This window comes from Chelmon rostratus, chromosome 3 (assembly GCF_017976325.1).
Source record: "Chelmon rostratus isolate fCheRos1 chromosome 3, fCheRos1.pri, whole genome shotgun sequence".
Lineage (NCBI taxonomy): Eukaryota > Metazoa > Chordata > Actinopteri > Chaetodontiformes > Chaetodontidae > Chelmon > Chelmon rostratus.
The window spans coordinates 15,081,611-15,225,325 of NC_055660.1; the positions used below are offsets into that span (position 1 = coordinate 15,081,611).

Sequence of the window (143,715 nt, forward strand, 5' to 3'; positions counted from 1 at the left end):
ACACACACAGACACACACATCCAAACACACTACGCTCTACGGGGGTACAAAATGACAGATGTACTTTCCCCTCACCCTTCTCTCTCTCGGCTCCCCCACAACACACACACACACACGCATCCGCCCTATTAAGGGGCTCCGCGGGTACACTGGCATCTGTACGCCCAACCTGACTCATGGATATTTCATGTTGTGTAGCAGCACCAGACCACCCCACACACTTGTAGGTAGGCAGACCAGAGCTGCACAGTTGGAGTCACACCCATGCTGTGCTGATCCACAGTTTACTGTATATATAGTACATATATTGGGCTTGCCTGTGCGGTAGCTGCTAGAACTGAGTCATGTGCTCTGCCCTGCCCTGCAGTGTACCACTGCACTGTACCACTACGCCACGACTATAGCCTTGGGGTAGAAGGCTGGCGTGAGGGGGAAGGAGTTGGGCTTAAAAACGGTTATGCAGCGGCAAGACAGAAATAAAAGCTGAGGGTGGTGGCGTGATGAGCATTCCACCTACCAAGGTGCTGAAAAAACTGCTGCATATCCAACAAAATTTAATACTAAAAAATGTAGCTGGGGATCAAGAGAAAAAAATTAAATAGAGTAATTTTTGGTATTTCGTGGAGAAACTGATCTTGCAGCACAGCATTTATTAATTTCCAATATATGGCATGTACATACAAACCCACTGAGAGGCACTCATGAAGATGAAGGAAGGGGGAAATGGGTGGACAGTCAGGGAGGGAGAGTAAGGAGACAGGATTTGCATAGACAGGTCAAAAGAGTTTGAAAACGGAACAAAACAGATCAAGAAAAAGCTATAACAACACATTCACCTCACACCTACCGTCGCCTTCCCCTCTTCCTCCTTCTTCCCTCGTTTCCTCCAGCCGTGGACAAGACCCCAGGAAAGAGAGGGGGAAAAGAGAGTGACACGTCTTCTGTCTGCCACTTCACATTAAATGGGAGCAGACATGGCCAGTCAAATCCAGATAGCCCCGGGGAGAGAGATTGGTGCAGTGTTCGGGAGACTTTTATTAAATATAGCCACACTGCCATATAGCTATCTGACTGCACTTAAAATAGACCCTCCACTAGCTACTGCAGTGCTCTCAATGGAAATGGGATATTATGAAAGCATGTAGACCACAGAGCACTAGTGATATTTAAATACCAGTGTTCTATCATAACCTCAGAGATAGTGTATGTAGGCAATTTGGAGCAATATAGGAAATATTACGGTGATTGGATGATGATGAATGGTGCATATAAAGTGGAGACTGAGGCCAGGAATTGTGGCAAACTGCTGCTCTGTGAGAAAGTTTATCATGAACGTTAGTGCCGGTAAAAAGCCCTCCTCCATAAAGATTTTGTACGTGAGTAGTCCTTCAAACCTGGGGCCTTTGCCTAAGGTCAGGACTGGAAGGTTGTGCGTGGCTGTGACTCAGATCATCAGTATCCTTTTTCTGTATTGATCAGATGCCTGAAGGTGTAGGCTTCCCCAACTGGTTGTGTGTGAGTGTGTGTATGATTGAGGTAAAGCATGTCTTTTTACTTGGGATGTATATAACATGATATAAGACAGGACATACACTAACTACTTCCCTGACTGAGGTATTTAATTTTTTGTGACTTTATACATCTCTAGTCCACTCAATTTCAGAGGCAGGTGTTATACTGTTATCAACTGCATTTGGCTCCTGATACAAGTTACTTTGATGATATAGATTTTACGTACACGACATCCCATCAGTTTTTATAGATTAGACGACTTAGCGGTATGTGAAATAGGGCTGACCCGCTGTGTCACTGCAGCATAACAGCGTGGCGGGCGGTAAACATGTACAAACGGAGTCTTGTCTCAGAGTGACCTTACTGTAATGGAAACACAGAGCAGCGTGACTCGTTTCTGTTTTCAGCTCCAACTCTGACACTCCCAGCGCCGGTGCCGAATGCAGTGAAGTCGGCTAAACTAATTCTGACACCGGTTCTGCCTCCTGTGCTGCCATGTAGACTCTTTGGCTGACTGACTGACTGACTAAGCAGGAGAGACGCTCCGTGGTGCGCTGGGATTTTATAAGCTAGCCACGACTAGGACAAACGCCTTCTATTTCTCTGACTGTGCGGATGTGTGTGTACACTTTCACACCAGGAACGATGATCAAAGGCGTTAAAATGTGGGTCTTGTTGGTAAAAACCCAAGACTTGATGTGTAGGTGTGTCATGAGTTAACTGTGGGTCGGCTGCTCTGTGGGTGTGCTGAACTGGACTGCAACAGGGCCCCAATGATTTATTTTGTCAAAAGTGAATTAAAGAAAAAACATGCGTACTGGTGGTGAATATATGGTTTAACCTCTCATCTTGCTGCAGTGTACCAGCGACATTTGTAGTATAAACGCCTCTTCAGACTTCAGCGTAGGTGAGGTTGTGCCAGAAATCCCTCCTCTGCTTCTACAGCGAGCTATTTTTACTTAAAGATACAATGTGTAAGATAGAGTCAGAATGTTAAAAAGTTTAAAAAGCGATCTAACATTGTGAGGAATGTGAAAAAAGTAATAGTTCTGAGGGTCAAAGACATGAGTGCAGTGTGTTGCTGTGATAGTTAGCATGCTAACCAGCTAGCCAGCTAGCTGAGTTTGTTACCTTTTAGTGCTCTCAGCTTCGCCAGTCTCATAAATGAACGAAATAAAGTGACAAAATTGTTAAGAAAAGAAATATTCTGACACCTTAGTAAACTGAATCCAGGTTTCCAGCCGAGTTATCTGACTGTAAAACACACTTGACACAAACGAAATAAAACTTGCTAACGCTGTCTTGTCTTTCCAATTTTGCCGCAATCACCAACTCCTGTTTAGTTAGATGCGAAAAAAAAATCCGGCTCGTGGATGCTGCCTTTCCACACCGGTGATGACGGGCCTTTCTCTCGCCGCTCTCCTGGTTAACGGCTTTTTACGGAGTTCTGGCCGGAGCCGCTGTAAATCACCTCGTCACTGTCTTCCCTCTTGTCAGTGGTTTCCTTCTGTCTCGGTGGCTGTGTTCTGTCCCGTTCTGGCCATTTTCACTCGTAGGCTGCTGTTCCGCTGCCCGCGGTGTTAACACCAACAATCCCCCGGTGCTCCGAGCTCTCGGTCGGGGCAGACTCCAGTCAGCTACAGGGCCACTTGCTGCACGGCTGACTCAGCCTACTGGCTAACAGCAGCTAGTAGCTGCAGTCTTGGTATATTTTATTGTTCTTGGTATATTTTATTGTTTTAATATATTTTTATTTCTGGTATATTTTTATTGCATTCACACATATTTTTACTGCAGTTTATTTTATTATATTATCTTTATTTTATTTTATTATCTTTCTTATTATCTTTCTTTCTAACACGGGGGTGGCAATGCAAATTTCGTTGACATGTCCATGCTCAATCTTGAAGCTTGAAACTTGAATTCTTACACATTATACCTTTAAGTCAAGAATGTGACTATTCCCTGTGCCACTTTTTATGCATGCTCGTTTTGTCTATCACTACAACAAATAGGCTTTTGGGTATGTATTCGTTGCATTTGAAATATGCAAAATGCCGTCGGTGTGAACTTACTGTCCATCAAAGAACTGAGCTTGTAGAGGAACCAACAAAAGAAAAGAAGGGCCAACATTTGTCAATGTGCTGTTCTCTTCTGTTTTATTGAAGGCAGTGCATGATGGGCCATGTCGGTTTGCTGAAGGTATGTAAGGCATGTAAAACATACATAGCATAAAAAATAGCCCTTGCAATACAATTTTCTTGTATTCCCAGAGAGCTGTCTGCCATATCTTTTCTCGTTATCCCAGATCTTGACATACTGTATGGAGTTCACAAGTTCATTAGTGTCCATATAGAGAGACAGCTCACACATGGGAACATATGAAAACTACTCTGGCCCCTGGAAAAAAATAAAGCAAGGACATAGAATAAGTCAAGCCACTTACCAACTCATGTGAAAGCGCAAGGGCACTCGTGCCTGTGTCAAAGAGGCACTGCTTTAACCAGATATAAGCTAATATTTGTGCTGAAAGCGGAAAGCTGATATATACATAAGAATATCCCATGCATATATATGCCATGCACATAAATCTGCCCTGTATGCACTGCATTTACAAGTACACTACTATATTGTGTGTGGGCTGGAAAATGAGTGTCTCATTTCCAAGCTAGCTGACAATGACACTCAGATGAGCTCACACTGAAGGCAGTGATATAGCTCTTCATTATATTTATAAATATATATATATATATATATATATATATATGTGTGTGTGTGTGTGTGTGTGTGTGTGTTGAGTACAGTATGTGATGCACAGCAGATCCATTTAGAGAGGCACTTTGATACAGATGGCCACAGTCAAGCGGCTGTATAGGTAGGCCATACATCAACTAGGAGATAGAGCTCCTTTGTCCATCTAAAGAAAAGCTGACAATACCAAGCTTGATAGAAGCTCGAGCTTCACTCGAGGGATGGATGACAAAAACATCAGTGTGTGTGTAGGTGGGAAATGTGTGTGCGTGTGTGCGTGTATGCGTGTAGGAGGGATGCCATTTGTCATAGCTGTGGGTTAATGGCAGAGTCACAGTAGCAACAAAAATCTGACACATGCATCACCTATGACCTTTATTAGAACGGCAGATGACACATGAAACATGCACAAAAATAAACACACAGGCACACACACAGGTTTAGATGTTGAACAATAACGTCTAGTTTTGGATTTATAATTAAACTTAAAATGGCACGACACAGCAATTTCTCAAAGTCAGAAAGTCACGTTGGTTTCAGTTTTTTTTTCTGCATGCATCCATGCCAGCGACAGCCGAGGTGGGAGGCATAATGTTTTTGGGATGTCCGTCCATCCGTCCGTCCAATTCTTGTGAATTTTTGTTAAATCTGACACAAATGTCCACTTGGACTCAAGGTTTCAAGGAGGAGTTGATCAGAGTTTGGTGATCAAAGGTCACTGTTACCTCCCAAAACACGTTTTTGGCCATAGCTCAAGAATTCATATGCTAATTATGAGAAAATTTCACACAAATGTCTCATAAGATAAAATGGTGAATGAATGAATTTATATCCAAAAGGTCAAAAGTCAACTTCACTCCTACATCATAACGTTCTGCAAAAAAACTTTTCTGGCCGCCATAACTCAGGAACAGATGGACAGATTGTGACCATATGTGACATTTGTTCAGATGCTGAATTGGTGACGCTAATCTTGGGCGTCCACCTTGAAACTAACGATTGTAGAGATCCTCTGTGCTTCTGAGTGGAAGATGTGTGTGAAGCATCAAAGTTTTACAACTTGTAGCTTCTTTGCCGCTCATTGGTTCTGCTGATAATGAGCTTCAGTTGATTTTTCCACCATGATTTGATGAAGCTCTCTATCAGCTGTTAAAGGAGTCTCTAAATGAAGACAGCATGTTTCTCAGTATTCATTGTAATTATACATGTTAATTAAATATAGTGATAACTTCCATTTTACCACAAAATACATATAATACCTCACTACATAAATTAATAGTCTGCACAGACATGGATGTAAACTGGAACTTGACTGGTTGGCGGAGGCAAACAGCTGCGAAATGGTAATTCTAGTTTTTATCAAATGAATAACTCTGGAGTTGAGTATTGATTGGAAATTAGTTATGATGGCATCCTTCCTCATTTTCTGGGCATATTTTCTGATTCAGAGCTATTAGTGGCATTATAAAACAGGGCTCAGCTGTGTTCAGAAAAAAAAAAAAAAAGCTCAAATAGACATTTTATGAAAAAGTTGGCTTTCCATCTGTTGTTGATGGAGTGGCTCCAGAATGCATCTCAAAATTGGCATTCCAAATTGTCACTGTGGCTCTGTTGATTCCAATGTTGGGAGCAGTAGGTTTTGCAAATATTTGGTGAACTGTTCAATGTCAAAGGAGAAACATATGTAAATTGCTGTTATAGTGGTGCAATTTGTAAAACCAACCTCCAGTACTTCAACACTATAAGTGAGGCATTAAAACACCTGAATTGCCGCAACTACAGCAGGCATGACATTGAAATGGTTTGTAATTTCAATAAATACTTTAGCTGAGGGTAATGCGAAAGAGGCAACAAGACATATACAGACACAAACGCAGCCTCACATCAGTTTGACTCTGATGGAGGGAGACATGTCTCATTGGTTAAATGAGCTTTCACAAGTGGTGCACGCCATGGTCTACACGCACAAACACACAGGCAAGGACGTGATAATATACTCTAACTAATACTCTGACGCAAATGCACACTCACTAATACACACACAGTGACACTGCAGAGCAATCAGTGATGTTTCAGTCATGGCTCATTCATGCACCCCTAGTTCCTCAGCCAGCCAGCCTGTGGTGATGGCTTTCAATTACTCTAACTCTTGCTCCAGCCTTTTTTTCCCCTCTCCTCCTCCTCCTCCAACATACCCATTCACTCTGTCCTTCCCTCTTTACTTCCTGACCTCTTGTCTCCTCCCCTCCTACCAAATCCCCCTTCATTGCCTCATCTCCCTTTCCCCATCTTTTAACTCCCTTCTCTCTAAATCCCTCATTCCCTCTCTGTCACCTCAACCTGCCTCTGCCCTTCCCTGCTCTGCCAATCCTCTATTCCCTGTCCCTGTCATCGCGGTGCTGTGAATTTGCATTTAAACACTGTGCCTATTCACTGGGTTACAATAACACCGCCGCTCCCCTGATCTAGTCTGAGCACAACAGCAAACAGCCGTCCAAAAAGGAAAAAGAAAAAGCCTCCAAAGAGACGGCACACGTGGAGCATGCGCGCGCACACATGCAAACACAAAGGCAGGGGAACACACACAGTTTGGCTTTGATTAAATGTGTAAACAGTGATGTAAAAGCGAAACGAGGGAAGCGTAATGATGACAGACCGGAAGCACCGAGGGCACGCTCTCACACACACACACACACACACAAAGACATGTTGAAACATGTGGCATTTTGCTCAGAGTAGTTGGTAAACAGTGATGTGCATCTAAAAGGGATAGAGTGTCAGAGAGGTGTCACCACAGCACGGCCGACGCGTCAGTCAAAGCAAACAGCGGCCCTGAGCAGTGTCAGCGCGCGTGTTGGGTGTGTGAGAGAGCACATAAGCATGTGTGTGCATGTCCCTGAGCTGTCCCCTTAGGAAGGGATGCCAGTCAGCATCTAAGCAAAGGAGAAGAGCAAATGAAATATTGATCTATGATAAGACATGAAGTACTGTGTCGACGACTCTTCTGTCTCTCTCTCTGTGTGTGTTTGCATGTGCGCTTATGATCTTCTGCAACACACAAATTACTAATGTTCATGAGTCCTAAATGTAGTCAGTGATAAACAAATGTGACAGGATGCCGAAGGTCTCATGTCTTGGTCATTGTAACACCTGCAGGGAGACTCAGGCAAAGTGCCTCATTAGACTATTGTTTGACAGGAAAGCAGATGTACATTTGCAAGTTAATACAACAGGCTTGTTCAGGACTCAAAAACAAGATCAGTTACCAGCTGATTGTGGATTTTTGAGCCTGATACTGATCTTGGTGTGTGAAAATATTAAAAAAAAAAAATCCAATGACATATCTGCCAGTATTTGAGTTTTAAACTTAAAGATATAAAGTAGACATACATGTAATCATCCCTTGAATTTGGGTATTAGATAATCAGCCGTGTAAATGCTAACAGCATGCTAACATGCTCACAATGACAATGCTAACATGCTGATGTTCAGCAAATATGATGTCCGTTGGATGTAATGTAGCATGCTAGCATTTGCTAATAAGCACTAAGTAGGAATGTCGATCCTTTTGCACGTATTGCAGCTGGATAAAGATGTTCAAGGATCACCAAAGATGTTACCATTTATCCTGAAGGGGACATGGGTGTTCATACTAAATTTCACGGCAGTCCGTCAAATAGCCGTTGAGATTTCACAATAAAGGTCAAAGCTACACATCTCCTGCGAACCTCCTGGTGGTGCTCGAGTAAAAGGCAGGGAATCGCCAAAGTCAACTGAATATGTACACATATCACATAGGAACCATAAATGTGTGTACAAAGTTTTGGTGCAATGCATCAAGTAGACGGAGAGATATTTCACTGGATAAGTGAAAACTTTCACCTTTTAGTAGCACTGGTGGTCTAGAAGTCAGGGGATTATGAGATACAACAGGTTTCATGGATGTCTTTGCTAAATTTCAGGGCAATCCGTCCAAGATTTGTTGAGCTATTTCAGTCTGAACCAAAGTGATTGACTGGGCTACCAAGCAATAGACTGACAGAATGACATTGCCACAGATAGAGGCACATTGCTAGCACAGCTCAAGATGGCCAGACATTGTATCACTCAGGCCATACAGTATTTGAAGACCTTGATGCTGTGCCTTACCCCTGGAATGAAATCAGCAATATATTCTTTGTCCTTAAACACATGCTCATAAAAACATATTACCACATAAACCATGAGGACGCCTGCCAGAGAAAATCTATTTTATAGTCTCAAAACTACTGCAAAGCAATCAAAGCCTTGACCTTTAAAGCTCTAAGCCCATCCAAGCTATGTCAACGGCCTCACATCGACCTGCTAATTATCAACGTACATATTAATCAATTAAATGTGGTCTTTGTATTGAAAGGTAAATAAGGTAAAACTGAAAAGAATCCGTACTGCTGCATTGACTGTCACAGGAAGGAAGTCTGAGAAAAGGTGAATACCATCCCGGTACCACACACACATTCATGGACTGCACACATGCACACATTGGGATGCACAAGTTTAAAGAATAAAGTTAAGTAGTCAGTTTAAATATAGTTTGCAGAAGCAGCACAGTGTTACAGAGCTCTCTGCACTCTGTCTTCTCATCATCACCTCCAGAGGTTAAAGATAGTGTGCGTCAGTCTGTGCGTGTGTGTCCATGTGCATGTGTGTGTGTGTGCGCGTGTTCAGCCCTCTCACTCAGCTAGCTCATCATCACTTTCAGAGGTTGAAGAGACATTTTGTGAGTGTTTGTGTATGTTTGTGTGCGTGTGTGTGTGTGAGAGAGAGACGCAGCTCTGCTCTGTATTCATGTCTCGTGCTGATTGTGCTCTGAATGAATGTTGCTCCAGCCTGCTGGGTAGGGGCGGAGAGAGAGAGGGATAGAGGGATAGAGAGAGAGAGGGAGAGAGAGAACAGGAGAGTTAAAGGGCTGGATGAAAGCAGAGAGGGAAGGGAGGATTAGAGGGGGTGCAGGAGGATTGGAAAAGTGCGTGTGCTGGGGATTTTTCTCCCCCCTCAATCAGGTGCAATGCGGAGAAGGTGTTAAGATCTGCTGAATTTGCTTACCCATAAGCCTTAGCTGGTCGCTGCGAATAGGTCACTGCTAGGAGCAGGAAGTGTAGTTATTGAGAATGAAAAAAAAAACTTAAACCTTTTCATCAGATAAAAGCCTATGGGGCGTTTGAAGCGATAGCAATTAGCAGCTTCTGAAGTTGGTAATTTAATGTTTATTAATTACACATATTAAATCACTGGCAGTCATTGTAAATGTTCCCCTGCAAGCATTTATCTAGAGTTCTGGTAACTTCTAAAAGCAGTTGCAGGTTTAAACACTATGGTTTGCTATAGTGCATACAACTGTCCTATATATGAGGCTGACCTGGAAAAAACGTTATTATATTTGCATATAATAAACAAATGTAATCATTTCTTTCAAGGCTGTTAGCTAAATGTTGGTCTCTTCGCAGCCCGGATCCAGTGCCCTCAAACTACGTACTGTATCACAATCAGGCATCTCTACGTCTATGATGTCAGGTGGGGGGCTGTTCAGCAGTGTTCACTGTTGTCAGTCGTGGCTTTATTACAGCAGTGACACAGAAAAAATGATCCCCTTTATGTATCTTCCAGGGAGCACTGCCGCAGAGCAGTTCTCCAGGCAGTGAGCGAAAAAGGCATCCTGTGCAGTCATTGATTTTACATGGTTTGTATTGGCTTTAGTGGTAGAGGCCTTTCTGGTCAGTTTCTGGAGTAACTCTTCAGGCCCACCCAACATTGTTTTTTCCCACCTACAATGATCACCTACCATCTGATCGGTTCTCACTGTAATCCTGTCAGAAATTGTTTGAGCCGCTCAGTGATTGAAAAGTCCAAGTTCCAGGAGATAGTGATACAGGAAATTTGTCAAGTTTTCCATCCAAATACAGCACAAATTGTACTGCTGTCCACTACTATTATGCAAATAGAATCACGAAGTCTGGTTCCAGTGCTCTCTGTCGCATTTTCAGTACACCACCATTTTCACCTCAGCCTGATGTAAAACATCCTTTTCCTTTTTTTCACCCCCCCCCCCAAATATCCAGTTTTCTTTATGTGCAATTTGAAACTGAAACCGGTGAACTGAAATGCACTTACTGACGTGTTGTATGACCCTTGTGGTTTAACGTTAGTGAAGTGAACGTCAGTGGAGTCACTCGAAATTTCTCAAACCACCATTCGTATGTCCAGGATTTAATTCTCTATGGGACTTCCAGTGGAGCTAATTTCATGCTGTTTATGCTACATTGCGGAGAAACTGCGTTTGTTTTAAAATATTTGGTATTTGAGACATTTCACTCGACTACCTGGGCGCAAAGATGCCCCCAAAACTTGCATGGAATATCTATGCAGGCATTTTCTTTCATTTTTAATTCTCTAATAAAAATAACATTGAAGGAGGTAAAACTGTCTTTTAAAAAGTGGATGTATTGCTACTCTTCAGCTAAACACAACTCACACAGATCAAACTCATGCCTGCCTATGTGAGCTTGACTTGGAGAAGAAAAAGAGAGAGACGGAGGAGCAAAACAGCTTTTAGAATAGAGTGACCTTGTCTCACTAGGTGAAGCAGAACAGCTGTGTACCACACATTGTTCTGTCTATTTTGAATAAACTCCTCTCTAGCAAGAATCACCGATGCCTTATATCAGTCAGCTAAAGAGCCAGATTCACACATACGGTGGACTCCATTTCTCAAGCAGCTGTATCTCATTGGTTCATTCATCAAAGACCGCTTCCTGTCCTCTGTCTCCCACCGGAACCAATTTGTTCATAACCCCTTGAATTCTGGCACCCTCGCCCCCAGTGTGGAGACAAGGACTGCTTCCTACATAATTAGTCTGTACCCAGCATTACCGTCACAGTGACAAAAACACGACCTTATCCAGGACGGTCTGTAATTCTGGTCCGCGCTGAAGGAGGCACTGAGGGAGATGGAAGGCACGCGAAGGAAGGTGAGCGGAGATGATAAGGTACGAGCAAAAAGTGAGTGAAAGATTAAAAATTTGTTATAATTAGGTTGAGCTGTTAAGGGACCAAGGAGAATGAGCGAGATGGAGGGGAAAAATGAAAAGAAAGATCAGAGCAGGGCAGAATTAAAAAGCAAAAGGACAAAAAACATAATGAAAATGTGTGTTGTCATGTGGAACAGAGAATGGAGCACCACGTCAAAGTTACGTATTAATAAACGGGGCAGACAGGACGGACAGAGAATAGGACACACAGATAATATGAGACAGACTGTTAATGAAACAGCAGTCATCTTGAGGTAGATGTGTCCCATCTCCTGAAAGTTTGAGAAACAGGCACATGGTCGGTGCAGAAATTGTAAGAAATGCGTCTTTCTATGTTACGTGATTTATGTGAAGGAGCTAAGACTAGAAAAAGGTGAAACGTAACAGGAGGACAGAAATACTTAAGTGGATTCTAGGGGCCTTTAAGTTGTTGGGGGGGAAATATTAGCTGTTTCATAGTAGCAATTCTCCACTCAAGATGACGACTTTAAGGAAAACCATAATTAGTACTTATATTTTGATGCAAAACACCACATGGGTCCAGAAGGCTACGCCTTGCTTTCACCAGGTACGGCTTTATGATGTTCGGTCTGCCACATGGTTTTGTTCCATCCTTCGCATGGCTTCATACCGCACTGGGACCCCGCTTGCCCCACTTGGAGGATTTTGCCTGCCTGCTTTTGTTGATTTGGTCATTTTACCTTTTACAGTTCCACAGTGGGTAAGTAGCTAAATGGCTTCTTATTTTGTCTGTTTTTACGATCGGGAGTCTGCACATGGTATTTTGTTTTGAAAATTGGATGCTCTATGCCAGGGTTGGGGAACGTCCAGCCACCAGGTCGTATGCGGCCTGCGAGACAGTTTGATCTGGCCCATGGGGCCATTCATAAATAAGCAGCTCAGAAATTAAAAAAACAAAAACAAAAATGTATGCCAGCAGCACATTGCTTCACTAACTTGAAATGGATGAACAATTATTTTTATGTTGAAGTAAAAGGCTAGCCAGTATTGTTATATCTCGTCAAGTCTGTTCATGTGTTTTGTTCACGAGCGTCATGTCTTGTCTTGCACTTCCTGTTTTATTGTGAAACCTAACTCTCCTCTCGTTTCAGGCCCTTGACTTCCCGGTGTGTTTCCCGCCTGTCTGATTGTCTACCCCGCCCTAATTGTCTCCACCTGTTCATTGTTTCCTCATGTATATATAGTCCGCGTCTCCCTTTGTCTTGTGCCAGATTGTCTCGTGCCATGTCTTGTACTGCCTAGCTGTCTAGCTTTCTTGATCCTTGTCTCCTGATAATCTAGTATGTCTTGTTAGTAGTATTGAGTTATATCTTTTGTTGTTACTTTTCCTCAGTAGTTTAGTTTTCCCTTGCGCCTTTGTTTGATACTTTTCTCATAGTTCATTGCCAGGTTTGTTTGTTACTTTTCACCATTTTGATCCTTAGCGCTTTTTGTTTGTACTTTGATTATCTTGCCTTACATTGTTGTATTATCCTGAGCGATTTAAGTTAATAAATTATTCTTATTTTGAAATTTTCTCGCTGCTGTGTGGGTCTGCATCATTGAGTCCAGAAACCTCGTGCCTCCGGGCTTGTCAAGTATTGCCTAAATTAGTTTTGGGGATACACTCACAACGATGAAAGAGGACAATCTTGAGTGTCATTACATCTCAAAACTGGATGAGTTACAAGGATAAATGCTCTTAGATTAGAGGTTGGCCAATGGGATGTTTCACCAACAGTCGTCATTAGCGGAACTTGGCTCCGATAGTGACCAATGGCTGTGCAGTGGTAGTATGGCATCGCCACCGCAGAGCTGCTAGCACTGGACAAAGTGAAACTGTTCCAAAGTGTCAGTTTGTCTGGAAGAATTCATAGAGATGAGGGAAAACCTGACGTGAAAACTAGGTGATAATCAAGCTTCTGTGTGCTCTGACCTTCATGGTGGACATCACCGAGAACCTCAGAGCTGAACCTCGAGCTCCAGCAGCTTCTCAGCTCTCCGCTTTCAAATGTGAAATCAGCTTTTGAAGCTGAATTAAAGCTGTGGCAAGTGCAACTGGAAAGAGGAAACACTGTTCATTTTCCTCCTCTGCAAGAACAAAAGCCTGCGATGACATCTAAATATGCTGCTGAGTATGGAAACTCCTTCAGGAGTTTGGCGAGAGGTTTCAGGACATGAAAAGTAAACAAAAGGAACTGAGCATATTTGCTACCCCTTTTAATGTGGAACCAGCTGATGTGCCTGACAACTTTCAATGTGAAATCATCGAGATCAATGACAGTCTCAGAGCTAGGCACAACAACCTCCCTCTGCTCGAGTTCTGTAAACTTTATGCACGTCCTGAGGAATTCCCCATTCTGAGGAGACATATGCTGAAGACATACGCTGCTTCTGTGAGCAGCTCTTGCAGAGACTCGACTCCACTCAAGGCTGACTGTAGCATCATCATCGCTACCATCTTACATCAGATGCCTCACCCACAAGGAGCAGTTCCAGCCATAGTCGAACGATGTCGAAGTTGAAATGGCCCTTGATAGGAAAAAGGTTCCCCTCTGCTGCCGTTCCTGTGTCCGACTTGATCTTCTCTGCGCAGCCTGACGCGACTTCTTTCAAAAATAGTCAAGGACATATTTTAAGCAAAAGAGAGACACATCGCAGCAGCCACACAATACACCCCCATTCCCGGTGGAATTAACACGTACCCTCCTCACTCATTGTATTGATTTTATTTAAAAATTGATATTTTATTGGTTCAACCAATAGTAGCCTATGTACCAGTATGTAGATTTAGACAAACTTTACTGAGATGAACTGAGCCAGGATCATTCAATCGCCTCCTCTCTGCCTTGTTTTTATTTAACAGTGACTAAAGCCTCTCCCAGTCTTAAAGAATGGAAATGTAACCTTAAAAATACATTCGCATTGGCATTGAATTTACATACAATTTGCAATGTTTTTTTTTTTTATAATGTTGTATTACTGTTGCCTCACAATGAGAAGGATAGATTTGTAGATAGAAATGGTTCATGCATCTTCATCTCAAGCAGGTTAGACTGCTGTAAAACTATTTGTAAGATTATCAAAACAATTAGTTGCAGTAGCCAGTCCTTCAGGGCCTTACGAGTCCTTACAGGTACATGAAAATGTGAACATTTTACTCCTGTGCAGAAATCACTTCACTGGCCTCTGGTACAGTAAAGAATCACCTTCAAACCATCCTGCTAATAGCCTCTGAGGCATTTAATGGTTTGGCTCCTCAGTACATTTCTGACTTGTTCACTGATATAACCCGATCAAGCCTCTCAGGTCATCAGGCGGAGGTCTTCTAACCCTTCTAGTTGTACCCACATTTAGATCCAGGTCTGGTGAGTGTGTACTCGTATGGTAGCACTTGTTTCTTGTACATGTACTTGTACTTGATGCTTTTGGGTTATTGTTGCTCAGTGTTTAATACACATTGGGTGTGTGCTTCATTGATTAAATCTCTGCATTTGACTCTTGTTCATTTTCTTTTATTTATGTTTCTTATGTTACCTAAGAATGTTTTAATGTTTATGCCTATATTTTCATATTTTGTTATTCAATGCAAAGCACATTAACTTGTCATGAATTGTGCTTTATAAATAAAACTGCCATTGCCTTGCTGTTGGACATCGGCAGCAAGAAGGAAATAACATGATGTTAAATTTGAGTCGTCGAGTCCACAGCGAGAGGAGGTGTATTTGGTCGAATGGTTAAACAAAAATTCTGACTCTGGTCCACAGTTGGTTCCTTTTAACCATGGCCATGATTGCTCTCTTACTTATTTTAACCCAAACTACAACGTTTCTCAAATCCCAGCAGGTCCTTTTTGCACCTAAACCTTACCAATCCTCAGTCATAGCAATTAATTCAGTGTGTTGCTCTGGCGGGCAATGACAAACAATCTGTTTTGTTGTTAAATTTTGAGGACTTGTTGGTCTTGTCATAACGTGCATGAGAATGTGGGTAATGCAGGAAATGGGAATACAAATCGAAAATTAGTGATAGTGATGCACCACGAAACAAAGCAATATAACGTGGAGAACAAAGACTGCTTGCCCATATAAACATGAAGCGAGGGAGAGATATACTACATACTCAAACAGAAGGAACTGACAGTATATGGACGTAGCCTGATGTTAAAATAGACAGTGTGCTGGAGCGTGGGGCTCTGAGGTGAGATCTCGCCCTCCATGATTGCCAGCTGCACACAAAGAAGTACAGCTTCAATGCACAGTGACAGTAATGACAGGATGGCGCTGAGCAACACCTAGCCTCTCATTAAAACCTGTGCATTCTCTTTGTCGTGGGCTTAAGGTGACGGACATGGCGGTGCGCACGCACGCACGGACGCACATATGAGCACGCATGCATTCTGTAAGTGTGGGCAAAATGCATCCTGTAGCCTAATTATGCTTCTCTAAACATCAGTGAAATAAAACTCTAATAAGGAACGAGGGTGGAAAAGGTTAATAACCACCCTTATTAATTTTGGATTAAATGCGCTCTAATGAAATCGCAGAGCTGTGCTCAATAAACTGTTAAATGTTGCACTTCAGAAGAAGTACGGCATCGCCTTCTGATCGCTCCCTGCAGCTGTTGTCTTATCTGCTTGGCGGAGGGCTTTTATTTGGTTTATTTATGTCTTTATTTCTTTTTGAAGAAAAGGAAGGGTAATTGGAAGAGCGGAAGTCATGTGACCTGAAAGCTGTTAAGCCATTGGTTGATGAAGTTGCCTAATTCCTGTTCGGTGAACTTGAGTGACTTTTTGCCGCGGTGACTCACGGCATGCAGGAGGGTAAAAAAAAAAAAAAGTTTTGTGGAAAGGTTTTCAGCGTGACGCTCGGGGACAGATTGCGTCTGTCTGCCAGTCTGTGCTTATCCGCGTGCCTCCTCTGTTTGTTTGTCACTTGGGATGACTGAGTTTGATTGCGAAAAGTCTATTATTGTGACTCACATTTTGTTGAAAATGCCAACGAGCCAGTTTGAAGATCAGTGTTGTCCAATAAATATTTACACAACACCATTAACAACTCATTTTGTCTACCAACAGCAGACTAAATCAGACCCAAATGTTAATGATCTGTCATTGGACCTTTTACCTTGACTTGTCCTTGACGATAACGTTCGAGAAAGACACAGACAAAATGACACGCTGTTATTACAGCACGACTGAGGCTATTTATGGCCAGAGTTTGTTTTCATCGCAGATACAAGTGAAGAAGGGCCCAGAACATCATAGAAATATATTCTGGATGCGCTGAAATAATTAACATTGGCATGTATAATCAATCCATATTAGTAGTAAATGGTTCACAGAGCTGTAGACTGATGAGTGAGAAGGAGGGAGAATATTAGATGGATGGAGGTACAGCCTGTGACATTAGATGAACTTCAGTGAGGGAGCAGCAGAATAAGGCGGTGCAGGAGGCCACTTATCTGTTCGTCAAACCTTTCCTTTCTGCACAGAGCGTTTCATTCCATTCACACGCTCACCTGTGTTTGCTCTCATGATCGTGTTTGCCCTGCTTGATGATCCTGCCCTCATAATGTCGCGGGATCTGCCCCCTCCATCCATTTGGACTTTGTCGTTGCCATCCTGTGAAAACCACGTATTTCCAAAACGAAAAAAAAATAACGCTTTTGATGGCGTATTTTTGCGCTAATCCAAGGAGTTTTTTTAAAATTACCTTAAAATGTAGCAGAATATTCTGAGCTGAGGAAGGAAAACCTCAGTTTCTGAGAAAATTACACAAAAATCGAATTTGGAGATACGTGGTTTTTCACTGGACAGCGATGTTGCATTATATCATCGAACAAGATTGAGGAGATGAAAACAGGCTCGACTCGGTTCTGACTGACAGGAAAATAATTTCTTGTCTTTGCTGATAAAGTATGACAAATTTGCATTACTTATTTATCTTACTGAGCCAATTGTTGGCATGGGCAGTACACTGTAAAACATTTCATACTGGTTTGATTCAAAAACTGAAGTTTCCCTGCTGCCTTGAAAAAACATGAGTTAACTTAATTAAAGTTGAATAATTCATGCAGACTTCTGACGAGTTTTTCTAATATAGGATCGGTAGAGTTACGTTCAGTGAACTTTAACAAAACAAGTCCAATTAACTTCAGATTTTAAGATGAACAGCTGTTCTTCGTTTGACGCAAAGGTCACTTTGCAGCTCTGTTGATGTAAAAGTCGGACCTCCCAGTGAGCTTGTTAAATTACATGTGTATGGGAGTCGGGACTGAATTGGACGATCATCGTGGTTGCTGTTATTATCAGAAAAGAACTTAATTTGACATGGATTCACTCTTTAGCACGTTTCTGTCATGTTTTCTTCAGACTATGAAAACGAGGGGTCTCTCTCAAACAAAGCATGCTGGGAAGCAAACATGCCGATTGTGTTTCTCTAGAAACTTAATTTGATGAGCTCTCTCAGCAGTAATTTCACTCAACTCATTTTAAGTCAAAAGACAACAAGTCGGAAGAACTCATTTGAAATTGCGTGAAAATGAAAACAAGAAATTCTAAGTTTAATTAACTTGAGATATAAGAAAACTTATATATTTACATGAGATTAATGAAAAAAGATGAATTGATTGCATTAAATGAATAGATTATGCTTTCCAGAGCACAGGGCACTGTACTGCACCGTGCATAATTTACACTCTGCTGGTACATTGTGGGCACATTTGTTAATTATTTTAATCCTCTGACGCATCACCGGTATCTGACAGTAATTGACCTTATGTGCTTTTCTGTGCACCTGAAAGATGTTCTACGCTGATTCCAGGTTTATACAGTGAGATGATCTTAAGTACAGCTGTCGCACTCAGGTTGGGCCCTGAGCTCCATCAAAACTTGTGCCGTGTTAGCAGGATTATAATTGGGTACTCTTAGTCTATGTGTCTTGTAAGCGTTGCTTTCCTCACACTTTTTACAACAGGGGCATAATTGTTTACATATGTAAATGCACCCAGACTTACAGAATGCCTAGTTTTCAGTAAATTAAGGAAGAAAAGAAAACTTAGATGGTAATAATGGACATAGCTTTTGTATAAAATTACTGTACTGTAGCCCTAACTGTACAGATACAATAAAATTGTCTTGCCTTGTCTTGGAGGCAGTGCTCAGAATTTCAGTGTTTCCTGAAATGCAAATTCAACATTGTGTACCCTTGAAATGTGGAATAAATGCGGAATAATTTTAGAGCAGTGAGCCAGCAGCAACAAAGGAGATGCACACCTGGGTGGCTCTGATCAACAGGGCCGTTACATGGGCCGATATATGGAGAATGCCCTAAGCAAGGCCGAGCTTCCTGATCTAGGCCATGGACGAGACCTTTCCTGGGTCCTTTAAGACCTGAGAGGAGACCTGCTGACACTGCAACTCCCAGAACCCAATCTTGCAGCGCATCCTTTCTGGTTTCGCAGGCATCACGGCGGCTGATCCAATTTGTCGGGCAAAAGTTTGAGGCTCAGAGCAGCAGAATAACCCCACAAGAAGAAGAATTGCCACAACCTCCCTACAGCCAGAAATCGTGCTCTGGTTAGGTTGTACTAGGACAGTCTTTATGGCTCAGTTGACTGTTTCATGTTCGCTCAAAGACCAGACAGAGGAGGCAGAAGAAGGGAGTTTCTGGCTCTGGTACTGAAGAAAGGATAAGGCATGGGGAAAGCAAGGATCCACCTGTGCTTGGTTTTAGGTGGTCTATGTTACATGGGTTACACTGATGCCCCTCTCCTTCTCTGCCTGTTGTGCTTTACATAAACTGGTAACTGGTCATACATTTCTCTTTAAAAACACATGGAATAAAAGAGCCAGAGCAATAACACACCTATCTCTCCTACTTGCAGTCGTCTCTGAAGGTGCCACATTTGCCTTTTCAGTCTTTAAGCTACTTATTTTTGCAAAGAGAAAAAGCTCTGCAGTGTTAACCTCAGTGTCTTGTTCACCTGAAATGAAGTCGCCTTAGTGACACGTACAACCAGGCACTGACAAAACAATTTTTTAAATGTCATTCAGATAATGTCAAATCATTTGTTCGGGCAGTGAGTTTGGTTCAACAGTGTTTTTAAGAAAACGTTCTGCTAGTGTCCTTCAAACATTCTCAGACTAATATTCACTGAAATTAAGCTTTTGCTTTTAAACTGATAATTTAGAATTGATTCTAGTGGTTGACTATAGTCATGATACTATACCGGCATATAGATACATCAGTCCGTCCTCACCAGAAAAACGGCTGTATAGGTCATCTGTGCGAGGTTGTTGCAACCCATATTTACGTTTATTGTCAGGCTGCGCCCTCTAGTGGCCACAGTAGTTATAACAGGGGCAAAGGAGGACGTTTGGTGACGTAGTATAAAGAGCAAGAAAGTTTGCACGAATATGAAAGGGGTGGAGTGGATGGATGGTTCAAACAAACACGAGTCCTGTGTGAAACCAAAAGTCCATGTTTATTTTAACACATGTAACGCGAGTAAAATGTGACAAACGTAACCAGCATTTTTAACCCAAACCATGATCCTTTCCTGAGTTTCCTAGACCAAACAAAGTAGTCTTGTTGCCGACACCTAAGGAAACTGTGACTATGTCATAACATTAACCATGTGACCGCGGAGGCCTGGTATGACGAATGTCCAGTTTGGCCTAAACTTAAGCAAACGGCAAACGTTCCGCAACATTAACCATGTGACCGTAGAGGTCTGGTACTCCCCAACAATCATAAATGTCGTTTTGGGAGTCATTGGTAATTGACCTCTTCAGTCCATAAGGTGTGAGGATGTGTTGAGATGTAGATGTAGTTTTGAGAGAGATAACACAATTTTTAATTGATAGCTTCATCACATAAAGTGCTGTGTTGTGTTGACAATGTCATGAGACCATGAACCTGGAAAGTTAGAAGCTCAAACTCAGCGTTTCTCTGTTAATCCTTCCCCCTCTTCCTCAATTCTGCTCTTTAGAGGATGATATTCTGCCTGTACAGGAGGCAGTCACTCGCCAGCAAAGTAAGTCGAAATAACTTCAGACAGCCCCAGTGCTCACACTACACATAACCTGTGGAGTTCAGGACCTGCACTATGGAGTAGTAAGTTTTATAAGTGGGTCCACGTCAAGCCATGCGCCGATCTGCCAACAAAGGCAGCGAAGAAGAAGCAAGTAAACATGGACCCAAACAATGCAGGATTCAGACTTTTAAGTAAAATCGGCTTTGCAGATGTTCTTTTGAAGAAAGAAATGCTTTCAACACATTTGCTAGAACTTAAGGATTCACATGCTGCGTTTCGGTGAGCACTGAATATAAACAGAACCTTTGTTTGTTTACAAGGAAACCTCACAGGGTACCTTTAAAGACAAAATCCACAAATACAAATCGAGTCAAGAGCTCGTATTTACCTGCGTGTACCTCGAAGAAACAGTCTTGTGTTCAGTCTTTTTTTTTTTTTTAGTTCGCACTTAGGAAGGAAGGAGCTTCTGAATTCTGCTTGATCAATTTGTGATCACTTCTATCTGATGCATGTTTCCTAAGATATGTCCCATTATGAGCAAGAAGACAATAATGGATCATAAATTTGAGCTGAGATCTTCGATTGAGATTCACTTTTCAGTACTTTCTGGGTGTTTGTCCTTCATTTGACAGCTTGAGGTGAGGAAGAGGATATGACAGATAAGAACCAAAGATATGGTTAGATTTGTATTTTTTAATGAAAGAATGAGCTGGAAAAATTGGCAATTTAGTGTATTTAGGTTTAATCTAAATGTACCATCTCGGCTGGCTTCTGTCTGCGCAGCATTATTTCCTGATACACTGAAGAAGGATTGAAAAGTCTGTTGACAGTGATTAAATACAGAGCAAACGAGTGATTGTCTTATATTGAATGCAGCGTCCTGTGCTTCTCCAGAATGCACAAGGGGCAATGAATCAAACGTTTAAATTTATCGAGGATGCCACCACCATACATCATGATAAGCTATATGGCTTATCATCATATATAACTACTGCCCCACAGCCCCTGTCTGTGGGTGTGATTCTCACTCTTTGGCGAGTTCAGTTAAAGCAGCAAATCCACCTGTTCTCATTTTAGTGTTAAAGCATGCACAGTGCGCAGCGTCTATGAATAACAACTGGTGAAGTGAGATTTGTTTCTTACAGGGTGTTAAAGCAAAGCTCACTGGACTTGTGAGGACCCTCGTTATTCCCAACCTCCCACCTAAGATTAGAAGTGTGTTTTTCTAAGTGTCTGCCAATTATCTTGGAGGTTCCTCTTCTTTCCACTTATTTCTGGTGGTGTTTGCAGTCAGTGTAGTTTAGATACTGGGGCCCTAGTTAAGATATCAGGTCCTGTTTTGTTTCAAAGGAAGGAGGAGGAGGGGAAAAAATGATAGCATTCATTTTTGTGCTGTTTGAAAAACAACTTCCACAGACTTGAAAATTGCTTCTGCTTGGTAATCCATCACAATAAACAGGAAACCTTAATTTGGTTTTGTTATAGTTGTTTTGTTGTGTTTTTTCTTTTTCCATTTTATTTCACACCTACGCTGTGCTTACTGTCAATCAAACGAACCCACAGAAAGAAATGGAATTTTCCCAGAGAAAATAATCCTTCAAAAGTGCCACCTTACAAACTCGGTGTAAAATCTGTGTCTTCTTTTTTGGGGCATTTGGGTCAGGTAGGACAGTTGGAATTTTTCATTAGGCTAAAATATGTTTTTGTTTTTTGTTTTTTTTTACATGTGTGCTGAAATAAAAGAAAACTGATTAGGAAGATGTGAGCTATAATTCAAAGTGATGGCAGTATTGTGCTTTTCTCCTAGATGCCAAAACATAACCCAAACTTCACCTTAACTCAGTGTTTTGTTTACTGAAAGTTCTTCCTGCTAGTTGCCAGGTGCTGTCACTCAGCATAAGCTGCTGAGGTGTAACTGATCTGCAGGCATCATCGTGTGCCCTCCCAAAAACATGCTAATTTATTTCCATCAGCTGGGAAAATGGTCTTTTTTGGAAATGCTAGCAAAGACATAAAATCTTGTGTACCATATGCTTTTGAACGGTATTGTAAAACAATATAAAGTATTTGTATGTAGTATTTGGGTGAATGATCTTGCCAAGCATACACTCATACACACGCATAGACATAGTTTCTACCTCCCGATGCAACTTCCCTAAACATACTGAATTTTTATCCCTGACAATACTTTGCCTCCACCAACACAAAAGGTTGATGACACCGCGGCTGACTCAGCCAGACGGTAGAAATCTTCATTGTGCTAATTAGATCCTTCGCTGTCTGTTAAAGACTTTTATCTCTCCCACATCTGCAGGCCCATCTAATCTGGTCTTATCTGCAGGCTCCATCTCAAGGTGATTGCTGAGATAGTCTCTGCCACGGAGTTAAAAGGAACACTATTGTCTGAGCGAGCAGAAATAGTATCTCATTTCCCCTCAGTCAAACTTGTCCAAAGTCAGGCTTCGCATTAGTGTTTGTGTGAGCGTTTGTGTGTGCGTCTTTTTGAATGCGTGTGTGTATAGTTGCCATCACCCTGGGGAAAATTCTCTGAATTGGTACAAAATGTCATTTCGTCACTGCGGGCCATCATGCAGCAAACAAAACCAGACACACACATGGAGGCACACACAATAAAGTTAAATAAAAACACAGCTGGCTTGTTCAAACCCCAGACAATTGGTTTTGTTGCAGGATAAACAGTTTTATTCAATGCCGGTACCAGCTGTGTTCAGGTCGTTTTCATAGTGTTTATATACTTTTCTGTTCACATTTGGTTTGTTACATTTGGAGCACCTCAGGGATGCAAACTCCTGCTTTCTGTTCAAGCAAACATTTCTGTGAAAAAGGCTCCAGATGACTTGGATGAGGCAGTTTGACTGTGTGTTGACACTGCAGTGAGCATCCATTTCAGACAGCTGAACACATGAGACAAGCTCAAAAGCGGTGGCCATGGATTGCCCGTTTGAAAGTGAGGGAAAGATGCCTGCAGCTTTACTTTTGGCCTGCAATTTGGCAGGAACAACACATGTAAAATCTGATCTATTGCCTGCTGCATCACCACCGCGGGCACTTTAGGTAGCATCTTCATAATCATTGCATTACCTCAGTCAGGTTCTGCAGAGTAGCTGGTGGTGATCTGAATTCTCAATGTGTTCAAGGCTCCGAAACTAAATATGGCTTTACTTCCTGGGAACAAGTGCATATAATATGGAACAAAAATTAGGCTGCATTTATACTCTGCTTGAATCTCTGCAAACCTCACACAGAATGATGAAGATTGATTGCCTCACTTGTACAAAGACTTGGGTTATTCTTTACGAATAAAAAAAAACCCCAACTAGATGGCAAAAGTTGCTCATACGGTGTTGAGTTATGGTCAGAACGGTTGCTGTATGATTTAGTGGTTTAGTGATTGGAGGTTGCAGCAGTCACAGTTTCTACATTGAACAATTGCTTTTGAATCAGCACTGTGTAAGGGTGATGTTTTCAGCAATGATGTACTAACATTTAATATCTAACTAAAATGGAATAAGTCTCTATGTCTGTCCTTTGCTATTCAGTCGACTCCATGCTTGTGTTGGTTTTTTGTCTAAGAAGTGCAGTGTTGAGTGTGAGCATGATATATTTATTAGTGATGCATTATTACCATTATTACCAGAAGTACACGTTGTTTTGTGTTGTGTATTGAGAGTGAACCCCTGTTAACTGATACACTGGCATGGCTTGCTCCAATACATGTGAGAGCAGATGAAGAAAGGGAGTCCTGAGAGACGTTGTAGCAACACTGCCTGCCAGTCAACTTTCCCGCCCAAATATTTCCAATTAAATGAGGACTGGGGAACAACTATTTTAGGGAGTGTGGGCCACTGTGATGCATGCAATTTCTTTGGTTTTAGTTGACTTAAAAACTAAAACTGAATAGTTTATATGTCATGAGGGAAGCATCAGCTCAAAGCCACTTGCTCCACTGATTGTCATAGCTGTCACCAAGCTTATAGTCTCTTTTATCCTGAGCAATTAGGTGAACACAGGTCTGTTTGCTTACTTCTTCTGGTTGTGTTCAAACTCGCCAAATTATATATGTACAATTTTATACTTACACGCTAAGATAAGAGTTACAAATAGATGACTGTCTATCAAAAGAACATCAAAAATATATCAGAGAAACACACTGAAAGAAACAGTTTAAGTCATCCCTTTAGTTAAAGGGGAACTTTTCAGCCCTTGAGCCACATTGCCAGCTTGACTAAAAATAACAAACTTTGTATGCCGTTATATGCCATGATGCATCTGCTGAATAACTTCCAACTTCTCTGTTACATTTAACACCTTGCTGAATGTGTTTTTTATGCCGTTATTGCTGCAGTTCACAGTGTTGTTGTTTTTGCATCTGTGGGCAAAGATACACAGACCGATCGAGCCAAATTTCTCACATTTGACTGTGAAGTTGCCATTACCCACATTCTCAGTCTGTGGTTATGATGCCCAAGCCCCATATGCTCTGAATGCAGGACACTGCATCAACACTGGTGGCGTCTGTCTGCATATGAATACACAAACACATTAGCTCAAGAGCAATTCAGGGTGGAAACTTCACCATTGGCTGCATCAATTAGATTGTGAGTAGCATAAATTTGCATGTTAGTCAGGTTAATTGATTTATTGGAACGACTGTGTCTCCGCAGGATTCATATTAAGGTTTCATGTGAAGACAAGCATCTTAACATATTAATATGTACTAATTAATGCTTTACCTTGCTTGATTAATGGATTCATCAGCAGAACTGGATTAGTGCAGGATATTAAACAGCTCAAGTGGCTCTTAAACTGTTATCTATGATTTTAAACCCCTGGTGGCCAAAGTAACAACAGATAAAGGTGGCCCATTTTTGTAGGTGTTTCATTTTTACCAGATTTTAAACACCTGCTGCTTAAATGTTTCTTCCAGTGTGTGTTGTGATGCAACAAAGCATTCCCCTAAGATTGATATGTATATTTTCTTGCTCCTGGCTCCATGACGTGGTTCTCAGTTACACAGAAGCAACAACATAAAGAAAACCTTGCCTCTCTTTCCACAACACTTTCTCTTTTTATCTCTCTGCAAGCCTTTTAATGGTTACTCTGCCGTCTGAGATTTAGTCAATGCTGCCGTCTGAGATTCCCCATTAGAAATCTGTCATAGATTTAAAGCATTTCAAACGCAAGGGGACAAAATGGGAGGTATCGTGTGCTGTCAAAGACCTGTCATTGCTCACAGTGGTTAATAATAGAGTGCATTGCGGTTTTATTTATTGACTTGTGGATTGGGTGAGGTATATAGTGGTTGGATGATATTGTAACATATCACGTCAATACTGTTAGTATATGTTTATACTTTGCAGTTATGTACTATAGGTAGACAATATATCTTATCCATAGTGGACAAGAATAATTGTGCAGCATAAGACAATAGCCAGCCTGAACTGTTTGGTGGATGGGACACATGCACACACACCTACACCTGCACATACACACTTATTGAACTGACACATTACCAAAACATTTGACTATTACAGTCGAGCCAAGAACACCCACAGGGAGCAGTGTCTGCTGGGAAAGAGATGGATCTAAAGTGAGTATATCACACAGATTTAAACATTAATATCAAAAGCACAGTTGTGCAGTCTAAGTACACAACTGACACAGACACACACACTTACACAAACATGCACGCACAATACAAAGCGCCCACAAGTCACTGCCTTTGAAACATTCAGGGTTTCATTCTTTTGAAAAAGCAACACATTTTATTATAGCTTTGTCTTCCTCTCTCTTACTTTACTTTGATATGACATTCTCCCATGACAATATCCTTGCAGAGTAAGCAGATGTTGGGATAAATTCAAAGGCCGTGGCTGTGTGGGAATGTGCACATGTACACCCGTGCTTTGCGATGAGTTTGAGGGTTTTTCGCAATTTTCATATTTTGATGGCAGATAACAAAGATGGTTAACTTCATAACCTCCAACCTCGTCTTTAGCAACACCATTTTACAAATAAGCTGACAGCATCTTATTAAAAGCTGTGAATAAAGACAACCATTTATGCTGTTGCTATAGTAACTGCTAACCGCTGTCATGATTACTCAGTTTACTTAAGTGTTGAGTTTAGAAAGTTAAATTAATCCTTGTTTGTTTGCTGTATCCACTTTTCTTTTTTTGTAATCTTTCAAAAAACCTTAAACACAAGAGCAAACGTGAGGAATGGATTAAATTTATCTGCTCCGACGTAAGCTGCAGATGTTAGCATGTCTGGCTAACTAGCTTACTACCTACAGTAATAAGCAAGTGTTACTTCCAAAGGCAATGGGCATGTTATTAGCTTTCTGATAATGTGCCCATTGCATTCAAACAATTCAAGGAGTTATGTTAGAACGAATAATATTTCAATTACCCAACATTTGATTATTTTTACACTGTATTTTTAACACTATGCCATGGGACGAACTAGCTCTACACTGAAATACACAAGCAATGCTACTCCTTGGTATACATTAAAGGATCAACAACTGGAGAGGATGCTGATGTTTTGCCAGGACATGCTGTTTTAGCCTTCAGTTTTTTAGTATTATATCATGTATGCAGCCATTGTTCTTTTACAGGCTTCTCAGTTTACAGTTTATCACATGGAAACGTCAGCTGGAGACAGACTTCTCAGCAGACTCACTGAGTTTAAGAATTAGCATTAGCTCACATTAGCTAACTACGCTTACAAAACCTGCAACTGTCATGATTTCAGCCAACTAAAGCCACGGCCATTGTTTGTTTACTTCTGTGAAGAATGGAAAACCTAGCGTTTTAAAGATTCCTGCGGATTTCAATGGTAAATCTGCCACAGTAAACTCCATATGTGCAGTGTGAGAATGGAGAGCTTGACAGGCATAGCAACAGTAACTGTGGAGGGCGGGGCTAGCGGCCAAAGTGCACTCCATCTTCATCATAGTTTGCATTGTTATCAGTTTGACTAGAAAGATCAGACATGTTTCTTCATGTTAGATCAGACATTTTAGCCTTTGTGCAAAGCAATCGTAGTAATTATATTCTAATAAGATAACAATGTTTCTAAATACCATCATTCGATAAATTAACTAAATGTGAAGTGGACATTTTATTATTTTGTTCCAAGACTGAACTCATAAGTTCTGAAAGTGATTGATTATTTTAACAGCCTAACTGCACTGAGTTAATACTAAAAAAAAGAGCTCATGTTAATATTGAACTGATTCAGAGGCTTTACAGTGAAAAGGAGTGTGGCATGAAGTAAACACACAGTGACCTTTTTGTTGTTACTAAAGAACACAAGTTAACAGAAGTTTCTCACTTCAAAATGAATCGCAGATCAAGATTTTCAAAAGTCTCTCACTTTTGTTGGATAACATACTAAACAGACGACCTTGATTTATTGGCGCAATTTTCAATTCTTGCTTTGTTATTCATGCCATTCCTGTTACAGTGTTGTATTACCACAACCACACCTGTTCTTGCTGTTTGTCCAAAATGAGCATTTATTTTAATAATTTTAGTCGTGCACCCTAGATAAATGATTACTCCTGGAACACATCATGCAGTATTCAAGTCTGAGAAGTGATGCTGACCTCCCCACTCCCCGTTGGGTAGTGGGTATCGTGGCTGAATACCAACACAAAGTTGGTATTCAGAGATGGTAGCAGCCGTGCTACATTTAGTTTCTTTGTTAAGGATTATGTTTCTGCACATGTAGCTTCACTTAGCAAAACAGTCGCTCGCCATGCGTATCACCACATCAGATGCTAGTGCCAGCAACCGTGTCTGCAGTTCTTAATAGCCCCAAGCAAACTACATGGCTCGGGACTGACTTGTGTGTCCTCTGCTGGGATGCATGGGGTTTACCGCCTCACTTCACAAGCTATGCTAATTTGCTGCTCGTGCTAACATGCATATTGCGAGTCGATGCCCTGGCTGCTCTCGGTCAGTGATTGTGTGCCAGGCTAAATCAGACAACCGTGATGACATCTTAGAGTCTGCCGCCTCTAGTTCTGCTCTTCTGCCGCTGCCATCTATTGATGTTATTCATGAATGAAGCTCTTTCATGGCTTTTTGTTGTTGTTGTTGTTGTTTTGGTTATTGAATAGCACATGCATTGTGATGCTTTAATACTGTTGCTTTATGTAGCAGTGAAATTAACTTTACATACGGTATATAAACATGCCTTGATCACATCCTCATCATGTAGTTGCTGTTTTTTTACCTGGAATACTGGCCTGAGCTCTGGTTTCACGCTTGATGCAGCTGCTGCTCCACACGGCCACACTTACTGCTGTTAAGCATACGTCCATGTGCTAATGGCCCTCATCATCTTGTCACACTACATAACATGTGATAGGAAGAGACTGCTTTCTCCAAGCAAATATGGGATTTTAATATGAATGTCAGTGAATAATTGTCTGCTGCGTTGAGCTTAATGTATTCTTGTAGCGAGTGATGATGTCAGAGCCCAGCCAAATATCAGCTGTATGCATATTGCCAATTCATATAATTACGTATTCAACGTGCCTCGGCTAAGTGATGTTGCTTCATTTCTTTGGGCTTTGATTTTCTCAGAAATTATTCTTCCCTGTTATTTTCCATCCCCCATTCTCCTCTGACTCAGACAAACACACACAGAGGCGCTCAGTGGGGGGCGAGACATTAAGTTGCAACAATTCAAATGTGGCTCAGCATCTTTTCCAACAACATGTCAGTCCAACAACAGAACTGTTCCAAGAGAGAGGGGCTTTTTCTCCCCTCAAAAGAACCCCAACCCTGTGGGAACACTTTGGATTTTGTAACAGGGACAGAGCAATCACAGAAACCTCTGTGTGTAATAAGTGCGTAGCTTCTGGAAGGAGGAACCTCTAAAATCTCATTGTCAGTACATAATTGCAATTAACTGAATGTTGACTATATGTGGAAATAATTGGGCAGTGTGTATTTATACTCTAATAACCAAATAAACAGAACCACTGCCTCTAAGCTAGATGCCAGATGTAGAGCATTCATTGTAATTCCAACATGTCGGCTAACATTTGAACAAAATCACGACAGAATTAATGAAAGTCACACAGAAATCACGCTTACTCCGGATGAATCATCAACCTGCCTACAGGCTTATGGAGTTCTTATCAGACTTGTCTACAAGGTGCAAACTGGGACGTGATCCAGGAATAGTCCTGCTTGCTGAAGTTCTTTTCCTCTGACATCACTCACTGTCAGAAGATGATTTGCTGTATGTGTCCACTCCTGCCCACCACAGTGACCAGTCAAACTGGGCACCTCACATCCCTGCATCACTCAGTTTTCACAGTAATACTGATTTCTTTACATGCATAATCTTACTGTACATTACCACCCAAATGACAATATTATATTGTCAGTGTTGTGGATTTGAGGCTTCTTGCTGGCAGTGTTTTAGTGCTAGCTGTTAGATTATGCTTCTGGAGTTGTTTGGTTATATGGACATTTAGGCCATATACTTTTCCCCTGTGAAAAGTTGAGGTACGCCTCAGAGAGATTGTTCAGACATTTGAGTCTCCTCCTCAATAAAATGGTGAGTGGCGTTTTGTTTGTAGTGCTCACCAGTGATGGGCTCAGGCTTCCTAAGGGCCAGGGATGGAAGAAATAAACAGGGCACAGGGTGCATGCGTTGCAGCACCAGCATGCATGGTGAAACCGTTTCAAACCCTTTTCTAGCTTATAGGCCAGTCTATATGGCGCTGCGCTGCCGGGGGGGGGGGGGGGGGGGGGGGGGGGGGGGGGCTACATTCTGAAGATTAAAAATTATAAGTAAAAAGTATGAATACTGCATGGAGTTGGGAATCTGCTACCCAGTCCTACTAGTCATTTCATAGATTGGAGCCCAGATTTCATTCTCTTCATGTACTGCACTGTACCTAAAAGAAAGACAGACTGTATAAAGCTAATCACAGGAAACCTGTCCAACAAACACTCTAAAACAAATTCACATGTCAGAGAGGACCGGGACAGGCCTTTGGAGCTGTATTCGCAGTCTCAGTTTGCTCTTCTAGGTCAGTGCATGATGGCCTCACCTACCAAGAGACCCTAGAAAGAAGCCCCCTCAGCCAGCTGGTTCTGGGAATGCCGGGATGCTATTTGGCCCTAAACGGAGGGTACTCAGTCGCCGATTATCTGACCACTGTGACCGATCTAAAACTAAGGAAATCCTTGACTACGCACAGACTCAGTAAGCGCAGCCTCACCGTGGAGAGAGGCCGCCACAGGCAGACCTGGCTCTCCAGAGGATAAAGACACACAGCAGCAGCAGGAGGTACAAATACTACCCACCACCCTAAGACTTTAAAAACATGGTGAATGGTAAAAAATTTCCACATCTGCTGGGCAAAATACAGCAATGTGCAAATACAATAGCGAGATTTGTGGGATGTTGTTACCGGAAAAGGGCATCCAATGGAATGCAAACACGGTGAAGGCTGTCGATCACCTGTGTGTTTCTGCACTGACCATTTCCACTGTGCTGATCTCTGTCCACAGATATAGTTACTGTACATACATAGTGTTTTTCTATAGTTCTTATTTACTTACTTACTACAAGTCTACATGTGTCTGTTTTATTTGTTTTACTTATCTGTATAGACACAATAACAAAATCACAATTCTTCTTCTATGTAAATTTTCATTGTTCATAAAGCTTTGGCACTGTAAACATCTGTTTCCGCATGCCAATATATACCATTTGAATTTAATTAAAAAAAAAAAAAAGCCATCTGCACATTATAATAAATCACTAATGGCACATGGTCAATGCTGCTCATCTGGAGACTGTGTTTTCTAGGTCCTTATTATGTTCTAGTTATGTGATCATAATGTTTACATTTTCACTTTGCTGAAATCAATTTTTTCCCCGTTTCACCTTACCACTTTATCTCATCTCTATTCTTCATTCATGGTTCAGATTATGTGGCCTGTCATGCAACATTTAACAACCGGCCTCTTCCGCTCATAGCTGAAAACCTAGAGACAGGTGATAACCAGTCTCATGAGACTGGTTATCGCAGGGCCAGAGACCTCAGGACAACAGCTAGCAATATGGAGGTTTGACATACTTTCTCTATATACTCTCTCAGTGAATTCGATACAGCACATGACATGCTGCCAACAATATTGTTATGTGACTGTTGTCAGAGTAATACAGTGTCTAGGTGCTCACCTGTTGTCTCTTTTTACTGGAGGGTGTGCACGCACATGTACAGTAACTTGTGCAGTTTTATTTGGTCTCTTTTGTGGTGCACCGCTGCGCTTAGTACAATGAACGCTGCCTCCACCCGACCCAGTGTAATTAAAGCATAAGCTTGAACCTGTATCCGTTTGAACCAAACCTTTCTACATTGGAGGGGACGTGTCCCCCCCGGTCCCATGTGACAATTGATGCACATGATTACGATCGGTGGAAATGTATGATGTATCAGATCTCTTCCAAGCTTTTAAACACGCACTTAAATGAAATCAGCCTCACAGATATGAACCAGATCCAGTTTTAAGATGTAAACCGTCATTGAAAGCTGTTTTGCAGGCTCTGTATTATGGCAGGGGGGATAGACTATAATGTATAACAAGATACCATTATTCAAACCGGATCTATTATCCACTGAGAAGCTTAAATTTTACATGTACTTATAAGGAAAAAGAACAGTAATTCATATAATTTATAGCCACAGAGGATGAGGCAATAAAGTCGCAGCCATTAAGGAGGGTTTTCAAAGATGAAATTAGTTTTCATGCAATTATGACTCTCCCCTAATTCTTGACACACAGGCACTGAGCATGAAGAGAGGGAGGTGCTGTGCATCACAGGCACACACACACACGCACACACACACACACACACATGCAGATACTCTTCCTCAGGCATGATGCTGTTGGTTGTTAGTACCTTGTCGTCACAGGAAAATGTTGTTAATTAAAAGTGGATGTGATGTTTATTAAGATTGCTAGCAAGACATCCGCCCACGCTTCCTCAAACCTCTTTCTTAACTTCATTAGCTCGCTCCAACACTCACAGCTTCACAAACACACGGTAGATGATTGCCTTTACACAACCTTGCAGGGGAGGGATTTTGAAATGGATGAGACTGAGCTTATTCTCATTGCCTTATTTGTAATTTCGCACCGTATGTGTGCATCTTTGTGTATGTTCAGACCGGCCCGTGTGTGGATGTGTATCTCTGTGATCAGTGTACAGACACATGAGCCGCGGCGTCTGCTCACGCAAGTGTGAAGGTCCTTTGATTGAGGATGTCAAAGGTGGCTGCCCACGCAGCAATTAGAGTTGCTGGGAGAGTGTGTGAGTGTGGATGTATGTAATGTGATTGTAGTCTCTCTAAAGGAGTTTTTAATAGAGATGCAGAGACAGATGGCACACATTCATTACGCAATGATAGGTTAACACATCTGAAAAGCTCCTCTTCCTATCTGTCTATCCCTCTCAATCAAGCTTTCTCCAGCCTTTCTTTTCTCACCCTGCGCCCCAACGCTCGCTGACACAAAGCCTCGACAATCGGCGCATTCAGTGAAGACACAAGACCTGCAACTGCTGAGCGGGCCTTGTATCATTTTCTCTTTTACTGGAAGTAAGCACTATAATCAGATACTGCTATAGCACATATTCAACACAAAATACTCAAACCCCTCTTCAACACAGAAACAGGTTTCAGTTCTAAATGTATTCACTGCTGTGGAGAGGGATATCACTTGCACAAGGGAAGCTGTGTAGAATCTCTAATGCAGTCCAGAACCATAATACCGCGATCGGGGAGTTGAAATATTAAAACTACCATTCTGCCACGGAAAAAACTTATGAAAACTCCAGAAATATATGAGATTTTGTCCATTCCCACCATCCCACCCGCCCCTGTGCTCCAATTTCCTTTCAGAAGAGATTGAAAAGTCTCTAAGAGTCTTCCGTCTCATTTCTACGCCTGTCAGAGATCTCTACGGTGGAAAAAAAAGGAGAAGAGTGCTAAGAAGGGTGCGTATAGATCAAACACTTTATAATGTAGTCCAATGAAGCTGGGAACTCCAAACGCCATTACCCGCAATGACACGCTGCCAAATCACCATCAGAACCTCCCTGTCAGCTTTTAAGGAAATAGACTTCATTTTTATGGAAAAAAAGAGCTCTTTTGACAGTTGAGGGGTGTGGTGGAAGAAAAGGAGGCCGCTGAGAAATAAAGTGATAGAGAAACGGCAAGAGAGAAGGAGAAAGAATGGGAGGAGGAGGCTAGTGATAAGATGAAAAGATGAGAGGTAATTGCCTCTATTATAGAAAAGAGGGGAAAGATGATGAGTGGAGAGTGTGTGTGTGTGTGTGTGTGTGTGTGTGTATGGGTGGGTGTGGACGAGGAGGCGAGATATTAAAGTCACACCATCCGGCTTTAAAAGGTCACCTGTGCAGCTGTGCTCCTCAGTTATAAACCCACAGCTGCACTGTGCACTGCAGGCAGGAAGTTTTTTGCTTGCTTCGGTGGTTTTGTCAGTCAGTATCTGTTCTATAATATCAGATTTGCTATATATATATACTGTTCACATAGTTTTACCCACGCGCAGCCGTTTGTATGTCAAATGTGAATTTGGTGTTATTGCCCTTGTACACTGGGAAAAAAATGCAATTTTCTCTCTTTATGTAGAGAAAAGAGTGAAATGAGCAGCCTTGGTGGTAGCAGATGCCTCTGACCTATCTGTTTCTCTCCACTCTATCGGTCTTGTATCTCTGATGCCTGAATGCATAAGTGGCTAACCTGTCTTCACATCTCTCTCTCCCCTTCCACCCCTTCTTTCGCTCACAAGACCCAAAGGAGGTTTATCAGCACTATTCACTGTTTTCTTATCAGCCTTCACTCAGCGCTTCCTGTTAAGATCTCCCACGTTACGCTGCTTTTTCCTCTTCATCCGGAGTCATCAACATTTCTCCGTCACCTTCGTGTTCCCCCGTTTAGCTCGAAGCTTTGGCATCGCTCGCCCTCATTCATCAACCTTTTGCCTCCCTCGCTGGCCTCATTCCTCCCACGCTATCCTGCTCCTTTCCTCTCCTCTTCCCCATCATATTAAACCGCATGTCATTCTCTATCACATCTTCCCTTCTCTGCGTCCACCTCACCTCATCCCATCCTCTTAAATTCCCCATTTCCTTCTTAAATCTGCCCTTTCATCGCCCATTTAGTCCCGCTCAAATCCTCCCTTTTCTCCCTCTGCTTCATCTCTCCCTCAGCTCTCCACTATCCCCTCTAAACTTTGCCCTCCTTTTCCTCTCTCCTGCATTTAGTTGCCCCCCCTTTAACTTCAGTCGCTCGCCGCTTTCCTCGCTGCCCGCTCCCATGCCCTCCTTGCGACTCTCCCTTCCTCCCCCTTTCTCCCTCTCTTTCACCTGCCGCAGCGCTGCCTGTGAGGCTGTCCATGAGATAAGCAGCCCCAGTGTAGAGCCATCAGGTTCCTGACAAGATACAGCCCCACGTGTTCAGGCATGACCCACAGCCAGGCAGCCATTGAACTTGTCAGAGAGAAACTGGCGGCTCAGGGCACAAGATGGCTGCTGGCGGACAACGCGGAACTCGCAGAGGGGGCCGTTTAAGTATGAATTGTTGTTTAGACACACTGGAGAGGTTTGACCTTGTCCACCTCGAGCATGCTGTCAAGAGTTGTAGACTGGATAAGGTTGAGCAGGGTGCAGACAGAGGAAGTCTTGGGCAGTGACAAAAGCACAAGCACTGGATTCAGTTGTATTTCCATGCTCGCTGATATACGCACAGAGAGAAGAAAGAAAAATCACAAATTATACTTCGTTAAAGGATATGACAGATAATAGCCCACAACCAGAGACATGACAAGGCTCACACGTACGTACAAAATAATCATGCATACGCTTCATATTAGAAGAAGTGATCATCATTCTTACAGCGAACACATCCGCCCATACACATCCACTCCTGAATACCTAATCAGCCGCCCACTTGCAATCACACACACATACTCGCGCACACACCAGCGTCCCTGTGGGCCTGATGGCGCTGCGTTTGTCTTGTAGTAGGGCCTGTGGCTCTCACCAATTAGCGGAGCAGAAGAGAGAGATTTAAAACACGATGACACCGTGGTGTTTTTTGTCCCACGGGCCACTGAGGCCCCAAAAGCACAGATCACAAGTGATCAGATCACATCAAAGTGATAACGCAGGCCAGATGACACACGCGCACACTGTACTTACCTTTACAAACGCACACACATGCAGACAGAGCAGACACACTCTGGAGGACAGCGATGCACACGGCCATTGTGAACAAGCATGTGTGCCTGCAGTACACTGTAAATAAAGGGTGTCTGAAAACAAAACAGATGAATGGATAAAGAAATATTATATTGTATAGTACAGTACGGCCATACAATAAATCCGCAACAATAAATATCACCCAGATGCCATCACAGAGAGTATTTTCTAGGAATTTGATTGTGTTCAAAAGAAGAAAAAACCTTCCTTTCCCATTCCTTTGCTGTATTAACAAGAAGTAAAGTGTTTCTTTTTTAATCACACTCAATTAACAAAGCTGCTCTTTGGAGTCAAGGGCCACAACAGTCGCAAACAAGAGGGAAAAAAATCGAAAGCACTCCGAGTCCCGAGTATAATGAAAAGCCTTTATTATTACATGGCTCACACCAACGCATTTCGGCGGAAAGCCTTGTGGTAAAATACAAACACAGATGCTTAGCAGCACAAGGCACGGCACAAATAAGTGACAGACATGTGGTCACAGGCTGAGAGGAAGGCTACAGAACCCACAGCGAGTGAGGAGGTACTGCTAAAACCGCTCAGGACAGCTGTGCAACAAATTCAAATTCAAAATGAGTTTGAATTAGATGTGTGTGTTTGTCCTACACTCAAAACCAAAGAATAAACACATAAAATCAGGAATATGATACCACTGCAAGCAAGTTGCTTGAAATTTATTGAAATGAACGTGCCGTTCTCTGTTTAGTGTTTTGCTTCGTGCATTTTCACTTTGAATTTTGTCTCAAGGTTTTGTAGTATTTTTATGCTGATGATGCAGTTATATATATGTATATAGAAATGTATCTAGTTTTGCAAAACTGAGTTAGAGAAGAGCAGTGGGTTTTCAGTTATATGTGCGTTCCTTCTGTGCGTCCACAGTCAAACAGGCTTTTGGAAAACCAACATATTTGCTTCCCTTCTAAATTGCAAGCTTGGCTCTACAGATAACTTGCTACTTTAAAAATCCCTTAGAAGATTCAAGAATTTTGTTAGAAAGGAAATTTTAGTGGTAATTAAAAAGTAAACGTTAAAAAGCCACATGGGTGATTCAGATTATCATCCCTTATTAAAGTTGAGGTTAAAGGCTGGCAGGATTCATTTTGATGAAAGCTGTTTTTGTGTTTGGAAGGAGGCCGTGAGCAGGGACTATATGCCTGTCTCTGCGGCAAATGTGTCCCTGCATATTAGGCACTATTTATAATAGTGTTTTGAGATTTGTTGGGAGAGAATATACAGAACTGAACACACATTTTTCTTGTCCATGTGAATGCTCAGTCACTGTGGTGTCTTATATTTATTCATGAATTCATTCTGTCTGTACGCCCCTTATTTATGTATTTAGATTACAGAAGACTGTAGAGGTGGCTGCAGCAGGAGTTCCCAAGATTCCCTTCTGCTGACTGTCCCAAAAGCTTTGTCAACAAATACGGGCTCGAAATCTATCTCGATGTCTGCCCTCACAGTGAGGAACAGCCTGCAGCAAGAATCCAGATTTAAAGAAAGTGTCTTCTCACTGAGTTCAAAGCAGTAGATACAACTATGAGAGATGATTCTATTGGGAGTTGTTAAGGCTTTGAATTAGTTTCTGTCTGAATGGCATTTAGATTGTGCTGCCGCCCCATCTCTCTTCCTCACTTTCATCATTAGTTCGTTCCTGTGTTGCCTTTCATGACGCATTAAATGGCTTTGCATGATCTGTGTGTCCTGCAATGTTCTCAGCTTTCCCTTCCATCTCAGTGGGAATACCCTGCAAAAGTAAAGGCGAGAGGTTTACACTCTGCGTGCCTGACCTTGTAAAGAGCACCATATGTGATCGCTTCACATGTTAAAGGGGTCCTGTTGAACTTGTGAACCGTTATGTGTGTGTGTGTGTTTGTGTGTGTGTTTGTGTGTGTGTGTGTGTGTGTGTGTGTGTGTGTGTGTGTGTGTGTGTGTGTGTGTGTGCGTGGCTTCAGTTGTGCTTGAAGGCAAAGCGCCCTGAGGGGGCTCACAGTGGAGGCACTCAGAGGAAGGATAAATAACCACTATCTTCAGTCATTACCCCTCTGTTGTCTTTCTCTACCTCGATCTCTTCATGATTCAGGAAGGAAGGCCGTCCATTCATCTATTTTTCATGCCACTTGTGTAGTTTTCATCTGTAAAAAGGGCACAGCTCTCTGCCTCCCTTCTCCCCCTAAAAATAAGACACCCTTAATATCATCCACTACCTGCAACCCTCCATCAACTCATCCCCCGCTCTCTGCCTCAGGAAGAGGGGTATGTTTGTGCGTGTGCGTGTGTGTGTTCAGAGTGTGTTTGAATGTGTGTGTGTCTATGTAGGAAAAACAACTCATCTCCTTACTCATCTCCTCCCGGAACAAATGCTTCCTGAGTGAATTTTGCTTTCAGTGGCGCAGTCTCCCCTCCAACAATAGTGCTCCCTTTCAAAGATACTAAGAAGAACACGGTGGCACACACGGATCCACGCACACGTGAACTCCTCAGAACACACACATCCGAGCTGGCCTTCTGCTTGCCCTAGTTAAGAGGACACGACGTTCACTGCTCCTCCACGTGTAGCCTGCTACGAGGAGGAAAAAACGTTGGTGTCATGTCAAGAATGACATTAGTGGAGCAGTGGAGTAGAAGGAGGGCAGGAAAGGCAAGGCATTGTGTGTGTGTGTGTGTGTGGCAGTGTTGGGGTGGGGGATGAGATTTCTATGGGTGAGTGAGTTTCCTGTGTTTCTCTCTTTCAGTGGCGATGACCATATGTGATCAGCTTGTATGTTTTTATTGTGCGTGAGCTGCGAGCTCTCCCTCGCGCGTGTGGATGATATACATGCTGAATTTCATGGCCTTCATTATGACTTTGTTTTGCTGATTTTGCAACTTTAAGCATATACACATAGAAGTGAATGATCATTGCATGCTTGGTTTTTGTTGAGAATTAATATTCGTTGGAAACAGCGGTGAAATGGCAGCGTAGCGGTGCAGACTACACCACGCATCCGGCTCAATCGGCTCAAACTTCTGTTGCGCGTCATCCACATCTCTCTCTCTTGATAGGGGTTGGGGACAACAAGCGGTTGAAAGGGAGGATAGTGTGCTCATGTTTAGCAGATGGAGAGAGCAGAGGATGAGATGAAGAGGTGTAGGTGGGTGAGGTTGAGGCCGGCGAGGGGGGTGGTGGGATGTTTGATTGGCCAGTAACAAGATGCAGAGATGACTCTTTTAGAGGTGGCTTTATGAATCATCTTCATTTAGCTTTTCCATTTGATCTCTGATGTACGTTACATTGCCTTGTTGTTGAAAATGGCTTTACAGATAAACTTGCTTTGCCTTATTTGGTTCATGCAGTTGTCATATCATGTACATTCGTTTTAATATCTTGTGAAATTTTATATATGTATGATATAGATGGACATCAAATTAAAGGAAATGTATAATAAATAATATATAATACACTCAATTGTTGGGCCACCATGAGCAGCCAAAGCAGCTTCAGCTCTGCTCGGCATAGATTCTACAAGTCTGTGACACTCTACTGGAGGGATGAACACCATTCTTCCAAAAGATATTCCCTCATTTGATTCTTATCGTGGTGGAGAGCGCCGTCGGTTAAAAATCCTCCACAGCTGTTTAATCGGGTTGAGATCTGGGGACTGCAGGGCCGCAGCATGTGATTCACATCTGCATTTGTTGTGTTTCTCCGCTCGTATATCCAGGTTTTGCCGAACATTTGTTGCATGCCCGGAGATGTAGCTATAGATACAGGCTCATTTGAATGCAGAGCGTGCACTGTAAATACTGTACATATACAAGCTGCTTTCAACCGTCACATCCATATTTTTTGGCATGTAAAGTGTGCCCTGTGTATGAGTGTGCATGTCCATGTGTTAGTGGATCTAAGCAAGCTTCCTGCACAGTCGGTCTGGTCATATTGCCATTGAGCCGGCTAAGATGCCCCATAGGTCACGCCTTGTCTCTTCTTGTCAGTGCATGCAGGTAACATCATGTAATGTATCCCTTCTCTCACTATTACCCCATGGCCTGGGGTTTTGGCACAACTTCTGACCAGTGTGTGCAGCAGTGCACGGGCCATCCTCCCTCCTAATTGAATTATCGGAGTGCAAAAACAGGCATCAGACGGGATTCATGTCAGACTTGCCCCTGAGCATCCAGCCAGCCAGTCAGCCAGCCAGCCAGTCAGCCAGCCAGCCAGGCATTTTCTGGTTATTCAAAGACAAGCACAGTGTGTGTGGATGCATGTGAGTCCATGTGCTAAGGGCAGGAATGTGTGTGTGTGTGTGTGTGTGTGTGTGTGTGTGTGTGTGTGTGTGTGTGTGTGTGTGTGTGTGTGTGCTCAAGTCCGAGGCCTTGCGCATGCGTGTGAATGTGTGCGCCGTGAGGCTCCAAAGAGAGCACTCTAATTTCCGTCTCAGAGGAAAGTGTGATTGAACACAAAACCTTTCGCCAGCGGGTCGAAACAGTCACATGCTGCAACAACACGAGAGGAGATAAAAAAGCAGAAGTCTTATTTTGTCCTTTATTTTCCCTCTACCCTGTCTTTATACTGCCTTTTCTCTGTTTTCTTCGTCTCTTTCATCTTTCATTTTCTTTTTTCTAATTGAATATCTTTTAGCCTTTTTCTACTTTTTTCTTTCTTTTCTATTTTCATCAATTTGCTGTTGGTGGAAAAGTAATATGGTGCGTTGAGCGGTTTTAGCAAATTTACTGTATTTTGCTTTCCTGTGAGAATTTAGGCTTCTGGGCATCCTCGTGCATGAATGTGTGTGTGTGTGTGTGTACGTGTGTGTATGTGTGTATGTGTGTGTGTGTGTGTGTGTGCACGTTGTGGACCATCTGGCCATGGACAGACCTGACTATAGATACAATCACAACCGATTAGAATGAGGTGGAGGGGAAAGCTCCTCTTCTCTCCTTCATTTAACTCATCCCTCCTTGTCTCCCTCGCTTCATTTAACCTGCTCCACTTCTTCACTTTGTCTGCGTGCGTGGGTGTTTGTGTGTGTGTGTGTGTGCGAGCATTTGCGCATCCGTGTGTGCACGCCCGATGCCGAGCTTCTTTCTGAAATGTCACCAAGCGTGATTGTCTTGTATTGGTCAGTAATTGAGAACAAGTCACCTATTGGCTGCTAATGAGACGTGCTTAGCTTCTGAGGCTGTGGTTGACATCATGGCTAACCTGCTGAATGTTAATCCCCTCTAGGTCGCCATGCGGCTAACCCTGATGCTAACAAGTGTGAACACTCCGCTGATTAAAAAGATTAATAAGGCTAATGGGTGAAAAACAGCGTCAGTTTAGGCTGAAGCACTGAGACAAACAGACATGAAGGGGCACACACAAAGGGAAGCACTGAGAGTGTGTGTGTGTGTATGTGTGTGTGTGTGTTTGGGCTCCCCTCATCTCTTCATCTGCTCAAGTCTGTTTGGCACACATTCGCCACGAGTGGCTATGACCCCAGTTCTGGCATGTCATGAGAGTTATCTGTATGAGTGAGTGAGTGATTATATGTGTGTGTGTGTGCGTGTGTGTGGGCGGATGCTTGCATGCATTATAACACCATGGGTGTATGGCTCTTTGTGTGTGTCATGGTATGTGTGCTTGTTCAAATTTGGCTCTGTGTGAAAGGAGCTAAGTGGGAGTCACCCGGAGAATGATTTTGGGCAATTTGTCTCATGTGTCTGCTGCTCCACGGTGACGTAGCTGCTGCAGAGCACTTCTGTGCTCTTCTCCGGACCTCCGAGCGGGTGGGCCAGGAGGACCAAATGTGTCTTACTGACAGACGGATTCCCCGTTGTTAAAATGTGTATTCACGAGATGAGGCGTGCAGTGCACTTGAGGCAAGATGTGAAAGCTCCACAAATTGACCTTGATGGGATGTCCTGGTGAGAGGAGTGGCTTTTGGCCCTTTTCTTTATCTTTCCCTCTGGAGGAGTACTTAGTGCAGTTATGGTTATTCTATGGCTTTTAGCAGTTCTTACAGTGTGTGTTTCATCTAGTCATTTCTGCAGCAGTGATAGTTCTCAACCCTGTCTGCTATATGTTTACACACAACTAATCTGCAACAGCAAAAACATTTTGAAGGAAACGCAGTGCCGACTGGAGTATGTTCTTTTTGTTCATGCTGAGTGAATCAGTGATATGTTCAATAATTAATGTACAACCTCGATTCCAAAAAAGTTGGGACTCTGTGTAAAATCTAAATAAAAACAGAATGCAGTCATTTGCAAATGAACTGAATTTACCTACAACAGTTTTACAAAGTGTTCCTGAGCCCATGTAGTAACATCCTTTATCCAATCACGCGTTCACAAAGTGTTGAACCTCGCTCCATCCTCGCTTGTGAATGAGTCTTTCCAGGATGCTCCTTTCATACCCAATCATGATACTATCACCTGTTACCAATCAACCTGTTTACCTGTGGAATGACCCAAACAGGTGTTTTTGGAGCGTTCCACATCTTTCCCAGCCTTTTTGTTGCTCCTGTCCCAACTTGTTTGAAACATGTTGCTGCCATCAAATTCAGAAAAAGCGGATATTTACAAAAATCAATGAAGCTGATGAGTTAAAACATTAAATATATTGTCTTATGTCACAGTTCTTTATGGTTATGTTCAGGCTCTTGGATGAGCTTAGGCAAAAATCAAGGTCTTGGTTTTGTAAAGAAAACGCTTTTGCCTCCTTTAACATACTGTATATGAAACAAATTAAAACATTGCTGTCGTTTAACCCCTTAACGCTGATTGTCGCAAATCGCATCACACCGCTTTAATCCACATTGCAGCCGAAGCGCATGCATTCCTCTAATGCCGGTTTGTGCATATTCAACACACACCTAGGAACCTTTTGCAAGCACTGGTTTCTCATCGGACCGGTCAAAGTGAATACTACATCCATTGTGTTGTTGTTACAATGTGATGGTTATAAGTCAATTTTGTGGCTGTTTTGATGAAATAATTTTGAATGGCTTTTATGATGCACATTTATCAATTTTGAAAAAAAAGTATTTTTATTGCATTTAAGCATTAACGCCTGTTGTTGCTAATTTGCATCATACCTAAATTCATATCTATTGTATGTGTTACAGAAAAATTAACAAACTCCTCTTAATTTGGGATCAATTTGAAAGCAAAAACACAAAAAATAAATTTTTCAGACGTCAACGGGTTAAACTTCAGCACTTAAGTATCATCATTACCAGAGACAAGGCAGAGTCTGTTATGTCATTCAGCTGTCTGAGATATTTTAATGTCCAAGACTTGTTCTCTAACATTTAACACGTAACGCACGCCCACGCCCTGGGAACGCTCCCTACTGGTGCTCCCAATACCACCCTGGTGCTGAGCACAAAAACTACTGTTTTCTGTTCTGCATATTGATTCCCATGCAGCTACGATCAGAATGTCATGCAAGATGAACAGTAAACATTGGGCTTAAGCTCCATAAACCCAGCCCTGGATCCACCGACAGCCTAAACTTAACCAACTTAACTTCTAAGTCTGGATTCGAACCCACACGCTGACCACCTTGCAAATACTGTTTGACATGTAAATGTAGCATCATTAACTCAAAAAGACGTTGCAGCCAGCACTTAAGTTTGGCATAATGTAAACATATAATGTAAACTTATATATGCTTTTTGTTTTGCTAGTTTTGTTTTGTTCGTTGAACGGGACGGAAAACAGGGAGCAAAGGGGCCAGTGACAATTTCATGGTGTTTACTTTTTGCATCTTTTATGAGATGATGATGATGAGACGGAAACAGAGCGTAGACAGTTGAAAATTCCGTCTGATATCAGGCAAATAATTAGGTGCCAACATCCGGAACGTTTGCGCATCACCAATCATAAAAGGGCCGACAATTTGTTGGTCCACATGTTTCCTTCACTGACGATCAGAGCTGGAGGTGATAAATACCTATGACTAGTGCAGAGTGATGAATGCCAATTGTACGCTTTGTTACTGGGTTTTTGTCCAGTGTGAAAGATACTTATTAGTGTATCTTTTTAGCTTGTCAGAGACAAACTTAAATTTGCTAGAATAGTGCAGCTTGTGCCCACGGTGAAGCAAATATCTTAAAGCTGCATCTTTGTCATCAATTAGGTGGCACCTAAAAATGCCCTGCTTGAGGCCACTCAGGACACACAGGGTGTTGCCTGATGTGGTTGCCTAGTCCCTAATTGATGCTGATGTAAAAACAAATGTAGATAATATAGACATCTTATTAGGGGCTAATCTTATGCCATAGATATTTGCACAGAGACACACAAAGAGTGATTGATTTTAAACTGCAAACTAGGCAGCATAAAGTCATATGAGGGAAAACCAGAAAGGTACAGACCATAGAAGAATACTGAGAATTTCAACAGAAACGATGCCCTGATAATTTTTTTCTAGCCATTGATGGTTTCAAATGGAGTAACTCTGAATGCCATTGCCAAACCACGCACACCGAATTCACTGATACGTATCCACTTGGGAGTAACCTCAGGTGCATGAAAATCAAGCAGCATTCTGCTTTGCTTTTTGTGCAACAAAATTCATCCACAGAACAACTTCCACCTCAAAGAGCTTAACTGAGGCGTCTGCTGAGATTGCACGGTTTTCGCAAGGACAAAGAACCCTTTTTTTTGAAGCACAGTAAAAGTCTGTTTTTTAAGCTACAACAGACACATTGTATGCAGGCTTTGATGACAGAAATGTAATTTTAAGGCAAAGAAAAGTACTCCAGTTCTTTGATTCAACCATAATGACTGAGGACATAAGTGACCAGTTAACAGCAGATTTGTCTTCGGAGTCGTAGTAGATGAAAGCATAAATGTGACTGCTGTTGCCCGCCTGTGCATGTGGCTGCTGAGAGGTTTGTGAAGAGAAGTAATGTTTTACTTGCTGTCATTCCTCGGCAAAACTGCAGGTGAACATATTCTGAACTCGCCTCTTTAATGAGAGAAAAAACGTGTGCGCGCGCAACAGCAGGGTCCCTGCAAGTCACAAGAACTCCAACTTCGCTTCATACAACCAGATATGGCTCCTTTCAAATCAATAATAATGTGAAAAATAATGATTTGGTTTTGTGTGGCATTGTGATCTGAACAGATTAGCTTGCCTCAATTGATTGGCCTTTCTCTTGACGTTCAAAAATGTCATGATGTCACCAAAGAGGTACAACACAAACACTCACATGGGTTTTCATTAGTTACTAATCAGTGATGAGGGAAGATGAGAAAGTGTGCAGATATCCCTGGTGATATACAATAAGAACTGTTTAGAAAACGAATCCGTCTACTTCTGAGTGACTTTAATTAGGAAGGAACAGCCCATTTACGGCCAGATGGTTATGGTTCACAGGTTTCAGTCTCTATTAACATTATTGCCCACAGGCTGTGTCTGCCTGAGCTGTGCATTCCCTTCCTGTGCCGTTCACAGAGGGAGTTGGACTTTATCTGCATTCAGTCACGTTCACGATCATTATGGCACACTCACCGGTAATGGCGCTGTTGTCATCATGATTTTTTTTCTTTATGTAAGAATCACAGAACTTGCATCAGAAGGTTTTTCGCTCTTCTGCCTACTTGGATTGTCAAACAGCATCATAGCATCAGTGTGGTGCCCAGTGTCCTATGTTACCACATAGGTAGACATCGTCACTCTGTAATAATGTCACCTGACTTGCTCCTTTTTTGAAACATTTTGGCATGTCATAGCAGCACCCATTGAGGTGAGCTTGTTTCCGGGTCCTGGTATTCTGAACGCTAGCTCTCCGGCATGGCTTACAGGGACACTTGATGCAAGTGAGCCATTGTTAACAGAATTTATTTCACCTGCGCTCTTCCTGCGATGACAACTCAGAATATGTGCTGTGGAAAAGGCCCGTTCACACCTGTGGTCATTTCTAAGGCCCAGGCTTGTGATGTTGATTATGTTGTATTGTAAGTCTTTTGTCTCCCTTTGGAGCATTTGGCACCTCCAAAAGAATCAACAAAAACTGGATGATTAAAGCTTCAGAATCTGCAGGAATGTTGCATTGGATTGCACCACATTGTACAGGTGTGCATGTTATTATGTTGATTCCCAATATTCAACACGTCGCTCCAGCCCAAGATGTATTGTTTTTCTGTGTTTCAAGGAGGTTATCACATTATCAGTCCTTACACGTGTCTCTTTATCACAGATGTGAGATACTGGGTTCAAGTCTACTATAATTTAAGAGGTGAATATTAACATTTAGATATCTTCATAATATTGCTACAAATGCCGTAACTGTGTGGAGAGAGTATATGCTGTAATCAAGCCTGCCTTTTCTTGCCATGATGCGGTGAGAATCCGCCTTTTTTACCATCTTGAAATACTGGTATTTCTGTTGTTGCACACAGCAAATTTTCACCACTCAAATACAATTAATATACACCAATGCCTATAGGGCCACAGATAATACAGTACACTGCTAAAAGGAGACGAGCACAGTGAGTCTGTATAGTGGATGTACTAAACAGGCAGTTTGTCTCAAATGGCCATAATAAACAGCCACATCGCCATCTAGTGACGCTTTAAGGAAATGCAAGGTTGAGAGCTGGCAGTTGAAGTTACATTAGCAGCTGCTTTCGTGAGAATAGTGCTGACCTTGTGTGTGTCATTGAGATATAAACATCCACACAGGTATTCCACGCACAGGAGAGGTGTACAAACAAATGCACTGATCAGTACACACACACACACACGCATGCACGCTCTCGCTCCACATAAAAGCGACTCAGTGCACAAAGAAAGGAGTGAAGCTCTTGTTTGTGAAATCATACTTAGACAAAGACAAATAGTCAGACGTTACCTGCAGACTTAAAACACACTGACTGATGCCCTGCATGTGAAGCCGTGCATATAGAGCACAATTCAACATAGAAGAGCATGAAGAAAGCAAGTGCTTTGAAATATTTGCTTCCTGTTGCGCCCAGGTACCTCACCCATGCACTATCCCCCCTTTCAAGCCTGCCACTATCAATGAGGGCAAAAAAAAAAGAAACCTGCAGTCTGTTGAATAAGCTGAAATTAAACCTGGGTTTTTCTTTTAAATTTAAAAGCTTGTCTTGCATTTGAAAATATGTGATGGCCATCTTTCACGATTCAGGGACAAATCCCCTTCTGTTGCATCTGCATTTGGAAGGATATCTCTTAGCACCTTCCACAATGGCTCTCGTACCTCATATGTGCTTACACCTTCGACTATAGCTTGTTCTCTTAGGACTCCCTGCTCTTGTCTGTACCGAGGTTTTGTATGGAGATGGGCACTGCAGAAGAGCTCTTATGTGGGCGGCTGCATTTTCTTTAAGTGAACTGCAAAAAAAAAAAAAAAAAAAAATTAAATTGCAGACACTAGTGACCTCAAAAGCTTTTAAACATAACGTCATAGACTTTTTCAAAGGACTGAAATGGCCAGGTGCTTTGTTTTATCCAAATCATTAATGAGTAGTTTAATAAGGAAATGGTGTGGTGTTTAATTATTTTTTTTATTTATCGTGTTTGTGTAATTGTTGGTTCATAAAATAATTGTGCTGCCAGACCTCTCTCAAAAAGTGATGCAGTCTCAAGAGGCCATCATGGTTAAATAAAGTCCACAATAATAAAGCTGACATCATTACAATGACAAGACAGCCATTCTGTCAATAGTGATTTACATGTCTCAAACGAATGTCTAAATGTTCACACTGCCCTCGAGGTCTGAATACACTGTTTCCTGTGCATTTGTAGCAGCAGCAACTGTACACACACGCACTCACACGTGTGTGTGTGTGTGTGTGTGTGTGTGTGTGCACACTATCGCAGGGCTGCAGCGGGTGATCAAGCAGCTGACGTTTGACAAGTGGATGGAAACAGTTGTGGTTTCTGCACGCCCCGGCCCCTCCCTCGATGCTGCAGAGGGGCTTGAGCTGAAAACAGCAAAGCTGAAAATCCTCTGGATAACATCTGCACCGACACACATCGCAGCAGTATTTTGAAAATAAATGCACATGCACTGGCAGAAACCCACGGCCAGACCAAACGCACACGCAGACACTGAGAAATAAACAGTTTTGAAAAGCCTCCTTTCCAACGTACCTTGCATTTTAGTCGTGTTAATTTTTCAGCCTAGTTTAGTTCATTTTAATCATCATGGAATATGTCTTCAGGCACCACTCTGTCACACACCATTTCTGTTTACCACTCTGCTTGCACTGCATTTCAGGTCTCATTAATATAGTCTACAAAACGATATTTTAAGTTCTTACTCTCAAGGAACAGTCACAATTTCACATATCATTCAGATATTCACATATTATTTTAATCTTAAATAATGCTGTTATAGTGGAGCTTTTCCTTGTGGCAGAGGAACCCCCCCCCCCCAAAAAAAAAAAAACAAAAAAAACAAAAACATGACAATGACTTTTAAAAATACACAAAACAAGACAAATAATTTGGTTTCAAATTCACAACGGGCAGTTCAGGGGGGTTTGTTTTAGAGAGCAAACAGGAAGACATATTCTTATGTTCAAACTGATCTGTTTTTTTCACCGTCCCTTATTGCAGGGAGACCAGGTGTAACCAAAAGTGAACTGCCAATTCAGCAAGTGTGCTGCCAAGAAAACTGCTTTGGACTTGGCAGCTTTGGTTATCGGAGCCATAAAAGATGTCGCCGAAACGATTCTGGTGTGTTTTCATGTTCGACTGCGAAACGTTGACTTTGTGAATTCATATGCCCGGTTGTCTATTGTGTATTAACACAGAGCCTCATTAAAGGCATTTGCGTCTGGAGTGTGGCCAATAGTGTCATCTGCGTGTCCCAGTTTTGCGAGGCCTCAATGTTTGGTCAGCGGATGTATTAGAACCAAAGCCACTAATGTAGATCACCAGATCGAAATAGACTGAGTGAGACAATAGTGGGGCTGCAGATTTGAATTTAGCCAACAAAAACACATTTTTGTCAAGGGAAAGAAGTGACGTTTGCCTGAATGGTCGGACGCCATTAGTGCAACATACATATTGTACATTCTACGCCTTTATTGGTTGACTACAGTGTCATTTCTAGGCATGTTGCACCGCACTAACCCGGGTGGATAGTTGACGAAACACAGTTGACTTTTCCTGCATGTATTGCTGTGCTCACATCATATGAGATAGATGGCAGAGAGGACAAAGATTCCCACATTTATTCCTTGCAAACCTTCACAACTACAGACAGCAGACAGTCTGTAAGGGTTAAAAATGCAGTGCACTAAATATATAAATATAACACTGAAATGTGGGTATAATACACTGAGTGATAGATAAGACCATAATCTTTCCCTTATCCCACTTACCAGCCGTTTTGTCAAACACGTCCATAAACATGTTGATCACGCTTGAGCTGCAACAAGTGAATGTCGACAACAAATTCCAAACATAGTGTTTGAAGGTTTTGCAGATAGAGTCCATTTAGCATGAACAGTTTTGGACTTGTGCAAAATGTGCAGATACATTACTTCAAACGTTCATTATGTTCATGAAGGACATAATCCAGCTAGTAGTGCTGAACACGTGTTTTGAAGATTTCTTCATGTAGCTAATATTTGAGCCAGTTCCTGCAGGCCGTCTTTATTCAGTGTCATTGTCGGCACATGAATAAATGGGCGCCCCAACTCCACATTTCAGAACACAAAAACTGACGAGTGTTTTGTAGTGTGATTAGTTGACTGACAGACAATCTTCAGATTTTTTATTTCTAGCTGAAGTACAGCTCTGTACATGAAAACCTTACTGATTGGACCTTTAACCTTCGAACATTTTCCACTCAAACTCAGCAAAGGCCTCTGAATGGAGGTAAAAGCCTTCAGCAATAGTTTGTCATTGCAGATTTCAAATAGAAAAATAATGATTATGTCCCTCCAAAGAAGGGATTAATTCAGCTTTAAAATTAATTTGATGAGTGGAGTTCAAATCAATTATTAATGATTTCCGAAGATACTTGTTTAAATATATTGGTTTAGCTCAAAAAGAGGGAAAACAATGTTTGCCCATGGGCTGTGTAGATGATCCAGTCACCGAGGTCTCGAAAGAGCCCAACTGTGGCAGCAGGCTGACCTGGAAACAAGAGAGGCAAAGTAGGCAAAGTAAAAGATGCTTAATTATTATTATTTTTATTTTATTTTTTTACAGTGCAACAACAGCACACACAGAAACAAATCTACCTCCATCAAGAGCAGATTTTGTTCTCATTCAGACACACCAAACCTCTGAGTCATACTGAACAGCTCATATGTGGTGAGTATGTTTTTAAAACAATAAAGCGTCAGTGGCTGCACGCTATCACACCATGAAATGCAGACATCAGTCCAGGTATATGTGGCCCAATGAAAAGACATAGAGCTTTGATATATCCTGGGGACTGAAGATTGAAGGTGAGTGATATTGTCGTGGTTTGAAACTAAATCATTAATCCAAAATACCAACTTTTGTTGTTTCTGTATAATTCAGTTTATTAATGTTTCCATATTTACAGTGTAAGAAACATGACATGACACCAGTACCATAATAAAAAATATTTTATCTTGCATTTAGCACACATATGCACACCACGTCTCCTTCCCACACAGAGCCAAGCCATCCATCATCCCTCCTATCCCACAAAGGAGAGGTCTTCACAGGTCCAAAAAGTTCCTGTACTGGATAAGACCTGGAAACTACCCTGTACTACTGTATGTGTTATTAAGAGTTCACAGAAGAAAGACTGATGACCAGAATGTTACATAACAGTACACCAATAGAAAACAACCACAGAAGAAAATGTTCCACTCGGCCGGCCAATCACCACCTATACTTCCTTTAATGGAAAAGTCTGTGCAGTTGATGATATCTGTGAGTAACGCCTTTCGACACTTGGCCATCATCGCACATGGACGGGCTGCACATTTGTCTGCTGGTTCTCTTGGGTAATTCCTTTGATCAAAAATGGATGATTTGATTCCAGTTCTTAGGTTACATTTTGAGAGTAATTCATACCTACGTTCTCGTTGTCTTTGTGTTGAACAGAAACCTGCATGTGTTGTAATGTGAAATCCTGCAGCACAACATATTTCAAGCTGCTTTTCCGATTGTGTTTGTATTCCAGGAGTTGTTTGTTGCAGCGATGGTCAGATTTCTGGATCAGTGTTGGAGGTGACAGTCAGAGCAGGAGACAACATCACTCTTCACTGTGACTGCAAACTTTCAACTGGAGTATACATAGTGTGGTACAGGAACTGCTCCCATGAGAACCAGCCTGCTCTTGTCTTTAGAAAAAAACTTGGTTCATTGAAGGGCGCGAATGCTGATGCTAGTTATAGTTTGAGGATTTTCCCTCGTTTTAGATTTGTCAGAAACTTTTCTTCTGAATCCTACGACCTGCTGATCGAGAACATCACTGATGTGGATGAGGGCCTCTACTACTGTGGAACTGAACATCGAAAAGTTGAGGATCAGAACTGTATTACTATCAGACATGATTACAGATATGGCAACGTCACAACAAGGATCATATTCAGTAAGTATTGTTCTCTTAATTGTCTTTGTGCTTAAATATCTACGTGTGACTGTAGTTTAACTAAATGATCATCATACAGTAGGAAAATGTACTGCACACTTACTAAACTGTGTGTAAAGATTATGTGCATCAACCAAGTGTATAATCGTTTTTAAAAATGATTCTCTCCAAATCTGGGACCTGATGTGTCTGAAGCGTTGTACATCAACCTTAAACCTGGACCCAATGTTTTTAGATAGGTATTATTATGCGGTGAGTTCTGGGATAACTTCACACTTGAAATCTGAGAGAGTTTATTGCTGGAATGAGCTAAAATCTAATAAACCAGAGACATTATTCAAATGAGAATGGATATTTCTTTCGAGGCAGTTCTAAATGGAGGCCAAGGTTGAGAAAAGTCCAACAACGAAGACGGGTCAACACAGACCGTGGGTCTCGGCAGGACAAATAATAATGGAAATACAGAATCATACTCAGAATTTAATTTATATCGGACGGTGTATTTCCTCTTAGAAATATCTGGGTTTCCTGGTTCCTGGATGCTCGGAACAACTGAAAAACCAGCTGACGTTGTAGTGAGAGCAGAGTTTAATGAAGCCAATCGACACAACTTTTTTTTTTTGATCCAGACTCCAGTGAGCCTCATAAGCCTGAGACTGCCCCTGACTGTGGTCTGTGCTGGATGCTGCTGTTCTCTCTGTGTCCAGCATCTGCTGGTCTCAGCTGTCTCCTCTCCTCTCTTGTGATTTATCAACTCTGTCATAAAAAAGGTAACCCTCGCGTATTTTTAATCTTGATGAGTTAACCACAGAAATATCCTTAATAATAAATCCACAAACCTAATTCAGCAACCCGGATTCAGATAAGCCTCCTCTTTTCATTTGTTGCGTGAGTTTGGGTGTGCCATGACGCTGTATTTTTATGTCTGCAGCTCAAGAACCTCAAGTTGATCAGCAAACACCTGAAGCTAGAGGTGAAACAAGACTGAATCAGGTAGGTGCAGCAGTAAAATATAATGCACGATGGCATTAAATCACCGCATGATCTTGAATTTAACCAACAAATGCCAAATTTTAGGATGAAGACGTGTGTTACGCTGCGCTGGAAATCCGCAAGCCACCACAGAGACCAAAGGCGAAGAAAGCCAGGAGTTCTGACTACAGCACCTATTCTGCCATCAATACTTTGAATGTGCAGAGCTCCTAAAGCCCCTGCTCCTGTTTCATTGCTTCGGATTGACCGTGCCATGAACCACGGTGTGTACAAGTTCATTCATTCTTCACAGAATATGTGTTCCTCATGTATCTTATTTCCTCACACCACACGTATAACAGATTAAAAATGGATGAGCTGTAATATTAAAAAAAACCTTCAGATAAAAAAACTGTTTGTTGTTTGATTACAGTTCAGCTTCAGGTTCACTTTTTTGGATTGAAATCGATCTGTGATAGTGGTTTTAAAGGCTGCGTGTCTGTAAAAAGACATGATAGCTGTTAGATCGATGTTCTCAGGTAATTTCCTGTTTTTATCTCGACTTAGCCATCTGCCCCACAAGATCAATTAAATGTAGAAGAGGTTCATGTGGTAGAAATCTTCACTGGCTGCTGAGCTGGGAGGTGTCAAAGTACAACAAAGTCAGGATTTAGCAGCTCTGCAGCCGCCACAGCTGCATGTGAACAAACAGTGTATTTCTGACTCTTCAACAAGTACTATGTGCAGTTTCATACACCGATGCCAGAGTTAGTGAGGCGGTGATAGACATCTTTCTTTGCATCCTTCTGTGTTGTGGGCTTAAAAAAACAAAACAAAATACAAATACAAATAGATGAAGTATTTTCAGTGAATTATCATATTATTCCATCTGTACGTAATCATCAACCGTCAGGCATCACACAGACCAAAGAAGAAGAAAACCTTCAGCTTCATTTCTTCAGCACTTGTAGCATGTCACGAAGCAAACAATTTAAATGAGAAACTGTATAATGAATTCATGAGTAGTGACAGCGTATTCTTATGTTGTTTTACGTTATTATTCAGTTGTTCATGGAGCCATCAGTGCTACATGTCTGTAAAGAAAAGACTGTTATTCTTTGCATAATATCCAGAAGTGATTTTTTACCTCCTAATTGCAGTGCTATATGTCAGAAAATGTAATGCTGTCAACGAAGCACGTAAAGCTGCAGCTATGTGTAATATTCTTTATTTGAGAGATTTTTTCCCCCGTAAATAACAAGAACAATCATTATAGCCTGTCAATGAATTTACCGTTATGATACAATGGTGAACAATTTCAGCATAGTCACATTTCAGCTGTGCTGGTTGATTAACGTGTGAACACACAGGTTTAACTTACTGCAGGTTAAGTCCTGTTCAGCAGCTAATTTCATTTCCACTCAAGCTGTTTTTGGTTGTTTCAGACTGTTCTGGACGTTTCTCACCGTTAGCGGCGTGAACCACAGCGTGTATAAAAAATATTTACATCGACCCAGTTCCTTCCTGCGTCCTTTCATTCTTCACAACGAGGATGTGTTTTCTTTCATCCCATCACTTAAAATAACAGCTCATAAATTGATCTGATGCACACGTTAAACTCTAGGTTGGAAACCTGCTTTAGGCTGTTGATTACACTTCAGCTTCAAGTTCATATTTTTGATTGAAATTGACAGATAACATTTCATAGTGCGGGTGACGATCACCATCGCTGGTTTTTGGCAATTTCCTGTTTTTATCGCAAGCCTCATCCACCACCTCATATACCCTTGGCTAGTGACCTGATATAATTACAAGTGTGATCAGTAAGGCTCACAGGAAACCCACAGTGCAAACAAACAGCCTTTAATAGGACTGCAGAGCTTGACAATGCAGACAGAATCTAACCTAAGTGACTACAGTCTCTGTAGCTGCCTCTGTGTGCCGTTTTTTTTTCAACCTTCATCATGTCAGTGACCACATCTAAACTTTAGGAGATCAAATCAGGTCAGCTCTGGTTATACAAGAGAGAATGATTTGCTTGCAGACGCAGATGCAGAGTTTTGGTTTCCTACACAGATGTGCTGGTCAATGGGGTTTTGCTTGAGACGTGCTGTTTTTCTGCGTCCTTATATCAAAATAAAATCCTGTGGTGTTTTTTGGATGATTGTATGTTGAACAAAATAAGCATTTATTTTGAACTATTCTAGTATTTAAATAGATTTTTATTATTATTATTATTTACACATATACACATATTCATATGCAGAGAAGGTGATTCTGGTGTCGTCTCTGAACTGTCAGCCACACCAGCTCCAGGTGAAACTCTCCTGACCTCTAGTGGAGATGTTCAGGAAACCTAAAAGGCCTCAGGAAGAAATTTCTTTCAAAGCTGTCCAAACTAAATGACACAGTACTGGGCCCATACCGTGATCTCTAAATTTACAACAGGTGCTGGATTTTATTATGGCCAATAAAATATAAAGTGTGAGAAAGCCCAAATCCGCCAAAAGATTCTGAAGGTCTGTAACTGTAAAGCTTTATTGGGCTGCATTCACACTGCTGTCCTTCTAAGGATCAACAAAACAGTCCGATTTCTCACAACAGACAAGATGTGGTCACAATACTTTATACATGAAGTCTCCTGTAGTGTGACCATTTTATCCGATTTAATGCCAAATGGTGAAACTGTCATTTGTTTAATGATCCATGCCACACTAACAGCACCCGTCCAGCATGTTTTACAGGCACAAATATTTATAAGTGCCACTCCAGTCAGAAGCCACATGTTAATGACTCTAAATGACAAGTCGTCTCTCAGGATGAAGATGTGTTTTTAACAAGAGCTGTGTTCTGGGATGCAGTTGGAAACACACAGCAGCAGGCAGAAAATGGATGTTCATTGCTGCAGGTCACAGAAAGTGTCTCAGACTTATGAAATTGTTCTATCTGCAAATTCAAGTACAATATATTAAATGTGCTTTCATTATTTTAAAGTCATGTGTGATTGGTCACTAAATCTAATGCTTTTTTGAGGAAAAAGTAATACCCCAGTGACCTTTTGCCATGTTACCATGTATCTCTTCCTGCAGCCATCTTTCCATTTTTGCAGCTTCACATAGCACAGATCAGGTGCATTGCTTATTCAATAGCCGAGTTTAGTAGTGCATTTTAAGAAATCATAGCGTTGCATCAATCCATGTTTATTATTCAAAATAATATATGTCAAATCTTAGGATGAACATTGGTGTTAGGCTGCACTGAAAGCTTTCAGTCATCACAGAGACAAAGAAAGAGAAAACACAAACATATGGCTTCACCACATATTCTGCAAGTAGTGGGCAGGGTTATGGCAAGTCTCCAGGAAATGAATGCAAGTCACTGAGCTGTTGTCTAAATCTAAAGCGATTGCACCGCGACTGACTGCACACCAACCCAAGGGGACCTTCTATCATCGTGGGGACACAGACACTAGAAGCATATTTTAACAAACCACGCACACATACACACACACACACACCACTTTATCCCACAGACAACAAAGTAAATTCCTGTGCATTTTTGGAAACTTGGCATAACTTATCCAGGTTAGCAAAATACAGTGATCATGCTGACCTGATTGCTTCATCCAAGATTAACAAACAAATCAATGCTACAACAGTATGCTGAGAAACAAGTTGGCTAGATAATATTGGATCTTCTCAAGCAGAGCACTCTCTGAATTAAAGGTAATGCAAGTAGACAGACTTAACGCCTATTTAATGTTGGCCTCCTGTGACAACTCTAACCTCTGTCATTAACATTTGGTCTCAGGTAACTCCAGTGACTCTGATGACTGCCGTCGCACAGCCGGGAGCGCTGACAGCCCAAGTGGTAATAAACTCATTTACTTGCAAGGTTTCCATAGGTTCTTCAGATCAGCCACTGCCATCTTGTGGGACTTGTATGTTACTACAAAAATACAGTTTGGCATGAACTCATATACACCTTCAGTGACTGAAATGGCACAATAGCACTTTAGGTAAGCAAAATGTTGAAAATAGCATGATTGTTGAATTTATTCGATTAAAGCAATGGAAATATAAATTCTGCTTAGAAGGCATGCACCTAACATAACAGCCCAACCCTTTTTATATCCCCAGCCTTTGAGAAACTTTTTTAGAGCTTTTATCTGTTTGTGTTGACCACACTCCTGGCCATTATTTGAGACCTGGCTTTTATTTGACTACTGTTTTTTTTTTTTTTAATTAGAGAAAATACAGCACTTCAGATGAGCAATGATTTCTATAGACCAAAGCACAGCTGCACTGTGTCTAAGAGCCCTGAGCTCCTTCACTGAAATAACATATACCCATTGTTTCAGAGTCTGGATGGCCATTTGGTCCAAAGTATAGCCAGAGAAGTGCAGACATATCAGCTCAGTATACAGCAAATATCGAGTTCAAATGGGAAGACATCAGAGACAACAGACAGACTGTCTTAGACTGAGCAAAGCACATTAAAGAAGACAGAAACCTTGACACTGCAGTTTACAGGAAACCCATGCACAACAATTAACTTTGTGGATCTCATCACCCAAGAGAACACAAGCTGCCTTTGTAAAAACAGCCACAAGAAGAATAGGCACAACAACAATGTCACTACATACATCTGAGAAACTCAGGAGGATTTCTGTTTTTTTTAAACTCAGCTCCACACTGAGACAAAAACTTGTCAACCATCAAGACCACGCACCAAAACATAAGCCATGCAAATAATACACAAAGTCCAGAGCAGACAGAATTGCACAGACCTGTAGATTCGGCAGACGAAACCACTGCTAAACAAGCTCATGGCCCAAAAGCCATGAGGGCCATGCACCATAATGCAAAACAACAGCTTTCCGTTTTTGGATCTTTCAGTTGCTACTAAAGATTATTCGCTAACAATTCCTGCTTTGAACATTGTGTTAAAATACATTTCTGTTATGAGTTTAAATATTTAGCAAATAAAATAGGATGTTAATTTCCATTGACTGGAGGTGGTCTCAGCTTCTCAATCTATCTCAATCTATGCATCCAGACTTGTGATTAACAACGTGACTGGTTCAAAACTAATTTCTTGAATTTTTAAAATTCTACCTTAATGATGATGGATTAACCTCATAGACAGATGATCTTGTCCACCAATTATAGAAAGTGTCATATTATGTCAAACAGTGGCAGTGGACTGACATACAACCGATATACAATAATGATAATAGCCAGACCAGCAATGGAAACAAAACCAACATTTTTTTATTGAAGATTTTTGAAGAAGCTTTGTTCTCAGATGCAGCAAACACTGTATATGTGGTGAGCAGAAAGCTGTGAAACCACAGAGGTGTGGCGATTTCCCAGTAAAACACACCTCAAATACACAAGACCTGCATAGAAATACCCATGAACTTTCTTTTTTCCTCACCTTCTTATATCCTCAGAGGTGATACGTGCCATCAGAGGCTGTTTACGTGGAGCTAGTTGTCATCTGTTAACAACGTTAAGTCCAAAATTGTGAACATTGAACATGCTGTGAAGTGAAGTGACACATCATTGTTTCCTGGATCAGATTTCTGGATGAATATTGGGGTTATTGTCACATGAGGAGACAGCATCCCTCTCTGCTGCTACTGCCAGTTATCACCTGGAGTGTAAGCGATGCGGTGCAGGTACTGCTCTCACGAGAACCAGCCTTGTCTCGCTCTGGCGACAAGATGTGATGCACTTTTGAACTCGAACGCTAAAGACTCCATGAATCTGCTCCTTCATTTTCATTCGTTGATGAGCCAACCCTCTTAACATGTGACCTGCTGATCATGAGCATCACTGATTCTGATGAGGGCCCTTACTGCTGTGGAACTGAACTGATAAACTTCAAAGATATATGAATATGTTTTGTAGAAAGGGGATGTCATAAACAAGGATCAGCAAGTATTCTAATCTGTACTCTTGTGATTAACTGATTAAGTAACTGACTGTCTGCACTCCTGTCACTGACTTTCCCACCATACTTTGCATATGCCAACATCATAACTCAGAGAAATCTGTCTGTAATGACTTGCACGTTTAAAAGAAAGACCCCGGAGGTCTGAATACACTGTTTCCTGTGAAGTCGTATTTGCAAAAACAAATGCAATGCACTTACGGGTGTACAGACACACACGCGGGTGCACGTACACGCTAACACCTGGCCGCAGTCGCTGTTTGACAAGTGGCTCGAAACAGTTGTGGTTTCTGCATCCCCGTATGCTCGTGCGATGCTGCAGAGGGGCTTGAGCTACTCTGGATAACATCCGCACCAACACACAACAGCAATACTGTGTGTGGGTGCGGATCCACCGTACACACACACACATATGGACACTTGGTCTGGCCCCCTTGACATCACTTCTTAAGGCACTGGGTTCTGGTACCACAAAAATAAATCTTGCTGAGAACAATAATAAAGACGTGGTTAATGTTGTGAAATAGTTGCACTTTGGTAATGGTTAGGCACTAGAACTACTTGGTTAGGTTCAGGAAAAAGTGATGGTTTGGCTTGAAATAAGCAAGCTAAATGACTTCACTTACAAAAGAATCAACCTCCACTTTTGGTTTCACACCAGACACGAACCCAGACCTTCTGGGCGAAGGTTTTGTACTTGACCCAGCCAACCACCCCAACCTCCTCCAAATGTGGACTTTTCTTGCTCTTTATATTACGTTGTTTGACACGTTGGGAGTAAGAATATATAGAAGTCTATCATAATATCCTGCTCATTGAAAAATGATGCTGAAGGAGTACCCAGTGCCTAAAGTGACACCAAGGGGTCCTGACGAAGCATCTGTGTGTGACGAGTTGGGCTAAGAACAGGATGTCAGGCATCACTCTACCACTCTCGCTGAACTGCAGTCTAATTTTTTTGAAATACATATGGTCTCCATGACAATACCCACATCATATGGGATGGATAGCAGAGAGGACAAAGTCTCAAATGTTTCTAACTTGCAGGCATTCACAGCAACGAACAACTGTAGACAACTACAACAGTAGTATTTATGACTTGGATGTTGGTGTGAACACTATTTACAAGTCAGAATCTCTTAATTAGGGTAAATCTGATATGACATGTACACTTTTTTTAGGATATGTACAGTCGTTTTTTTGAAAGGGTCATGACTTTTTTTAACACCTGAAAAAGGACGATGTTGCAACTATTTCAACATGAGTTCAAACAGGCCATCTTTATTTAGTGTCATTGTCTAAATATGCTTGTTTAGCTCAAAAAGAGGGAAACCTCTGTTTGCCCTGTGGCTGTGGAGATGGTCCAGTCACTAGGAAGTGACCAAGTAACCAACACTCACTTTGTCCTGTTCAGTCTTTCTGAATGGCAACAGGCTGCACAGTAACAATAAATTGACAATTTACAGTCAAGACAGTGAATCTCCACTTCAGAAACATGCATGTTATCACACACCTTTGCCCAACTGGAGGCCTGTCTACTCATGCATCAGACTCTCCATGCTTATGATAACCCTGACCAAATACACTGCAGACCTACAAAGACACTGCAGCAGGTAATGCCAGGCTGAAACATCAGTGCTCAGACTGTCACCAACAGAAAACAACCACAGAAGAAAAGGCTGCACTCGACTGGCCAATCACCATCAGTACTTCCTTTAATGGAAAAGTCTGTGAAGTTCATGACATCTGTGAGTAACACCTTTTGACACTTGGCCATCATCACACATGGACGGGCTGCACATTTGTCTGCTGGTTCTCTTGGGTAATTCCTTTGATCCAAAATGGATGATTTAATTCCAGTTCTTAGGTTACATTTTGAGAGTAATTCATACCTACGTTCTCGTTGTCTTTGTGTTGAACAGAAACCTGCATGTGTTGTAATGTGAAATCCTGCAGCACAACATATTTCAAGCTGCTTTTCCGATTGTGTTTGTATTCCAGGAGTTGTTTGTTGCAGCGATGGTCAGATTTCTGGATCAGTGTTGGAGGTGACAGTCAGAGCAGGAGACAACATCACTCTTCACTGTGACTGCAAACTTTCAACTGGAGTATACATAGTGTGGTACAGGAACTGCTCCCATGAGAACCAGCCTGCTCTTGTCCTTAGAACCAAATTAGGTTCATGGAAGGGCCCACTCATTTACACTAGTGATCCTTTGAGGATTTTCCCTCGTTTTAGATTTGTGAGAAACTTTTCTTCTGAATCCTATGACCTGCTGATCGAGAACATCACTGATGTGGATGAGGGCCTCTACTACTGTGGAACCGAAGAGCCAAAAATTGGGTATAATGAATACCTTATTCCGAAAAATGATTACAGATATGGCAACGTCACAACAAGGATCATATTCAGTAAGTATTGTTCTCTCACTTCTTTTTTTATGTTAATCAGTATGGAGTGAATTTATCTGACTAATCACTAGTGTGAATATATGCTTTTTCTGTTATGGTTTGTGAATGATCAGCATGTTTTGGCCAACATAGAAAATAGTGTATTGCATGAGGGAATGAGCCATATTATGATGAACAGCCTGTGAAGTTGAGTCCAGAGTAAGACAGCCACCTATCTTTATAGTGTTTTATATTATATAGTAGCATTTTCCACATTTATCTTTTTGTGCGTCGTCATTCTTTGGAGAATTTTGCATTTGACAAACCAAAAACAGCTTCACACAGAATAAAGGGAAAAAAAAGTCAAATATAAAGATGTAATCCTCGAATGTATTTGATCCAGATTCCAGCTCACAGCCTGACTCCAGTCAGTGCATCTCTGTGCATGTCGGGTCCTGGACGATGGCGTCCATTCCAGCCTTCACCATTCTCTTCTCCTTCCTCTCCTTTATTTTGGTTTATTGCTTGGGTCAGAAAACAGGTACCAACTTTTCTGTCATAGTTGCTTTCTAAATATGACTCTTCCTTGCTTTTCTTTTCCAGAACAAATGATGTTAAATCAGTTAGGTAGCAATAAATAGATCACTGTATTTGCAAAGGTACTGTGTGCAGGTAGGCGCTACTCTGTAATGACGCTGCACTCATTTTTGCAGATAAGGAACCTGAAATCCTCCTGAAAAGACCTGACACCAGGGGACAAACAAGATGGATTCAGGTAATGAAGAGGAAGAATTTGGGAATTTGATAATGTCAACATAGGTCTTCATCAGCATTTCACACTCGTAGCAGCTATCCCTTCATCTTTGTCTTAATGACTCAGACAGAAATATTTCTAAATAAGAGCACATCAGCAGAGGCTACATAGAAGCTACATAATTGTACTTAACAAATGTTAAATTGTTTCTCAGGATGAAGAGTTATGTTTAACACGAGTTGTGTTCCGGGCTAAGGATGGACAAACACACCAACAGGTGGAGGACGGAGCGCACAAAGTAGAAACCAAATAGAAAGAAATGAGTCCACATTCGAAAGGTTCAAATTCAGAATCAGATAAGAATCAGATCATGATTTCAGCTAAATGTTCATAAAAAAATCTTGTGTCTGAAGTCACTGCTGACTTTTTCTGCATTAAAACAGACCATGATCTTTCCATAACCTTAACCATGTGCTGTCAGTGTGATGAGTTTCTGCTTTAGCGATCAGCCACTTTCCATCTGTGGTCTCCGGGCAATGATCTGCATTATTCATAATATAATGATTTAGTAAGTTAACTCATTTGATTATGGTTTAGACTTCAGAGCAATACAGAGCGTACAAGGAAGTTTAGCTGAGCCACACATCAGTAAAGCTCTACAGGAAACCCACAGTGACAAACAGCCCCTCGCACGCCTGCAGAGCCCAACATGCAGACGGACCGACGCTGCAGTTTAGTGGCCTGCTGAAAGTGTTGGTGCACGGCTTCACTGTGACGTTGTGGACACAGATCATACTTTAAAAAAACAAAAAACAAAAAGAAAAACAAAAATTTGTTGCAAATTGCTTTTAGGGTGCAAATCTCCACTGACTGTCTGATAACAGTGGTCGGCAGCTGGACACTCTCCTGACCTCTAGTGGACATGACCAGTAAAGACCAAACCAAATTGTTGTTAAAACATGATTGTTTAGCTCAAAACGAGGAAACCAGTGTTTGCCCTGTGGCTGTGGAGATGGTCCAGTCACTAGGAAGTGTCCCAGTGAGTCAAACTGTGGCCACAGACTGACTTGGAGACCAGAAAGGTAAAGTAGGTACAGCTACATAAATTATAGTGTATTTCACGCTACAATTACATGAAATTAATAAATAGCACAAATACACACAAAAAAACACATAAACCTATTCAAATATGATGATGACTCTGAAGATACTGCCCATGTGATTGTCGCTGTTAACCAACACTCACTTTGTCCTGTTCAGTCTTTCTGAATGGCAACAGGCTGCACAGTAACAATAAATTGACAATTTACAGTCAAGACAGTGAATCTCCACTTCAGAAACATGCATGTTATCACACACCTTTGCCCAACTGGAGGCCTGTCTAGTCATGCATCAGACTCTCCATGCTTATGATAACCCTGACCAAATACACTGCAGACCTACAAAGACACTGCAGCAGGTAATGCCAGGCTGAAACATCAGTGCTCAGACTGTCACCAACAGAAAACAACCACAGAAGAAAAGGCTGCACTCGACTGGCCAATCACCATCAGTACTTCCTTTAATGGCAAAGTCTGTGCAGTTCATGACATCTGTGAGTAACACCTGTTTCACTACCTTTTGACACTTGGCCATCATCGCACATGGACGGGCTGCACATTTGTCTGCTGGTTCTCTTGGGTAATTCCTTTGATCAAAAATGGATGATTTAATTCCAGTTCTTAGGTTACATTTTGAGAGTAATTCATACCTACGTTCTCGTTGTCTTTGTGTTGAACAGAAACCTGCATGTGTTGTAATGTGAAATCCTGCAGCACAACATATTTCAAGCTGCTTTTCCGATTGTGTTTGTATTCCAGGAGTTGTTTGTTGCAGCGATGGTCAGATTTCTGGATCAGTGTTGGAGGTGACAGTCAGAGCAGGAGACAACATCACTCTTCACTGTGACTGCAAACTTTCAACTGGAGTATACATACTGTGGTACAGGAACTGCTCCCATGAGAACCAGCCTGCTCTTGTCTTTAGAACCAAACTTGGTTCGGGGAAGGGCACTAATGATCCTTTCAGGATTTTCCCTCGATTTAAATTTGTGAGAAACTTTTCTTCTGAATCCTACGACCTGCTGATCGAGAACATCACTGATGTGGATGAGGGCCTCTACTACTGTGGAACTGAACATCGAAAAGTTGAGGATCAGAACTGTATTACTATCAGACATGATTACAGATATGGCAACGTCACAACAAGGATCATATTCAGTAAGTATTGTTCTCTCACTTCTTTTTTTACGTTAATCAGTACGGAGTGAATTTATCTGACTAATCACTAGGCCAACATAGAAAATAGCGTATTGGATGAGGGATTGAGCCATATTTTGATGAACAGCCTGTGAAGTTGAGTCCAGAGTAAGACAGCCACTCATCTTTACAGTATTTTAAATATAATATAGTAGCATTTTCCACATTTATCTTTTTACGCATTGTCATTCTTTGGAGAATTTTGCATTTGACAAACCAAAAAAAGCTTCACACATGGAATAAAAATGTTCCAGATTTCACCTGCTGCTATCAGACAGGAACAAGACAAATATCAGTAAAGGGTGAAGCATTGAAAAAAAAAAGTTCTCCTGACTGCAGGAAAAGAAACCAAACGAGAGAGAATAAAAGGAAAAAAATGTCAAATATAAAGATGTAATCCATGTATGTATTTGATCCAGATTCCAGCTCACAGCCTGACTCCAGTCAGTGCATCTCTGTGCATGTCGGGTCCTGGACGATGGCGTCCATTCCAGCCTTCACCATTCTCTTCTCCTTCCTCTCCTTTATTTTGGTTTATTGCTTGTGTCAGAAAACAGGTACCAACTTTTCTGTCATAGTTGCTTTCTTAATATGACTCTTCCTTGCTTTTCTTTTCCAGAACAAATGATGTTAAATCAGTTAGGTAGCAATAAATAGATCACTGTATTTGCAAAGGTACTGTGTGCAGGTAGGCGCTACTCTGTAATGACGCTGAACTCATTTTTGCAGATAAGGAAGCTGAAATCCTCCTGAAAAGACCTGACACCAGGGGACAAACAAGATGGATTCAGGTAATGAAGAGTAGGAATTTGGGAATTTGATAATGTCAACATAGGTCTTCATCAGCATTTCACACTCGTAGCAGCTATCCCTTCATCTTTGTCTTAATGACTCAGACAGAAATATTTCTAAATAAGAGCACATCAGCAGAGGCTACGTAGAAGCTACTTAATTGTACTTAACAAATGTCAAATTGTTTCTCAGGATGAAGAGTTATGTTTAACACAAGTTGTGTTCCGGGCTAAGGATGGACAAACACACCAACAGGCGGAGGACGGAGCGCACAAAGTAGAAACCAAGTAGAAAGAAATGAGTCCACATTCGAAAGGTTCAAATTCAGAATCAGATCATGATTTCAGCTAAATGTTCATAAAAAAATCTTGTGTCTGAAGTCACTGCTGACTTTCTCTGCATTAAAACAGACCATGATCTTTCCATAACCTTAACCATGTGCTGTCAGTGTGATGAGTTTCTGCTTTAGTGACCAGCCACTTTTCATCTGTGGTCTCCGGGCAATGATCTGCATTATTCATAATATAATGATGTAGTAAGTTAACTCATTTGATTATGGTTTCGACTTCAGAGCAATACAGAGCGTACAAGGAAGTTTAGCTGAGCCACACATCAGTAAAGCTCTACAGGAAACCCACAGTGACAAACAGCCCCTCGCACGCTTGCAGAGCCCAACATGCAGACAGACCAACGCTGCAGTTTAGTGGCCTGCTGAAAGTGTTGGTGCACGGCTTCACTGTGACGTTGAGGGACACAGATCATACTTAAAAAAAACAAACAAACATGAAAAACAGAGGAGTTTCATCCTACGATCATATCATTTTAGTGGAAAATTTGTTGCAAATTGCTTTCATTGTGCAAATCTCTAATAACAGTGTTCGGAGGTCACTCTCCTGACCTCTAGTGGCCATGACAAGTAAAAACTAAACCAAAAAGGCTCCCAGAGGAGCTTTGGCGTCGAGCTACCTGCAGCAGTCCAAACTACAGTATATTGTCTTATATTAATTCTTATTCTGGCTGTTTGAGCTTTATATAATAAATTAGAGTTACCTTTTGCTGTTTGTGACCAACACACCAGACACTGAGGGAAAATCCAAATTGCTGGAGGTAAAAAATGACTTCTGTCTATATGTATTCACACAACACCAGTGATGTAAGTGAAGCATCATGTGGCACAAAAATAACATTTTTTTATTGCTGGCTCAACAAAGAGAAACCAGAAAGACTCTGAGTTCAGTCTGAACAGAAAAGAGCAAAGCAAGACTTCATCATAATTCAACTGTATGTGATGACTGCGAATGTGGCCTTCAGTGATTCCAAACTTATCATCGGGCCTCAATGTATCGTCAAACGATACTTGCTGACTTTCATGTGATATTCAACAGATTTCCTCAAGTTTGAACTCAATTCAATAAAAAAAACAAAATTCTGTGAAATTATTTTGAAGCGATTTATTTAAAGCAGGTGGTTTTACATTTAACATGCCAGACTGGTGGTAAACATGAAGTGTGAATAACAGCGCTAAATTTTGACCAAGGTGGGGGATGAGGAAAAAAATGACTCACGGATACGTTTACAGACATGGCAACATAACAACATGGATTCTGTTCATTCAGGATGTCTGGTCTGTCTATTCCTGCTGCGTTAGTTATTAATGCTGTAAACTCGGCTAACTGATAACCACACAGATGAACAATGTGGGCTTTGGAGTTGTGTGAAACAGCACCAAACAATTACAAATCTCTTTCAGTAGTGCAGTAGTAGGGGTTGTGTTTAATGATATCAAATGTCAAACTGTCTTTCAGGATGACAATGCATTTATACCAGAGTAGTGTTCTGAGCTCACAATGGACAGATTTGCTTTATATAAGAGAGACAGAGACCACAAATCAATAACTGGCTCCAATTCAAAAACTTTAAATTCAAGTCAACAGTTAAACATGACCCATTTATTGTATCTTGTCGTTCTATTAATTAATATTATGTTTTGCCGGTATGTTGCTTACATGTAGTATTTCCAGTGTTATTGAAACTTTAACAACTGCTATGACTATTTTAAATACTATCTGTGGTATTTGAAAGATGTCTTGCCTTAGACAGGCTAGGCTCTAATTGGCTCTTTTTAAATGCTACCACCAGTAAGTTTGCTAAATGCTGAGCATGAACATTCTACTCAACTGAAACTCAACAGATGGGACCCATAGGAGATGGGAGAGGAAAGCTGGAAAAGTGGCTGCTGGGATTTATTTTGGGATATAGCTTGTTTGAGTAATGACATTGTGATAAATAAGCCTCCCTTTCTAGTGCTGGAAAACCTTAAAAAGAATATCTATGCCTTCTAAGAATTCTCAGGCTTTCTGTCACTTGGCTAACTGTGGAGAGTGTTTTATGTTAACTTTAATGTATTGTATTGTGCAGTAACCCTTTTTGTGCTTTACTTTTTTGTGTGGGCTATGAATTACAAACAAATAAACATATATCCTACAAGGCACAACTAATAATCCACTGAGACTTTTTTCATTTTTTAATCTGCAATTAACATGTCTCATTTCTTTGACAAAGAATTGAAAGAATTATGCTCACAATGTTAAATGCTTTATTGTATTACAAGGCACAGTATTTTCTAATTTTACCACCTTGTTTATTTCCTCTAACTTCAGTTGGTAATAAATCATCAGATAACAGCCAAGAAATCTTACCTTTATATTAAAATTCAATGCTTATCTAAGACAAGCGAAAAACATTCAAATCATATATTACATTTTAAAACAAAAACATTAATGACATGGAAAAAATATTCCAATAAGCAATTTTTAAATTAAGTAAAAGCTTTCTGAATTATTTAAATTCAAATAAACTACTTAAGGTACTGACTTAATGCCTGTAAACAATAAAATAAGTGTAAATCCTCCATAAACATCAAAAATTCAAGCATTTAAAATATGCATTTAAATGCACACATTTTTTTTAAAATAAATAAACAACAGCTTGCAAGCAACCTGTTCATGAGCATTTGTCAGATCAAAGCAGAACTTTTTCAATAAAACTTGGGTTGTCATGATCCACAGGATCGGGACAGATCCTTCTTTAAATGGATCAATATTGGCTTTGTTAAGTCTGACCCACTTCCAAACCTGTGTGCTCTTCCTTCCTTTAAAAATGCCCCAGTGCACTTCATGAAAACACTATCACAATGCTGTGATAGAGGCACATGCAAGTGAATGGTAGAGCATAAAAAATAAAAAGAAAGCAGCCAGCAGTTTGACAAAAACTACTGACTAAATAGTTTTTTATGGTCTTTAAACTGTAAAAACTGCATTATTTTTGTACTGTGCACACACTGTGTGTATGGGAAAATTAACAAAAATGTCAGACCAGCTCTTGTTTCATACTCAGTATAATAGGAATCAAATTGGGATCGGGGGAAAACTGTGATTTCGACATCACTAAATTAAACTAAACTTAAATAGAATATATTCATTTTCTACCACAGTAAATGTCTTCACTGTAGGTTTAAAGTGAAGTCAAGCATTGCTTCTGTTACATGTCAGTTTAAACATCATTTAATCCTTCAACCATACGCAAAGCCTCAAAAAAATCTGCATCTAAAATGTCTACGTAGACTTAAAAACAGAAATCAGCATCAGATATCTCCAATGATAGTCATCTTGATCTCCTTACAGATGCAACTGACAAGTGTCCAAATGACTTTTTTTACAGGCACAACATTAAACATCATACTGTGTCATGATTCTGTCAGTGCTTTTAATATCAAACTCAGAGACTGGAAACGTGAATATATTACTTGTTTCTCTTACTTTGTTTTGTTGTTCCAGACACCACTGGTGCTGAAAACTGAAAACTTTGAGTCTTTTCACTAAAACCTGTCTACAATGAGGTCAAAGTAGCTTTTTTTAGTTCAATAAAATGTTTTTTAAAAAAAGAAAATATTCTCAGCTCATTCTCAGAGTTTCTGAAGACCGCTTTGAAGATTCTCCGGAGCCGGCTCATTTTTCTTTTTAAAAAGATTTTTGAGCTTTAAGGATCTCTTGCTCTTTTCCTTATCCTTGTGCTTCTCACAGGGCAATGAAGGTGATGCAATACTTGGGGAAGCAATACTTGGCGGTGGCAGTGGCGGCTCCGCCTCTGTTAGCAGCCTGCTCTGGGGCAGGTTGGGTGTTGAGGCAGAGAGGATGGCTGGGGTCGTAGCCATGGAGTTGCAGGACTTCTCAAGGATTCCATCATAAACAAGCTGGCTCAATGGGCCAACAGGGAAAAGGTCTGATGACGACTTCCATGGCCCGTGGGAGGTTACCATAAGGTCCGGCTGTCCACTTTGACCCGAAGATGAACTTGACTCAGATGCTCCCAACTCCTCCCTCAGTATTGATTGTTTTGGTTTTTCCATTGACACATCAGCTCTATCCCAAGCGATTTTTCCTGTGGGACTGTCAGTGGAGCTGTCATTGTCATCTCTTGTTATTCTTGGTAGTCTCCGTCTGAGAGAAGCAGCAGATATCTCAAGTTCATCTCTCAGAATCCTCCTACTCGTTGATGGCTCTAAACCGAACTCTTGCTTCTCTGTGGAGGACAAGGTATCCATAAGTGCTTCAAATTTCTCTCTGGGTAACATCCTTATGGAAGCAGTATCTGTGCAACTCTCCAGCTCATCTCTAGATATCTCTCTTGATGGTGTCTTTGTGGTCTCAACCATTTTGTCCATTGCTAATGCCCTGACAGATGAATCAAGCTGGCATTCTCCTTTATTCCATGGAAGCTTTCTAGAACTTGTGTCGAGGGACATTCCCATTGAATCCCTTGCAAGCCTTCTGGATACGGAGTCAAGCGGACGCTCAACATCATCTCGCATCATCTTTCTCGAGACACTGTCCATTGAAACCCCCATCATGTCTCTTGATATCTTCCTAGGTGCAACATCTGTTGTTGCTTCTATTTCATTCCAAAGAATCTTTCGTACATCCAGAGGTAAATCACTTCTTTCTCTGTATACATTCCTCGAAGCGGTGTCCACCAAATCTCCTATTGTATCCCTCTCTACTTTCCTGGCTGTAAGGTCTGCATCCAACTCATTGCAAAGCCCCTTTCTAACTGCAACGTTCATGGGAACTTCACTCCTGTCTCTGGATATCTTCCTCGATGTAGCCTCTATCAAAGATTCTTCTTTGGACATCTTCAAAGAAGGGTTTTCAAAGGCTGTATCCAACACTTTGTCTTTCACGATCTTCCTGCAAGAAGCATCTACAGAAGCTTCAATCTCTTGGATAGAAATTTTGCGAACTGGAGATTCAACCGCTTCTGCTTCTTTACTCAATGGATTTGCAATGGAGCTGTCTGAAAGTAGCTCGGTTTCATCATGATAGAGCTTTTGAGAGGACGCGTCAAGAGTGGGGCATGGGAACATTTTGCTGAGAGTGGGTGATGTCATGTATTCTGTGTCTGAAAACATCTCTTGGGAGTCTCTGTTTGTGAGAAAAAGGAAAGGAAGAAGGGAAGGAAGGGACAAGGAAGAAATGAAGCAAGGAATCAAGGAATGAACATCTGCATCAACACGGGTATTGCTGAAACATGATGGTTAAGAATGAGCTGTGTGCAAAAACAAATTGGTCTCTAAAAGTTGTGGGCAGGGAGACGTACTGTTTCTTCAGAGTTTTCAGGAAGCGCCCATCTTCCTCATCAAAACAGGGGTATGGGGCTCGGATTGGGATGAGAAGATCAGGGTCCGTGGAGATTATGCCGGCTGGTGGCTGAGTGATGACGCCGGAACGACGTGACCGACATATAGTGGATTGCTGTGTTCGAGGAGAGCGCTTCAGTGGTGGAACTGGAACTGGAAGAAGTCCAAAGATGTACCAATGAGCAAAACTCATCTTTACGTACACAACAGACACTGGTGTAGTGGTAGCAGTGAACACACTATGTACCCTGAAACCTGAAAGGCCTGGTAACACCAGACAATATGTGGGTCTAGAGGCTGATGGAGGGACTACTTGCAGAGTTTGTTTGCTAGGGTAGCTGGTAAGTTAGCTACTAAAGCACCAGCCAGCTGGGAACATGTTATGCTATTCAGTCACAATAGCTTTTCAAGCTTCTTTCTAGTTTCTCTGCACTGGTTCTATACTGTATAAAGAGTTAGCAAAGAAGTTAGCTCTCTGAGAAAAGTTTTGGTTTAAGTTTCTGTGGACCCTAATTGGGATTAAAATAAAGAATCGATCATCATATCTGTTGCCTACCTGGCATCTGTGGTAAGATCGGAGAAGCAGACTCTTCTAACAGATCTTCTAAAGATCCATGGACAGAACTGTGGCATGACCAAGATGGCTGGGGTACTCGGGGCAAGCCAAGGGCAACTGAGTCTGAGTAGAGCTGAGCAGTGAGGTTTGCGAGGCCAGGATTCCTGATGATGGGGAAGCCACAGAGGCGCTCAATTTGCTGCCAGCGATGAAGGCGCTCCCGTAGGCAGGCTGTTAGTTCAGACAAGGCATTCCTGCGGGAGATACAAAGACCTTTATGACACATGTTACACATTACACAAACAAAACTTGCACAGGTCATTTTGTGACTCACTTTGCCTCCAGGATCTTGTGGTCAACTTGGTCTAGAGAGGAACTGTGGGCGACATGGAGAGTCCCCAGCACAGAACTCCTCTTTTTCTTAATCCTCTCTGCCTGCAACGAAGCATAGCTGCGGTTAGTGCTGTAAATATCACCACTGTTTTCTTTCATCTGTGTCTCCCTTTTTCCTCAATTACCTCTTCCTTAGCGGAGGCAAGCTGTAGTACTGCTCTCTGCTTCTTGACATTGTAGTACTGGACCTCGACCTCATGTGTCAGCTGCAGCCACTGCTGGAGGGCCTCTGAGGCTGTCCAGCTAGCATGCATTTCCTTCTCTGCCTGCTTCAGTGCTCCAAGTACCTGAGTTAGAGATCAATATGTAGATGAATTGTTGAAAACTGCAATTAAAGCTCAAATCCTTCCTTTAAATCTTGCAAATCTTGCAAGGATAATGAGCGTACAGTGCAGAATTTGCGAAGCTGCATCCTCTAGTTATATAGCATGTAGTGTCTCTACCTGCTCCAACTCTTCCTCTGCATATCTAAGGCGGCTGAGCTCACTGACAGCTCCCTGCCTCAGCTCGTGCAGACGGTGAGCCTCCTCCTGCGCTCCCATGATCTCGTCCCTCATCTTCTCCTCCAGATTCTGTTTCTCCTCTGCGACGTTGCGTTTTTCCTCCTGGGCTCGCTCCAGTCTGAGAGAGTGAAATGTTTTCAGTGCAATCAAACAAAACTGAGTCAATTCAATAACGTACAGCGAGTGAGACACACTGAACACTGAATACTCACTGTTCCTGCAGATCTATGAGGCTCTGTTCAGCCCTCTGCAGACTTTCCAAATCTTTCATCATCTTGGCTATGTGTACTTTACTGGCTTTGTTCTGGGCTTGGGCAAACCAGCAGCCTCCAACTCCCATCACCACTGATACAATTAGCAGCAGGTCCTTCATGTAGTTATGAGGAGGACCTACGATGGAGTGGAAGGTCACAATGTATCATAGATGATGGGATAGTACAGAGTCATTTTAATGATATATAAAGTTATGTGATACATAACATTGAAGTTACATGAAGTAAGCCAGAAAGAAAAACACCTTGCATATATAAAATAAAATATTTTAGCCTCTTAAGATCCCCTGCACACCCACCCACACAATTGCGTTTTTGGATAAAAACACAATGGAAGCATGGGGTTGTCCAAGTGCTGGAAAAATCTGGGGAAACTGTGGGAGTTTATGTTAAACAGACATACGAGTACGGAGCGGGAAGAGGGTGAGGGCTTGTTCTTACGTGTAGGCGGTCCAAACAGAACGACATCCAGAGCTTTAATGTTGAGCTTCTGCTTGTCTCTCTGGTCCTGAACCCTCAGATGGCCACTCAGGAACGACGGCTCATTAGCTGCAATCCTGTGCACAGATGTCAAAGGCAGGTCAGCATGTTGATATAGCTTTTCACGACAACTGACTTTACAGTGTCTCACACACAGCACAAAAGCGTGACTGACTATAGCATAAACACTGGACTTTCTCACCTGGGAAGCGTGTTTCCATTGACCTTAAAGTCTTTAAAGTTCCTCTCATACTGAGGCAACTCAACAAACTCCTTTAGCCAGCGAAGAACCGCGTCTTGAGTCCAATTATGTACTGAGAAGTGAGACAAGGAAAGAAGACAAAGTGAGACAAAGTAGAGCTGAACAACTTTGGACAAAACACACACACACACACACACACACACACACACACATACACACACTCATGCTCTCTCTGTGTCTCTCCCTCTCACACACACATGCACACACACACCTTCAGATGACTTCCAGCCCCTCCAGAGCTCCTCAACTGTAATGTGCTGGTCTTCTCTGTGCAGGTTGCTGTGTTTGTTGGTCTGCTGCTGCTTCATGTCTTCAATGATGAACTGCAGAGACAAAGGGACAGAAGGAAGAGGTGAAAACAAAGACTTTTCTCAGACACAACTTCAAAGACTGAAGGTTAGGGGTCACAAGCACATAACATTAGCTGTCCACAAAACTCTCAACGTCTCTGTCTAAAATAAGATGGGTGAGTGTTGCAGTGTGTTATGTTCTTGGATTTCAATCTAGGAATAAGGACTGGGTGTTTTGAGACTGTTCTTATTTAGAATGCATGCAGAAGCATGAGTGTGTATTGCAAACCTCACTGATTGTGTGTGTGTGTAGACATGTATTGCAAATGTTGTGGGGACATAAATATGTTTATGCTGACAAATTGTGGGAATTGTGGGGTAAGCTTTCCTTACAGGGACAAAATGCAAGCCCCCGTAATGTAAATCATTAAATTTTATTGGTTAAGGTTAGAGTTAGACAAGTTGTGGTTATGGTTAGGGTGGTGGTAAGTCTCCAGGAAATGAATATAAGTCTATGTAATGTCCCCAAAAGTGATGGAAACCTAACATGTGTGTGTGTGTGTGTATGTGTGTGTGTGTGTGTGTGTGTGCGTGTGTGTGTGCTGTCTTGGAATGTGTCCTTGGCTGTAAACTGGGGCTTCATATGATGTCTAAAGGAATTTTGTCGCTGTGTTCTGATGAGCCCAGGCCCCTCCCCTGACATCTCTATGGCAACGGCAATCTGAGCTCCTGGATAGTGTATCCCTGAAGTTCATTCTGGAAGGCAAATGCATTCTAAAATTCTGGACTTTACTACCAATGTCACATACAAGTAAAGACAAACATACTCTTTGGACAAAATACTTATTCTCTCTGGATACAATCTGCTCTGAAATCTTAAACTCAACACAAAAAGCATGTGCAGCAGAAAACACAAAATCACAAACTTGCTTGTACATGTAGTAAACAGGCCTTTTACACACATGTACAGAGATAAAAGACCGATCACTTGTTTTCATAACTAAATGAAAACTATGTTTTCTTTGCTCGTCAACAAAATGTTTTTATCCAAGAGAAAACTATCCCTGGGGGGTTTAATATATCATAGATCTCCAGCAAAGCCACATATAAATGTTCCAAACGTTGGTCGTTTTGCAGCATAATTTTGTAATCTTTAGGAATGTACTTCACCATTAACATTTATTCTTTTTATGGCTATTTTTACTTCGACACAGGAAATTCGTGCAATTACCAAATACAAATAACTGAAGTTTGATAAACTTGAAATATGTCTTCTGTCCTTTGTTTTTGCAGAATGTACGACACCACTGGGACAAGCAATGCACTTGCTTGTCCCAAGTTGCTGTGGGGACTATAACAAACTAGCTGAAGTATAAGGGAATCGGAAAACATTAGAAGGAGATGTCCTGTTAAATATGACTTTGAAGGTCAGCAGTGCAGTAGTCTATTAGTGCAAACCAATTTTGTCACCGAGCCAAAAGCAAAGTTATACCGTTGCTATCCCTGAAGCAGCATTTGACTCTACCACCGGCCAGGACACCTGTTGTTGTATTGCTTTACCCAGTCGGCCTCTTGCATGCGAGAGGGTTTACTACAGGTACGAAAATGGGGTAAACATTTCATGAAGAGCGAGATCTGTACCTCCACGCTCTCCTCCACCTCAATCCCGCCGTCTTGGTCATCGTCCATCATCTGATGGATGCTCCGCAGGGCCTCCAGGCTGTAGCGGTCCGCCTCGCTCATACATGGTGGAGACACCACCATGCAGGGGTCTACATGGGTCAGGAAGGCAATGACATGACATCAATCGGCATTCCGCTCAATTTATCCATGGCTGCCTTTATTTTATCAGATGATCATTCCAGTCATTCACGTATACATAGTTCTATGAAAAGTCTCCTCGGTTTTCCTAAAATCTCACCATTTCAACAAAAAAAACCCCAACAGCAGTCAAAGACCACTTTACCTCTTTAAATACAAAGTTTGGGCCTGCTAGCCTAATTGTTAAGACTCATGGAATATAATATGGCACATATCATCTCTCCCCTGTTGTTGCATTGGTGAGCTTACAATGCCTCCAAAATATCTTTAAAATGATTCTTAGATCATGAAAATACAAAAATGTCTATCTACATGTAATGTTTTAGGGAAATGTGTACAATAAACTGCATAATAACAATAATCCCTTTGTTCAGAAAACAATCTCACCCCAAGAAACATTTAGTAGCTACCACATGCAGCTTGCACTGTTTGCACTGTGAGCCCTCTTGGATGCCCCTTGGGTAGATAAAACATGATAAAGGGCCCTGTGTGGTGGCCCAGTGCACAAGATCCAGCATGACAAGTGCCCTCTATATCTGCCACTGCACTAACCAGGGAGACTGATGAGTTTTGTCAAGTTGCTGTTTGTTTAAGTGCCCATAGATCATTGGTACTAAAGCAGACTTTTGCAGTTTTAACCAACTGTGAAGTGGCTGCACATAGTTTTACACTGCGTTTCCGTCACTAGTCAGCTAAAGATGCAGAATTCCATAGACAAAACGCTGCTGTAATTAGGCTTTTAAATGTACAGTATGTTCCGGGCTTACGTATAATACTGGAACATAAATACCCGAGAAGATGACACACAGCTTTCCGTCATCTGTCGCACTGAGTCAGAGCCCGTTTTTGGTGCTCCATGGAGCTGAAGGGACTGGAGTCAAAGGTCTGCTCGTGAAACCCACTATCAAAACAGGCTCCAGTAACACTAGCTCCTCCTTGTAAGGATATACATAAGGAGGAATAAAGCCACAGGAAAAAGCGACTAAAAAGTGAAATCTTATTCTTGATGTTAACCTCAGAACATTTTGGCAGCAATGGTGGCATTAATCAGAGCAAATAGTATTTTGGCTTACAAGCAGTCCATACACAGTAAAAGTCAGCATAGGACCATATCGGAACTAGACAAGCATCGGGTGTGCTTGGAGAGGGTCTCTGTAGGTGCAGAAAGAACGACACAAACTGAACATAGTGGGATAAAATGGCTTAAATTGATTCATTGTTTCTTTGACAAATGGGATACGAGACAGACAGACCTTTCAGAGTAACTGTCTAAAAATGTGGTCCATGTTTGTCCGCTCACGGCCACAGTGAGGAGCTGTGCAGCTGTTTGTGTACAGAGAAGATCCCCTGTGTGTTGATGACACATTTCTCACAGTGAGGAGACTCCTGGGCTTGATGGATCAGTTATGATGATCAGTTATCAATGCAAAGGCCTTCTGAGGTGTGTGTGTGTGTGTGTGTTTTATTGGCATCCCTGTGGGACCTCATCATGTGACCTGAGTTTAACCCTTTCCACAGGTGAGCAGGAACTGTTGGAGTCCTGAGCACAGAGGACTGGAGCACAAAGCAGCTTCGAACCAGTGCTTTGTTCCCGAGGTCACACCATCAACACAAAGTCAGGCAAAGGTAAGTTTTAACCATTATTATTATTATTATTATTATTATTATTATTATTATTATTATTATTATACTATTATTCTCGTGTGTTTTTTATTATTATTATTACTGAGTTTAATCAGAGGCCAACCACAAAGCGTGAAAAAATCATTTGGAGAGCATATTTCAAAACAGACGCATGACAGATTGATTGTCAGCAGCGCCATTGTGCAAACAAAGGCGATCGTACGTGTGTTTTTTATCCATGTAAAACAGAAATAAAGCAGAATGCGATAACTTGCTGATCCTTTTTGACACGCACTTAATTGAAAACAGCACAAAGACAATATATTTAGCATTTTACCGTCTCAGCTCCATGGATTCTAGCAAATATCTGCTGATTCTGGATTTGTTTGGAACACTTAACAGGTAAACAGGTTGATTGATAGTAGCATGTTTGGGTATTAATCATCCTGGAAAGGCTCAGTCGTTCACAAGCGAGGATGGAGCGAGGTTCACCACTTTGTGAACACATGATTGTATAAAGGATGCTACTGCATGGACTCATGAACACTTGTCAGTAAACACAGTTCATTGCAAATGACTGCGCTCTGTTTTTATTTACGCAGCGTCTCCACTTGTTTTTTGGACTCGGGGTTGTAATTCGAGCGCTGTGGGCGACGACGGGGGAGCTCTGAATGTGATGCAAATACTATGTCAAGCATAAAGGTGTGAACTGGTGGCCACCTTTCGGTTCCAGTTTCTCGTTTGTTGGCTCGCATCGGTCAGCACGTACCTGTCGGGTCGAAACCTGCGCTCCCTCCGGGGAAGCTGAAGCCCTGGAGGTCTCCGGCGCCTTGCGCGACCGCAAAGAGCGCAGCGGGGAAGACGAGCAGCAGCAGCGGGGACAGAGGCAGCATTGCGGCTGGGTAGATGATCCGGTCGTCCAGAGTCGAGGAACTCAAAACAGAAGGAGACAGAACATATGCGGTGCCGGCCCCCCGTTTAGGAGCCGCCGGTGTCAGTCTGCGAGGAGTGTTAGGCGATCTGTGTTGCTATTACTGGTGTGGCCAGAAGTGAGATGCGACACTGGCGATTCACATGAGAACGGTAAGATGAATTATAGCGAAATGTCTAAAAGCGCACGAAAAGTTCCAGGACACTTCAGAAAGTTCGCTGTAATGATTTGAGGAGTCATCCAAACAGAAGAGGGCTGTGCGTAAAAGTCCTCCAAACGTGGGCAAACGAGCGTTATAAATCCACTGTAGGCCTAATAAAAAGTTAGGATTAAAGGTCCAGAGGCTCATCCATCGTTAATAACATCCAGTATTAGAAGCACACGCACAGCCGAACTTTAGATTTAAAAATTAGGATTATTTTTTTTAAAGTCAGCTGATGTTTAAATGGGAAGGCAACATTGGCCTGTAATCCCACTCAGGCTGCAGACTGCTTCTCTGATCCTCTTGTGCGGTTGGAGTCTGTTTTGTGTCGCCTTCTGGTCTCTGGTCAGCTAATTGTACTTATCCAGGCTCTGTCTTTCTTCTGTCACCCCTTTTCCCAACAGAGACGTAGAGATGTGACGCACTAAATGATCGCTTCTCTCTCTCTCTCTCTCTCTCTCTCTCTCTCTCTCTCTCTCTTCTCTCTAGCAACAGGACCCCCAACACACTATTATATTTCCTAAGCCACTCCCCAGCCCAGCTCAGGGAGATCAAACATTCCCCTTTGCTGCAGTTGATCCACTGACCTCAATATGCAGTTTTTGGATAGTCTGTCATTTGTAACAGAATTGAGCAACTGCTCATAATACATACAGCTCAAACCAATAGAAGGATTGTTGCTATCCTCTCTGGTTTTATGGCTTTACCGGTCCTGGTTTGGGTGAAGAATCAATTAAAGCCCCTCACACCTCACTATGGGAAGCGTTGCTCGAGATCGAGACCATCATGCCAGGAATAGCGTGTCATATTTCACGTCACGTCCAGGCTGTCTGGGTCTGACAGTCATATCCCTGACCGCAGATCTTCCAGCGATGCAGGTGGGCCACGGTCTATTCAACGCACTTGTATAGAAACATTCATACGTGCCCAGAACTCATTGAACTAAAATCACAAGTCGAAAAGTCAGGAGTGCGAGGGGCACAAGCACACCACAAAAACTGCACATGCACGCAGACGCACACACACTTTAACAGTAACAAAGCGTCAGGTTTCATTCCAGCAATTCGGCTCCCAGTTTAAAAATAGTGGAGCAGATTTGACCTCTACCCTGTGGAGCATGCCAAAGTGGCAAGTGTCCAATAAGGCCTCAGCAGGATCTGAGTCAGTTTACAATATATGTGCATGTTAAATTGTTGCATCTAACTTTACTCCCATAGCTGCGACTACTACTCATTGATGACGATGAGACAAATAGAGAAGGAGAAGGGAGGAAGGCAACAGCACAAGAACAAACAAATGATTGAAACACGCAACGACAAACACCAAATCACGTCTACGAGTGACATTCAGCTTGTTTTTATTCATGACTTTTCACTGAAAAACCTTTTCAGATTGATTTACTGCAAGAGTAACGCACCAGACGGAAAAGATGGAGGGATGTCATCATTTAGGGGGAGAGCAGTGAGAAACAAAAGGCAGGCTGTGACGCTAACGACACGTTTTCCACAGAGCAGTGAGAACGCTCGTAAAGCTGCCAGCGTGACGGCACGATGAGGCTGACTCAGCATGCTCGCTCACAGTCGACCTCATGACGGCACTAACTTGCATCGCACACACTGGCTTTGTATGTATTGTGTGGTACTTGACCAAGAGTCATCAAAGCCTTCAAAATAAGGCACAGATGAGAATGCAGACGCACAGAAGAAACTAACAAGATGAATACAGTAGCAGTGCAATTTGGATTGGATCAGGTGACCAGAAATGCCACATCCCTCCACCTCTGCAGAACCAGACAGCCACAATGTTGGAACACTAAAAGTACATTTTCAGTTTAGCAAACTGCTAAACTGATATCAAACTCTGAATCAAATCATGAGATGTTGCATCAATCTCACTATTGTATACTGAGAATGGAAACAAACTGTTCAGATGGGACTCAATGGTACCACAAAGGGGTGCCGCTGGTTGTTATGATGGAAATACTTCAGAAAAACCAACGATAAATCTAATTTTTATTCCCAGACAAACGCTGTATTAAGTTACTGCTAATGCAAAGCAAACATTTCCAAATGCTGCAGCTTCATATTAAACAAGAGTTGGCTTTTATTATGAAGGAGTCACAGGTAATGCAGTATTAGTCAGTGAGATTGACACTGACCGCTACAGTTAATCGAAAAAATGAGTCTACAAAACAAGAAAACAGTCATTTTCAGATAAGTTTGAAATATTGCAGGGAGTAATGGAGCAAGAACGAGCAGCCACACTGAGCTGTGAGGTAAGCAGCTTCTTTCATTTTCTCTGTGGCCTGCTGTTCACAGACTCATGCTACGTGCAGCATAAAATCAGATCACAATTTCTCACAGAATGATAGAAAAAGGCGACTTATTGCCTGGCTTCTTTATTAAGATGACAAGTTTGTTTAGCTGCCCCCAGAATTGTGTGACCTGTAGTATTAAACAACATTTGCAGTAACCACCAGTAAACTACAGATGTCGCAAAATCAACCAGGACTGAATACATTTCCACTTTAAGGCAATATAACCTGAATGACATAATGTCATTCTTGACAGTTCAGAAGGTTAGTTCAAAGTTGGCCTGCTAAAAAGGTAGGCAGAGAGGCAGAAGAAAATAGAGTTTGAATCTGTGCAAATTATCACCTTATTGCATGAGACCCAATGGACAACCATATGGAACTGCATTACAATGAGTTCTTCTGTATTTGCAGTCAGAAGGCATGTTTGACTTTGTGCCTTGATTTAGCAGTCATTTACATTAGCTTAGCACTGTACTTTTGTTTCAAGGCTTCAGTGAAATAAGCAGCACTGCTGTGCACATACAAAAGAGGGACTGATTATGTTTAGATTTCAGTTTAAGCACTCAGGTACAATAAACAGCATACTGATTACAAATCACAGGCCTCAGTCTCCCAGAATACACTGATAATGTATTATATATTATCACACACATACACTAATCAAAAACATCATCTTTGATAGAAAAAGTAATGTGGGGCTGATCAGTTCAGCCCAGTGACCTAGAAGAGCTTAAGGCAGCTTAACCAATAGCTGCAGGCAGATATGCACTTCTTCACTGTCTCCAAAAAGCCTTAGCCTGGTCATTCTTTCATCTTTGTTTTACAGCATGTATAAAACTGTCGCAAGGACTGTTAGGCAGTTATGATTTGGCGATCTAGTTCCAAACCACACCTGTGAAGATTAAAGAGGAGAAAAGCAGTCAGACTATTCAGAGACACACTTTCCACCTTGACTACCCAAATAGGCCAAACTCAAACAGGAGTCAACGACATGACAAGTTCTATTTGGTAACAAAAGTGAAGTTACTATGCAAAATCATACAAAAAATGTCAAAATGTACCTCGGCAAAAGCTTATAAAATATAATAATGAATAAAATAATATAATAAAATTCCTTGGTCCGTAAAAACTATGTTACTCTTATTTTTCCCTTGCACACAACAGATAAATCAACAAGCTTTTCAGCAAAAACATGACCTCGGTACAAAGAGAGCACAGTGAAAATAGCTTACAATCCCACAGGCTTCTGAAAACAAAATGCTTCCTGTACACATCAGGTTGTTGTGAGAGTTAGAAGGCCGATTTATCTTCTTTTAGGTGAAGGTCTTGAATCCCAAGGTCCTTTTTAGCAGGGCTTTCAACATGTCCAGAGCAAACCACGAGAGGGAGCTAAAGAGAGTATTTTCTTTAGCCCCCGGCCAACTCTCCTTATCATTCCTGATGATCACAGTTCTCTATGATAAAGAGTTTCAGAGTCTGTTTGTGCAATTACTCACAGGTCCATGAGCCTCTTTGGAAAGTACATGCACACATTTTCTCATTCAAAGCACACATACAAATCCCAAATAACACACACACACACACACACACACACACACACACACACACGATAAGTTTTACTATGACAGCACCGACATGTTCGACGCCCCTGACGACATGCCTGAATCAATACTGCTGTACGACCCTTGGCCGTCCGCGAGCCCACCCAACGAGGATGATGGTGAGGATGAAGATGCTGGTGATGACGAAGAGGTGCTATGTGACCTCAGAATGGCCCCAGCGGCACTGCAGTGGGGCCGCGGCCCCGGTTCTGGGGTGTAGGTGAAGGTGAGGGCGGTGGCGTAGATGATTCCATCATTCCGGACCAGCGTGACAGGGACCTGCACCGGCTGTCGGACCCAGCGCCAGCCCTCCCTGAAGGCAGAGATGTCCGGCACCACGCAGAGGATGACCTCTCCACATCTAAGGGAGCAGATGGATGAGACAAGGTCTTGAGTATTTGAGCCATTGCACACTAAAGTGCACACACAGATAAAAACACCTCACCTGTACATGGTGTCAGCCTCCACATCTCCGAACCACACTCTGAGGTTCGGGGTGAAGTTCTGCCCGGTCAGCTCCAACATTGCCACATCTCCTCCACCATTTAACTTGACAAAGACATACAAAAAGGGTAATGTCTTTAAAAGGTCCCTACAAACTGAGTAAAAAACCCATGTTTGCGGTCAAAAACAACCATATTTTCGACAGAAAGGCTGTGTGCGTACCTGCAGACTTTCCACCACGGGGACAGGTGTGACCGGTGTGGTGACAGGGCCCATTCCCTCATAAAAGGTGTACTCTGCCTTGTCAGTGCTAATGATAGTCCAGGAAGCCCCATCGTTAATGTTCTCCTTGTTAGTTTCTTTGGAGCACGCTGTGGCCTGGAAAAAACCCAACAACATAGAAATATACTTTCCACCTTTATATTGAACAAGAAGAAAAACATACTTGAGGAAGCTACCGTGGAGTCAGGTAGGAGCTCTGCAATGACAGGAGCAAAGATTTTAGATAGACTTTTCTCTTGTCCTGGAAACAACTGGGTACACCTCTGGTGTGTGAAGTAATTTCACAGCACATACTTGCTGGTAGGCAGTGCCCTCAGCAGACTGGTTATTGATCGCAGCTGCAGCTCCTGCCGTGGCACTGCTGGGCATCCTTTACTATTATAATACCATTATTATTAGATCAATAGTGTTGTATTATGTTCATATACTATCTGCTATTAATACATTACATACATAAATATATCACATATGTATATACTATGCCATATGTACTTCATATAGCTAGAAATCTGTTAGAGCTGTCAATACTGTGATACATCCCCGGACCTGTCTCTCTGTCTCTCTGTGGCCGTCCACCCAGAGCCTGGTTCTGCTCGAGGTTTCATCCTGCTAAAAGGACATTTTTTCCTCGCCAAGTGCTTGCTCATGAGGGAATTGTCGGGTCTCTGTAGATAAAGAGTTTGGTCTGTACCAGCTCTATATGGAAAGTGTCCTGAGACAACTTCGGTTGTAATTTGGCGCTATGTAAATAAAATTGAATTGAATTATTCTGTTGTCTACAGGAAGAAACAGCAGCACTATCCCATTCTTGTCGAAAAAGCCACAGACAGAAACATTACAGAGGTTCCATAATAATAGTTTATATATTTTTGATTACCAGTAAGAATATGAACATCTTTTTCTTTTTGCAAATTTCTCTTTGCTTGCAAATTTCTCTTTGGAGATTAAGAAAGTATCAATCTATCAATCTATCTATCTATAAAAACATTTTTTTCAGTTGCTGTGAAGTGGGAGGACCTCTGACATCTGCTACTGGTTAGGGAAATAAAAATGTAAGGTGGCTCATGATCAGCGTGAATCAGTGCATTACAAATATCTTGATAAAAAGTTGAAGGTACAAGCTTGTGCGCATAAAAACATTAGGTGACAAGTTAACTATGACTCCCAAGATACATTTCCACATATATAGTCTATTCAAGCTTAAAAATGTGTGACATACCCAACTAACAGCGGACGGAAGCTCAAGATTACTCTATTGAGAAAAATCTGCAGCTTAAAACAAAAGAAACAAAGTTGAAATAATTAAAACCGATGGCCCCAGCATAAACCTATAGCAGCAGCATCTGGAAGAGTCCAATGTTTCTACAGTAAGTAACATTGATATCATTGAAAAAACAATTGCAATGGGAATACATGATGGGGAGGAAAACGTTTGGAGCAAGCAGCTCCTCCTACTTCTTTATACTTTAAATTTTATAGGTCGGGTGCACATAACTGGCATGCAGGCACTGGGTTAGAGAATGGACAACATCAAGGATAGGATCACGGTGGGTGGACAATGTAAATAATTTCCAATGTGAAGCTGCCTCAATCCAGCAGATGGCAGTAATGCAACACTTATGACGGCCATCATAAAACTCACCCTAAGAAGAGGAAGAGGGCAGCAACTGTCAATGGTCATCAATACACACTCTTGTCAATACTACTACCCAATGAAGTAACCTAAACTGACAGATGCCCTAAAAACAACAGACATTAAGTGGCTGGTTTGCCGTTTTTCCACCTACAAACATCCAACCAAACCTAAGCAGATTGAAATGCTTCTCATTAACAAGTGGCTCCAAGATGTGCAGTGGAGTGAAGATGATGATGAGCGCACAGAAATGTGACGCAAGGTATGCTGTTCGCATCCACGTGAAACAGACAAAACAGGTGTGTTTTATAGAGGCTGAAAGAACCTCAATCACCCGTTACCTGAAAAACACGAAAAGAGGAAGGTGCATGCAAATGTGGCACAAGCTACTGCTAACAAACAAGCTAGCAAGTCTGATGCTTCCGATGCTGAGGATTTTGCTTTGTTGAAGCGGCAAGAAGTGAATGTCGGAAGTGAATATTATTCATGTGAAGGGGGAACAGGGAAAATGCAGAGCCGTTCACAAACTGTGGGGGGTTCAGAGCAAAGTTGTGGTCTGCTCCTCTTTGATGGATCAGAAGACATCACAACAACCACCTTGCAAGTTGACAGAGACGCCACTGAGAAAATGAATGTGCTTAAAGCAGGAAAACATCCTCTGAGAATAACTTGATCCCAATAGTAAATACAAGCAATCCATTTTACCTTACACTGCCTTTGAGCAGTGCAGCATGTGAGAGGGGATTCTCACATCTCAACAGAATAAAAACCAAGTCTGTCACATACCCATCTCTCAGTTCTGAGGCACATGCACCTGTCAAAAGACAACTGACCCAAAGCTAGCTGAGCTGGCTAATCTGAGGCTCAAGCAGGAACTGGGAGGTGCACCGACATCATCCACCAAGCAGGAAGCTGGAGCGATGGACAGTGAGGGAGACTGTGTTTGGTGAGACCACACTCGAATGTGTGTGTGTGTGTGTGTGATTGCCCACCTGGAACTGGATGATCCTCTCCTGTGAGAGACAGAGATACATTCTGTCTGTATCTTTCAGGTAGAAGCAACACTTGTGAAGCTGGGACACTGGGTCATCTGCATCTAATAACGCAGTCTGCTTGTCCACTTTGCGAATGACCTGAGGAATTGAGGCAAACACGCCCATTATAAAAACAAAGAGACAAATAATGTACATACAGCATGTGCATATTAACACAAACACATCTGCACAGTTACAAACATTACTCTGCAAGGTTGAGCAACCATTTCTATTTGCATGTCGTCCAATCGTGGTCACCAGGGGGCAGCATGAGTGCAGGGGTGTCGGGAGTTTCGTCACAGCACGCCAGCGAAATGCCAGCAGTGTCAAAGTAAATCTCGATTTTGTGGACATTATGGATGTTACCCAGATGCCAAAGGTGACAGCCACATCTGTCAGCTGTTATGTGGCATTTATAAAACAGTGTGTAACAGTGTGTAAAAACATTTTATTGAAAACGTAAAACGTCTCATCTATTCAAAGAACAGCTCCCTTTTGTGCAATAATATCACGGCATCCTGTTCTGTTTAACGTGATTGTCTTTAATATCACATAATATCACATCTTATGTAAGGCAGGGCAAAGTTTTGATGAGCAGGCACATACAGAACAGAGAAGCAGGGTGTCGGATCCATGGAAAGAAGACGGCAAACTAGTTTGTAATGAAGGATTTAAAATTCACCCATCGCTTGTGCTGATTAACACGGCCCAGCGGGCGTACGTACCGCTCCACCAGAAACCTCTCTGTGCACAGCAGGCAGCAGAGTCTACAGATGATTTTTATAACACCTTAGCTCTGATAGCAAGTAAGAGCCCTGTTTTTCTTAAAAAGTTGAGACACTGTAAAATGCAAATTGAAACAGAAAATGATGATTTGCGAAACACTGAACACATCCAATGTTGAAACTGAGAAATGTCCTTGTTTTTGAAAATTATATCCTCATTTAGAATTTCATGACAGCAACACATGTCAAAAAAAAGTTGGACAGTGGCAACAAGTAGTGGAAAATTGTGAAATGCTCAACATCTGGTCGAACAGCTCACAATGAATTAGGTTAACTGGCAACAGGTCAGTACATTTAACTGCACTGGCGGTAAAACTACTGACTTTCTAACAATCAATAGACAGCTGACAGATAAACTGACATACGTAGACACATGCATACCAGTCTGGGCAGGGCCATGCCAGTAACAGAGCAGACCAATTTGACCGTCTGGCCATAGTGAATATAGCCATCTCTCACAGCAAACTCCTCTCCTTCAGACTCCTCATCGTCCACTAAACAAAATGACACAGAACACAAAAATAATGATAACAATGCCATTAAAAATGTGTGCATCTGCTATATGCAGGTGTGGTTTCACATCAATAAAAATGTAAACCAAGGAAATGGGTACAAAGGTTAAAAGAAACAGATAAAGCCAACGTGTGAGGTACTTACAGAGGTGTATGTAGAAGGCGCCCCACTGTTGGGAGCTGGCAAGAAAGTTTCCCCCCTCCACATGAAGATACCTGGTACTAACCGTCTGGGAACGCAGGCGGTTAAACAACGCCACCTTCGTCCCTGAAGCGATGCACACTAGGTAGAGTGAAAGACAGGAAGAGTGAGCGTCGGAGAGGATCTTTACATGAGCTGCTGTGTAAGTGTGTGTGTGTGTGTTTTCACACATCCTGCAACTCACAATCTGCATTTTTCAAGGACTGTTTCTTCTTGGAGGGCTTGGAGATGACCTTGATCCTCTTGCTGAGGAAGACTCCTATGTTGGCGCTGTTCCCGTATAACATCTTCACAGACAGCATGAAGTGTTTCCTTTTATCTGAGTCACTGATATACAGTGTCTTAGCTGTGCAGAAGTGCTGAAGAGCAGGGAAAGGATGAAGGTTAGGGGATTTTGTGCGAGTGTGTGTTTTCATTTGCACCCCCCCCCCCCCCCCCCCCCCCCCCCCACCACCACCCTTTCACTTCCCCTCTTGTGTCCTTATGGGAACAAGTTCATTAGTGGCATAGGTGCAGTGAGAAAACATATCAACTACAGCGTGAACATGAAGGTTTTGCAGTGACAAACAGAGGATATGGTCAAACTGCAAAGCAGAGCAGATGTACATTTCATGCTGTGGTTACTATGGTTTATCAGCAGTGAGCAGAGCAAAAAAACAAGTACCCTTTGAAATGCAAGAGGGAGTGAAGTATGGGAGAAGGATGTGAACAGCAAAGATTTCAAACACCAAAACCCATGCAGTGTTCTTAAAAATCCTAACCCACCTTCCCCTCCAGATTGAGCTGCTGCATCTCCTGCTCACTGTTGCCTATCCCAATGAACGCACACGGCTGGGCCTCCTGCTCTGTGCAACCCTCCTTCTCCATATTCTCTAACTTCTTCTGCCAGCCACTGCCCATCAGGTACACACATGGTGGAGGGCAGAAAAACCTAATTGACACAAGCAGAGGTCAAAAAAACCCAAGCAAACAAAAAACAGGGGGTCCAATGCAGGCATTTTGAAAAGCGGAGATATTTCCGTCAAACTGTACGCAGCTCTTAACAGTCCCACACAAACCTTTTTTCATTGCCATATGACTTTTGTGCAACTTTTGCATGTAGTATGAGCACTGTTTGATCATCTTTCCCCTTCAAGTAACTCCTCATAGCCTCCCTGAAATGGGAGGGGGTGGGGGGTGGGGGTGGAAATGTTAACACTTTGACAGCACAATACAAATACAAATGTTGTGCCAACATCTACTTCAAACAGGTTACTTTCAAGTTGTTCGCACTGTGGAAGGGTGCCTATGTTTCTCTCTACCTTGTCAAATGCTGAGGCTGAGGTCGCTCACCAAACTTCCTGCAAAACAACAACATGAGGGTACAAGGTGTTTACACGTGGTTTCCGTGCCGGGGCAAGGTAGCAGAGATCATAACGACAGGCTTGACTGAAAGTGGGTGAAAAACACGGAGAGGCAAAGTGCACAGTGTCAGTGACACCTGTAATGCAGGGCGACTTGTACTATCATATTGTTACGAGCTCAAGTTAACATGTGGGACCAAAGATCCACACATGATAAAAGGTTTTACCTGCTTCTGGTGCTGTTACACCTGGAATAGAACTACTGTACAGTATACAATATAATGCTGATGGACAGTTTAATAGTACATGGGTACTATAAAATACTATGAACTGATCACTCTCTATTTGAGCTACTTTTTGATGGAGGAAAACTTAAGTAAACCAATAAATTTATGATGAGAGTGATGCTTAAATGATCTAGCAATACTCTTGAACTACTAAAAGCAACTGCTATGATGCTAATTAATGTAACGTTGACAGTGTTGCAGTCTGAGTAGTTTGTCAAGATATTACATGGTTGCTGTGCTCACTTTGTGAAAAAAGAAATTCAGAAATTGAGCAGACACAGAAGAAGTAGTTTTGCCAAAATGTAAAACTGTTGACTGATAAAAAAAAGTTTCTGACCCAGTCTGAAACAAGAGCTAATATCGTACGACAACCCAACAACTGGCAGAGCAGCCAGGCAAAGAATAGTTTTGCACAACTGACCCCACATCAAGCCACAAGTAGCACCGTGGGGTAAGCTAACTGAGGCCAAGGCCACTATGCGAACACCCAAAAACATCACTCATAACCGCCACAAACCGGCGACGGTTTATCACAAGATAACAAAACTTTTTTGGCAACATTATGCTTTAAATTTCAGCACTTACCCCGTAACAACGGGCGCCATCTTCCAAATAACTCCCCCCGACAAAAAAAAAAAGTCCAACAATCGCGAGATCCCTCCCCCAGCCCCCTCACCAAAGCCAACGGCACAACAGAAGACTGGAAGGAAAAAGCAGGGAGAGAAAGAGGGGGAGGTGTGACGGGGCAAAGGGGTGAGAAGAGGGGGAGGGAGCGGCAACGGGCAGAGGGCAGACGCCAAAACAACAGGCGTGGGAAAGTTACAAAGTCGCGCGAGAACGGAAAAACTCTCACAATAGACATGAACGAAAGTGGGCTAGTTATATCGCGAGATGAGGAGGCAACCTCACAACTTGCTCTTTTTTTTCCGCAACGCACCCACACTGTAACTCGATTCCCACGCCTTATTGAGCAACAAAGCAAACTACACCTCTCCGCGTTGAAGAGCTGGATACACAGTTCAGTTCAGTTAACTGAAGTTAAAATAGCCTTATGTGTGAAGTGTTAACACTGGAAATACGTAATCTTTTGTAAAATCTTCACATGGCCTTTATAAGACTAGTGATTTTTAATCTTAGAGAAACATCAGTGTACCTGATCAGAAAGACAATATTAGAACATTATTGTAAAACCCAGAGCCAAACTCAAACAACAGCAAAAATATTTTGGAATTAATTTTATTACATTTTTTTTCAAATGGTGAATATAAAAAATAATTGTAAAAAAGTTTGACTAAATGAATTCAATCAATTTAGACAGTACTAGATAAACAATTACTCCAAAGTCTCTCACAGCATTCAGATATTCTACAAACTGAACACATAATCTTGCAAAATGTGTTTAAAATAATATTTAGATTAACTTTCAGTCATAGAAGGGGGCACACTTATGGTGGGAGAACGGCAACATAGTTTTATGATGATTTAAGACATCATCAAATATATATTTTCAAATCCCCCAATTAACCTACTGTACATGGGCAACATACAGTAGAAGAGTTTTCTATAAATTTGGGGCACATTTAACTAAATGTGAGCGGCAACTCATGCAGAGGACTGCAAATGGGAAACACTAATAAAAGATCATGAAGTCTAAACACACACACACACACACAGATACATACATACACACACAACTAAGGACAGATATATTTCAGAGGTTTAACTTTCATATTTTAAAACCTCGACATACTGTCTCTCCTCGTTTTAATACCACTCCCATATTCCACTGCGCAGTGGATATGATGAAAGCTCACTACATTCTTGACAGCCTTTTCTCTTTAGTTGACATTGCTTACTGCCTCCTTCTGCTCTTGAAGAGTCAGTCTCACAAAAACCCACTTCAGTTTTCAGAGTAATGCAACAGTGCTTAAGATGGCAGCAGGGTTTCTTCGAAGGGGAAGTCAACAGGGGCTCGTTAAACCACTACTGCCACCCTGCTGCTGTTGTCTGTGATACAAGATGAGGAATGAAAACCGGCATCTATAACACATGGTCAAACAACAAATAAACGTGTCTTCATAGTTCGCAAATTCTCTAACTATTTTTGGATGAGTTCCTGAGTCAGTTAAGATATTTGGCAGGGATCAGCTGCTTTATATCTGAAGATCTTTGGGAAAAGACTTAAAACGTTTATGGTCCGATAGAGCAGTGACTAAAAAATGAAAACACTGTGAGACAAAAATGAGGTGCTGTTTGAAATAAGAAGCCAACAAATGTTTAGAGACACCATAGTTTTGACAAAATAATCAGTCTCCTGTTTCCCGCTTTCCAAATGGTTTTCTTTTCTGCTCTCCAAAACTCCAGCATTTCTGATGTAAACAATGTCCTCTGGTATTTTTGTCCAGCTCCGCTTCTAAATTTTCCAGAAAATCTTCTTTCTGTAGAGCAAGTAGGAGATGAAGACCCAACAGGAAGTAGCCACAAGGTTCTGGGTGAGGTGCTCAGCATGGGACTGGTTGTTGGCCATTCGCCAACGGAAGGGGAAGTACTCCTCAAACACTTCATGGCCCACGTACACCAGGATGGAGTTCATACCTGGAATCACGCACACAACTGAGAGTGAATCAAAGGCCTAATGATTATAGAGATTTTCCATAGACTGGTTAAAACAGGGACGTTGGCTCGGAGGAGCCATTGTGAAGCTCAGTGACAGTGTCTGACTCTGCCAAACTCCCAGCTAATCCAAAAATAGGCAAAGAGGTGGAGCGTGGGTGGAGCTGAGGCAGGCCGAATGAAGCCTGGTTGCTGAAACCTTGCAGCTAGCTGTCATTTAAGCGGCCATGTCCATAACTTTGCATAACTTTAAGCCTTAAATTGAGTAATATAAAACTTCACCCACCCATACAGTTGTCATGAACTGGGAAGTTAGCTATAGAGAGCAAAACCATTTTTTGTACCAGCCTGTAAACATATTATTTTCTACTATAAAGTTGGGCATTTTAACATGGGGTTCTATGGGAACTGACTCGCTTTTGGAGGCAGCCTCAAGTGGCCGTTTGAGGAACTGCAGCTGTTGGCAATTTGAAGTTGAAATGAGTACATTTGGTAGATATAATTTCTCTGTACTCTAACAGACAGAACATACCAGGAGTTGGACAGTTCAGTTGTGTAAACTTAATAATCATACTAATATAGAACTAAGATACATTTGAACAAATACCTCACCTCCAAATTCATATAAAAGTCTATGAAAATACTGTACTAGTCTGAGAAATAGAATACTGAATTGGTTCAAAGGTGATATCATGAAGCCCATTGTACAAAATGCATATTTTTAAAACAGTCTACCAAGCCTGAGCTTATATCTGACAGTACAGTGCAATGCTCACCAGGGTAGTAGAAAGGCGCCCCAGACCACCACTTCTTCACATCCACTGTGTAGTAGACCAGCACTAGCAGCACATATGCAAAGCAGGCCAGTGTTGTCACATAGGACAGAGACCTGGAAGTGAAATGATCACGCACATGCAGCAGTGAGACATTGTCCTTCAAATACTTACGGCTAATATCCCTGTGGGTGTGTTGAGCTCTCATTTGTCTGGAGTTTTTGTATCAATTCTCTCTTGTCTTACTTCACGAAGCTACTTTGATGCAAGAAACAACAACTGCAATTTAAAGGCTAAGCTGGGAAATGTCACCAATGTCACCAAAAAGATACCATACAGCAGAATAAATAACAGTATTAGAAGCACAATGAAGTACTACAGTACTAAAGTACAACAACATGCATTAAAACATAAGCCCTATGACGTCTGAGACATCAGACAGTGTGGTCCACATCCACAAAAAAGCTTGGAATATATCTCATTATTTTTGAAACTGTTGATTCCTGGCAGCAAACATTCAGTCAACTTCATTCAGTCAAAACAGTCACTGTGCAAACAAAAACAAAGGTAAACTTTACCAGAGGTTCTTGTTGACAGGAATGAAGCCCTGGTCTTTGGAACACTTGGTCAGAACTGCTGATATGACTCCCTGTGTGTTACAAGAGGCTTTATTATTCACTCAGAAAAGCCAAGGTAGTTAATAGTTAAGTTGGTGGAGTAAATCTCAAACCCTGAGACTGAGATCATATGTTGCAAAACAACAACACATTTAATATACTTTGAAATAGCAATAAATTGATATACATGTGTGCACATTCTGTAGAAGCATAAGATGTGATACAACAACAAGTGAATGTGCTTACCAACAAGAGGCCCCATATAAGAAACCTTGACATTATACTTCTGTGAAGATCTCTGTAGTGTAAGATTATTTTTCCAGCCTGGGGACATTCAAAAATACAATTAAAACATTTGCATTTTGATTCCCTTTGATTGTTCCAGTGACCTATATTAGTATACATTTTGACATCCTAAATATAAATAAAAGCAAGACACAAAAAGGGAGAGAGAGATGCAGACAAATACACATTACCAACCTGCAATCCAAGAAAAGTCATAAGGATAGAGTTGATGCTGCCAAGAACACCTTCTGGATCAAATGGAACACGAGTTGCATAAATCACCTGAAATCAATTGGAAACAGGGGCAGATGTTTGTAAACATACTGAAGCTCGAACACAGCTGACCCTTGCATCAACTGTAATATTAGCATGGTTGCCGTTCGGAGAGAAACCTGATATGGAAGGTCAAGCTTAACATCCCAAGTCATAAAAAGACTAAAAGCGACTTCTGTTGGTCTGTTTTGCTGGTCACTAACCCGTGACGAGGGAGTCTGGTAGATGTGGTTTTCTCCAAGCAGCCATCGGTCAAGGAAACCGGCCGCTCCACCGGTGCAGTTAGCATACAGGCCCATGTCCCCGATCCCACCTGGACCCAGGTAGCCCCTGTTAACAAGAGCGGGGTGCCGAAAGTGTTTAGATCAAGGTTGAAGAACAAACACGAAATCGAGGATGGAATTTTAAGGGATGTTATCAATTCTCATGCAAACTGCATGTAGAAATGTGAATTCTACTTATTTTTTCAGCTGTTAATTATTTTATCAATTTCTTTGCGATACATTGTCAGGGGAAGAATCATACTGCAAAAAACATATGAATACGCAGCAAGTTAGCATCTTACATTGCCAACTAGAAAGAGATTACAGTGCATACATCCACCCAGGCCGTGCAACTCTCTAAACATTTTGCAATTGAACCTGGGTTCACACACAAAAAAACAAAAGGGACAAATACTTCTTCAGAGGTGGACCAAACCTTGTTGCATGCTGAGCATTTCCCTTATTGGTGGATGCAAAAAAGACACACAAAAACGACCCGTTTGACTCACGTTGGGCAATCTGGTACAGGAAGTAGGAACGTGAGGCAGAGCCACATGATCTCTAAGAGAAGCACGCACAGCCAGGCCGGCCAGTACAGCAAGATGTCAAGACCAGGAGACCACCAAGTATCCTGGAAAACACAGACACTCCTCAATCAAACACTTTGTTCTCCTTCAAAATGCATCTTGCATAAATATACATAAACAAGACCAGAGGTAAACAAGACTAATGTTGGAACATCAGAATTAATTTACGCTATCCACAGCAGATATGGGAATTTTACTTTAAGTAGCTCATCTGCCAGCCACACTTCATAGAAAGTTAAAGCAGGAGGGTAACATGGAGCTGTTGGCTGACCGTTGTAAGGATGTCAACGTGACCTCTCGCCACCAACAGATCCAGGCAGGCTACAACTAGGTATGACCAGGCCAGGCGCTGCAATACACCCGGGATCCGCAGGTTGTCCCAAGACACTGTGCAGTGGATGAGTTGAGCACACGAGCAGGCAGACACAGACAGGAAGAAATGGCCACAGTTTTGGAACGGTATTAAAGGAAGTAGTATAAATCATCTAATTGTTTGCAGTATTGACAATGAAGAAGTGTGTTTATAGTTACATGGTCCCTGGCAGTAGTTCGGGTTGATGATGAAGACACCGATGACAAAGAGCTGCAGGCTCCTCCACACAATTTTCCTCAACAGTGAGCAGCGGGTGGAGCCTGCACGGAGCAGCGAGTTGATTGACAGGGCAATGGATGTCCCCATTATGAACACAAACCTGGCGGAGAAGGGAAACACATAGTAAAGGAAAACACTTCCTGACTGAAAGCTTTAGTGAAGGAACAAGGCAACTGATAAGGTTTAATACTGCGGTTTGATATTCTGTTCCAGTGTGGAGTCTGTTACTGTTATTATATATTTACTTTAATGTGTGAGAAATAAAGAAGTATTCAAGTAACTGTCCAGTTCAAGTGTGGAGTCAACTAATGTGCAGTGCTAAGATAGAAATTTAAATTGAGCTTACCAGGGGAACACTAGATCTGCAACAGTAAGGCCTGTAAGGAGATTAACAGGACATATAGGCTGCAAAATCAACTACAATACCAAGGCAGGTGTGAATAATGACTAATTTGTGACATAGTCAATAGTTAAAATTAAAAGTACAACCAGGTGAGGCTCACCATTCCAGCTTTCGTGTCTAAAGAACCAGTACCGCCCCCCTCCGTAGTTCACAAACACCATTATGACCAAGGAGATACTGACAGGACAAAGAGAAAATGCATCATTACTGAAAGTCAGTGGGCACTGCAGGCAAGAGATTATATCAAACAAGGTAAGCAAAGTTACATGGACATTTTTGAAATGATGCATCTAAAAATATAAAAGAAAATATAGTGAAATGGTTCACTTGAGGCAAAAAAAAATCCCCTTGAAAAAAATAAATACAGCTTTTAGTCACTGGATCCATGATAATACTATCAGTAAGGGCTCATTAACAAGTGGGGGTAGGGGTCCTACCCTCTGAATGTGTCCAGAGATCGCAGCCTCTTGCTGGGGTTGGGTGGCGGAGGGAGGATGTTGTCAGTGAGTGTTACTGTCCTGCCAGGGGAGCCCAGTTCCTGCATGACGAAAGTTAAAAGTTAATAAAAACATTGTTCAACTAGAAGCATACACACTTCTGCACACAACATTACTAACAAATAGTTTAATACAATTCCCTTGTGGTACTTAAAAAAACTCTTCAGTAAAGCCTGTTTTAGTGGTAAAATAAGATATTTGGTTACTTATTTGAAAGTAGTTATAGTACCATCTCGGCTAACAGGAAAAATGCCTTGTACACAAACACTCACAGAATTGATGAGCCTCTCTGTCTCCATGGAGCTGCCAATTCGGAAGAGGGCAGCCTTCACTGCATCAAGCCTGGACAAGAAGCAATCAACCACTTCAGAAGTAATTCTACAGTACACACAAGCTCACAGATCACACTTGAGACACAAGAAAGCAGCAGCAGGGCATCTCTATGGTTGGCAGTAATCGTTGCAAGAGACGTTTGTGCCACACCGATGAGACAAATATCTCAATTCGTTTTTTTTTTGTTTTTTTTTAAATCTAGTGAAATCAGGCTATCATTGATTTAATACATCATGTGCAGATTTGGTTTGGTCTGGTTTTTGCATGTACACATTACTGTGGATGTTTTCTCCTCATTATTAAGCTCATCACACTTCTACATGAAAAGTTACTGAATGAATGGAAAATAACTAAACAATCAATTTTTTTTATTTTACTCACCCTAATATTGTTTTTCCAATGGCAAACACCACGGCCAGTCCGGCAAAGATAAGAAAAGCTACCAGGATCGCTGCGTGGAGAGAGTGGCTTGTTATCTCAAAGTGGCTTCGTATAGCAAGTTTGAGATGAAAACAGCATCAAGCTTAGTATGAATGCATTTATGCGCGCAAGACTCACGTATGTAGCTGTTGACGGGGTCTGCATGGGTCACTAGGGAGCAGTTGACCACTGAGGAGTCGTTCAGGTTTTTCACCCACAGAGAGTAGTTCCCGTGCTCCCCAAAGTGAAATGGAACCCTGCAAATGAAAAACGATAATGCTTACCAGACAGCAAATCAGCCATACTGATTAATATGCTTTTTTATAACAAGGTAGGCAGTTGACGCACCACGCTCACCTTGACAAAATGAGCGAGAAATTCTGCTGCGTGCCGAAAAAATGTAAATCATGTCGACTAAAAGGTTGAATTTTACAGTCTGCTCTTTGTAAAAATGTCCTTGACTTGATGAATGGTCAGGCAAAGAATATTCTTAATAAGATGTGCCGCAGCATCTCAACTGCGAAGTGGAACTGTGAATGATCTGTGAGGATCCACAGATATTATGTTCATTTATTCACCCATAATTAGCCCAGATGTATTAGTGTGTCCTTGAGGGTGTGCTGCCATGTAAGATCATAGCTCTATAACCCCATGAAAAACATTTATGTAGATTCATACATTTATACTGTGTATGTGTTTTGATATTTCCCGCTCTGGTGTATGTGCATGTCCATGTTCATCGACTTACGTGCAGAGCTCCAGGTTGACCGGGGTGCTGTTGAGCTGCAGTGTAATTTCATGCTGTGTGCTCACAACGAAGTTTACTGAAGTGGGCTGACCAGGCCTGGACCCTTCAGGTACCACCCCTAACTGCTGGTACAAACACTAGCACACATGCATCCAGAATCAGAACACCATGGCCACCCTCATCCGAAAAACAACTCACTTAGCATCAGAATCAGCTGGTGGAGTGTGAGCCTACCTGGTAGCAGTGCTCTGACATCCAGGACACCACCACCTCAGTGTCCAGCTCATTGTTGACTGTCAGAACTGCCTCATCCATCCTCAGGACTATGTGCTTGTGATGGGGGAAGCCAGCTGGAGGGAGAAATGGCAGTACAGTGCAGATCAAACGAGATGTGTTAGCAAAGCCATTTGTTGAAAATATGCAGAGAAGATGCTACAGCCTGCAGTGTAGCTGACCACACCCAAATGTGAAGCCACTGATCACTGAATTTACGTTAGGAACATTATCCATAGAATTACAAACCCATAGCAATATGGTCGCTACTGAGCTGGTTGGGACCAAGAGCATATGAAGTAACCCCAGCTACATGCTGACAACCATATTGTATAAGTCACAGAAATCATGAAGGCTTTGCTTTCGGATGCCTTCGCACAGGCTACAGCTGTGCAACTAGCTCTCCTTCACTTACCTCAAACCTATCGCTGTGGACGAGAGACCTATTTCAAGTCAAGTGTGTGGTAGCTAAATGGGTTCCCACAGTGAAAAAAATCCCCCCTGTCCAATCTAACTGTGAGCTACTGCCAGTCGCCTAGAAGAAGAGGGAAGCATGTGAGACAGCTGAAATTATGGCTGCCGAGCCCCATGGTCACATGCTGAATTAATCCGTAAACTACCCCCAGGAGGGAAGTTCAAACAACTGGAGCTCCTTCTTCTTGGACTGTCAAACTGTTTCCCTCGCTCGGTGCTGTGTTGCCTTCATCTACAGTTAGCACCGAGCTAACTGATTTAATGAGCCAATAATTAAATACTTAAAGTAACACATTTATCGTGACCAATCTTAAATTGGTTGTTGAAAGCTATCGTTATTGCTGCAAGCACATAAAAGGGTGTAAAATTGGGCTGGACGTGAGGTAATTAGCTATAGCTAACCTAGCTACGGGGCAATACGCTGCCATTACTTTCCATTTGTCAACAGTCCCGGGTACTTACAGGTAGATATTTCAGCTGTCAGTGGTACAACGCAAACGGCGACAACCAAAGCAACGGCAGCAATGGCAAACATGTCATATTTCCCTGGCTGTGTCATGCCGTTCTGTCTTGCCTTCGCCCCTACGACTGAAGATGCGTCTTTAAACTTTTTTGGTTTCCTCTTTGCCATAGCAATTGCCACTTCCGACCTTTGCTTGTTTTGACATTGTAGTGGGGGCGATGAGGGACAAAGTACGCTGTTAACGGTACCTGTTTGTTGCCCTCAACGGGATCACTACTTATGGATCAATCCCACTGTACACCTGTTTTGTAAGAACTACTGTGGTAACCATGAATGGATGGTAGCATGTGTGATGTTTGTGATGAGAGTTAATCAAACTGTGCCTTCATCCGTTTGGATATGTGGTTTTTGATGTTGTAAACAAGAGGGACTGCCTGAGATCTCACAAATCAATAATAAATAAAATATGTTAACACATATTTGAAGCGTCTCTTCCTGATTATTTGCTGCAGACTAGAAAGGTGTTGGAAATGAGAAGGGCTGCTTCCCGTTACATATTCAGAAACATAATGATCAAGGAGGAGACGTCAGGCCCAAGTCGGCTGACGCATGCGCACACGCTGTGTTAGCAAGGATTTCAAATCGATAGTCGAGTGAATCAACGCCGTCTCCCACCGGACTTCACCTATCACAATGGCAGATAAACAAAGTGCTCAGAAAAGGTAATATTGTTATTAACCCGTTAGTAACGTTTCACTGTGACGCTACAAATGAACTATAAACAAAACGATGATTAAACGGCCAAAATGAACTAACCTTGTTGCTAGTTAGTTTAGACGACAAAGCGACTTGGCTAGTTAGCACTGTTAGCTAACATTTCATCCACCCATTCTCACCACCCATTCTCACTATTTTTCTGTCATGACTTCGGTCTCTTTTTTACTCTTTTGCAGTGTCAAAATAGCCGCTGGAGCGGTAGTTTGTGTTGAAAGTGAAATTAGAGGAGATGTGACCATAGGTAAGATTCCTCGCTTTAGTTCACTCGCAAGTAGTCAACTGCTGACTTGACAAAACGTGCATTTTAACTTAAATCGGATCAGACTCTTATCCACTCTTACGTTACGTTAGCTTTTAAACTCTGTTTCCTCAGGCCCTAGGACAGTTGTCCACCCAAAAGCTCGCATCATTGCAGAGGCAGGACCAATCGTAATTGGAGAGGGCAATTTGATCGAGGAACAAGCTCTGATCATTAATGGGTAATTTATGATTCCTTATACTGCATGTACATCACTGTTACACACACACAAGATGAGTAATCTGTGCATCATTTGGCCAGTCTCAGTTTTAAAATCATCCTTATCTGCATCATAATAATTACAAGGTTGCTTTTTCTACCCTACAGTTACCCAGAAAACATCACACCAGATTCTGAGGTGGAACCAAAGACGATGACCATTGGCATGAACAATGTATTTGAAGTTGGCTGTGGTATCCTTTTGGCTTGCCTGACTGGTCCTATTCTATTTGTCAAATGATTTCATATTGTAACCATTTCATGAATCTCTACTGTCAAAAATGAGTTCAGCCTTAGCTGACAACTAACAGTGTCTCAAGCCCTGAAAATAGGGGACAACAACGTGATTGAATCTAAAGGTGGGATATTTTTGCATCTTTGTGCTTGTGCTTTTGTGTGAGCTAGTCACATCTGCAGAGAAGGATGGAGCATTGACATGGACGAGGTCACTCACCGTATCAAATATCCTCTGTTTCGCTGTCTAGCTGACGTTGGCAGGAATGTAATCCTCACCAGTGGCTGTATCATTGGAGCCTTCTGTCAGGTCAACACCTGTGAAGTCATACCTGAGAACACGGTCATCTATGGCTCTGGATGTATGAGGCGGGTTCAGACTGAGAGACCACAGGTATGGATATGCATGTTTGGGGTGTAAACAAGCTTGTGATTAGCTTTTTTAATTAAAAGCGAAGCATTCCATTATGTTTTGTGTGTACAGGTGGATCATTAAAATGTAGGTGTTGATTTGTTGTTTTAGTGGATTGCAAAGTAAATGCACAGGTTGAAGTGCAAGTGCACCCACCTCTTGTATCTAGCATCTGTATAGACAATGCCCATTTAATAATTTCAGGCACTTCATTTCTCACTAGCATCAAAAGCTGGCACATTATCATTCTGATAAACATAATACTGTACATGAATATGTACTTTATGCTGGCCAATTCCCATAGCAGACCTGTTGATCTTAAACATGCACCTAGAAGCATTTCTTTGACCTCCTCAGTGGTGTTTGTCATGTCATGTGCATAAATATTAATAATAATGTACTTTTCAACCATGCATGTACAAAAACACTCTGTATAAGGCCAGCCCCTGTGTTTTTACTGCCCTCCACTAACATAAAACTGCAGGTGCCTCTAGGTGGTCCTATGAGAGTTTCGCAAGCAGCATGCAATGGGACTCAGGGCACATTAGGTTTAACACAAATGGTACAAAAAATTTATGGTACAGCTTTTTAGCTTTTAATTTCCATTGTCTATTTTTTTTTCCCATGTTCGACTCAACCTGTCCAGGAAAAGTCTTTTTCAGGTTGACTGTGGTCTTAAGTAGTGGTGCAGTTTTCAAACATGGCCGAGGTCTGAGTATGCAAGTTTTGTGGAAAAACACCAGTTATGTCCTCAGCTTATTAACGTGTTTGTTTTGTCGTCTTTACAGCCCCAGACTCTTCAGCTCGACTTTCTGATGAAGATTTTGCCAAACTACCACCATTTGAAGAAAACCATTAAAGCAGGCCACAGTGCCAGCTAAAATATAACTGAATGCTTTCTAAGTTGAATTGTAAATGGTTAGCAAACCTGTATTTAAATGGATCTTGCTGCAAAGAAGCATGAATGTATATAATTATGAAATATGTACTTAGCTTCATCAGTGCTTTTTTGCACTTTCTTAAATCTTTTCTACTCAACCGCACCAGCTGATTAAGCATTTCTTCTTTATCTTGCTGTGCTGATGTACCCTTTTCTATGATTAATTAAATAATCTCAAAAAATGCTGCTGGCGGTCACTATGTACTGATTTATGATCGCAGTGGTTACTGGAATTTCATCAAAAGGTTGAAAATAGTGCAGAAAGAATGCATAGGAGTTAGTGATCAGAGTGGACATCCACACTTTGAAAAAGAAAATAAAAAATAGTAAATAAAACATTAAGTATTTTCATTGATTTTCAATTTGAATCTTTACATGCGACACCTAAATGTTAGCATTTCAAATGGTAACTGACAGAACTGTCACTGCAGTGCATGCAAATCAAGCAACGAGGCAGTATCCTGTAACAGTGTCCTTTATTAAAATAAGTTCAAAAAGTTTTTGTATTTTTAAACCACTATGCCATGGCGCTGTAAAGTCAAAGAATTTAAATAATTAGAAATTCCACGAGAAGTGATGTCGAAGATGTTTCATGCTGGATGAGAGACCTCAATGTGATGCACTGCACAACACAAGCCTGTCTTCAGCAATTTCTATTGAAAGGATGGAAGGATGCCCTTTCAAGTAGAACCTTCCACATACACATACATGCGCACCTCTTTGCAATACTCTAAATAAAATGAAGAAAAACATATTTACACACTTAAACCTCATTTACATTTTAACAGCAAGGCTGTAGCGCCATATGGTGTTCTTAATGGTCTTAGTGCTCTTTTCCTCCAATGTCCCTCAGTTACCACTGATCAATAAACTAGCAAGGATTCCTTGACGCAGTTCTGTTCACTCCATGAAATACAAGATCACTGAGAAGAGTACAAAGAAAGGAATAGAAGCTAATTTGCTTGCCGTGAAAAAGTCTTTGTATTGTAGTGTGGCCAGGGTCTCCATCTCCCGCCGTTTCTGATTTACAGATTCTGCATCACTCCTCTGAGGGCATGAAGCAGTGAGGGGAACGATTTCACTTCTTAACTGGCACACCATCTGAGTAGTCCTCCAGGACACCTGCCAAATGGTTGTTGTGGGTCTTGAAGTGTCTCTTCCTCTGCCCACCTTGCTTCTTCCTCTTTTGAACGGGTAACTGCAGGGAGCACGGAAACACAATTGGCGCCCAGTAAGATTAACAAAGTACGTGTCAGTAAGTATTTAGTGTTAAAATGTCAAAGCCTTTATTTTTACTGGATCAAATCAGGGCAAGTCATTTGGGATTTGAAGTTAGAATGAAAGTCAAGCAGATGGGAGAGCAGAGGACACTGACCACTTTCTTTGGTCCTGTTTCCTGCATGGAGGAGATGCCTTGCTTCTTCAGGTACTCCTCAATCTTCTCTTCATCCATGGAATCAACCGGAACGCTCCTCCACAGTTTCTGGAATTCTACAATAGAAAGACAAGTTTTTGAGCCAGAAATATGCTGATTCAAACATCTGAAATAACACAAAACAAACTAAGTGTAGGCCTGGATGAAACAGACAAAATAAATATCCAAGTATGTTTGGAGAATGAGTTTTATAGAGATATAAAATTATACCTGCTGAGACATAAACATACACATGTTAAAGGTGCAATAAACATGACAATTTTCACATTTTATCAAACCACTTTCAGATCTCATTTTGTGAAAGATGAACTTTAATACATCCTTAATATATCTTTTTATGACACGTTTTTATAACTTTATGATCATCATGATACCACTGTCAGCATCCAGGGGGAGGGTAAGTAACACTGCTCAAATTAAATCAACACTAGTGAAATCAGGAAAAAAAGGCAATATAAACCTGCTAATATTAATATGCTACAATGCAGGCTGAAGGGTTTTAGCTGAACCTCCTTCAAAGGGTAATGATCAGTCTCAGACATTATTATCAAGGACAGAGCATGTTAATAAACATGAATTAAAATATAAATATGATAGGAAAGACTGACCAACTTTCATCTGCAGTGCGATGCCAAGAATGATAAATGGGCCGCAAAGATGACAAATCAGCATTGAGAGATTGTTGCTCCTGTTAAATGTGAGTCAATGACACTGATGTGTGCAACGTTCAAGTCATACACTAGAGGATGGATGATAGAGATGGGATATATTCCCATGTTTACTACTTGCAAGCATTGATGTCACAGGACAGCTCAAGACGGTTGTACAATTGAGTGAGGATTAAAAATACTGTGCACTGACAATGTAACACTACCTCCATTAAATATGGGTTTAATCGTTTTGAGCGATGGACATTGGCTGGTTTCCCAGTCAGGAATACAGCTTGGCTGTTGACATGAACAATATTTACAAGTCGGAACTTCATAATTACGACAACTCTAGTATGACGTGAACGCAGCATGAGGGCTGATCGGCCGTGCACAGACTGTGGCCTGATGGAAATCAGACTGACCCTCTGAGCAGTTTTGTCGCGCCTGATAGGGTGGGAGAGGTTACACCTTTATCATTCTGACTGGTTTGTGAATGTTGGTAAGCTCACATCATTTGAGTAAAGCTAGTGTCAGATTTGTTTAAAAAAAGCTTGTTTTGAACTGACAAGCAGTTCAAACAGGAGTAAAAAAAAGTTATCTTTATCTTATTTTATAAGGTAAATCCTGACTATAATCTTTGTTGTTACAGGCTTAAGAGCCAAAGCTTGCCGTTCTGTATTTGTCTATGACGATTTAAACAATTAATTGACTATCAAAACCAACTGCAGCCACATCCTTTCAATGCAGAGAGACAGGAGGAGAGAGCCACATCACAGCTGGCTGACAAGGCTGATTTATGCTCACCTTCGTCTACGATAAACTGGCAGTGTTTGTCGTTGTAGAATAGGATCTTCTTCTTATCTGGTCTTGTCACGAAGATGATCTGATCCCCCAGAGCCTGTGAACACATGAGAGCTCATGCCTCTGCTAATATCGTTCAGCGTTCAGTCATCGTACAAAGGAGAGAGAGAAAAGTGGATGTATTTCCATTAATCAGCATCATGTAAAGTTTGCACGTTTATGTGCCGACACACATTAGCTTTATAGCATAAATCCTCTTTATCGCCTGTTACCTTGATGGCCTTGGCTGAGTTGGGCAGCCCCTCCTCCACGTCGTCCAGCAGCACTCCTCCCAGGCCCAGCTGGTCGTGTTTGTCCAGCAGCCTCAGTAAGGCTTTCTTATCCTTCAGGTTGTACTTGGGCTTGAAGCCATACGTCCCATCCCGGATGTCAATTTTCGGGTTGTTGACCAAGGCCTGAGAATGTCAGACAGTGAAGGAGCCGATGTCAGGTTATAAGATATAGTCTCTAGTTAAGAAGCTGACCATCTAGGATATGTGCATATGTATTTATACATTTTTTTATGTAAATATTATATGAATTAAAAAACAAAAACTTGCAAACTTTAGTACGTTTCATTCCTTTAGTTCCTTTTATCTCTCCGAAACGTGCACACTTATTTTCTTGAGCTCAGGTAGTTTTATACTATTAAGGAGAGTGTCTTGAACAAGATATTGAACGTTGTATGATGCATGTTATCAGCACCATCGCTCAGCTTCTACTCAGTGGCTTCCTTCTTTTGCAATGTACAGGATGCTGTGGTTGGGGCTCACATCGGCCTACAGATGACTTTGAAGGAAAGTAAGTATTGCTGGAGGATTTAGGTCAGTGAAATGCTGCAGGAGAAGGACTGGCATCCTGATGATAAATACTAAGTAGTATTACCCTTAAGAAACACAAACATACCTCAGTCATGAGCCACTGTTTCTGTTTCATGCTGATGTCAAGAAGTTTGGTCTCATCCAGAATCTCCTCCAGGGTTAAGAAGTGCGTATCACCATTCTGATGCCTTGTCTGAGAGTTGACGACAGAAAAGCACAAGATTTACATAAAGAACGTAGGTACAGAGTCAACAAAGTCTAAAAAAAAATCTGTTTATTTTGAAATTAAAGTAATTCTTGGTTTGACACCTCTGACAGGGTTTTATGTCTTCAGTGATTTTGTGCCTTACACCCAACTGTCAGGTTATTTTACACAGTTTAAATCTCTGTGTATTCAACAGATGGCACATAAAATGCACACATTAAAAGAAAATCTGTCAATCTGAGTGTGAGTTCTGCAGCGAGGGATGAGTCAGACAGCTTGTGTGACAGGGCCTGGCTGCCTCTCTGCAGAGCCGCAGCATGACAAACAAGCTGTTAACATACTAAAAAGAAAGACCGGGCACCAAATGTTACGCAGCGGACACAAGTGACTCAGCGGGCTGACACAACAGACAACAAGTGAAGCTTTTCAAGAGCTTTGATGGAGATGACGACAAGCTTAGAATTAAGTCGATGCTGTTGTGACAGCTCAACTCAACTTCAGTGCATGAGACTGAAACACACCTTTGTCTAAAACAGTGCTTATTTGCAGAGGCAAAAACTTGAAAGATGAATACAATCACCACCAAAATGCTGGAGAGAAGTCATTTTTATAAGAGAAAAATGTCTCCAGAGGCTCACCTTCATATAATTGACTATCTTTGCTAGGCAGCCAAACTTGTACCCAGAGCTTGCCTTGATGTTGAAGTTGCCATTACTCGACTCTGTGGAGAAAAAGAGAAAGAGCAGCTTATTTAAATGTCACAATATTGTAAAGGCTGACACCAGTGGACTATAAGGACAAATAGAAGCCAAAGGTTTTTGTTGATAAAACAGTTTAAAAATCAATAATAACTGTATCAAAACCATAATAAGTGAAAAAAAAAACAAATGACATGATTTCTATGAAATCAATAATCTTCATTTAGTCTGTTTTAAATTTTAATTGTATGCATTATTCTATCATATAGTCTTTCATATAGTCAACAAATCCTATGAAAACTAACAATGCCTTAGTTCATCTCTTTATACTTTTCTACCCCGTCTGTGGCACTTGACACAGCGGCAATTGTTCCTACTGCAGGTGGAATTCTTTACAAACAGATTGCAGATAAAATGCTTCATTTAAGAAATAAAAATAAAAAAGCATTGTAATTTCCTTAAATGGTATGGCACTGTAGTTTTATTGATGGAAGAAAGACAGAGTGTATGAGGGATGAATGAACATGTCACCCTGTGCTTTTAATCATTTTTGGACAACATTTGAGCTCAGAACTTGTTGGATCAATTTATTGCTAGTTTTGGTGTCTTGATGAGATTTGTTGACAATGTAACAAAAATATTCTTCAAATACAGCAGAAGACACTTGGAGAGTAATCTGTTAAGAATGAATAGAGGTCCAGCCTGGTCCTATTCTCTGTTGGAGTCAAATAATGCTGCTTTCTCCCTGCAGAGTGTCTGAGGTCTGGACTCAGTGCGCACCAATCAAAGCCGAAAACAGACGTGATTCATGAATGATTCATGGTGTGGGCGGGAGCTTCTGTTGCTGCGAGCTGCACTGTGGGCAGGACACTGGAATTGTGACAGGCCGGTTAACGAATGGTGCAGAGGCAGGGCTAACAGAAAAGAGCCAATAATGGAGGGGAGCCCGTGCCGTTCGGCGGAGACATGAAGAGCTGCAAGGAGTGGCGGAGGGAGTGAGAGAGTGCACAAGTGGCGGCTGAGAGTGCATGAGAGCTCCGAGGAGGAAAACAGGTCAGGGAGTGAACGCAGAGCAGGGAGAGAGGGGAAGACGGAGCGATAGGTGGAGCACCAAAAAAGGGGAGAGTGTATCTGTTGACTTGCATCTTCTAAAGACTGAGCCAGACACATAGGTGAGTCTGCAGATTTTTCAGAACAGCATCATCAGAATAATGTTTGCGTGTTAGACATGATCAACAGATCATATAAATCCACAGTCTGCAGTCTGTAGGCTGGTCTTGGTCTCACTGTGCAGCTATGACTGAATGGGTTTTTTTATGTGAGTAATCCAGCATCTACAGGGTAAATCATACATTTTTAAATGCAGCAGATCCATTTTGAAGCCAATTCCTTCTGCATTAGAGAAACAGAAAAGTGCACATCACGATATCTAGCCACTATGTATGTAGCGATTGTAAAAATGCAATTTATCTTATAATAATAATAATAATAACTAAGAGAAGATCTTTAGGTGGCAACTGTAATTTTTAGGCCAAGACTGAGCAAACACGCAATGGATTAAATAAACATGGATCTGTGTGTCTGCACTCTTGCAGCTTGAATACCAAGCATCAGAAACTCTGTGTTTGTTTTTCTACCTCTGTATATGGACTCATATACATCTTGTCTGTGTTTGCATGACTCGGTGCAAACTGCAGCTCTCAAGACAAATCAATGAGGAGACTGACAGCTGTGAGGAGCCAGGCGGGGGCATTAGGAGTGTATAAGTGTGTTTGGTGTGTGTGTGTGTGTGTGTGTGTGTTTGTTGAGAGGCAGCTGCTGTGGGGCCAGACAGCAATATCTGCTTCTAAAACACCTTTCATAGCCTGGCTAGGGTGGGGCTCATTTAGGGTGAGATAACAGATGCTGTTGGGAGCCAGTCTGTCCTTATGTGTGGGACTGCTCTGACAAAGGAAGAGGGGGGTGGGGAGGGGGGACAATATCAGGCAAGACAAATTGGTAAAGAGGTTGTTGTCATGGCAATGAGTTGAAGTAAAGTTGATGTTGTGAGCTAGGACTGGGATAAGAGGATGTTTAATTGGGAACAGTGAGTCAAGTTGAATCAGCTGAGAAGAAAGTACCACAAAACATTCACCACATTCTGTGCACACTGTAAACAGATGTGCTTCAGTCCATGCTGCCATAAACCAATTATCAGCTAACAGTAAACGTAGTTAACTGTGTGTGACCCGTTATTATTTTCCTGCCTTGCTTAATCCAACACAAATCACGGTGTGTTAATACTTCTTCAGAATGCAGGACAGGTGAAATTCGTATCTTGAACTATGCACAGTGGCTAAATGGACACATTGTTTAATTCCATGATGCAAGCAAGACTCTAGCTTGGACACTTATGTCCTTCTTCCTCAACTCCTATCTGTGGTTCACTCAATAATCTGGGTCAGCGTCCTTGTGATTGTGTATGTGATACAAAAATGTCTGTGACTGTGTGTGCATGCATGTGTATATGTGTGTCGAGAGCGTGTGTGTGTGTGTGTGTGGGCAGAGATACTGGCACGCTCTTCCCCTGAGGATTTAAAATGCTTTGCTTTGGCTGAAAATGTGAAGAGATAGATGAAGAGAGACAAATGGCCTGATACTGAGCTCATGTGCAGAACATGTTTTAACTTCATTAAGATAGATTGCAATTCCTTAAGTACATTTTGTCAGGCCTTATGGCTGATGAGTCTCAAGCCAAGCGTAGGTGCCACATTTCGCTGTGCAGCTATCCTTTTCTACCAGGCTTTTAACTCTATTTCTGTTCTGAGCAGATGGTCTCGGTAGGGTTTATGCTTTTTTTTTAAGCAATATAACCTTTTCTCTAAAAACACACTGTCTTCTTGTGTGACTAAATAATTATTTTGTGTACAAACTGACATTTTAGTTCATTCATTAATTTTACGACATGATACCCTCTGTGACTGATAATGATGCTGTTCTATCCTAATCTCATTACAGCAAATTACCTTAGAGAAGGCCTGATGGTTTTAGGAAAAGAAATGGCTTTCTCATTCTGTCGGTGGTCTCGAGTGAGACTATATCTTTGTCAAACAGTGCATTAGCTGTGCAAAAGTGACAATGTGAGTATCATCATCTGTAGACATTATTCTTTTTTTTCTTTTTTTTTATTCTGGCACGACAGAGCCCAGTTGATCAGATTTAAAATATTATAGCTCGTTCAAAAGTCAGAGAATCGTCAATATTATGCTCTAAAGACCAGTTCCTCTACTATTTTCATTTTTAAATCAATCTCTCACCATGGCAACAAGTATTTTACAACCATCACTCTGTAATTTTGGTCTCCCTTATGCTGTCAGCATCTCACAGTGAAACCCAGAACCACACATTGTTGCAGGCATTAACAATCTGCCCTGTGTGCAGTAACCACAAATCAACAATCTAACAATCCTTCTCTGTTTTTACTGCTTCAAACCAGAAACCATGGCCAACCAAACTACCACTATAAACCCAAGTCATCTCCCATGGCACCCAGAGGCAGTCCCTCTCTCCCACGTCTCCTTGCAGGTCCAGGAGGTCTACCCTTTTCATGATGGCTGGAATGTGGCCTGCTTCATCATCCTTCTGCTCTTCATCCTCACTGTTCTGTCTCTGGCTGCCTTGGCCGTGCTCTATGAGCTACTGGACTGTGGCTGCTGCGCCAAAGGGAAGACACATCAGCAGCTACAGGAGGAGGGGCCGGGAAGATGCAGCAAGCTCATGACCAGCATTTGCAAAGAGCCGGAATCCCACAATGAGGTGGTATAAGGGCGGCGAGGATGAAGATGAGAAAGAGTGGGAATCTGGGTTTCATTGCTGAACTGGTCAATAACACAGCACTGACCCTGATGCCCCAAGAAAAGAACTTCTAAAACTGCCCAATAGTGGTTCAATTGCGCAAAGTTAAGAGGATGCAGAGGGAAAAGACTAGATAAGATACAATGTTAAAAAAGGAAGGGGGCAGTTTGTCACCAATTTCGAGTGAGTTCAATCAGATTTTTATTTCAGTTAGGAGGGACTCTTCACACATTACACATTACATTCACTACCACTTAACACACTCAGGGGAGACCCTGAAAGCCATGTTCTACATCAAAAATACTACCAGAAGAAAGACAGAGCACATAAGTTGCCTGGTTACAGTACTAGAAATAGTACTAATGGTGTGGCTGGGAAATTAGTTCACATAAGAAAACACTAATCAGACCCAGTACCAGTATCAATATCATCTTGTTCGACGAAATCCGCCCTGTTAGTACTGCACGTACTTGTGACCTGCTGGATGCAAATGAGCTTCTATGAGACGTGGCAAAATGTTGTAAACAGACAGAAAATGCTGTCCAAAACTAAGAACTTGAATATCCTAGTTTCTCAACAGGACCTGAGAAACAACAAATAAATGATCAAGCTTAGTTGGACAGCATCGTTGCTTTGGATAAAGCCTGTGTTTCTCTGTTGTTTAGCAAATTGTATGCCAGTGTTTAGCCTTGCAACACTATCATCATGACAAGTGACATTTGATTGCTGCACAGTGATGTAATTGATCATGTCATATTGAGCACAATGTATGATTTCATATGCCTTACCACAAAATGCCAAATAAATTGTCACTAAATTATGTAGCAGAGGTTTTTTTCTCTCAAAATAACAGACAAATAAAGAACACTGGACAGGGAATATACAGAGCCTTCAAACTCTCAAAGTACAGTACTTAAAGACTATGATAATTTGCGCTGACACTGGGGTCTGCCTACGTTGCTGTACAGCCTCTCCAGTAGGCACAGATCAGGTCAAATATAGTTTATGTTGGCCACAAATGACCTTGTCATATGAGCTCACACCATTGTGGACTTCCACCAAACAAACACAGATTCCGTTTCTGTACTTGAGTGTGTGCATATGTGTTGAACATATTGGTGATCACACTGCAGCTTTCTAATTATCCCTTAAATACATACCTCAGGTCTTTAGCGACCTGGGACAATATTACACCCTGTCAAATTCAGTCATTTCATTCAATTAAACTCCTTGGCTTTCCTCAAACTATTAGGTTTTCACAATGGTCTGGTGTCAAAATGTACATCAAAAATGATGAAAAGTATTGGTTTTCTAATATTCTTTGCAATCAAGTTTAAGGGTTAGCACAGACCTGAGGTATGTAAGAGTGTTGCATTTTTTTGATTCATTGTATGCTGAATGCAACCAACTGACTGGTTGCATGATGGTTTTGTTGTCTCACAGTTATTACGAATAAATACAAGCACAATAATGATAACGTTTGTTTATCTTAGCTTACTGACATGATGGTGCAGCACCTGGATGTCAGATTTATGAAGAGGAGGATTTTCTTTGATACCAGAGGGTTTTGATGGTAATACTTGTAGGAGTGAAGATGTTTGTTGTTTACAGCAATGTGATTTTAATATGGCTTAATCTGCTTTATATACAGTAAGTGCCAGGTTGCTTAAGACTGGGGGTATGTAGAAATGTCTGAAAAAAAACACCCACATATTGAAGGGATACAATAATGACCAACTTTACATCATTAATGACAAATAATACAATTTTTGTCAGTGCCCTTACTGCCTGTATCATCTTATGGCCTTAGATATTGAATAGTCAAAGAAAATCATTCAAATTGCTTAAAATCCAATTCTGACATAGGCATTTAGTGTTTATGTAAACACAAAATTGCAAAACATCCAATCAAAAGAGTGGATTGTCTGTAACTTAACATTATTTTTAAACCTGTTCTCTGATCCTGAAATCATCATGAAAATGTCGATTGGTGCATCCCTTTTGATGCTTACAAATACAGTGATGATGGGCACTAGAATCATGTGTTAAAATGTATGTTAGTGGCAGTGGGGCTTCCATCCCTACGCAATCCACTTTCAACACCAAAAAGAGGCCATTCACTTCAACAGTCATTCATTTTTTAAAAAGTCTTCACTTACCAGCGCTGTGTTTGGACCCAGAGGAGCTCTCCTTGTCAACTTTGGGCTTCTTTTTCTTGTGTGATCCTGAGTCTGAGGCAGCCTGTCTCTTCTCGACAGCTGGAGTGGACAGAGCTCTTTTCTTGAACAGCTCCCTCTCCCTCAGCAGAGCCGGATCCATCCTGGCTGACAGGACACAGAATATATCAAACACAGTAACGATGAGAATGAGAATAAGCAACAACTGAATGAGATAAAATAAAAGATTTGGTCAGAGATGATCATGAGATTTGCACTCCGCCTCTGTGCATTTATGTTCTCTGCTGCCTCAAAGTTTTCTTCAACTGCAGTCTACACAGATGAATACACGTGGGAGCTTCATTATTTCTGCAGTCAGAGACCAACCAGTACTTTCGCAATACGATTTGAGACATATTTAGTTAAGAATATGCACCATCTGAGCACAACACTAAAATGACAATAGTCGGCATTTTGACGAATGGTTCCTATACAAGACATGACGGACAGCCACTGAACCTCGGGCCTTTGTGGGGCTCCGGGGCAGTTGCTTGCTCCCAATCCAGCCTTGGATGAAAACGGTATAGAACAATTTGTAATTGCTATCTCCCTTTGTACAATTCGGCCAGCAAACTGCAGCTGCAGCTACAGACAAACTAACCCCAGAGAGGAAAATGCCCCCAAAATGTAACAGCTAAATTTACGTTAGCATTAACATTAGCTAGTTCGTTTGCCAGCCGGGTTTGAAGTTAACTCTATATCCGGCATTGTTTTAAGTTAGCCTGACGTCGTTGCTTTATTGAGATAATGTAAACCCAACAAAATAGCAATTGCTAACGTTATCTACTTCGTGTAACGTTGCTAACTACTTTCAATATTTGTATTAATAACAAATCTTAACATAAGCAAACGTAACGACTGGCCTCAGTCTGACAGCTGGCTTCTTAGTTAGCGTTAGCTTGACGATTTGTTCTATGTTATCTTGGTGATCGTTACCTGACACTTTGTTCCTGTTCTCAGAGAAAGTGACGAGTTAGTCCAGGAGGACTAATTTCGGTCGATATCGCACAGTTATGCTTTCTTCAGCAAATCCCTGCTTTAACTTGCTCAAAGATGATAGAAGTTAACGTTAGCCGACTAACTTCACACACAAGGCATCTCTTTCTTTCCTCATGCTTCACTTCCGCTTTGTTCGATTTGTCGGATATCTACAGCTAATCCTTGAACAACGTCATCACGTATGAAAAGTCACTGTTCGATAGAAAACGACAACAAATGTTATGTGGGCGATGTTATGCTGGTTTAGTATGATGAAAGAAAAGCAACTATTGGAAGCAAATTCTTACATAACAGATAAGAGAGCATATATGGCAATAAGTATGTCATGGTAGTGGTAAGAAGCACTGATGAAACAGGATATTCTAAAAGAAGAGGCAGATTTTGAATTCATTCAGATTTTGCTCAGTATTTTTTATTTTATTTTTTAAAACAAAACACATATAAGTTACAATCTTAATTGCAATGTATTTCAAGAAAGCTGGATCTTTTTCTTTTCATATATTGTTGAGAGTAATCATACAGAATAGATTTTTCTCAGTAGTGGGTATGATTCTTCAATAACTGCACCTGTTGTTATCTCATGAATTTGGAAGGACCTCCAAACCCTGACATATGCTGTTTATCATCAGGGAGTTAATGGCACAAGGGCTCCGCGTAGTGGTTCGTTTATGCTACTGCCTCTCAAAGCACATTTCTGTCGTTCTTCTCCCTTCCTGCAAGTCAATGCAAATGGCTGAGTGAATATTTCAGGCAAGGTTTAGTATCACAGAAAATCATCTGTGGCCTCCAAGGACAATGGAGTTCAACCCAATTTTACTTAAAAAAAATGGCAAACAGTGGTGATTTTAAGGGTAAGTCTGTAGAAACTCTCTATTCTGACTCAAGTTGAAAACAAACGGTACCTCCAACTCAACATGAATGGCATTTTCAGTGCAGGGTGACGAGAGAGGAAAATACATGACAGACGTATTATCAGAAACAAGGCAACAAACAAAGAAAGGAACATCTGGGAGAAAAAGAGACTATGCTGATGTATATGACTACGTCACATGACGTTTTCTCAGATGTCTGCCACCAGTGCACTGCTTTCATGCTGCCTGGTCAGTAATCAGGTGCCAAACAGGTCCAAGTTTCAAGTTTATGTTCAAGTGTCTTTTTTATTTGTTGTTTCAACCGTTACAAATGCAGTTAAAACAAAATAATGTCAAAAGTGCAAAACTGACAAAACATCAAACATTAAAACCTGAGAGCAGTAAAACACCTGCATTTGTTCGGATGAAGGACAAACGTGACATCTGCAGTTCAATTGTGTGGAAAGTTGCAGATTGCAGTGATGAAAACGGTGCCACCCACTGTGTTAGATCGGATGCTACGCCTTTGTAGTTTTCTAGGGATTAATGTATGGAAGCAAACCCCGCAGGAGTTTAAATGTTAGGCCCTCGCAGCACTTTTAAGCCCATCTGTGTCCTCTGGCATCCTTTCAAAGAAAAATTCCACTCCCTACAGGAACTGAATGTTATTATGTGCCTATAGTGCAACTTTGGCCATGGCTGAGGCTATAATCTATTCATCATATTGATTAATGAATATGATTTAGCCTTACTTGTCGCTACTCACTGCATTCAGAGATGTTCTATGCGGCAGGCTGGAGCTGGCGAAAGTTTAAAAAGGCCATAATGTCCGCGCCATAGAGACGGTTGTTATGAAACTCAGTGCATTAGTTCATCCAGCTGAAGCTGGCCCTTGCTGACTGACACCACCACTGGGTACATTCAGGTGAGAGAAAAGGTGAGATAAGGCCGCGGTATAACCAAGTCACTAAAAGCAAATAGAGAGCTAAGCATTCAGGAGCAGCAGAGCGTGGCATATAAACTACAGAGCAGAGCTGGACCATGGCGTTCGGCTCAAACTGTAAGAGGGGAACAGAGGGCATTTTTCCCAAATTAGTTCTCAATTCCTGCACATGCATAAGCTTTCACGCATGGATTAATTGGCACGGGATTTAACATAAAAGATGTCCCCTCAGTTTATTCAAGAATTAAGCAGCAACTTGTTCCCGAAAGCCCCTTAAATACCAACAGACTGCAAGAGTGTTGTCTTTGTGAGTTCAATTGCTTTGTGAGGCAAGGCGAGGTGCATAGAACCTTTTGTTCCGTCGTGTTTCTGAGTCAGTGGTCTGTCATGTTTGGTACGCTGCCACATCGAAGACCCTGACAACTTTAACATTAAAAAAACCCACTAAGCTAATCTGCTTCATCTGTGTGGGCATGTGTGACCAGATTTGATTGACAGTGACCAAATAACACACACGATTCAACCCAATCATATTCTGATTCATGTGTTATTCAATCCTTGTTGATACACGGAGGTTCTTGACATTTCCAAAGGCCTATTTCAAACCAGCGAGGGAAAACGAGAAATACAGAAATCTCTCACAACTTTAGCAGAAAATAGCGTGTTCACGAAGGACCTCGTCGCTTACAGCACAAAGACGGTTGAGTAAATGATTTTCCAGGCCTTTAAAGAACTCTGAAGGGCACTTTTACAAGTATGTTCAATGGAGTCATTGTGGAAATAATATGACTCACGGATCTTAGTGGTTGTTCAGCGATCTGCAGGGCAACCCGAACACACGGCCCTGCCTAAGAATGGTGTGGGATTTAGAAATGGGTAAAATAACCGTAAATCACATCAAAAAATGGTGCAAACTAACAGTTTCGTAGGTTTGTAGAGATGCATCCATTCATACATGAGACACAGGCAGCGTACTGAACTCGTTTTTACAACCCACAGTGCGAGAAAATGCCCCAAAGTGAAACTGAGTTTGCTTTTCTTTGTCCAAACTGTGTGCTGTCTGTTTATCCTTCATGCATTTGTTATTAGGACATTCGCCTGTAAAGTAAGCAGGGTGCAACGGCTGTCTGATTACTTTGTCGGATTTAGTTTTTGATGCATATTCTCTCTCTGAAAGCCCTGCCAGTTTTTTTTATACACTGCACAACACACTGTAGCATAAAAAGTGCATTTCTAGCTATTCCACAGGGATATGAAAATTTGAATAGGAGTGTGCGTGTGCATATTTTGTGTACATTAGTTGGACATTTCTGGTTTAAACTCAAAAGCCTGAAATGTCGATGTTAAAAGAAAAATCTGTATGACCTCTGGTCTCTCTCTCTCTCTCTCTGAGTGGACACAAGGCCTCGGTTGGGCTTGTTACGCCAGCAAATATCGCAGAAAACTTTTTACGTGCAGGTACAGAACATAAAAGCCGGCATCTGTTCATCGAACTTTCAGAAGCTCATGTGGATCATGGAGCAAATTAGCATCTCTAAAACTCATAATTAATGATTCAGCAGGCCAGTCAAAGTGGTGAGCCCACATGAATGATTAAATATGTGCTAACCTAATTTTGGGCCTAATCCATAATGAATGAATTACACTGTTTAGACATAGCAGAGAGAGAATGGAAAAGAGAGGGAGAAGATAGACATCAGAGAACAGCGAGACTTATGAAGCGACAAACATAAATTATTCTACTTCGGATGGCTCGGCCTCGCCATCACTTCAGCTGCAGTCACATTCACGCCACAACATGCTGGGTAAGTCCAAGGTTTAAGCGTGACCTATTAGACTGATGCTATGGAGTCAGCTGAGCTGGAGTCTAAATTGCAGTCATTTTAGGAGTCACCATGTTCTCTTTATCATTCTGTAGAGGTTTACTGCTTTGTTGTTTTTCACTGCTAAAACTGTACGAGATGGTCATTTATGAGCGAGGCTCTGTGCGTGTACAAGACGGGGATGAGAGGGAGTTCGTGTCGATGTGCCACAGTAAGCGAGAGTAAGAGAGAGGGAGAGTCAGCACTGTAATCTAGAGGTGAGGAGTAATATCAAAGAGAAGAGACGAGTGAAATCCTGGAGCTGCAGCCAACCAGCACAAATCCCTGTGGAGGAGAAAATCTCAAAGTGACAGCTTTCAATTACAACAGTACGAGGAAGTGTGTGTGTGTGTGTGTGTGTGTGTGTGTGTGTGTGTGTGTGTGTGTGTGAGCACTACCTGTCAGCACTTCTGGGCTTCACTGACAGTTCGATGTCACAGCTTCTGAATTGAAATTACCTCATGCACACACAAGCTGACGGACCCACACACGCGCACACACACACACACACTGTTTCTGTTGCCTCTCTGTCTCTTTCTCACATTTGTCTGTACTGTATTCTCAGGTGTTGAACTGCTGTTGGACCTAAAACTAAAGGAAGAGGAGGCAGATACTGCACACTGGAACTCAGTGTGCTGCTGTACATCGTGTGTACGTGTATGCGATCTGTGCCCATGAGTGTTGGAGAGCATGTCATCGATATAGACTTTGTTTTTGAGCCTTTACTTCAGGGAGGCAAAGTCTGCGAATGAACAAAATATAAGCAAGGATTATCACATATATTTTTTTTATTTTTGTTTGTTTATTTAGGGACAAGAAAAATAAATTAAACAGATGTACACAGGGAATCTAGATGAAGCTGATTTGCAGCAGCCCCTGTCCCTGGTTAGGCCTCTATTCATCTTAAGATACACAATATGAACTAAGTATACACGTGAACATTACACCCATATTTGATTGCTGAACATATCTTCCTAAATGGATATTTATCTTGTGTCGTAATAGTCTTCACTCTTCCGGAAAAGGCTTCCCACAACGATCTGGAACCTGGCTGCAGGGATTTGCTCCCATTCAGCGACCGACAAGGGTATTAGTGAAGTCAGGCAATGATGGTGGGCGATAAGGCCTCGCTGGCAGTTGGCCTTCCACTTCATCTCAAAGGTGCTGAATGGGGTTGGGGTCAGGGCTCTGTGCAGACCAGCCAAGTTCCTCATGTCCCAACTCGGAAAAATAATTTCATTTAAGGACCCAGCTATGTTAAACCAGGAAGGAGTCTTCCCCAAACTGTTGCTACAAAACTGGAAGCAATAAGATTTCCCTTCACTGGACCTGAAACTCAAGCTGCACCAGACCGAAAGCACACAAAGCTGTGTGTCCACATACTTTTGGCCACACTGTGTTCACTCCAATGTTCAGCTCAGCTTCATTTTAGGTAGATGTGATGTGCTTATCAATAATTCTAGGTGATCTGTATTTAATATGGGTACTGAAGTAGATTCAATGTACTCTGTATTCAGTTTGTGAATAAATGATTAGAATTTCTGATAATGCACAACATTAATTGATAATTATTAGCAGCCCATTGAACAGTAGCACCTTGTGGTAGCTAAAAAGTGTCGTCTTTCAGTAACAAGCTCATTGTGCGAGGATGGGCTCTGACATCAAACCCAGCAGCCGCAGTAACCACACGGTGGCAGTAGAACAGCACTGTGCTCTGCTGCAGCCTGGTGAGTGACTCATCGAACCAGAGGAGCTGCAGCCTCTCAGACAGACAGAGAAGATAAAAAACAGCCAAACCTGCTGTATTGACCCCAGTCTCAGAGCTGCAGCTCATCTGCTAACCTTTCCGAATGAAAAGCTCACCGTGGCTGCGGAGGCATCCAGATTTCTTAGTTAAGTATAAATAGAGCCGATCATGGAACAAAGCAGGTTTAATGGAGGGGACGTGGAGGTCTGACATGCTGTCACGCTCTAAACCAGGCCAGCAGTCTGCGGCTTTGTTCAGACACTTATTTTTTCACCGTGCCCTCTCTTCAAACCTCGCATCAAAGAAATCAATGATCTGATTTTGACCGACTGGCGAGAAGAGCTCTGGTCAAGCCTGGCAATCCTCGACTAAATCTGACCATTTAGAAGGAGGAAGAGACGCCTCTTAAGGATTTTGAACAAGCTCGCTCGCTGTGAGGTGGCTGGTGAGGCATCGTTATGTAAGACAGCACAGACACTCAAGGATGGGGCAGAGTTTTGTTGCCGAGGCAGTTTTTCAACTATTCTGTACTTTGTAGCAGAAATGATTTCCCAGAATGAGTCTTATTGCTTTGTGAATGTGAGACGAACAGTATTAATGCATTATTCTGGTGTTTATGTAACTGGAGAAGGGGGATTTTAATGAATCCACAGCAGAGGTTAAAGGCTCTCCATCCCTTTACCATAGATTTCCTCTAAAACACACATGTCTGTATTACTGTAAGTGCGAGGACCTTCAATGACAGCATTCATGCCGTTTTAACTTAAACAAACGATAACCCCTAACCGATCCATGCGCGCGCTGCGAACACGTGTGGTTGTGTGGGTGAACGCTATAGGACAGCCAGGTGAAACGAGTGTGTTCTGTCCAAACCCTGCAGGAGCAAGCTAATCCTGGTTCCTGATGTTAATCTGAGTATTGAGCTTCTGTATGGGGAGGGGGGGCATGCTGACACCTGATGGTGTGGAGGTCAAAGCTGTGTGTACGTGTGTGTGTGCGTGCGTGCGAGTGATGTTCCTCTTGCCCTTTCCAAATGTCACAGAAGGGCCAACTCCTGAGGAGCGGGCCCGTAATGTGGGCCCACACATTTTGTGTGTGTGTGTGTGTTTGCATGTATCATGATAATCTTCACTATTAAGCCCTTCAAAAGCATCAATTCTACTGAAGTGTGTGTGTGTGTGTGTGCGTGTGTGTGCGTGCGTGTGTGTGCGTGTGTGTGTACGAACAAGAGAATGTGTGCATATGTTTGTGTCCAGTCTGTTCGCGTGTAGCTCACCCTTCTGCGTCCCATTCTCTATTCTCTTATTGCATCTTTAATAATCGTCGTCCACAGTACTTTGCAGTTCACAAATTCTTCAAAACAACATCTACTTACCACAGAATTTCAAGGATTTTCATGTAGGGCTGTGTGCAGCAGTGGAAGACGAATTCAGATCCTTTACTTAAGTAAAAGTACTAATACCACGCTGTGAAAATACTCCACTACAAGCGAAGGTCCTGCATTCAAAACCTTACTTATGTAAAAGTGTTAATACTGTCAGAAAAATATACATAAAGCATCAAAAGTAAAAGTATTCATGACAAAAATTGGTCCCTGTCAGTGTTTTATTATCATATATGATGTTTCTGGATTAATGTTACACCTGCATTAATGTGTAGGTTGTATTTTACTGCTGTACTTATTTAAGGCTGAGCAAACTTTATCTACTTTAGGTACTGCTGGGTATTGTAATCTACAGCACTGCATCATATTTTATCAGATCATGTTTGTAGCCTCGCTGCTCTGTGAGAACCAAGTATCTCTAAAAAGCCAACTTTTCATGAGTTTTCAGCTTTGTGAAAGCTAATCCAAGTGACTTTTTAAATAGTTTATCGTTAGAGGTTAGAGAATTTCCTCAACCCATACAGGAACACTTACTCCTTTACTTTATCTGAAAAATTCAAAATGGCCAAGTTTGGAGATACATGGATTGCACTGGGCAGGAAGAGTATGAAATTAGTGATGAAAAGTAACTTGTAACTACAGCTGTCTGACAGATGCAGTGGAGTGCAAAGGACAATATTTCCCTCTGAGATGCAGTGGAGCAGGGGAATATAGTTGCATAAAATGGCATTTATACTTAAGTAGAGTAGTTGAGTAACTCTCAGCACAAACAAACGTGAAAGAGTTGAACGCGACACAGAACGCACGAGGACCTCAAAGAGGGGCTTCTTCTGTCACATGGATGTGGTTCAGGGGTGAAAAGTCTGTGCAGTCTTATGCTGCAGAGCTGTTGCCACAACCGGCTGAAACACCACAAACCCGTTTCACCACCTATGTAAGAAACACATCAGACCATGTTCACATTTTAGGCCTGTGTTTATCTTATTTGTTGAGTTGAAAAGTACTTTATGTTTATGTTTTTATATTTTATACATTAATATGCTATTTTAGATTTTGTTACACACTTTCAATTAAAATTTGAGAAAGGTTCTAAATAACAGGAGAAATGTAATCAAACATGAGGAAGTAAGTAAACGAGTAAGTAAGTAAAGCCTATAAATTAATTACCAATTATTGATTGAATTTACAGACTGTGCTGTATCGTGATACGTATCGATATCGGGATTTGAGATTTTGGTCATATCGCACATTCCTATCACCTCTCGATTCAAGTGTCACGTGAATAGAAGCCCACTTCTTACACTAACTAGATTTGTGGGGCAGAAGTGACCCTGCTACAAAAGAATTAGCTCACATATTTATGTAATCATTGTGAAATTTAACAGGAACAATCCTCGAGCCTGGCTTCGCCTCACGAATCCCCATTTATGTTTTCAGTCAAATTTATTCCTTACCCATGTGACTAATGTGGGTGAAAACAAAAACGAGAGCTCCACAGTGCTGGATCCAGGCTAGCATTGCCCGCCCACAGTCTGTCACCAGTCGGTCCTAATCTATTCCTTACGGCATGAAAAACAATTAGCAGAGCAACAGTGTTTGCTTGACAATTGTTGACCACCATTGCCAAAGAGAAACAGAAAACCTATGTGTCAAGCATTGCTTTATGATGCTAATGTTTGCTTTTTCACGTTTTTCATTTTTGCCAGCTGGGAGTGTGCAAAACCTAAGACAGTGAACTACTGCAAACAGGAAATGTTTGATGTGTTCCTTCTCTGCTGTTTCCATTGCTTGTGCCTCATTTTCTGTTTCTTCTCTTGCCTTATTTGCTTGGCTTTTATATTTGAGTTGTTTGTATTGCAAACACAGATTAAGCTGTCCAGAATTGCAGGTATGATACAAGATTGATTTTCCCTTTAGCCACCACACTACAGTGTGATTTTCACGAAAGTTTAGCCAGAATAACAGAATGACTTGAGTAGCACAGCAGATCAAACCACATGTGTCATTTTGGTGAGCACCTGAGGTGTGTTTATAAGCTTTCATTTGCAAAGACATTATGGAAAAACAATTCAAATGCATGAAATGCTTCTATATTCCATTAGTACATCCTGATAAAAATGTGCATATTTACAGCTTTCAGAGTCAAACTCTGCGGGTGACTGGGAGTGGTGGTGGTACTGATGGCAGGGGGTTGCACAAATAAAGCCAAAGTGCAGTTTATATAACAGTTTCTATGACAATCACAACACGGTGGGATGTTTTACTCATAGACAGAACCCATAATGATGGCGTTTCAATTTTAACAAACTGCAAAATACTGTCATTATTAGAGCAACAAAACTCCCAACACAGTGCAACTGCCACACGACAATGAGAGGCACCAACGCGGGCTTACCACGGTCACTTTTACAGTGATGTTACATCATCAAAGACACAGATAAGGCACTAATGACTTCTATGTATATGTTATAAGCCAAACAGCTTTAAGGAAATACTGCATTACATCTCTCATTTGTACTCCTTCAAGATAAAGAATGGTTAAAGGTTAAGGTTGGTGATATTCTATATTTTTCTTAATGTGCTTTAATCTCATGAAGATGCTGAAACCAACAACAGAAAAGCCTTTTAAAATGATATATCGACCTCCTCAGGCCTTTTTCACAAAGACATTTTCACATGTCACGGTAGGAAAAACAAGCAAGGTGTGAATAATAAAATGAATGATGGCTGATTTCAGTTTACCTTCTCCTGGAACATGAATAGGAGAAAGCCATTGTGAAAGCTATTAGAAACACCTGTGCTTTTCCTGCATTACCAAGACTAGTCAATATGTCTGCTGTGAAAAAGGCCTATTGTTGTCCAAAACTATTGAAAACACATAAGTAAGACACACTGTTGCACTGGTTGACAGCTTCCATCATTACGATGAACGTGGGGACTGCAGTTTATTTCGAGTCCATCCTACATACAGTGGCCTTTAGGAAGCAGTCCCAAAGAAACGCTTATATATATAGTTTAAAATGAAACTACAAATTTGTGACCTGCTTTTCAAGATTTACATCTTCAGAAGCAACAGTGTCTCCTAGAAATATCCTTTATATACAATGAATTTGATTTCTAGAGGCCCTCGCCTAACAAAACTGAGTCATAATAACCTACTTGCACATTCTGGTGAAGACGGGCCGGTTTTGATAGAAATGTAATGCTGGCCCATTTATGTCTCCTGGTAACATAATGAGGAAATGTTGTTAATTAACGTGTCTGGCAAAATGTCGATACTGAATGTATCGGTAACATGTTCACTGGCCCTGCCACAGGACCCGCAGCAGCGATCAGGCTTATAGGGAGTTAGCAGATCACAGGTGTAGGCAGGGGCCGGACCATTCAAGGCTTTAAATCAGCTCTAAAACTGACAGGTATCCAGTGAAGAGCGGCAAGGATTGGCGTGATGCGGTCGTTCTTAAAAGCCTGGCAGCAGCCTTTGGATGTTTCGCCCGCTGAAGTGCTGAATGAAATGCATTTCAACAGTCGAGTCTGGAGGAGACAAAAGCATGGATGACCTTTTGTGGACCTGCAGAGGAAAGGAAGGACCTGATCTTGGTCAAATGTCTCAGTTGGACATAGCAGGACTGCATCACTTTAGTCACCTGAGCATCAGAAGACTACTCTCAAAGTTAAAAATGCTTTTTTTTAACACTATTAGATAACACACCGAGACTAAACAAGAGGCTGTTGACGCTGTTAGGGATGGGGCCAGAAGGGGTAATTATAATAAGAAATAAGGGCATTTTTGGAGATCAAATTCTTAATTTCAGCAAGGAAGGACATCATACAGGACACATAGATGGTCGTAGGCTTTTTAGTTACGTATCATCCATGTAGCAATGAAAATTCATATCATGTCCATGCATAATGTACCCCAGGGGTAGCATGTTTATGGTAAATAAGCGGGAATCCAGAACAGACCCCTGCTGCAGCCGTCAAACGGGAGGCACACAAGAGGAGCAGGCATCTCCAAGCATAGCAGAGAAGGATCTGCTCCCCAGCCACAACACTGATTCCCAAATATTTTTTGAAGGCGGCTGATTAAGACATTGTGCTCCACTGTGTCAAAGGCTGGGCTGAGGTCAAGGAGAATTAAAATGCAGACCGGCCTATCGGCGGTACGCTCATTTGCGACCTTGACCAGAACAGTCTCAGTGCTGTGTGGTTTTTGTGTGCCGTGTGGTGATTTGAGTGTGATTGTTGTTCATAAAAGAAGTCAATTGTGTGTTTTTCTAAAAAGCTTAAGGAATGGAAAGTGCTTTCATTGAGGTTAGGGAAAGACCACGGCGTTTCACACATTTAAAAGTCCTCAGCGACTTGACGCCTAAACCGAATCAGAAGGGCCTCAGGATGCAAACCCCAGTCTCTGCTGTCAAAGTCTGGTTCTTTGCAAGACCATCGCCCAACCCGACCACCTCCCTGCGACTCCTGTGTGGCATTATTTATCATTATTAGAAGAAAAAAAAAGCCTCTGAACATAACCCAGATTCCCTTTGCCAACTCTGTGTAATTGGGAAAACAATTAATTAATATATGAACATAATTTCGAACAGGGTAGGAAGTTACTGAGTGACAGACCAGCACATTATCGGTTTTGTTCTTTTGGTTGACAATAAGAAAAAGGTAATACCCACCAGAAGAATGACTGAGTCATCCACGACATATCATTGCCTGATTCTAGTAGTACCACATTAGTACTGTACTGCAAATCACCTATTAATAAAATGACTGAAATAGCACAGCTTCACTAAAGCCACTCATATCCACTCTGCTGTTTCTGTTCGGGGGCCAACTCACTCATGTTTTTGCAAATTCCTCTTATGTTCTAGGGTGGATCATTGTGTCGTGGGAACCGTAAGGGTCAGTCATTTGTATGTGTGTGCGATTGTGCGTGTGTTTGCGTGTATGCCTGTGTGTGTGTGTGTGTGTGTGTGTGTGTGTTTGTGCGCTTAATTTATTCAGGAATTCCCCTGATATCTGCTGGCACATTACTTTCCCAGCCTCTCTCATAATCCTCTTCCCCTTTTATAAGTGTTTCCCAGACCAAAAAATGGAAAACCAATTGAATAATGAAGCACAACCTGATACAGTTCTTCACATGTTTCCCCTCTTATCATTTCCAGTAATGAGGCAAACAGGGTAGCTCAGGTTGGACGTCGTCGATAATTTACGGGCCATGTCTTTAGAAAACAGAGGCAATCACACATACATGTTTTATGCAGCGCCCGTCTGCTTGTTTAAATTATATTTAATAGTGCAATGGATAACATGTTTACTGTACCAATAACACAAAATGAGAATAACATGCACCCCTGAAATTATATTTCCAGCTCATATTCTCACTTGGTATAAACGCCCTCTTGTGTGTTGTGTGATCTGTCCTTTTGTCATCTTCTGATCACAAAATATAGACATACAGAGATTACTTACTGTCCTTTTAAAGCTGCGCTAATTGATTTTCTCAACGGACTGGGGGCTGCAACATCTGACACTATCATCTTATAAAGTTTCTCTGGCATGTCAGCAACATTAGCATTCATAAAAGATGCTAGATGCTCCACTATGTTCCCCAGCTAGCTGCTAGATTTGTCTGCATGTCATTTTGTGCTGGGCAATAGTTTTTTGAGAGCTTTTTTTTTTGCCGCTAGAAATATAAAATAGGAGTTTGTGGGCTGGAAACCTAAACATGTAGAAAAAAGAAGTTAAAAAGCTCCATAGATTCTGAGGTGAAATACAGATTTGGGAGCCAAAATCAGTCAAGTGGCACCCTTAACAATATAGCCTACGTAGTCATCGATCCATTATAATAGAAGAACAAAACTCCACAGCCATGGCTACTCACTAACTTGCTTACAGCTATTGCTCCTTTCCATGGAGCACAGGCCTTTGACCACAGTCCGCTACAGTCTTCTGTCCTGGTCTTTCCTCTCCAGCTGTTTCCAAGTCAGCCCACTCAGCATGATGTCCGTCTGGAGGACTCTGCACCAGGTGTTCTCGGGCTGGCCTCTCTACAGCCATGCTGGTTGCTCACAATAACAGTGCAAACACGCTGACGTCTAGCATAATAATATTCACCATGTTCACCATCTTTGCTCAGCATTCTAGCACGCTAACGTTTGCTAATTAGCAGTGCACATACAGTGCAGCTGAGGCTGAAGGGAATGTCATTAGTTGAGCAGGTATTTGGTCATGAATCAAGGCAATGGACAAATTGAAATACTGATCTGGAAAAAGTTGAATGATAATGAATACAGAGAGTTCAGAGACCATGCAGCTTGTGTGGGGAAAAGTTTTGACTGAGTGCAGCTTTAAGTAATTTCTATGCTGTGAGGATTGTGATTGCAACACGGGCAAAGTGATGGCTAAACGGCACAATATTCAGATCACAGGAACTCAGTGCATGTTGTTGCATAATGAAGACAATCATCTAAAGCTTGCTGGAAGTGGGAAAAAAAATAGTGCCAGTACTCCCCTTATTCACATGCTGTGTATCAGCAAATCATGAAGTATTACACTCGGACACCAGGAGACGTTGCTGATGTTCACGACACAAATGTATTTAACCAAGAGGACACTCATTTCCATTACAAGAGTAAAAAAAATAATTCATTATGTACACTGGTATGTGGTGTGATTGCCTTTTGGAGGCAGGCCAACACTACTGTAAGGCAACGTTACTGCGACAGAGAGAAGCAGACAGTCGAGAACCAGGGACAGGTGAGCGTCGCTTCGTGCCCCCTGGGTAATGCAGTTTATTTATGAATCACCCAGAGAGCGTGATATGAAGGGGGCAGAAAAGAGTCCTGACAGCTTGTGAGATGCACCGATATGTGAGAAAAAAATCATGGTACACCAAAGAGTAAAACACCCACACACACACACACACACAGACACACATACATGGTTACACACAGAGTCTAAAATATCAATCCAGCTGAGTCCCATCTATCACTAGGGACTCTGCCATCGATGTATGGGAGTATGGACGGTACATGAAAGTGGTTTGTGTGTGTGTGTATGTTGGAGAGAGAGAAAGTAAAGCTAAAAGAAAGTTGCATGAAAATATTAATATTAACAATTGAGCACTTCTGTTCCTGTGAATCTCTTCATTTTGCACGTGTGTGAGTATTTCTATATGCGCAGTATATGTGTATATGTATAACCACACAACATGACACCTTGTGATTTTCCTTTGATGCAATGTATCAGCAAATCAAGAAAACGTGTTGAGCTTACGTGCTTGTAAGGATCTCTCCCGCTACAGCTTGCTGTCACATAGTAGATGCAAAAACAAACGATGGCACTAAAATTAACTTCATTCTTTGTTTCTCTCACACTTTCCTACTTCCTCTCTCCTGTTGCACAGTGAACACCACAAATGCTTTCTCTCTCTCTCTCTCTCTCTCTCTTTCTTGTTTTCTCCATCTCACTCTCCCTGGCTGAGCCTGGCTGTGTGGTGTAGGCAGCAGTGATATTTCAGTTGTGGGTATTATTAGTCTCTCTGGGGAGCTCCACCTGTAAACAAGTCAAGCCACTGTCATAGAAGGAGGTGAAACCAACTGTGAGACATGGGCAGCACTGGGATGCCGTGGGAGTAGCACACTAATGAGAAAATAACCATGGAGAAGACACAGAGATAGATATTAAAGGAATACCTCATCCAAAATTAGCATTTTTCATATGAATTGCTCCCCCTGTAATGAAATGCCTGGTGAAAAAGTTTGCCGCAACAGAGTCTCCTCCTGCTGAGCTTCAGCTCAGTCTGTGAATATCTTGAAACTCAGTTGATTGACTGTGCAGGATACAAGAAAGCTGCTGATTGGTTTGTTTTGCAACATCATAAAGGAAGAAATTGAATGCAAATATGTGCTGAATGATTCTGTGTTTGTCCACTCTCAGTGTAGATAAATTGTTGGAAGTCCTGTATTTGTTAATGTGTCACATTAACTTCACATCTTTATACTAGAGGACGGCATGGTGCAAATCTCTGAAATGCTGCAACTACGAGAGGTTGCGCATACAGTTGTAAATGTCCAGTAGGGTCCAGTGTGTCCAGTAATGTCCAGTAGGACAGACACACACACAGATGCACGCACATACACGACCAATCCCCGCCAGGATCACACCTGACGGACATTATTAAAGCATGAGACACATGAGTCATTAGGTATTATGTAAACACATTAGTAAATGGAACTACAGAATGTAAAATTTAAAAGCCTTTTTAAAATACATCTAAAGTGCATTCATTTATTTATGAGTCAAAGACAGAACAACAAAGTGGAATTATAAATTGTAAAGGTGGTCTTCTAAAACTTTTTTTAACTAATTGTTTTTTAATTGCACAATTTAAATGCAAATTGAATTAATGACCGAATCACTTGTTTCAAAGTATCAATTAATTAATCAATTATAATTAAGCACTGAAAAGTCTGTAATGATTTCAGTGGCACATTTAAACATCTACACAAATTGCCCCCAAGAGACAAAAAAGATATATTGAACAGTACTGAAAGGAATTAACCTCGGCCATTTAAAGCACTGAAGTCGTCATGGTCAGCTTTAACACCAGGAGGCTACAGGTCTCTTACTGTCACAACATGTGGCGCTGGCAAAGGTGCACCTGTCTCTCTGTGTGTGTGTGTGTGTGTGTGTGTTGGGGGGGTTGTTCTCATTTACTGCAAATGAGCCTCAGGAGCTCATTTATATAGAACAGCGCAATATGAGGAAAAGCAGCTGACTTTTTGGTTTTTTTAAAATCTAACTGATACAATGTGTTTGTAGCCACTAATAATTGAAACGATTAATGAGTTTATTTTTAAATTTTCCTGACAGACATACCTATATCCAAACGCTGACATGTTTCTATTTAATATAATTCCATTCAGTATTCAGCACTTCATGCTTCTAGTTAACGTATCTTCAGTTGAGCATTTACATTGACCTTTTTTCTGGCTTTCACTGACTGCATCATACATGTTGGACTCCAAAACTCTGAAAATCAGTAAACAATTGATTTGAGTATCCTTAGTTTGTCAATGGTATGTAAATGTATTTAGGCCTATAAATGCAGTCTGGCATAAAGCTCTTACTCACTGCTGACTCTTCTGCTTATTAAATCAGAAATGACAAGAGAAAGAAATGCATTACTTATTGTATTGTTGAAAAAAATGATGTGCTTATTGTTATAAGTAACCTTAGTTATTAATGACTTGACTTATTAATAACTGCTTGTATAAAAACTAAACAATAATGTGCATTTGTCACCAAGGCAGCCAATAAAAGAGCCATGTGGGAGACGTGATGTAGCTATGACTTTAATTTTTCTGTGACTGCACGCAATGCTAAAGCAATTTCTGCACCCAGCTGAGCTGAACACAGCCTCCGTGCCTCAGACATCAAATTCACGACTTCTGCCACCCAACCTCCACTCGCTCCCTCCTTTTAACTCCTGCTTTTTAATATCACTTTCACTTTTGCTATCTTCACGAATCTTTTAGCGCAGCCGTTTCTCTCACTCCCTCCCTCTCTCACACACACACTCACGGTCTCATTTCCTCACACACCCAGCAATCTTTTCAAAATCACTTCCTTGATTCACATCTTTGCCCTCCCCATTTATGAGCACTTTATTGAGAAGCAGAGAGGTGGCAGAAAAACAGACATAATTGCCTAGGGTGGTAAGTTATTGGAAAATGGATGAATTGCTTTCTTCAGGGAAGAGCTGTGAGAGTGTCAGGAATAAAGAAGGCTCCTTAATAACACTGAAGGTCAGGTGCAGGGGTGTTGGGGAGTGATTTCTTTATGCTGCAGAGGTATGGGGGGTGAATAAACACATACAGCCTTTTCCTCTCCCCCTTTCTGCATATGCAATTTATCAGTGTGTTTTTTTGAGGGCTCGTGTGTTTGTGTGTATGGGGCGCGTAGGTCCGGGTGCGTGTTAGAGGAGGGGATTGGGACCGCTGATATTGTTATTCTTTGCCAGCTGGGCTTGGCTGACTGAGGTTAGCGCTCCTTTTGATGGGTTCATTCAAGTTCATCTCCATGGTTACACTCAGACACTCAAAAGGTGTTTCAGTTACGTTAAGCGAGGATGGATATAGAAAACAGAAGAATATCGCTGAGGGAGGCACAGCTCGTCAGTCTAATAACAGCATCAGACTGTGGAGTTTTTTATCATGTCTGAGTGTGTACGGTGTGTATTTGTGTCACTTTGTGCCATTTTCATTGTCTTATTTCCAACTATTTCAGAGTTTGGGAAAGTACATTCATAGCAAAGATGCGAGAGACTCTTTTAGAGTTCTGTGTCTTTATCGTGGAGTTGGGATGTTTACAAAGTTTCTGGTATTTGGATAGTTTTAATGAAGGATCTCCCTCTGCAGTCATTGCCATTGCCAACATTTTGGTGGAGCTTGCAGCTGCAGATGAAAACTGTTGTGCAATTTATTTTTTTTCTAGTGAATTTTGCTTTCTGTTTCGTTTTCAATTGGTAACAGTCACTAATCACCAGCAACAGTCAGAAAAACAAAATAATATAAGTGTATAATATAGTATAGAGTACATAATGATATACAGTATAAACCAGGCTGGCTACCTGCACAACAGCAGTTATCACTATATCCCATAGCTAAGATCAAATATTTGCCCCAGTGTGTAGCTTCTTGATAGGCTGACTTTATACTGTAATTGCATCATTACACCAATCAATAATGATCAATGTATAAAAGGTAAATGTACATCAAAGCAGTCAAATCTGGGAGCAAAAGATGAGCAGGATATATAGAAGCATACATACATAAAGAAATAACAACTGTGAGAGGTAGTTACAGATGCATCGCCCAGGTAAATGTTTTCCCTTGTTTCTCATTGAATAAACACTGTTGCATATTCTTTACAGGCCCTCAACAAATGCATCTTAATGTTCTTATCAGTTATCTGCAGCAACAAAGTCATGTGGGACCTTTGCCAAGAGCCATATTCAATGGTTGCCAACCAACATAAGTGGAGCTGCATCAATAGACTTGCTGATTATTTTCTCATTGCCATTTTGAACAAGAGCTCAGAAATTGCTAACACCATGAAACTCACAGTATGCTGCAAACCAGATCTGATTTGATGATGTGATCGTTCAGACATAGTGGAAGGTTTGCTGCTTTTGAGTCGTCCAGTTGAGACCACATCACTGTATGCGTGCTGTCTGGAACTCTGGATGCTCTGGCTGGAGGACGACTACCCTGGCACAAACTTTTATTAAAGCTAAATAGCGCTCTAAAATATGTGTTCTGAAATAACAAGAAATAAACTACGCAGTAACAGAATCTTGATTCATATTCGATTGCCTGATCAAACATGAGCCTGGTGCGTCGCACTGGACAGACTCATTTGCAGAAAGTTGTGGCGGAGTTGCATTTATGCAAATACAGATACGACAAACGGTCCATCAACTTGCTGCGGCTTATCCATCATGCAGCACACGGCCGGATCTCCTCTGGTTCTCCATAAAAAAATGAACAAAATCTGTTGATTTGACATACATCATTGCATCCAGTCTGCACGCTCCTTCAGCCTGCAGCAGAGGTTGCTTCGACTGGCGAATCTAGACCTTGGACAATGAGCCAAAGTAAGTTAGAGTTCATTTTTATTGTTGTTCTTACTAAAACAAAAACTGTTACTTGAACAGAATGAAAAAACTTTTGAATTCTTGACCTACTTTGTATTTTTCTGTGGTGTGATCTTTCGAACTTGACACAAAAGAAAATCTTTATTTACGTTGAGTTAGTAATTTGAAATGAAATTGAAATCACTTCAATCACTTAATGTCCCCTGTTTCTATTTATATGATTCACATCTCCTTCACTTAGCCACAAATTAGTCAATGCAGACAGATGGACACCTGATCAAAAATAGATTTAAAGGCATCTAGCGGCGCATCCAGAATATCCAGCAGCCCAGGGACAGTCAGCGGATTGGTGCCATCCTGTGGGTGGACTCCCTGTGACCAATCAGTAGGAACCGCCGGGGAGTGCCAGGAGTGCCGGAAGCTCCGAGTGACTTCAGATGTTTGTTGTGTTTTTAGGCAAAAGATGCTGTTACTGTTAGTTTGGTTCGTTGTGCTTATCTTTCTCATGATGAACTGTTGTAAAGACAGCAGGTGTCAGACTCAATCTGACAAGAGAGGCAGCATAATTATTAATAATTGCTCATTGTTTTCTTAAATTGTAATAAGATTATTTTAGCTGTAGATTATTGAGGAGCAATCATAAATACATTTACAATGCCAGTCCTCTTTATTTCTGCATTGCTCTATCCTATCTTACCTCTAATAGTCATACCAATCACCTGTCATTGGTATCTCGCTCAGAACTTGACAGACGATGTAGACATGGGCAGCATATCCTGCACTGCACAACCTGACACAAGGCATCATTTCTCTCCGTGTTGCTGCTGCTCTGCCTGTCGAGAACTGATATTAGCCTGCTTGGTAGGGGTAGAGGGATTCTCACCGCTATCCATAACAGGAGCAGGCTCTCTGGCCTGTTTTTCTGATGAGATGCTGCAACAGATCGCTTGCTGGATAGAAGATTCTCAGCATGGACGGGCACTTTTTCAATTATTTTGATATTTGACTGCACAAAGGTGGCAGAAACGGGGATGGGGGGGTTGAATAATGGGTGTTGCAATGTCACAATGGGCATCTCGAACACCAAAGCCACCAGAATGCCATAGACCGGGTTCACGGTGACATTCTTCTCTTTACGTGGCGCGAATTCAAATAATGACAAGAGCTCCACTTTTTCCCTGGCAGAAAGGATAATGAGCCAAGCCAAATTGATTTTCCTTGATAGATATTAAAACAAGTTTTAATTAAATGGAAAGACCTCGCTGGAAATAAAACAGCAATGCCTTACACTGCTGTGTTGCTAAGAAGAAGTAGTGCGATTAAATTAATGTCCAGTGCTGGTCGGAGGTGTTTGCATTCCTGTCTGGCTGATGTAATACTGAATCCGAGCTGTAATGAGTTGAAGCTTGGGGCAAGTTGGGATGGTTTGTTGGGACTATAACAACATGATAAAGTGAGGTGTGTGCAAGAGTGTGTGTGAGAGAGATAGAGAGATGGAGCGTCAGAGGACGCGATTTGTATGGACTGGAGCATTCATAATTACAAGCCCTTGCAGGCAGCCCCAACACCGCCAACGCCAGGCAGCGCTTATAGTGTGTGGATCTGAGAGTTTGCCTTTTTTTATCTCCGGGCGAGCGCCTCGTGCCTTCTCTGTTTGATCCCCCGGGCGCACAAGACCTGACATCATTCACACAGAGGGAAAACACGGCGACACCTCGGTGTACATCCATCTACACGTATACAGAGATTCAAATGTCTGTGCATGCCCACACACACACACACACACACACACACACACACGCGCGTGCATTTCCCAACAAAAAGAGTTTCTCAGTGGGAAACTGGGACAAACTGTTCTGGCAGGGGAAAACGTCTGTGCTCAGAGAGCAAATCTAACTGGCAGCCAGCGAAGCGAGCGGGCAGGCCAGCATGTGCGCTGGAGTGGCTGCACACACACGTACGTATTATAAAGTAGCAGGCCACAGTGGCAGATGCAAAATGGATGACATCTGGCTGTAGCGAGGTCCTCCCTCTCGCACCGTGTCCATGTTTGTCCCGTTACTCTGAGTAATGGAGGGAGAGGTGGCCGTATTTGGCGTTGCTTCTCGTGATCAAGAGGGATGGAAAAAAAATTCCCTGACATTGAAGAACGTGTTAATATTAGCAAAGGACAAATAGTAACCCGATGTACTGAAGACGAGTGGCGAAAGGCGGTGGTGAAAAGAGCTGAAAATAGGATGTTCAGGAATAAAGCAGACAAGATATGAGAGCAGAGAGAAATGCAGGTATGTGGGAATAAGGAGGAGGGAAAGGAGAGGAAGCAGAAAAGGGAAGAAAAGAAAAACAGCGGAGCAAAGGGTTTTTTTTCCTCACTTTCATTCAGCCTCTCTTTCTGTTTCTCTCCCCCTCTGCTGCTCTCATGAGAACTAAGTTTTGAGTTGCTTGAGCTGTTTGGAGACGCTGTGAGTGTTTACCAGTTTGTGCCTGTGTGTGTGTGTGTGTGTACGTGCGTGTGTGTGTGGGAGGTGGTAAATTGAGCAGGTGTATCAGGAACAAAAGAGCAGGGAAGATCAGTGAGTCAACTATCGCCACGCTGTGTGTGTTAGAGCGCGCTCGGGAGTGCACGCGTGCTTCCGACTGCATGTGTGTGCGTGCGTGCGCGTGACAGAGAAAGAGAGCGAGTGTAATAAAACTGTCGACCTGGGGGATTTGTCGGGGGAAACAACGCACAGTGAATCCCACTTAATGTGCAAGTGACTACATGCACTCATGCGCGTCAGCTAAAACATGCAAACACACACAAATCAAATGCACAAACACAGCACTGGATTATGTTGATTTTTGTAAATTCCAGTAGGCACTCAGCTGCAAATATGCCTCTGATTGTCTCTTGGTTTGAGGTGAAGAAGTGGCTCTTGACGAACAGAAAGCCTTCCAAAGCTCAGCTGTTCTAGTTTTTTTAACATCAGCCTTTATAAGCTGTCACTGTCGCTCCCCTTGAACACGCAGGCCATGTGACATCCCCTGTTCACGCACCGCGCAGGGGCAGGCCAATTACATAATATTATGATAGCTCAGAGTTTGTTTGTTGCGCAGGACACAATGTGTGCATTACAATATGCAAATCCTATTCAAATCCAATAACCTGTACACGAGTGAGTCAACAATATTATTCACTACCGTTGTCATGGAAAGACTTGAGCTCCAGGTAATAGCGGGAGAGAGCTCCATCTATGTGGGAAACAAAGAAGCCGTTTTTCTACATATAAATGCTTCAGCAGAGACATAATTTGCAAAAAAAGAACAACAACAAAAAAAAGAACCAAAAAAATAGAACAAAAACCAGAACCAAACCAAAAAAACACCTTGATTTTATTTTGTTTTTTTTTCTAGCTTTTGATCCCTCTCTTTCAGAACTTTAATGAGGTACAGCCTGGCTGCTGTTTCTCTCTCTCATTGCTTTTCTTGCCACCCTCTACTCCTACTATTACTTTTCTTTTTTCAAACGCTCCCCAGTCCAGTTAAACTGCCTGTACTTTCCACAGGGGGTACTCACAGAGGTTGCTTTCTGAAACATGTTGTCGGTTTCTTGCTGAGTTGTAATGAACTGCCTAAAAAGGTCCAAGATGAAACATTTGTGACATAAAACTTATGCAGAAATAGTTTGGATACATGCATGGTCAGTCTCTAATTATCTGTGATGGGGAGTGCATTGCTGGAGAGTTGCAATGGAGTGGTGTGCGTGGCCGTTCGGTGATGCCACAGTTCAGGATCGACAATATAGACAGTGGCAAGAAGATACAGACGGGCTCTTAAAACTTCTTACCGTTCCTGTAAAATGAGCCTAAAACATCTATCCAAGGCATATCCAAAGTAAATTAAAACTGGTTCTTTAGCCATTTCGACTGCATGCATGGTTTTGGTCTCTTTTGAAATGTAACACTCTGAAGTTTATCTCCAGCAGTCAGAATCACTGTGAGTGCCACTGGCATTGAGTAATAGAAGTTTGCACACACTAAAGTAGAAGGTTCTTGTTTCCGCTTGCCTGCATGTGACTATATCTGAGTCTTATTAGCTGCAAAAACAATGGAACCAGCGCATGATGTCTCACCCTAGTCCAAGTTAATAGAAATTGATATCAGTACCACAGAAAATTGCACATAGATATTCAAAAAAAAATGTCATTTGCTATATTTACCTAGATAAATGTGTATATTTATATTTAGACGATCTATATTTATATTTAAGATATCTGTACTTATATTTAGGCTATATATATTTATTCAAGATTCAAGATTACTTTATTGTCATTGAGCATGACATGTCAATGAAATTAGCATTGCAACTCCCATGTTAGAAACAAGATAATAAGGAAGAAAAGAAAGAATATAAAATAAAATTAAGATACTAAAATAAAATAAACCAACATGCAGTAAAAATATTCTTAAATGCAACTAAAAATATACCAGAAATGAAAATATACTAAGACAAGAAAAATAATATAACAATAAACAATAAACCAGGCGGGAGGTGTTCATGAACCAGGAGAGATCAGATGTGATGTGGAGGCCCAGGAACATGATGTTGTCCACACGCTCCACCACTTCTCCGTCTATGAGGAGGGGGGCGTGATCCGTCTTCCTGGACCTCCTGAAGTCCACAATGACCTCCTTGGTCTTCCCTGTGTTCAGCACCAGGTTGTTGGCTGAACACCACTGGGTGAGCTGGTGTATCTCCTCTCTGTAGTGGCTCTCGATGTTATCTGAGATGAGACCCACTACTTTAGTGTCGTCCGCAAACTTCACGACTGTGTTGGTGGGGTGGATGGCAGCACAGTCGTGAGTGAACAGGGTGAAGAGGGCTGGGCTGAGGACACAACCCTACGGCGTGCCCGTGCTGAGGACCAGAGGGGATGATGTTGTGCTCCCTATTCTCACCACCTGAGGCCTGTTGGTGAGAAAGTCTCTGATCCAGTGGCAGAGTGCTGCAGGCAGACCAACTGCGTGTAGCTTCAGCGCCAGCTTGTCTGGGATGCTGGGAAGCTGAGCTAAAGTCTACACATAGCATCCTGATGTAGGTGTTGGGCTGCTGCAGGTGGGTCAGGGCTGTGTGCAGGGTGATGGAGACAGCATCCTTTGTGGACCGATTCCCTCTGTACATCAGAGGCTTCATCCCCTCGAACTGAAGGCTGTCAAGGTCTGAGGGGATGAAGCCTCTGATGTACCTGAGAATAATCTGCTCAAAACACTTCATGATTGCCGGGGTCAGAGCAACAGGCCGGTAATCATTCAGGCAGGTGATGGATGTCTTCTTAGTTACCGGAATGATGGTGGACTTGAGGCACTCAGGAACCATAGACAGCTGCAGGGACAGATTGAAGATGTCCAGAAACACTCCTGCTAGCTGGTCAGCGCATGTCCTCAAAGTCTTGCCTGACACCTTATCCGGTCCTGCAGCTCTGCGGGTGTTGATCCTCCTCAGGGTGGATGTCACCTGGTGCTGCTGCAGGACGAGGGGCTGGTGCTGCTCCTCCAGCCGGGGTAGGTGTGTAGCTTCACTGCTGCCTGATGTGTCGAAGCGGGCAAAGAAGCTGTTTAAGGTGTCAGGCAGGGTGGGGTCGTGGTTGGCGAGCTGAGTGTCTGGCTTGTAGGTTCTGATGCCTCTCCACATGTTCTGTGGGTTGTTGTTATTGAAGTGATCTTCAGTTTGTTTTTGTACCAGAGCTTGGCCGTTTAATTCCTTTCTTCAGCTCTGCTTGAGCCCTTCTATAAGCCAGCCTGTCTCCAGCTCTGTAGGCAGTATCCCGGGCTTTCAGCAGGGACCGCTCTGAGCTGTCCAGCCATGGTTTCTGGTTGGGAAACACTGTGATGGTCTTGACTGGGAGGACAGCATCAGTGCAGAACTGAACATAGGACAATACAGATGATGTATACTCCTCTAGGTCTGCCTCTTCTCTGAACACAGTCCAGTCTGTGAGCTCGAAGCAGTCCTGAAGTGCAGAGGAGGCCTCCTCAGTCCATATCTGTATTGTCCTGGTGGTCGGCTTTGTTCTGCAGGCCAGAGGCTTGTAGGCAGGAATGAGTTTCACTGAGATGTGGTCTGACATGCCCAGGTGTGGAGCTGCTGCAGCCTTGTAAGCAGCAGGGATGTTGCAGTAAACCTGATCCAAAATGTTGCTGTCTCTGGTTGGAAACTTTATGTACTTGTGAAATTTGGGAAACACCGCCTTAAGTTCAACGTGATTAAAGTCCCCCGCCACAATCACAGCCACCTCCGGGTTGTCGTTCATCTGCCCGCTGATCAGGCAGTACAGCTCCTCTAATGCTAACTTAGCATTAGCCCACGGTGGGATGTAGGCGGCCACAATAACGACGGATGAGAGTTCTCATCATCTTATATGTGCTATAGCATTTACAATGTCATTTAAAATGCTGTGTAATATCCGAACTTGCACCGAATTGCTTGATTTTGCTGTAAAGGACCCACTGAAGCCTGTCAGTCGAATGGTCATGGAGCGCAGCAGCCATACTGGCACGTCGCCTACACGTGCACGCTCACTGGATTTAGAATGGAGAAAATATGGACGATTAGCACAGGACTATGAGGCTTCATTGGTGAGTTGCCACAATTTCGGAATCATTTGTTTGCTGGTTTGCAGCAACAAAATCACAACAATCTTAGCTTTCCAACTATGCGTCACAGAAATACAAACTCATATGTAGCAGTTTTGGACACAGAAAGGTGGAGTAACTTGTAGACAGGCATGAGTGTTGTGCAGATTAACAACTTTACCATGTGCTTTGTCATGACTGACTTGTTGATGCTCAAAATAATCACTTTTTTGATTTAAAAACGCCATCCAGTTATTTAATTGTCATGAACATCCAAACTCATTCAACATTTGTAATATTTCTGTAATATTTTGTGTTGTACTCTTAATGACTTTTTGATTTGTTGTTGTTTTTTAGACTGAATAGCACATTTTCAGAGGGTTTGTTAGTCTTATCGGTTTGTCAGGAAAGATTTATTTGGTGTCTCGCATTTTATTTGTCACCTACCTGTTTTTTTTTATTAGTCACTTCACCTTGTGTGCTTGCTGCTTTTAACTCCACTGGGATTCGATCCATGTTCACCATGTTCTTCTGTGATTCTGGAGGCGGTGTACTTCGCCGCAAGATTAGCGTCAGCATTGAAGACACAAAAACCAGAGAGAAAACGAGGAGTAGGCTGATAGAGGGCTCTGCAGAAAGTGTACCTCAGGGTAATAAATTTATACACACCTTAACATTCACAACACTTTTCCCCACTTGCAGACCAGCTGAGTGAATACAAAGATTTGGTGGTGAAAATCCCCTCAGCACCGAGGAGCACTGGATTTGACTGTAATGCTGAGAGTACTCGAGCCCACCTATGATGGTCCTTACTGTGTTAATATTTTTGCTATGAACTGCGAGAAATGAAGACATTTTGCCTTTTTTTAGATTACAATCAGACAAAATGCAAATGCATGATTGCATTCATAAAATAAATAGACACAGACTTTCTTTTTTTGCATTTCTTTGTTTTCACAGCTAGATAGATAGATAGATAGATAGATAGATAGATAGATAGATAGATAGATAGATAGATAGATAATACTGCTATGAGATAGTTATTGCACTGACATCAGCAATGTCAGTGAAAGCAATGTTTTCATTATCAAACATCCTGTTTGTGTGTGTGTGTGTGTGTGTGTGTGTGTGTGTGTGTGTGTGTGTTGCATTTTTGTGTAGTCACAGTGTAACAAAACTTTCTCTACAAAGGATTATGAAAAGTGTCATATCAAGAGAAAAATGTCATTACCGGTGTAGGGTTCTCATGTGACAGATGGGATGTGGGTGTCAATATCTCAGCCTGTGCTGGTGCCTTTATGTATGCATGATGTACTGTAGGCGTTCAGTCCTTCTTACCTGCATTCTCTCTCTCTCTCTCACTCTCTGTGTATGTTCTATCATCCCTCCTTCTCTCTTTAACTGTGCACTAAATTTGTGTGGTGTGGAACAGATAACTCAGGGTAGGAGGGAGAGTACGGTACTATGTGGGTGTTTAAGAGGGATGGAGAGAAAAGATGGAGCAAGAGAAAAGGAGAGACGGGAGAGGGCACGAGGGATGATAGCATGAGAGAGAGATAGAGAGTGATTTGTGCGTAGCCATGCAGATTATACAGAGTTTGATGTGCGTCTGTGTGTTTGTGTGTGCATGTGTGTGTGCACATTTGAGTCCTCTTACAACAGTACAGTGTGTGTGCTGAATTTTATACTTTTGCAGTTGGATATTAACCGCTGAGGAATTGTCTCAAATTATCTCCCAGCTCATTATAATCAACAATAATTATAAGGAAGCTTTGAGTGCAGCACTTGTCTATTTTTGACATGTACGGGTCCCAAAAATGCCATGACCACTAATAATTTTAAACATTATCATGTGAAGAAAAGCATATTTGGAGTCCATTTTTATTATTCATCCATATGTGCTGGAAAAATAGGCGGTTCTAAAAGCTTGTTGACACAGTGGCTAGTCAGTAAAGCCCTGAAGAACAAGCAAGGTGAGTGTGGATCATGTGATGCACAGTGGCTCAACCCCCCCCCCCCCCCCATATGCAATCATTACAAAATTGTGTAGCTGAATGGGACATCAACCTGGAAAGTGGCTGGAATCAAGTTTTCTTAATAAATCCATAACAGTAAGTCCAGTCCACTCCTCTCTCATAAGCATCGACCATCCCTCTTTTGTGGAACATTTTCCAGCAGAGAAGTGGATAAAGGTGGATTCTTTAATATAACAGTAAAAACCCCATTTTTTTTACCTCCAGGCCATGTTCCCTCATTTTTGACTCTCAGGCAGACGTAGCCCATGGAGCAAGGTTTGAGGTGACTAACACCTGAAGACACACCAACGTACCATGCTGTTGCGAGGTGAATGTAACCGGATGTGGCTGCGTCGCCTTCCAGCTGCGACGGATTCCAGACAAAGCTTGTGATTCCACCAGAAGCGCCGCAGCGTGTTTCAGAAAAGCTTCCCTCTGCTCCGCCCAGCAGAGAATGAGGCAGTAAGGTAGAGTCAGGAAGTCAGACACAGGAATGACGTAGAGAAACTGGCAACTTTTCAAATTAAAACACCCTGTGCAGAATTATGATTGTATGTCAGCAATAAATGCAATTAAATCAGTCAAAAAAGAAACCATTTAAGTATGTAGCCCATTTATCCATTGTAGAAGCACAAAAATAAGCATCACTTCATATCATTATATTAATTAGCTGCTATTACTGTGCTATTACTGTGAACATAGCAATGAGAGTCACCTAAACTTAATGAAATAGTATTTCTAACCTAAAATCAGTATTCCGATCTTTCCCTGAACCTAACCAAGATGTTTTTGTGCCAAAACCTAACCAAACCTTCTCTATGCCGTAGTCGGTTCTTAGAATGGGGTTATTTTTCCACCAGTTATCCACCAAATGATGTGACGCTGCCGATAGGGGCTTCAGATCAGGAAAGGCTTCTATGTGTTGTGAGAACAAACAACGTGTCTTTGGTGAACTTGTTGATAAGCTTTTTTTGGTGGCAGTAATGCAGAATAACTTCTTCTTGAAAAATCAATAAATATCAATCAATAAAATCACCTCAAATATTTAGAACAGCAGAAGGCAGTACTGAATCTCAGCTGATCCTTTCTCTACATGCAGAAGTTAAATGGTACTTTTTAAAAATGCATGTGTGCCTGCTGGGATCCATGGCGTCTGTAGGCGTGACTCTTTCTGGCCTGAGGTGTTGTTTTGTGTGTGTTGGTGGACTATCCAACTTAAAGTGTGACATAGAATGAATATGTGGGCAGACAACAGTGTTTGGTGTTGGCAAAAGTCTGAATTCAAATGCATTTTTTGTTTGTACTGGCCACCTGGACTGCCTACTTATGCTATATGTGGCAAACACATAGCAAAGAGCTATAAGCTTGCTTTGATCAAGGTGGCTCTTACCAGCAGCTTGGCTTTACGGGATGTAAATGTATAATTTGGTATAACATCAGTGTCCGCAAGAGTAAAAGTTTGTAGTTTTTGTTCATTTCATCCAGGAGCCAATACAGACTTTTGAAATTAAAGAGCAGGACATACAGAATATACACTACATCCTTACTGTCCACCATCCATTCTGAAAGTTTCCATCAGAAGTTTGTATTGCATTTGAAGGAAAGGCTGAGTGGTCAGACCAAATCACTCTAGGCATGTAGCACCATTGACAAACCAAGCTTGCCAATTTTATCTTGGCATGTCTTTGGCAGGGGGCTCTGCCATCCAAGGTCATATCATTTAAGTGGATCACTTAAATAGCATGAGTGGAGGTCAGTGTAGGGAAGAGACCACAATGCCAGGAGATGATAATGCAGGTGAAATAACTTATTCCTTTTCTGGGAAAATAGTAAATGTATTAAATGCCCAAGGGTTGGTCAAGTTATTTTTCATATACCGAGAGACAGGAGGACACAGCCAGCTGACCAGTGGCCAGATGGGCGCTTGATTATCAGTTTGGACTGGCACTTGCTTTGGCTTAAAGCTACAGCCAAACTCATTGCGGTTTCCAAACTGTGAATGGATTTTCAAATGACTTTCCAAGGATGGTGCGTTTAAGTTAGTGCTGCAGAAAACTGGGAATATCACATTTACAGTCACATTGGTGTTGGCGACTTTGCCATCAACAACAAGTGTCATCAACAACTCCCTTGCGCTTTTTCCTCCCTCTCCCATTTGCTGGCACAAACCAGTATTAATGGTCCATTCTGCCTGCCAGACAGTAAATGCAAATGGTAGAAATGCAAAGTGAGGGAAGGATCACATGCAATCTGACAAGTTTGTTATTTACATGTTTTGCTAGCACCAGAAAAAGTAAAACTGTTCCAAAGTGTCAGTTTGTCTGGAAGAATTTATAGAGATGAAAGAAAACCTGACGTGGATACTCAGCGATATGAAGCGTCTGTGTGCTCTGACCTTCATGGTGGACATTACCAAGAACCTCTCAGAGCTGAATCTCCAGCAGCTTCAAATGTGAAACCACTTGAAGTGAAATTAAAGCTGCCTCTAGTGCAACTGTTCATTTTCCTCCTCTGCAGGAACAAAAACCTGCTATGACATCTGAATATGCTGCCGAGTGTGAAAACTCCTTCAGGAGTTTGGCGAGAGGTCTCAGGACATGAAGAGTAAACAGAAGGAACTGAACATATTTGTTACACCACTGAATGCAGAACCAACTCATTTGCCTGACAACTTAAAACGTGAAATCACTGAGCTGCAGAGCAACGATGAGCTGGAAGCTGAGTACAACCTCCCTCTGCTTGACTTTTATAAACCCTATGCACGTCCTCACTGTTGTCCCATTCTGAGGAGAAGAGTTCTCCTACAAACTGACTTCGGTTCTGCTCTAGACTGACAGACCCAAACCTGGAAAACCAAAAGAAAGGCCAAAGAAAGGCAGTTCCAGCCATCCCATTAGAGGTTAGTGTGATACATGTGTCCAATAATTCAGTACGGGCCTCCAAGGATGCTATAAAAATTGAATTGGCCCTTGATAGGAGAAAGGTTCCCCACCCCTCATATACACCATTTGTACAGATTTTCCTATAACAATATTGCTGGAGTATCTTTTTTTTGACTGAGAATTCAGAACAATGTTGAAAACTGCTTGGCAGCATATGCGATGAAATAGCTTTTTGAATGTACACTCTCAGAAATCGTTTTAATAATCATAGAGAATTTAGAGCCATTAAAGCCAATGCACGGCTTCTCATTATGTCAGTTTGTTAGGTCACCTGCTCTCTATAATTCCTAAAGCAGTTCGCTTTGGATTAGAAATAATACATCTCTATACAGTTTGAGAGCTCATGGGATGGAGAAGGGAAGCGAGAATACGAGGGACTGTGTTTGATAGAGCGAGGATTAAAAGAAGGGTTGGGTAAAAAAAAAATAAAAGATAAAAAAGATGGCGCCACGGTGTGAGTGGATGGAAGATGAGAGAAGTTGGCTGGAGAGCGAAGGTTTTTTTTCTGTACGTCTCCCTCCAGCAGTGAGCAGATGTTGGACCCACAGGCCTCCACCAGCATGGAGCCCCTAAAGCTGGCACCACGTCAAACGCTCCAAATACACATATACGGTACATTCACATGCACTTCTACAGCACACACCAGAGCACCAAACCATTTTTATCCCACTGTATTGTGTAACAAGGTCATGCAGTTGGGTAAATGTGCAGTGAGGTGATGACGGCACTGTCAAATATGGCGAATAGTTTCAGTCATACACATTCGGTTGTGGGTTAAAGGTGCAACAATCTCTTATTTTGTAAAGCCTCCACCTCCCCTGGCCTCGATAGATGTGAATGTGAATTGGGATTATGATGAAACTACAAGGCTCATAATGTCACTCTGTATTAATTACAAAGCAAAGAGTTTTCCTAATGCAATCCATGACATACTGTAAAACAATCCAGCCAGTTTGCCATAAAATCCAATCCTGCATGACACAATCCCTCCCGCTGATGATCTCATTTATTAATGTCAGAGCTCAGAGTCAATACCGTATTGACGATTAAATGCTACATGAAGCTTTAATAAAAGTGTTCTGATAAAACATTGCAAAACAAATTCCACACATGCAGCAAAGCAGGAACTTTGACCTCATCAGCTGACACAAGCACACATATGCACACATACACTCTGGGGATATTACATAGACTTACATTCATTTCCTGCAGACGTACCCTAATCATAAACGCTGCTTGTCTGGCCCTAATCCTAACCCTCACCTTAGCCCAAGTTTTGACCCTAAAGTGTAATGATTTACGTTCTGGGGACCTGCATTCTGTCCTCAAGGAAGGCGGGTCCCCACAATGTGACTGTGCAAATAGATTTATGCCCCCATAACATACATGGCCACCTGACTACACACACACACATGAATGACAGGAGGGGCACTGGGTCGATGAACATGTGGCAATAGATGAGAGACCACATGAGTGTATGATTAATATTTGAAGCTTAGCGCAGCAGATCTGTAAGCCATCAATCAATCTGTAGGTTCCATGGTGATACTCTGGCTTTCTGTGAGTGTGTGTGTGTTGGTGTTGTACAGACACAGTTCACAAATGCGTGTTTCTGTATCTTTGTGCA

At 41.8% G+C, this 143,715-nt stretch overlaps 7 protein-coding genes across 12 annotated transcripts; 4 read left to right on the forward strand and 3 right to left on the reverse strand.

Moving 5' to 3' along the window:
* Positions 1–50,609: 50,609 nt before the first annotated feature.
* Positions 50,610–56,157, forward strand: LOC121604660. 2 transcript variants are annotated; one of them, XR_006006756.1, is made up of 6 exons: positions 50,610–50,657; positions 50,837–51,247; positions 51,877–52,017; positions 52,179–52,240; positions 52,325–52,503; positions 56,030–56,157. XR_006006756.1 is itself a non-coding variant. In XM_041934235.1 (5 exons), the coding sequence occupies exons 1-5, from the start codon at positions 50,621–50,623 to the stop codon at positions 52,451–52,453; spliced, it is 780 nt and encodes a 259-aa protein (XP_041790169.1). In that variant the 5' UTR covers positions 50,610–50,620; the 3' UTR covers positions 52,454–52,651. The 2 variants fall into 2 exon arrangements, 1 of the variants encoding a protein (XP_041790169.1); XM_041934235.1 differs by lacking the exon at positions 56,030–56,157 and having other exon boundaries at positions 52,325–52,651.
* A 3,270-nt stretch (positions 56,158–59,427) lies between these two features.
* Positions 59,428–66,903, forward strand: LOC121604661. Of its 2 annotated transcripts, XR_006006757.1 has the most exons (9): positions 59,428–59,999; positions 60,179–60,589; positions 60,972–61,109; positions 61,282–61,343; positions 61,537–63,002; positions 63,182–63,580; positions 64,039–64,176; positions 64,349–64,410; positions 64,604–66,903. XR_006006757.1 is itself a non-coding variant. In XM_041934236.1 (5 exons), the coding sequence occupies exons 1-5, from the start codon at positions 62,966–62,968 to the stop codon at positions 64,700–64,702; spliced, it is 735 nt and encodes a 244-aa protein (XP_041790170.1). In that variant the 5' UTR covers positions 62,166–62,965; the 3' UTR covers positions 64,703–66,903. The 2 variants fall into 2 exon arrangements, 1 of the variants encoding a protein (XP_041790170.1); XM_041934236.1 differs by lacking the exons at positions 59,428–59,999; positions 60,179–60,589; positions 60,972–61,109; positions 61,282–61,343 and having other exon boundaries at positions 62,166–63,002.
* Positions 66,904–67,286: 383 nt separating this feature from the next.
* Positions 67,287–88,495, reverse strand: LOC121627728 (stromal interaction molecule 2-like). Of its 2 annotated transcripts, XM_041966750.1 has the most exons (22): positions 88,462–88,495; positions 87,548–87,586; positions 87,305–87,400; positions 87,012–87,177; positions 86,431–86,605; positions 86,190–86,327; positions 85,914–86,026; positions 84,706–84,846; positions 82,021–82,176; positions 81,800–81,903; positions 81,459–81,715; positions 74,504–74,634; positions 72,784–72,895; positions 72,513–72,624; positions 72,272–72,387; positions 71,771–71,948; positions 71,499–71,676; positions 71,178–71,342; positions 70,997–71,118; positions 70,663–70,916; positions 70,067–70,259; positions 67,287–69,891 (listed from the first exon to the last, which is right to left on the reverse strand). In XM_041966750.1, the coding sequence occupies exons 1-22, from the start codon at positions 88,479–88,481 to the stop codon at positions 68,376–68,378; spliced, it is 4,482 nt and encodes a 1,493-aa protein (XP_041822684.1). In that variant the 5' UTR covers positions 88,482–88,495; the 3' UTR covers positions 67,287–68,375. The 2 variants fall into 2 exon arrangements, with proteins under 2 accessions (XP_041822684.1, XP_041822685.1); XM_041966751.1 differs by lacking the exons at positions 81,459–81,715; positions 81,800–81,903; positions 82,021–82,176; ... (6 more) ...; positions 87,548–87,586; positions 88,462–88,495 and adding an exon at positions 77,091–77,199 and having other exon boundaries at positions 70,997–71,097; positions 71,181–71,342.
* A 613-nt stretch (positions 88,496–89,108) lies between these two features.
* hgsnat (heparan-alpha-glucosaminide N-acetyltransferase) lies at positions 89,109–97,671 on the reverse strand. Of its 2 annotated transcripts, none has more exons than XM_041933177.1 (18): positions 97,490–97,671; positions 96,515–96,630; positions 96,281–96,417; positions 95,671–95,789; positions 95,494–95,563; positions 95,052–95,121; positions 94,720–94,820; positions 94,383–94,459; positions 94,226–94,256; positions 93,819–93,979; positions 93,559–93,674; positions 93,210–93,331; positions 92,641–92,767; positions 92,360–92,446; positions 92,126–92,203; positions 91,841–91,911; positions 91,266–91,378; positions 89,109–90,471 (listed from the first exon to the last, which is right to left on the reverse strand). In XM_041933177.1, exons 1-18 carry the CDS (start codon positions 97,656–97,658, stop codon positions 90,290–90,292), a joined length of 1,947 nt encoding a protein of 648 aa, XP_041789111.1. In that variant the 5' UTR covers positions 97,659–97,671; the 3' UTR covers positions 89,109–90,289. The 2 variants fall into 2 exon arrangements, with proteins under 2 accessions (XP_041789111.1, XP_041789112.1); XM_041933178.1 differs by lacking the exon at positions 97,490–97,671 and adding an exon at positions 96,969–97,121.
* Positions 97,672–98,125: 454 nt separating this feature from the next.
* Positions 98,126–100,662, forward strand: LOC121604255 (dynactin subunit 6-like). Its single transcript, XM_041933726.1, has 7 exons — positions 98,126–98,212; positions 98,444–98,508; positions 98,641–98,746; positions 98,893–98,978; positions 99,096–99,143; positions 99,270–99,412; positions 100,219–100,662. Exons 1-7 carry the CDS (start codon positions 98,184–98,186, stop codon positions 100,309–100,311), a joined length of 570 nt encoding a protein of 189 aa, XP_041789660.1. The 5' UTR covers positions 98,126–98,183; the 3' UTR covers positions 100,312–100,662.
* Positions 100,663–100,829: 167 nt separating this feature from the next.
* Positions 100,830–112,190, reverse strand: gtf2e2 (general transcription factor IIE, polypeptide 2, beta). Of its 2 annotated transcripts, none has more exons than XM_041933548.1 (8): positions 112,006–112,190; positions 111,013–111,173; positions 104,960–105,042; positions 104,202–104,309; positions 103,529–103,711; positions 103,260–103,353; positions 101,746–101,861; positions 100,830–101,568 (listed from the first exon to the last, which is right to left on the reverse strand). In XM_041933548.1, the coding sequence occupies exons 2-8, from the start codon at positions 111,170–111,172 to the stop codon at positions 101,449–101,451; spliced, it is 864 nt and encodes a 287-aa protein (XP_041789482.1). In that variant the 5' UTR covers position 111,173; positions 112,006–112,190; the 3' UTR covers positions 100,830–101,448. The 2 variants fall into 2 exon arrangements, with proteins under 2 accessions (XP_041789482.1, XP_041789480.1); XM_041933546.1 differs by having other exon boundaries at positions 111,013–111,177.
* smim18 (small integral membrane protein 18) lies at positions 108,500–108,823 on the forward strand. The gene has a single exon (XM_041933549.1). It carries the CDS (start codon positions 108,500–108,502, stop codon positions 108,821–108,823), a length of 324 nt encoding a protein of 107 aa, XP_041789483.1.
* Positions 112,191–143,715: the final 31,525 nt, after the last annotated feature.

Excerpts from the sequence above, each read along its gene's own strand:
- LOC121604660 (XM_041934235.1), top strand. The coding sequence starts at position 50,621 with ATGGACGGGCTGCACATTTGTCTGCTGGTTCTCTTGG. Across the intron at positions 50,658-50,836 it reads TTGTCTGCTGGTTCTCTTGG|GAGTTGTTTGTTGCAGCGAT; the intron begins GTAATTCCTTTG and ends TTTGTATTCCAG. Across the intron at positions 52,018-52,178 it reads TCAACTCTGTCATAAAAAAG|CTCAAGAACCTCAAGTTGAT; the intron begins GTAACCCTCGCG and ends TTATGTCTGCAG.
- LOC121604661 (XM_041934236.1), top strand. The coding sequence starts at position 62,966 with ATGGACGGGCTGCACATTTGTCTGCTGGTTCTCTTGG. Across the intron at positions 63,003-63,181 it reads TTGTCTGCTGGTTCTCTTGG|GAGTTGTTTGTTGCAGCGAT; the intron begins GTAATTCCTTTG and ends TTTGTATTCCAG. Across the intron at positions 64,177-64,348 it reads TTGCTTGTGTCAGAAAACAG|ATAAGGAAGCTGAAATCCTC; the intron begins GTACCAACTTTT and ends TCATTTTTGCAG.
- LOC121627728 (XM_041966750.1), bottom strand. The coding sequence starts at position 88,481 with ATGGCGCCCGTTGTTACGGG. Across the intron at positions 82,177-84,705 it reads AGAGGATCATCCAGTTCCAG|GCCACAGCGTGCTCCAAAGA; the intron begins GTGGGCAATCAC and ends GGTTTTTTCCAG. Across the intron at positions 81,716-81,799 it reads GAGGCTGACACCATGTACAG|ATGTGGAGAGGTCATCCTCT; the intron begins GTGAGGTGTTTT and ends CTGCTCCCTTAG.
- hgsnat (XM_041933177.1), bottom strand. The coding sequence starts at position 97,658 with ATGGCAAAGAGGAAACCAAAAAAGTTTAAAGACGCATCTTCAGTCGTA. Across the intron at positions 96,631-97,489 it reads GACAGCTGAAATATCTACCT|CTGGCTTCCCCCATCACAAG; the intron begins GTAAGTACCCGG and ends TTCTCCCTCCAG. Across the intron at positions 91,912-92,125 it reads TTATATGGGGCCTCTTGTTG|GGAGTCATATCAGCAGTTCT; the intron begins GTAAGCACATTC and ends TGTAACACACAG.
- LOC121604255 (XM_041933726.1), top strand. The coding sequence starts at position 98,184 with ATGGCAGATAAACAAAGTGCTCAGAAAAG. Across the intron at positions 98,747-98,892 it reads CAAGCTCTGATCATTAATGG|TTACCCAGAAAACATCACAC; the intron begins GTAATTTATGAT and ends TCTACCCTACAG. Across the intron at positions 99,413-100,218 it reads TTCAGACTGAGAGACCACAG|CCCCAGACTCTTCAGCTCGA; the intron begins GTATGGATATGC and ends TCGTCTTTACAG.
- smim18 (XM_041933549.1), top strand. The coding sequence starts at position 108,500 with ATGGCCAACCAAACTACCACTATAAACCCAAGTCATCTCCCATGGCAC.
- gtf2e2 (XM_041933548.1), bottom strand. The coding sequence starts at position 111,172 with ATGGATCCGGCTCTGCTGAGGGAGAGGGAGCTGTTCAAGAAAAGAGCT. Across the intron at positions 104,310-104,959 it reads AGATAGTCAATTATATGAAG|ACAAGGCATCAGAATGGTGA; the intron begins GTGAGCCTCTGG and ends GTCAACTCTCAG. Across the intron at positions 101,569-101,745 it reads AAACAGGACCAAAGAAAGTG|TTACCCGTTCAAAAGAGGAA; the intron begins GTCAGTGTCCTC and ends TGCTCCCTGCAG.